Consider the following 133,056-nt stretch of genomic DNA (forward strand, 5'->3'; position numbering starts at 1 on the left):
CTCTTGGCAAACATATAATCTACGTTCTTAGCTCATGGACCTCAGAGACTGAGATCTGGTAAGATTCAGTGCCTTGTTCCAGGTCACATAAACAAGGTCTACAACTCCTGGCTTCCCTGTGAATAGTTTCTCTTCTTCCTTAAATGCCAAGTTTTCTCCCTTATTAATTAGGAGGTCTTTCCAGAAAAAGAGGGTTTTTTTTAACGCTTATTTTTGAGAGAGAGAGAGAGAGAGAGAGAGAGAGAGAGAGAGAACACGCACATGCATATGCAAGCAGGGGAGGGGCAGAGACAGGGGGACAGAGGATCCCAAGTGGACTCCAGGCTAACAGCAGGGAGTCCAATATGGGGCTCGAACTCACAAACTGTGAGATCACGACTTGAGTAGAAGTCAGATGCTTAACCAGCTGAGCCACCCAGATGCCCCTCTTCTTTTTAAATGTTTATTTATTTACTTTGAGAGAGAGAGAGAGAGAGAGAGGGAGAGAACAAATCGGGGGAGGGGCAGAGAGAGAGAGGGAAGGAGAGAGAGAATCCCAATCTCAAGCAGGCTCCACGCTGTCAGCACAGAGCCCAGTGTGGGGCTCGATCCCATCAACTGTGAGATCATGACCCGAGCCGAAATCAAGAGTCGGAAGCTTAATGGACTGAGCCACCCAGGCACCCCAAGAAAGAGGGTTTTTTATTCTTTTAGTTGGTACTCGGCAAATACCTGCGTGTCCATTAGGATGCCTTCCTCTGAAAGCAACAAGCCCTGACTTAAATAGGCTTAAACAACAAGGAAGTGTATCTCAAATTATGACAAGTCTAAATTGGTTGCTTCGGAAGTTCAGCGATGTCACAAGGCCACATTCTATCCCTCCCCTCCCTCCTCTCTGCCCTCCTTGGTATTTTGGCTTTGGCCTCATGCTCACTCTCCTCACAGTCTTAACAACAGCTGTCAGCAAAACTTGAGACATAATGGGTCCTTGTTCACAGCCAGTGGAAGAGAGACATCCTCTCTCCCAAATATGACGTATAAAAGCCATTCCTTTCTGCCTGAATGGATTTTTGGACAGTGTCCCCTCTGCCCCCACTTAACCAATAAAAGCCGGGAGAATGCTACACCCTCAGTGGCTTAGACCAATCGGGAGACACCTCTGCGTATGGGGTGATGCCAGTTCCTGAATAAAATCAGCACTGTGTCGGGAAGGAGGAAGTATAGATATTGGGTACTTCTACCCCCTCACTGTACATTGTATTAGACTTGTGAAGTCAACTGAGTCAGAGCAATTTTTGAGTTGCAAAGAACTCAGGGGTTACCGTGGATTCAAGTTCAAGACGTCCTTGTTCCCTAGATGTCTCAGCATTGTACTGTAGCCCTGAGCTAAGACAGTGCTATGACACACACTATTTCTTTGCTGCTATAATCTTACCCAAACTTTTGAGTCTGGGACGAGAGTCATGGATAATGTCTGCCTGGCTTTCTTCTTTCCAGTTAACATCGACTACCTCCCTTCTTCCTGTGATTATTCTTTCTTTTAAATTTTTTTTATTATTTTGTATCCCCCCAAAAATTTTTTTTTTACATTTATTCATTTTTGAGAGGCAGCGAGAGACAGAGCGTGAGCGGGGAAGGGGCAGAGAGAGAGGGAGACGGAATCCGAAGCAGGCTCCAGGCTCCGAGCTGTCAGCACAGAGCCCGACGCAGGGCTCCATCCCACAAACTGCAAGATCACGACCTGAGCGGAATCATGAAATCGGATGCCGAACCAACGAAGCTACCCAGGCACCCTGGGAGAATCTTAAGCAGGCTCCATGGAGCCGACTCAAGGCTTGACTTGAGCCCTGGGGATCATGACCTGAGCTGAAATCAAGAGTCAACACAGCTGAGCTGAAATCAAGACACTCAACCGACTGAGCCACCCAACCCTCTCTGTTTTAAATATTTCCACTTTAATCACCAGACCCTCAAAGGATCAGGAAATCCCCAAAAAGTTACTAAAGCGGCTGGTTGCGACAGTATTGAAACATCGCTACAAATTCTTTGACACTCTTTCCATCGAGAGGTGGGATCTATATCCCCTACCCTTGATTCAGGATGGGCTTTTAACTGGTTTTGTTGCCAGGTGAACGGGGGAGACTCCAGGCTCCGGGGCTCACCCCAGCCTGTCCCAAAGAGGTCGCTGAAGGTTTTTGGTCTCTTCATGAGAAAAAAAAAAATTCAAGGACAGACACACCAGTGAATGAGTGACAAAATGGGGACAGTTTATTAAAGTGAAAAAATACACTCTCAAGATGTGAGAGCCGGAGAGCTGGAGAAAGAGAGAGCTGCTCCCGCTGGGGTTGAGTTTCTATCTTTTATTGCTAGTTGTTAACTAGGGGTAGACTATTCATTTCTTGGTGCGGTGCAATGTTTGACTATTTTCTTTCTTATTTGGTCAGGGGTTTTCTGCCATGGCACCCGCTATCTGGGGCTTGTCTGGTTTGATCCGGCTTCCTGGGGAGTGCTTCGAGCCTCTGACTTTCCCCCCAACCATTCATCATAATGGCCATTAAGAAACTTAAGTGGCCTGTATACGGGTTTGCCGGAAGCCGAGCTATCCAACCAGCCTGATGGCGGGGCCCCGGGGGGTGTACTGATCGGGACTGTAGGCCACCCACCGACAGCGAAGCTTCTTATATTCCCGCTTTTATGTAATTTGGCCTTAATAAAAGTACCTGGGGAACTGTCTGTTGGAGAATTGCCCTCCACAGGCCCCCTGGGAAAAGAACCATTGGGGAAAGAAAATAAAGTTCCTCAAGGAAATTGCGCGGCCCTACATTTAGCCCTTGCCACCCCCTATAAAGACTCCTCTACCTAAAGGAAGGATAGCCTCCTACATTTCCCAGCCAAGGAAGGAACAAATAAATGGATTTGAAAGCCCCACTCCCGCAACAAAGAAGTGCATCCATGGGCACAAGTTACTCCAACCCCCAGGCCCACTTGGCCCCCAGGAGGCATTCCAGATGATGACTGAACTTAGTCAGTACAGAATGGTACATTAGTTCCTAGGTGCATTGTCTCTCTGAGAATGTGTAAGGCGTGGGTTCCTAAGGCCCTCTTGGCCCCCTTCTAGCACCTTGGACCGGGGCGAACACTTTTGTTCCCCAAACCACCAATGGTTTGGGGAAACAGCTAAGAGGTCATGGCCCCGTAACTGTTCCACTTGAGGTGTTGAGAGATAGATGACCTTTCACGAAAACAGCAAAGCAAATGCTCTATAGATTATGGATAAACGTAGATACATAATGAAAATAATGTAAGAAATTAATCAATAAGCAAAGGGCAGGAGGGAACCTTATGAGAAAATAACCACGTTATTCCTTAAGGGGTGATTACACCTGGGAACGTTTTCAGAATCAGGTAACGCCAGAAAACATAGATGACGCACGCTACAAGGAAATTGCTAACAACTATAATGCCACGTTTGCCACAATAAAGCGGCCACTCTAACCCACTGCTGTGGTCTGTGTCCATTTTGTTTTTGTTTTATTTTATTTTCAGTTTTCCACTGACTCCGTTCATCGTTCCGGAACCCCTGGACCCGCTGGAGCTGGACCCCAGCACAAGTTCAAGTCTTTCACTTCAGGCAACAAAACAAACGAACAAAAACAAAACTCCTTGTGTTTCCTTTCTTTGATCCCCTCTAGTTACCATCTTCCAGTCCTCCTTTCCTACTGTATCACTCAGGGCTCTTGACTGTAAGCAACTGCATCAGAATCTAGACATACTAAGCAAAGGAAAGGAATTTATTGGATGGAAACTGGAGGCAGGTCAGCCTGTCCCACCGCTGTGATGATTAGGACCCAACCGTCTCCTTCCCTTAAGAATGCATCTTCCTGACACGTGAATAATGTCACGTCTTCGGGATGCAGCATCCCAGAAGAGACAGGTTGGCGAAGCCTACGTCACAGGTCTGCTCTTTGACTTCCCGTATTAGTCAGCTCAGGCTGCTCTAATACATATAGGGTCTGTAAAAATACCCCAGACTGGGTGGTTTACACGGTTCTGTTTATGCCCACAGAGGGCATCTGTGGGAGGAGGGAACGCTTTAACGGGATCACAGAAGGTAACTGCGTGTTCAGCAGGCAGGTTTGGAGGGAAATAGGCATTTCAGGCAAACAGAGAAGCGTGACCACAGACGGAGGGAAATAGGCTGGTGTGTTTGCAGAGCTGGGTACGTACAGTTCCACGAGGTTAGTGAGTCCCATAAAGGAGAAGTGCAAGCGGAAGGGCGCCGGGTTTCAGATGAGTCTGGGATAGAATCTCAACTCCATCCCTTACTTAACCCTTCTAGGGCCTCGGTTTTCATATCTGTAAAATGGGGCTAACAATAAACCTAAATGAAAGCCTAAATGAAACAACGTCTTCAAAGGCACTGGTTCCATATCCGGACGCGTATCTACTGATTGCTATTAGAAGTGCCACATGGAGGTTGGGGCCGTCCCTGGTGATCTGAATTAGGATGACACCCTCGTCCCTTCTCCTTTAAAAGCCCGCGCTTCTCCTTTGTGGTACTCATAATACCTGTGAACCGTAAGGACTCTGAGGGCAGGGAAACTGTTCCTCTCTGTTTGTATTGTATCCTCAGCATTTAGTGCAGTGACTGAAACATACCAGGCACTCAGTATTCATGGGGTGATCATGGAGGACTTCGTCACGGTGAACAGTCGACACCTTCTTAGATTGCTGCCAGAATAATGTTCATAAAATGAAAAGCCAGTCATCAACACTCAAAGCTGGGGAATGACATGATCAGTTTCACATATTGTAACAATTACTCTGGGGGCATCTGGGGGGCTCAGTCGGTTAAGCTTCCGATTCCTGGTTTCCGCACAGGTCATGATCTCACAGTTCCTGAGTTCGAGCCCCGAGTCGGGCTCTGTGCTGATAGCTCAGCACCTGGAGCCCGTTTCAGATTCTGTGTCTCCCTCTCTCTCTGCCCCTCCCCTGCTAGCTCTCTCTCTCTCTCTCTCTCTCAAACAAATAAACAGTAAAAAAAATTTTAAAAAACATTTAAAAAATATCCTGATAATAGTCCAATAAATAGATTGGAGAGGAGAGAGATTGAAGGTGGAAGGAAAAGTTGGGAAGTTATTTTAACAGTTTAGCTGCGAGGAGATTCGCCATTAACGTAGTGGAAATGCAAGGGAAGCATGTAAGACAGGTGTAAAGAAGGTAGAATGGACAGGATTTGGACAAGGGATTGGCTGTGAGGGTGATAGACAAGGAGGGGTCTGGGGGTGATGCTCAGTCAGCTTTTTGATCTGCCTGATGAGGAGGAGGGTGGTACATTTCATGGACCTAAGAAATAGAGGAAGAGGAGCAGGCTTTGGGTGGGGAGATAATGACCTCAGCTTTTGACATCGTTGAGCTGGAAATAGCTGTGAGTTTAGGTGGAGACTCCCAGCAGGCCGTTGGACACACGACCCTGCAACTCAGGAGGCAGGTCTGGACAAAACACAAGGTTTATGAGGCACCAGCATGGTGTTTTACACTTTTAATAAGAGCTTCAATCTTTTTCCTAAGAAAAAATGCAAATAAGTATGCACATAAATTTCCTTGCGATTTAAGAAGTCCCATGTGAAGCCCATGCAGAGATCCAAGGGTAAGATAAAGTAGGGGTAAGATTTCTCTGATTATCAGAGAGAGAAAAAAGGGGAGCTTCAGGGAGGCAAGGAAGGAGATGGGAGAGGAGGGGCAGGGGATAAGGGGAAACAATGAGAGAAACTTGGCACAGCAACTTTCACAGGGTGAAAAGGAAGAAAAGCTGACAAAGGAGATCGGGTAGGAGGGGCTAAAGAAGAGAGGAGAACAGGGAAGCGGGGGCTTCCGTATTAAGGGAGAAGTCAACCATATTAAGTGCCGTAGAAAGCTCAAGAAGCTCTTTCAATGAGGCAACCCAGGAACTCTTCATGACCTCTCCCCGAATAATTTCAGGGGCTGGGGTGGGGGGACAGACACTTGATAACTTTTGGTTGAAGATTGAGTAGAAGTGAAAAAGTGTGTGTGTGTGTGTGTGTGTGTGTGTGTGTATTTATTTTGAGAGAAGTGGGGGGAGGGGCAGAGAGAGAGAGAGAGAGAGAAAATCCCAAGCAGGCTCTGCATTATTAGTTCTGCATTGTTAGTGCAGAGCCTGACTCGGGGCTTGATCTCATGAACTGTGAGAGCATGGTCTGAGCTGACACAGAGTCGGATGCTTAACCTGCTTAACCTACGGAGTCACCCAGTTGCCCCTGAAAAAGGGTTTTAATGAATTGCTACTCCCTTTAAGAATCTCTGCTATGAGGGCACTTGGGTGGCTCAGTCGGTTGGGCCTCTGACTTAGGCTCGGGTCGTGATCTCACACTCCGTGAGTTCGAGCCCTGTGTTGGGCTCTGTGCTGACAGCTCAGAGCCTGGATCTTCCTTCTGATTCTGTCTCCCTCTCTCTCTGACCATCTCCTGCTTCTACTCTGCCTCTCTCTCATATAAATAAACGTTAAATTTTTTTTTTAAAAAAAAGAATCTCTGTTATAAAGGCATCATGGACCTTTGTCCTGACTGTCCAGGGTCCATATCAGCATCTCATCCCCCCCTTGAGGAAGCTCCCACTTCAAGTAGTCTTAATAGAAAGTGGAGACTGGTTTCTACGCAGAAACCAAACAGGCCACATCCCCCTTTTCCCTACTTGGACCAGTGTTATGTGCTAAACTGTGTCTCCCAGAGATTTATATTTTGAAGTCCTAATCCCCCAGTACCCAAGAAAGTGACGGTATTTGAAGATAGAAACTTTGAAAGGTGATTAAGTTAAAAGGAAGTCATTAAGATGCATCCTAATCCAACCTGACTGGTGCCCCTATGAGAAAAGGAGATTACTGGGGTGCCTGGGAGATGCCGTCGGTTGAGTGTCTGACGTTTAATTTTGGCTCAGGTCATGATGCCAGGGTGGTGGGATCGAGCCCCGAGTCAGGGTCCACGTTGAATGTGGAGCCTGCTTAAGATTCTCAGTCTCTCTCTTCCTCTGCCCCTCTCCCCTCTCCCCTGCTCATGCTCTCTCTCTCTCTAAAATAAAATAAAATAAAATAAAATAAAATAAAATAAAATAGGGGCCCCTGGGTGGCTCAGTCAGTTGAGCATCTGACTTTGGCTCAGGTCATGATCTCTCGGTATATGAGTTCAAGCCCCATGTCGGGCTCTGTGCTGACAGCCAGGAGCCTGCTTCGGATTCTGTGTCTCCCTCTCTCTGCCCCTCCCCCACTCATGCTCTGTCTCTCTCTGTCTCAAAAACAAATAAACATTAAAAAAAATTTTTTTTAATAAAATGAAGAGGAAATTAGGACACAGACATGCACAGAGGGAAGACCAGGTGAAGACATAAGGAGACGATGGTCACCTACAAGCCAAGGAAAGAGGACTTGGAAAAAAAACCAATCCTGTCTACACCTTGATCTCAGACCGCTGAACTCCAGAGCTATGAGAAAATAGATTTCTGTTGTTTATAGTCCCCGTGGCGCATCTGGTGGTCTCCCCCTGAGAAAGTGTGAGTCCCGGGGTGGGGGTGGGGGGATGATAACTGATTGACCTCGGTAATCTCAGAACCTTGTGCCGTGGCTGGCGTTTCAACGTTGGAGGCAAAGTAAGGGAAGAGAAGAAGCCGGAGAGGAAAGAACGAAAGGAGAAAAGAAAAGGCAAAAAGTTGAGGACAAACACTCGAGTATAAGAGATCCCAAGACTATCTGTGCTTCAAAAAAAAAAAAAGAAAAAGAAAAAGAAATGTGCATTTCTAGCCCTTACAACCTCAGGCTGGAGCTGAGGCTTGTTCAATGAGTGCTTCACGCAAACCTGCAGACCGCTTCCCACTCTTGCGGTCCTCCTGTGCGCTCTCCTTCCTGTCCAGCCCATTTTCTGCAGCTAGCAATTCATTCCTCCCTCCATTGGAAGACCACGGACAGAAGCTGAGTCAGAGGCGAAAATGCAACCGCAAAGAAGGAGAGCTACAGTGAATGCCGTGCGCCACGACTCACGTGCCCGAAAGCCACTCCGACAACTGTGAGGAACAGAGCGCGCGCGTGGAGGGGGTCCCCTTCGGCCTGGGAAGCCTTCCACGGCCCTGAAGGCACTCTCTGCGCGTGGGTTTCCCAGATAAGGACCTGAAGTGCCAGGAGAGGTAGCTTAGCTGGATACTAATCTGGATTTTGCGAGGTGTAAATGCGGCACCTGAAAGGGAGCACCAGACCTGCTGCCTGGTGCGTTTTCACTGTTGATGCTAAGCACACATCGAATCCCAGGGCCTGTGGCGGAGAGGTTGCTGCAGAATGCGTGAAGGGGGCGGGTGGATGGGAGGGCGGCACCAGTAAACTCTACCTGGGAGCAACAGGAAACGAAAATCAAGTCCTGAGAAGTGGTTTTTAATGAGACTTTGGAGCGGAGAGGGGCACTGGTCCAAAGCAGAGGTCACAGGCTCCTGTGCCGGCCCCGCCTCCACGCTACCCCTGTCAAACATCGCATCTAGGGGCGCCTGGGTGGCGCAGTCGGTTGAGCGTCCGACTTCAGCCAGGTCACGATCTCGCGGTCTGTGAGTTCGAGCCCCGCGTCGGGCTCTGGGCTGATGGCTCAGAGCCTGGAGCCTGTTTCCTACTCTGTGTCTCCCTCTCTCTGCCCCTCGCCCATTCATGCTCTGTCTGTCTCTCTGTCCCAAAAATAAATAAACGTTGAAAAAAAAATTAAAAAAAAAAAAAAAAAACATCGCATCTGTCTGCTGTTCACCTCCCAGGCTTTCCCGCGGCTTTTAGAAGCGAGCCCTGTCCCAGATGTCCAGGAACCCCCTGGGGCCTTGGCACTGCTAAGCAGAGCCATTTGATGCTGTGTCTGGGACCAGGATTTAAGCGAAGCGGGGGTGGGAGGGGGAGGGCACAGAGGTAGGCGCCGGTGTTGGGGGTGGGGCGCGCTCGGGAAAGCAGAACAGGTTAGCAATCTCAAGACTTCCTGGCCACAGCGCCTCCACCTTTTCCAGTCAGGAGCCCTGGGACGGAGGCTACAGGCTCACAGAGCAGCCCAGAGGGTCCCTGACGGGCTAAGCTCACCTGAGCTGCTGTGACTCAGCCCACCCCTGGTATGGTAAGGTGGATTGAAGGTAAACAGCTCCCGGCCTCCTCTCCTCGCTGCTTTCCCGACCGGTCCCCCTTTCCTGCCTTCCCTTCAACCAATCAGTGGCATCCCAGGGCCCCGTTTCTGTCTCACTGCCCGGGTTTCCTTTAACAGAAGGTGTGAATCTCATGGTCAAATTCACCCTAAGAAGCGCATTACAGACCCCAAGGCACATGCTTTTTGAATTTTGAGAAATACGTCAGTGGAGAGATCGCTGGGGGGACGGACACACTTCTAGGGGTCTGACGGTTTAAATGACTGCTTCCCGTATGCAGGCAGGTCCAGGCTGGCTGGAGGCAGGTCTGGGCCAGGCGGGAGAGTGACAAGGTCTGAAGTAGAGCACCAGATCCCTCAATGAATGCCCTCCCTCTTGAGTCTCATCCCCAGGGTCGCGATATCTTGTTCTTGGCACGGAGTAGATCCAAACCTACCAGGTGGGGGAAAAACCTTGAGATTTACCGGGGCGCGTTCGGACAGACCCTGTGTCACTAGACGCTTAGCTGTAGACCTATGTGGACCAAAGGGGGAGCCTCCCTCAGCTCCTCTTCCAGGCTCTTCTCTTCCTGCCCTATCTTGGGGCTCACGGGTCAGAATTCAGATTCAGAAATCAGATGACTTTCCGGGAAAAGGAACCTAGAGAGTAGTGAACTGGGGGTATGGGGGAGGGGGGGAGGGAAAGACTGTTTACTTCCTCTCTTTGAGTCAGCTCCTGTCCCTTCAGAGCTCAGTGCATCTGCGGTGACTTGTTCATTCTACCGTGGCAGCATGTGGCGGCTGCTGTCCCCGACAGCCCTGCTCCTTCTGGGTAAGTCAGAGTCACCTTCTGGGTAAGTCAGGGCCACTCTGGCTGATGGAGAAGCTCAGAACGCCCTGGGTTCAGCAGATCCCACTTCTCAGGTCAGGGAAGGGAGCCCTCCCCAGGAATAGGACCCCTTACCCCATCTCTAGCACTAGATTTAGTTCCCAGGACAAACATTTGGGGGCTAGACATGGGAGCCCTCTGAGGTGGGCATAACCAGGAAGTAGAGGGGGACTGCGAGGTCCCTGTGCCCTCACCGTGCGGGGTCTCAGCTTCCCTATCCGTAAGATGAAGACTGTGGACCAGATAGATGCTCTTTAATTTCTGTCTCTTCCATTCTGACATTCTGGGCTGGCCCGCTAAGACTTTTAATTTCCACCCTTTTGGGAGGGACACGGGTTGAGGTTGTTTCTGTGGCTTGAGTTGGGGAAATTCAGGCTGTGCCCTTATTTTGGGAGTTTGACTAGGGACTAAGGAGTAAGGATATGGTGTTGAAGACAGGGACTTGGCTGGAGAGCAGGGGGCACAGACACGGGAGAACAGAGGGCGGGCAGCGGGACAGCTAGCCACGTATCCGCCTTGATTCCTGGCAACGCCGGACTCTCAGGAAAGGGATGGGCTAGGGAATCTACACCCGCTCCGGCCGCCCTGCTCTCTGCCTCTGCTCAGTATTTGTTTCCCTCTTTTGTCTTGCAGTTTCTGCTGGCACGCGAGCTGGTGAGTTGGCTTTGTGCCCTTGGATTGATCAAGCGAGGCACATATATGGCGTGTAATGGCCACAGGGTGTTGGGAAATGCCTTCCGCCTGGGAAGCTGTTGAGGGTTGCCAGGGGCACTTCCCCCGCACAGTGGGGCTTGGCGCGAGGCTTCTCTGGCTACTTTTCCTCAAGATAAGGAGAGGCCAGAAATGGGACTAAGCGCCCTGAAGCCAAGATGCTCCAAGTCTGAGTCACAGGCCAAGGCTGAGTCGCCAACGGTGGGTTTGCAATGGGCTCCCTCTGGCTCCGAGCGTCCCCGGGGAGTGCCAGCGTAGGGCCTGCTCACCTCCTTGCCCTGACCCACCTTCTCCTCTCCTGGCTCCTCAGCAGACCTCTCGAAGGCCATGGTGGTCCTAGAACCTGAATGGAACAGGGTACTCGTTTCGGACGGTGTGATTCTGAAGTGCGAGGGGGCCTACCCCCCTGGGGACAATTCCGCACAGTGGTGGCACAACGGGAGCGTCATCCCCCATCGGGCCCCCAGCTACTCCATCGAAGCTGCCAGAAGTGAAGACAGTGGCGAGTATAAGTGCCAGACGGGCCTCTCCGAAGCCAGCGACCCGGTGCAGCTTGAAGTGCACACTGGTGAGTAGGGGAAGGGAAAGGAGGGAATCTCTAACAAAGGGTGAAAGGCGAGACGCTGAACGACTCGGGGAGAGCCAGAAGATGTCATTCTTGAGGGTTACAACTGAGATGAGAGCATCTGTGGTCCCCCTGAATGATGTCAGAGTTGTGGTTCTAACCATAAGCGGGCCTCCGGCAAAATGTCAAAACCTGGGGGGTCATGGGTACGGGACCGCTGCGGGGCGCAGTCCCAGCCGCTCCGGCTCACGTAGGACGCGCCCGGTACCCACGGTGTCCTCCGAAGGTCGGCACCTGACACCGGCGCTCGATAATATTTACTGAATAAAGTGACGAATCTGTTTTTCTGTGAGCTCCATTTCCTTCTGGCTCTCAGACACACCGCGCCCTAAGCTCTCCTCCTAACCTTCCTAACCTCCTAGGGTCATATCTAGCCCCCCCCCCACCCCCCACCAGGGCCCCCTCTCTCACTCACTCTTCAGTGCAAATCACCTAGTGGAGATACATATACACTGAGCATGGCATGAAAGTCTTTGTGTGTTGTTTACAGAATCCAGGCATCGGAAGCAGGTGAGGGGAGGTATTTCCCAGGGATCTGTCCTGGTGGCCCTGGAATCACACTACCTAGCCTGGTGCCTGCAGTGTCGCCTCGCAAGGCTGACTACTTCCGAGGCTCAGTTGCCCACCGGGTGTGGATGGAACAAGGCTGGAGGGGGGAAGGAGGGCCTGACGGAGGTGGGCTCGCAAAGCGTTTCACGGAACTGGGCCTCTGGAACTGACTTTGTTTTTAATTTTTTAATGGTTATTTACTTTTGAGACAGAGACAGAGCACCAGCCGGGGAGGGGCAGAGAGAGGGAGACACAGAATCTGAGGCAGGTTCCAGGCTCTGAGCTGTCGGCACAGAGCCCGATGTGGGGCTCAAACCCACGAACCGTGAGATCATGACCTGAGTCAAAGTCAGACGCTCAACCGACTGAACCACCCAGGTGCCCCTGGAGCTGATCTTTGTGGTTCCTTATCCTCTGCCTGTCACGCAGCTGACACGGTCGTCACACTACAGAATTACAAGGAGGCATGTCTCTTACTAATGAGGTGAGAGATGGCCTCCGTAGACCAAATAAAAGGGGGAATTATCAACAGGACGTAAGAGAAAAACCAAGTCTGAGAATTATAAATTTGCCTTGAACCTTGATCTAGAAACTGGCTTTAGAAGGCCCGTCAACGAGGGGCACCTGGGTGGCTCAGTTGGTCGGGCGTCTGACTTCAGCTCAGGTCATGATCCCACACAGAGTTCGTGAGTTCGAGCCCTGTGTCGGCCTCTGTGCTGACAGCTCAGAGCCTGGAGCTGCTTCAGCTCTCTCTCTGCCCCTCTCTCTCTCTCCCTCTCTCTCTGCCCCTCCCCCACTCACACTCTGTGTCTCTCTCAAAGATAAATAAACATAAAAAAAAAAAGAAGGCCTGTCAATGGGGACCATATGAAAATGAGACTATGAGCATTAACTTCACCAGGGCAACTCTTGATTAGCATTGATTGTTATTACTCCACTTACCTCCTCCTCTCATAAGTCCTCTTTACTTTTTTGGAGATCACCTCTCTCTCTCTCTCTCTCTCTCTCTCTCTGCACACAATTAGATATACACACATATATACGTACATATTCTTATAACCATAATCTTATGATAATAATGATGTATCTCTTCACTGAAAAAGGAAATGGATATATGGGTACATCGTCTTTTGATAAATATCTCTTGATAAGTAACTAAGGTTACTTTCTGTTTGGCAAATCTCCCAAGCAGAGAATTTTTGTGTTCTACCAATTTTGTGTAGCGTAAGGCAGCAGACTCTTTTTTTTTTTTTTAATTATAGGAACTTTTATTGTCCTGTTCTTATTACAAAAGTCGTTTGGGTTCAATCTCAAAACTATGTAAAAGAAATGAAAATAACTGTAGTCCCATCCCTCAGAGGAAACCCCTGTTAATATTTCAGCACATTTTCTTTCTTTTCCTTTTTTCTGTGCTCCTGTGCTTTTGTATTCTGTCTTTTTCACTTAGCATTATCTCGGGACTGTTTTCTTGTGACATTTTAAAATTTATCTGTCGGGGCGCCTGGGTGGCGTAGTCGGTTAAGCATCCGACTTCAGCCAGGTCACGATCTCACGGTCCGTGAGTTCGAGCCCCGCGTCAGGCTCTGGGCTGATGGCTTGGAGCCTGGAGCCTGTTTCCGATTCTGTGTCTCCCTCTCTCTCTGCCCCTCCCCCGTTCATGCTCTGTCTCTCTCTGTCCCAAAAATAAATAAAAAACGTTGAAAAAAAATTTTTAAATTTATCTGCAATGTCACTTTTCAGTATTCAGGTCAACCTCCTGGCTGTGACTGTCGTGTTCTCTCTGTGTGAAATCTGGTTACTTGGTGACAGAGTTGTGAAAACAAGTATCCTGGTGATATAAAAATTTTCTCTCTAGCAGGCTGTGCTCAGTGATGAGGGCCCTGGGGCCCTTCAGAAAGTAGCAGTTACCATGAGCACTACCATTCATGCCCCTCTTTCCCCTCCTTGACTTTTCTAAGCTATTTGAGCTTTTATTTTAATTTTTTTAAGTTTATTTATTTATTTTGAGAGAGAGACAGAAGTCACGTGTATGCAGGTGCGCGTGTGAGCGGGGGAGGGGCAGAGAGAGAGAGGGAGAGAACGAATCCCAAGCGGGGTCCATGCTGTCAGTGCAGAGCCTGATATAGGGCTCGATCCCACAAATCCTGAGCCATGATCTGAGCCAAAGTCAAGAGCTGGGCGCTTCATGGGGCACCTGGGTGGCTCAGTCGGTTAAGCGTCCAGCTTCAGCCCAGGTCATGATCTCACAGTCCATGAGTTTGAGCCCCTCATCGGGCTCTGTGTTGAGGCCTGGAGCCTGCTTCAGATTCTTTGTCTCCCTCTCTTTCTGCCCCTCCCCTGTTCATGCTCTCTCTCTCTCTCTCTCTCAAAAATAAATAAACATTAAAAAAAAAAGAGAGAGAGAGTTGGACACTTAACCAACTGAGCCACCCAGGCGCCCCTCCCTTCCTTGACTTTTATTTTGAGTTCTCCTTCATGATTTCTGTAGCAACTCCCGTGGCCATCCAGTGACCTCACTCTTGACTGGCAGAAGTCTTCGAATATTCCTATAATTATCTATCCTTCCTGAAATCTACCTTTCCTTGGATGGGGCAAATCATCACGTTCAAGTGCAACGTTTACTCTTTGATCTAGAACCTACGGTGGCTGCTTATCAGCTGCCGTAGCAAACCCCAGCACAGGCCTTAAGGACCCTGTGGATAGCTCCTCACCTACCTCATCACTTAAGTCCCTCAGCTCTAACCTTACGGTTTGACGTGTGCGTCTCTCTTTCCCATTGGACAAAAAGTCTTGGTGCGACTTGAGTTCTCCTGCGGGGCCCAGTGGCCTTTTTCCCAAAGGGAGCTCTGCAGGGATGGCTCCCAGTCTGGCTCTCCATGACGTCCCAGGATCTGGGTGGTGTCTCCTTGGGAAGGTGTTTGCTCTCATCGCTGAGGCCTCCGGGGCCTGTGGTCTCCGTGTCTTTCAGGCTGGCTGCTGCTTCAGGCCCCACGCTGGGTGTTCCAGGAGGGAGACACCATCCAGCTGAGGTGCCACAGCTGGAAGAACAAGACGGTACAGAAGGTTCAATATTTCCAGGATGGAAGGGGCAAGATGTTTTTTCATAAGAATTCCGACTTCTACATTCCAAAAGCAACCAGCAAACACAGTGGCTCCTACTTCTGCAGGGGGCTTATCGGGAATAAAAATGAGTCATCAGAGGCTGTGAACATCACGGTTCAAGGTGAGGCTGTGCAGCCCTAAGAGGGCCCAGAGCCCCCTGTGCGTGGGGTCTGCGTTCACCCTGGGAAGACGAGTTCAGGGGATCCTACGCCTTTTGCTTTGCGTCCTGATTATTGCCGAGGCTTCTTTATGAGGGGTGCTGAGGGGCGTCATTCACTCTGCAGTGTGACGGCAGGAACGGAAACCGCGTTTCCTTCCCCATAAGTGCACCTGTCCACACTGACGCCAGTCAAACCAAGCCCGCAAGGGTATGTGTGCACATGATGCTGGCCATCTTGACCTGCCTTCCTGTCCTCTCCAAGCCCAAGGCTTAACCACGAGCCCACCTGGTGGGAGCCTCTCACCCCCTCACGGAGAGGGCCTAGAGACGGGGTTCCGGTTTTGTGGCTCATTCATCGTGTGACAGTGGGCAAGCCACTTAGTCTCGCTGAATGTCAAGTTCCCCTTCTGTAACAAGGACGAGTTGACATTGATTGGGCAACTTCCGGTGTGTTGGACACTGTGCCAGGTGCTTCCTCCCAAGCACCCAGTGACTCTTGACGACAACGTTAGGAGATCACTAGCTAGTTTGGAGTCTACTTTACAGATGCAGAGACTGAGGGGAAAAGGAGCCGGGGGGGTGGGGGGGTGGTGGTGGTGCAGGGAGTGGGAATAATGAACTTTTCTCCAGGATCATTCCCAAGATTCAAAGCCTATGTAGTTAACCACTGGACGAAATGAAATAATTGGACAGACACCAAACTTCTGCCTTAACAACTGTCATCTTTCTCATCCCTGTGCTTCTCCCGTTAGGTCCGCCAGTTCCCTCCACCTCAACGTTCCTTCCACATTGGTACCAAATCGCTTTCTTCCTGGTGACAGCACTCCTATTTGTAGTGGACACAGGGCTGCATGTGGCTGTGCAGAGAGACCTTCAGAGCTCCGTGAAGGAGTGGAAGGACGGCAAAGTCACGTGGAGCCACGGCCCGTAGGACAAACAGGGGCAATAAAATCGGCACCCCCGAACCTCTCTCTGGATTCACAACCTCGTCGTCCCCAACAGGCAGCTCTGGGGGCAGCGTCCAGGCTGAGGGTCCCTCACCCCACTCCATTTTCTCTCGGTCTCCGCTGGGAAGGCAGGGCTGGTGACCTTCAGGTGCCCACAGTGACGCCCCAGTGAGGAGCCGCATCCCTCAGAACTGAAGTCTCAGAGCCACACAGATGCTCTCTCTGCACGAGGGCCCTGGCACAGCAACACGACAATGCAGAATCTGGATGGTGACCCAACATGCGAGCGTTGTTCTTAAATAACCGAATACGTAGGTAAGAGAATTATGGCCGAGGGCCAGCTGGCTGATGGTCTACATTTGTTGTGAGGCACACTAAAACTCCTTCCAGACAGATCGTGGGGGCTGTGGAGGGTCTAGGGGAGACGGCAGAACCAGTGAAGCGGGTGACTGAGAAAGAGCACAGCAGTCCAGGACAGATCAGAGAAGATCCCTGTCTTCCTAGGATATGAGCCATGGTGTGGGTGGCAGAAGGATCACAGGGGTGGTATAGAATTGGGTTTTTCAGGGGGGCCCATGCCAGAATTGGGATGGTCTGTGAGTATATAATGATGGACCCTCTTGATGTCATGAGTCGAAGATGGTCCCGGAAGGACGTTGGGGATTGGAGGGTGTTGGAAAAGAAAGCACAGAACAATCCCTACGTCCGCAGGAAGGAGGGCAGCATGGCTGTCCCAGATTGAGCTCAGTGAGCAGAGCTATCTCGGGTCTGAACGGAGAAAACATGGCAGGAAAGAGTCCACGACAGCTGCTCAGGAGGCAGGACACTTGGCCAGGATAAGCCACAGTCAGAGAGAGGAGAGGCAGGGAACAGCGAACCAGCTTTCTGCTTCAGTATCTAATTCAGGTGCAGTTTTGTTTACATCACTCACCAAACAAACCTTGGCTAAGCGATACTCTATGCGCTCAGGTCTGCTGAGTTAAGCTAGGACAGTTGGAAATCCCTCCGCCTGTCAGTGACAATGAGTAAGGGTGGGGTCACCAGCATTGCTTGTGGAAGAAAGCTTAGCGATCTTATTTCTTTGTACAAGCTTTAAGCACATTTCTTGATTCCAATAAAGCATTTTACAAGATATTGCGTGCTACTCTCAGCCAGAAGATGGAAAAACCGTGGTAAGAAGACCTGATAATAAAAACCCATTTTCCCTCCTGTTGTCCGACATTCTACCAGGGGTTAGTGTGGGGTAACTAAATCATGTCACCGCAGCTCATGTGAATCAGCCAGTGGCGAATTCACCAGTCCTGCTGAGGCAACGGGCACAGGAGACTTTTACAGGTGGTGTGGGATGGGAGTAGGCGAGGGGGGAAAGTTAGAAGTAGTTCCAGAGCAGGTGCTGGGCAGGAGAAGGCACCCCTGGGAAGGAGCCAGGGGCCTGGACAGAGGTATAGGGGCAGCCTAATTGTTATGAGCCATATGCCATAGCTCATAACTGAGTTATGAGGTATAGGTCAAGTTATGAGCTATAGGTCAAGACGATTCAAGCTTGATGTATGAATATCGGATGAGATTCAGACATAAGGCAGGTGCACTGGGAAACCCTGGACATCCACCTCACATCTATTTAGGGCCTACAATATGCCCAGCTTGAGTCCCAGTGCTGAAGACAGAGATGTAGAGCACAGGGTCAGTCCCGGGAGGAGTCTCCTCCATTCTAGGGAGAAAAGCCTTGAGGAGAGAGTGGAGAAAAGGCTTCAGTGTTCTTGTGGTGGTGAAGGAGGAGTTCGCCAGGCAGAGAGGAGGAACGCTGAAGATCCGTGGGCAAAGATTCCAAAGCCAGATTAGGGTTCAAGAAGGTGGTTCGGCCCTTTTCCAGTGTAAAGAGCCAGTGAGGGAGAAGAGGGAGTTCAGGGGCCAGATCACCAAAGGCACGGCCTTCCAAGCAGAGGAGAGCGCCTCCGGGCCCCCAGCCAGCCGTGGAGGGATTTCAGGCAGAACGAGTTTTAGGAAGCCTCTCAGGCAGCTCCGTGCAAGGAAGGGAGAGGGGAGTTGAAGACAGGAAACCGCCTAGAAACCTAGGTAGTTGTTGCAGTAACCCAAGGGGCGGTGGGGGTGTGGGGTGGGGGACTAGATAGTGAGGAAGTGGCAGCGAGGCTGGAGACGCAGGTGCCTATTTGAAAGATATTTAGAAAGCAGACTCTCCAAAAACTGGCAACCAGTCGGACGCGGCATGACTAGGGGCCCAGGCTACGGACAAGCCCGTTTGATGAGTTAGGCAACACAAGGTCAAAGGCAAGGCAGGCACAGGTTTGGTAACGAACTCACCTTCGGATTACCAGTGCTGGCTTCCTTTGGTCGCCAAACATTTTTAGAACAATTTCACGAGGCAGTTTTCGTAGAACTGAAGTCAAGCGGCTAAAATTCTCACTCCTGACCGCAAGCGGCTAAAATTCTCACTCCTGACCGCAAGCGGCTAAAATTCTCACTCCTGACCGCAACCCTACCCAGGCGGACCTCCTGCTAGGAAACCCAGGCCACGGGGGCGAGGGACGAGGGGCGAGCGAGAACCTGGCCACGCGGAGGATGCCCCGCGGCTTCCGGGAAGAACACCCACGCCCGCGGTTCAAAACGGTCAGGCCCCGTCCCTGGGTGGGCTCGAACCACCAACCTTTCGGTTAACAGCCGAACGCGCTAACCGATTGCGCCACAGAGACAGGCGGAAGCCAAGGCCTCTGCCAACCCAGTTCACCGAAGGAAAAAACTCGGCCGCGCTTTCTGCTTCGCCCCGAAGCGGTGCTCGGGGCTGGTGTGGGAACCCGCGGGGCGGTCCCCTTCCGGCGCGCCGGGTGTGGCCCCAGCCAAGTAGGCCTTTCCCCCGCGCTGCGGAGGCACCTGCCTAGACCTGCGACAGGCCTCGGTGTGCACCCAGATGATGCTGAGAAGCCGCAGCAGCCCAGCTCCTTGGGGAGTCCAGAACGAAGTCTCTCTGTGCGCTCGCGAGTTCACTCGGCTTTGCTCCGGGAGGTACAGTCGACTTTCCTGCTGATCTAGACGATTTATGCGCTCGTGCCTGGGCGAGTGGTAACTCACAATCAGCTTGCTATTGTGAATGTTTAAAATACCGTATCACGTGTCCAATCACGCCCGGCGAAATGTAACGTCTAAGCAAGGAAGCCCCGTAGAACAAGACTAATCTCCAAGCCCAGCTGTTTTTGAAAGGTTTCTACTTCGTGCATTAGGCACCGGGACAGAACACAGAGTTTGTAACTGCCTGTAATTTAAAGACTCTCACACTGGCAAATCCAGATCTAAATATCCGAGGGCAGAGACCCCTCATCCAACATCACCAGCACAGGGATCCTGGTCAGTGCCTGGCCTCTTCTCTGCAGCCTGGAGGGAAGCTTCTCTCTTGTTCTTGGGTCATTTCGCAGCCGCAGGCTTCCTGAGTCACATCACCTCCGCCCCTGGCCCCCCGAACCCCTCTACCAAGCCACACCTCTGACCCACCCAGGCACCCACAGGGAGCCCTTCTCTGTGGTGCCAAGTCCCCACCCTCCGCCCAGAACCTTCTCTTCCTTCTACACCTCTGTGCCCTACTCAGTGGATTCCAGTGTGGGTGCAGATCGGTGTCCAATGCTCTTCAGAGAATGAGAATACACAATACCCATATAGGCCCAAATTGTGTGTGTGTGTGTGTGTGTGTGTGTGTGTGTGTGTATGTGTGTGTATCTCAGAGAAGTTTGCCAAAAGAACTCTATATTGAGATTACCTTTTTTTACACTTTTAAATTTGTTTTAAAATGTTCTTTGTTTTATACAAAGCAGTGTCTGCGGTTGTTTTTATTAATTTCCTAATTCGGCAAAATAAAAAGTTGGCAACTCTATACTGGTCACCAACATTTTAGGGGAAATTCTACTTATCTGCAAAGTCCAAGTTTGGGAACCGCTACTCTCACCTTCACCTGTTTATTGGATTGGCAGAAGAAATTAAAAATTACTTTCCAGTTTATTCTAAACACGCATACATTTCCCATGTTTCGCTTTGCAAGTACAAGACAACAATCTAAAAGAAGGCAAAAAAAAAAAAAAAAAAACAAGAAAAACTGAGTTATTAAAAAAGAAAGTACAGGGGTGTCTGGGTGGCTCAGTCGGTTGAGTGACTGACTTCAGATCAGGTCCTGATCTCACACCTCGTGAGTTCGAGCCCTGCATCAGGCTCTGTGCTGACAGCTCGGAGCCTGGAGCCTGCCTCAGACTATGTGCCTCCCTCTCTCTCTGCCCCACCCCACTCGCATTCTGTCTCTGTCTCTCTCAAAAGTAAATAAACATTAAAAAAAAAATAAAGAAAGAAAGAAAGTACAAAATGGGATAATGAAATAAATCCAAATATATCAGTAATCACAATAAATATAAATGGAGAAAATTTGCCAGTGAGAGTGGATTTTTTTAAAATATATTTTATTCTGTTTTAGACGAATGACATCAAAACAGGAAAAAAAAAAAAACACAGAAAGACTGAATGGAAAAGAATGCAAAAAGATATGACAGGAACAGTCTAAAAGAAAGTTGGCACATAGCTAAGTAATACCAGACAAAATAAAGTTTAAGAAATAATGCATCATAAGGGATAAAGATGTCGCCACATGATGATTCAAGATTAAACTATGATAAACATATAACAATTCTAAATACATGTGTATCTAATAAAATGATGTTAAAACATAGAAGCAAGAATTATTAGACCTCTGAGAGAAAACTGACAAATTCATCTATAGTTGATTCTTCAAATTCTACAGTGAGAGAATTCAACTTACTATTCTCGGCATTCAATAGGTCAAGCAGAGAGACAAAAATTAAGCATATGAACACAATTAATATGCTTGGTTTAAAATATATATATTTAGGGGCGCCTGAGTGGCTCAGTTAGTTGGGCCTCCGGCTTCTGCTCAGGTCATGATCTCGCTGCCCGTGGGCCCGAGCCCTGCATTGGGCTCTGTGCTGACAGTTCAGAGCCTGGAGCTTGCTTTGGATTCTGTGTCTCCCTCTCTCTCTGCCCTTCTCCCACTCGTGCTGTCTCTCTCTCTCAAAAATCAGTAAACATTAAAAAAAATTTAAATATATATAATTAGAACTCTGCAACCAATAATTTTTGGCTACATAGTCTTCTCAAACATTTGCAAAAATTCACTTTATTATATGAAGCCATAAAACATGGCTTCATGGAATTGGCACTATTTAGAACACATTCTTTGAACATAACGGGATTTAACTTAGAAAGCAACTACAAAATAAAAAAAAAACCTTTTCAAACCCTCATATATGTGGAAAATTTTCAAACATATGCTTTTAATTTTTTTTTTCAACGTTTACTTATTTTTCGGACAGAGAGAGACAGAGCATGAACGGGGGAGGGGCAGAGAGAGAGGGAGACACAGAATCGGAAACAGGCTCCAGGCTCTGAGCCATCAGCCCAGAGCTCGACGCGGGGCTCGAACTCACTGACCGTGAGATCGTGACCTGGCTGAAGTCGGACGCTTAACCGACTGTGCCACCCAGGCGCCCCCAAACGTATGCTTTTAAAATAATTCATGGATCAAAGAGAAATTGAGTGGAAATTGAAAAATGCTTAGATCCGGTCGCCTGGGTGGCTCAGTCGGTTGAGCCACTGACTTCGGCTCAGGTCATCAGATCATGACCTCATGGTTTGTGAGTTCAAGCCCTGCGTCCAGCTCTGTGCTGACAGCTCAGAGCCTGGAGCCTGCTTCTGATTCTGTGTCTTTCTCTCTCTCTCCCCTCCCCCATTCATGTTCTGTGTCTGTCTCAGAAATAAATAAACATTAAAAAAAATTAAAGAAAAGAAAAATGTTTAGATGGAGTAGTAACAAATATATAACATACCCAAACTGTTGATTGTTCAGGGTTTTACATGTGCACCAGGGAAAAGGAACGCTATACCGACCTTCAATGCTTAGCATACGTATTGCACGGGATCTGAGGGTCAATAAATCTAGAAAAACAACAACGACGACGACAATAGAAAACTTTTGGAAGACAATCCTGTGACAAGGAGGGAAATGTATAGACGGTAACATTCTGATCGGTCAGTGCCATACCCGTTAACTCCCCCTCAGAAAGAATCGTCGTCTGGGTTCTGCTTTGGCTGTCCCTAGACACCAGAAAGCCGGTCCCCATGCCACTGCTGGCCAACTCTAAAGAATTCTACATGAGCACTGTCAAGAGGCAGCTCAATGCCTCCCAACCTACGGGTCCAATTTAAGCCAGCCTACTGCAAGCCCTGGTGATAGGACTGTCCTGTCCCAGGACAGGGCCACCCGAACCCTGGTCCAGTTAACAAAGGCCCAGTGTCAGTTTGGCTCCCCGACACTGTGGCTGTCTGCTACCACTCATTACTACTCAGTAGTCACCCTTGCCTGTGGCCACTTGTGGGAACCACAGCCTCCACCCAAACTTGGTACCGAGAGTCAGGAAATAACAGAGAGAACGGGCAGGCGGTAACGCGTCACACAAAGTATCAGCCACATGTTGTGGCCTCTGCTGGCCGTCCTGTAATAGGATGGAGACTGGGACGCAGACTGGAACCTAGGGGAAATTGGGGGCTAACAGGTGACGGAGGGGCAGGTGCCCCTTTCCCCCATCTGTATTGTGGTTCACCTTCATTTCATGGAACAGCTTTGTTTGTTTTTCAAACCCCAAACATCCTCCCACCGCGGGTAATTGTTTTAGTAATAAAGAAGATAATTAATGCTTGCTCATTGCCAGACACCATTCTAAACACTTATTAACTCATCTGAGAATTATAATCGTCATCGTTACCCCCTCTTACATATGAGGAAACTGAGAGAAGGGTAGCCAAGTTCAAACACGGGAAGCACAATAGAGCCCGTGTACCTCACAATCCCGTTAGTTGCCCCATCCAGCCTGATGACACATATCATTCCAATAAATGACTATTGTGTGATAGAGAAAACAGATCTAAACAACCCTCAAACAGTATTTCAAAGGCTGGAAAAAAAAACTTATCACGATTGCTGTTAGTTTAACAGAAGATGTCAAAGGATTCAGTATCCTAACTTTAGGAAAAAATTTTCAGCTTACACAAGTCACTGCAGGACTATCAATGTATTGGACAGAAAGTGGGGGAATTTGCCGCAAGTAAAGCAGGGTTCAGATAGAGGCATCATTTAGCCAGTGACAGCTGTATCAAACAAAACCAACAATTATGAAAAATCAAACAATTTGGAGATGATTTGAAAGGTTAAATAGGATTTGCACGACAACTTACGTTGCCTGGAAATCGGTTTTATGAGACGCGTAAACACACAGATCTATACGTGCAGTTAAGGACTAGTAGGGAATAGTTGAAATACAGAATCCTCCTGAAATACAGAGTCCTGAGGAAACAGACTCTAGACTAACTTCCAGGAATAGCTCCCCCAACTATTCTGTATATCAGGCTACCACACTACCCAGCAAAACCTGCTATAAGACAGATTAAAAAGCTTCCCCAGTCTCCGGTCTCTGGCTCCAGAACACGGGCTGCATTGGCCACTATTTACACCACCCAAATTGTATCCCTGTGTCTCTCCCATGTAACTCAGTTACAAATCAGATCTCACTAAAGTACATCTGGTTGGTGGAACGTAAATCATAACCAGAACCCCCGCTGCAAAGGAATCTAGGAAATGTAGTTTTTAGCTTCCCAGCCTCAATAGCACAGGAAAGCAAACCAGAATGGTACAGGACTGGGTGCTGAGCAAACCAGGGGACATATCCACTACAGTGAATAAACTGAAAAGCAAAAATAAAATAAAACCAACTCCAAATTAAAACAAAAGCAGATAACGCTTCCACCTCCACCTCTGATGCGGGACTATTAGATACTGAGGGGATGAAACAATCTAAAGAACTATGTAGTCTTGGGCTACAGTTGTGGGTATATTGTGATAATATATACCTTGCCACCAAGGATCTGTGCAGCTTTTTGTTTTTAAAGGAAGTTTTTTTCTTTGTTGTTGTTGTTTAACGTTTATTTATTTTTGAGACAGAGAGAGACAGAGCATGAACGGGGGAGGGGCAGAGAGAGAGGGGGCACAGAATCGGAAGCAGGCTCCAGGCTCTGAGCCATCAGCCCAGAGCTCGACGCGGGGCTCGAACTCACGGACCGCGAGATCGTGACCTGGCTGAAGTCGGACGCTTAACCGACTGCGCCACCCAGGCGCCCCGGATATAAATAAAATTTAAAAATAAAAAAAAAGAAAAGAGGATTCAAGCTATGGAAGGAGGAATCATAAGGGCAGGATCCTCGTTCTGAGGGCACTCTCCAGGAAATGAGACTCGGGCGCATAAATTCAGGCAGAAAACCAGTCTTACACCTCATGCGTTGAGGCAAAGTTGAAGGCTGCTAGACTGGCTGGATATTGAAGGAGCAAATCTCAGAGAAGAGATAGCCTGATTCCGGAAAACCAAATCTGCAAATAAATCTCTCCTATCTCTGGCTTACCCTCCAACCAAGTATCTACCCAGCACAGATTTCAGGGAGGCCATGGTGAAAATAATAGCTGGAGGGTGAAAAGAGTACCAGGCAGAGATTCCAAGAGCTCCTCCACCAGAAGAGAGAAAAACTGCCGCAAAAGAAATGTTCAAAATTAGGAGATTCTTTGAAGAAGCTATAATGTGGCCATTTAATATAGCACAACGAAGCCATTAAAGTAACGTTTTAGACTAACATTCAATGAATATAGAAATATTCAGGTTTTTAAGTAAACACTCAAGTAGCTTAAAAAACAGTACGCACACCGTGATTCCAACTTTGCATTTAAAAAATGCCAAAGAGCTAAGCACACAGCAAAAACATTAACAATGGGGGTTTCCTGGGTGATGGAAATATGGGTGCCTCTTAGTCTTTTGTGGTTTGCTTATTTCCCATGTTTTCTAGAAGGACTATATATTACTCTTATATGCAGGAAAAATGTTGTCTTTTCTAAAAATGAGCACATACTGTGCCCCAGGTGCTCCGCAGGGCACTACATCAAAGGACTTTAGAGCCGCAAAGGGTCTCAGAAACTGTAGCTTGGCTCCTTCACGTTACAGATGAAGAAACCGAAGCCCCGAGAAAAATGGCTTGCGCAGAAGCACACAGCTTCTTAGTGACAAAAGAGCAGAGGTTCTGATTCTGAGGCCAGTGCTCCCTTCTGTGGGCACAAGTTGGTCGTAGTAAGGCGGCGCAAAGAGTGTGAACTTGAGAACGCTGGCCGGCCACAGCAGACTAGCAACAAGCCCGGGAGGAAGACAGCAGGAGCGCCTCCTGAGTCCTGGGTGCGGGAGACCTCAAGGTGGAGAGTGGACGTTTGGAATACAGAGCTCAAGGCACAGCCTGGATCCCGGGATTCTCCTCCAGCGGGCAGCCGGAAATTACGCGGATGGGAGAAAGTTGCACCCAGTGGCAACTTTCAGTGGTAGATCAGGTGGAAACTCGCTTCCAGAGTGAAGAACCAGGGTCAAAATAAACGCAGGACCCGTACTCTTGCCCATCATCCACGAAATTCGCATGTGACGAGCATACTTTTGGAGAGAATCTGAAATCATTTAGGAATAACTTCTATTTCTCCAGTAAGAGAGAGTGTAGAAACAAGAAGTGGGGTGGGAGGGAGAAAAAAAAAAAAAGCTCCATAGTCTCCCCGTCGGGGAATCGAACCCCGGTCTCCCGCGTGACAGGCGGGGATACTCACCACTATACTAACGAGGAAAACCGCGAAGTGGGTTCCCAAGTCATTGTTTACAAACTTACTTCTAACTTGCCAGGACAATTTCTTCCGTGAAACGTTACTGGCTGCTGGCAACGCTGTGCCTTTTTTACTGCCTCGACTGGCGCGTCGCAACCGACGCATGCCGAATGCCCTACATGTAATCTACATTTTCTTGCAGCCACATTAAAAATTAAGAAACGGGTGGCTTTTAATACCACATCTCCTTTAGCCCAAGATCTCCAAAATATTGTTTGGACGTGTAACCAATATGAAGATATTAGAATTTTTTCATACTTTGTCTTCAAACCAGTATGTATTGGACACTCAACAGACAGCAGGTTGCACACTCGGGCGTTATATTTTCATCGGAAAAACTGGATGCGTACTTAGATTTCATAACGTTTACAGTTGAAAAAGGGGATTCATATGCCCAAGTTGCTCCCAGCGTACTTAGACTTTCTTCAGTGGCTGAACTGGGTGTCCATTTATTGACTTCTGCTAATTATTTAGTTTACTGTCGTACACCTGCAAGCGCAGTTCTCCCGACGCACTCGCAGGGCAGCCGCACGGACCTCGCGCACCTGCACGCAGGGCCCTCCGGAGACCCGGCTCCCGGCACTGGGCACTCGGTACCTGGCACCCGGCGTCGCGCAGGTTCCTCCAGAGGTGGCAGCGGGGGAAGAAAGGCGGGGAGGAGCGGCAGACAGGAAAGAAAGCCTTCCGAGTCGCACACTGGACCCAAACGCGGCTGGGAGGAGGAGGGGTTCCGCAGCGACAGATGAGTCCGGGAGAGAAGGCAGTGCCCGCGGTTCCTAGTTTGGGTTTAGGCTTAAAAAAAAAAAAAAAAAAAAAAAAAAGCATCCCGTGTGGCTTTCCTCGGGAAGAGAAAAAAGAGTTGCGTTGGCCGGGAATCGAACCCGGGTCAACTGCTTGGAAGGCAGCTATGCTCACCACTATACCACCAACGCCTGCGTACACGAGTTCTGGGAATTTTCTATATAAGGCAAATGGAGGCCGTGGTTTCTCGAACCATGGTGTTCCACGATTCTGAAGTGCGTGGAGCTTTCCCTTAACGAGAATGGACCTCGGCCTTAATCCTAGCCGATCCTCCAGCTACGGACAGGGACTGGAGGCCGGGGCAGCGCGGAGCCCAGCAGGAAAGTAGACGCCTCGCGCGGCCCAGGGATTTTTCCCGCCCCCTGCTCTCTTCCGCGCTCCCAGCTCTGCCACTGGGCTCGTCCCAGCGCTGGATCCGCGGGGCGTGGGATTCGGTACCGACGATTTGGGACGGAGGGTCTGAAGGAGACCGGCCGGCAAGGGGCCCACCCTGGCGAGATTCCGCCGCTCTAGAGGAGTGATTGGAGGGCTCAAAAGGGCGAAAGTTAAAATGGATCCTTACCGTTTAGGATGGTGAAGTAGGAAAGAGGAGTCGGAGAGTTTTATTTTCCGTGCTTTGACAAGGACCCCGTGGAGAGTTCTAATTTTATATAAAACAATAAATACAGCCTTGATGTATGTTAACGTGATGACACAGTACTGTAGAATAATACTAAAGGAAAATAAGACAGCTCTGGACACGAAGTCAGGATGGCCGAGCGGTCTAAGGCGCTGCGTTCAGGTCGCAGTCTCCCCTGGAGGCGTGGGTTCGAATCCCACTTCTGACAAAGTGTTGCTTTTACTTTTTTTTCCCCACCAACAAATAGAATTGAATTCATGGAGAAGGGAGTATTGATTAATGGACACCTCTTTGTCCTGAGTATCTACATATGAATATTATGCTTCATTGGAAATATGAAACAATCTATTTTTTTCTGTTATAGGCAGGAGACTGGTCTAGGAAATCAGGAAACAATTGACACTAAGATCTATCCCTAACTGAAAAAAAAAGTGTTTCTGCCTTAGACTCCGTCCTCTTGGTACCTATTTATCCACTCCTTTATCTAACAACAATATATTGAGCCCTTCCTATGTGCCAAGTATATTAGGGCAGGCCGTTCATCTGTCACGGGGTGGACTGGGGAGACCCCTTGGCCCTGAGGCCTCCGCGCAGCCCCTCCCTGGGATGTCACCGCAGGCTCTTAGGCTCCTCCCAAGAGAAAAATTCAAGAACAGACCAGACACTAGTTGAGTAGTGCTGGAAAAGAGATCATTAAAGGGAGAGAGAGTGCACTCTCCAGACGTGAGAGCAGCCCGCTCAAGGGAGAGCAGGGCCCAGGGTTTGGGTTTCTATCTTTCATCGACAGTTGTTTACCATGCGGTGGAATATTATTTGGGGAGGGGATTTCTTTGGGAGCAGGGTTGCAGGCCTTCTTTGTCTTGGGCCTGTCTGATTTGATCTGGCTTTCTTCCGGCTTTAGTTTTGGAATGTTGCCAGGACAGGTATCTGACTTTCCCCATAGCTGACCCTGACTCCTCCCTTGCTGGCGTCCAGACATGGGGTTTAGTTTGCACTAAAGCCACCACCAACTCTAATTCAGTAGGTTTGCTGTGTCACCAAAACCCAGGAAAATAAATCAACAGAAAAAATCTGGGAAAGTAATACAGAGGAAAGGTAAACTCGTGGAGTTGTGTGTTTCGAGAGCTCCTTTTTCCTGAAGGTCACAGATAAGATGCTTTCTGATGGAGGAGGAAGTGGCTATGAAAAAAAACCTTGTTGCCCTTTTGGGAAGAGGGACGAGCTGTCAAGCTGAATGTGTGAGGTTCACAGGTGTGAGATTGGAAGGATCTTTAGGTCAATTGGTGAAATTGGTGAAACTTTGCCAGACAAACTGCATTTTTTGTTATTTACTAGACCAGACCGTGACCTCAGGAAGCTGCCAGCAGTATAGTAAGTACACTGAGCTGGTGGGAGGCTTAGGTGAATACCTAGGGGCTTATTAGAAATGCAGGTCTCAGGCCACAACCTCAGACCCACCAAATCCAAAGTTCGTAAGGTCTCCAGGTGATGCACACGTATCCAAAAGCTTGAGCAGCACCGATCCAATTTAGGTTCCTTTGCACAGGCTGATCTTGAACTTGGACTACCCTTTCCCTTGCTTCTCACCAAGGCAGTTTCAGATGAGCACTCACACTATGTCAGACACCGCGCTTAGAACGGAAGGTGTCTACACTAAAGCCAATGGCAATGCATTCACAAGAGAGACATGTAAAAAAACAAAGTGTAACCTTAACCATGTGATCAAGGTCACAGTCCCACTGATCGAATTCATGGAGATGGGCACTTCTTAAAAACCTCAGTCTAATCATGAAAGAATATCACATAAACCCAAATCGAGGGACAATCTGCCGAATACTGACCAGTGCTCTTGGAAATGTCAAGGTCATGAAACACAAGGTTGGGAAACTGTCATAGATTGCCGAGAATGATGTACAAAACAAAGGCAAAAGAAAAAAATTAAATGTCCTTACTACCTACAGCCCATTGATAAGGCCTTGAGACAGGCAGAGTGACCTTCTTCTGGGAGTTCAGCTGCCTTGAAGTTGACACTTTGCTAGGGGCAAAAGGCGACCTTAGCCCAACCCCACAGGATCCTGTCTAACATATAAAAATTCTTTTGGAAACTTCATTTTCGCTGCCCCCCAAGATACATGTTGGCAATCATCCTCCAGGCATATGGCCCCCAGATATACATCCGAAGGGTCTCACGACTGAGTTGTTTTTTTTTTTTTACTAAACAGTAATAAATGACCTTTCCCTAAAAATAGGTAGCCCCCTCAAGGTCCTAGAAACCTTGTTTCCAACATTCCTTAGAGACTTCTGCTATCCCTAATCCCCTCCCAACTTGAACTTACATAATCAGTCACCTGTCACTACCCCAGGACAGCTTTCTGCCCATGGGTCCTGTCCCCATACTGTAATAAAACCACCTTTTTGCGCCAAAGATGGTTCAAGGATTTTTTTCTTGACCATTGGCTCTGAACCCCAACATTTTCCACATCAGGGAAGATATGATAACCAAATGCAACATGGTATCCTGGATTGGCTTCTGGAAAAAAAAATTAGTGGAAAAACATGAAATCTGAATAAAGTCTATAGTTCACTTAACTGTATTGTACCAATGTCAGCTTCTTGGGTTTGATAAGTGCACCATGGTTATGTAAAAATCTTAACATTAGGGGAAGCTGGGTGAAGGATATATAGTAACTTTCTTAACCGGCTGAGCCACCCAGGCACCCCTGGATATATAGTAACTTTCTGTAGTATCTTCCCAACTCTCTGTCAATCAAAAGTTATTGCACAATAAAAAGGCCCTAAAAAACAAAAAAACAAAACAACAACAACAAAAAAACCCCGAAACAAAAGACACTTGAAAGTGGCTGCCTGTGAGGAATTGAGAGTAGGGCAAGAAAACGCTGTTTTTACATTAGGGGGATTGTAGCAAGATTTCATTTCTAAGTAATGGGCATGTATTTTGATTTAATTTGTTGTAATATTTTTGGGGAGGAACTGGGTGACATGGTTGTTATTGCACTAATCAAACTATGTTAAAAAGAAAACGACAGACCCAAAAACAAATAATCCAGTGAAGAAATGGGCAAAAGACATGAATAGACACTTTTCTAAAGAAGACATCCAGATGGCTAACAGACACATGGAAAGTTGCTCAACATCACTCATCACCAGGGAAATACAAATCAAAACCACAATGAGCTATCACATCATGCCTTTCAGAATGGCTAAAATTAACAACTCGGGCAAGGACAGATGCTGGGGAGGATGAGGAGAAAGAGGAACATTTTTGCACTGCTGGTGGGAATGCAAACTAGTGCAGCCACTCTGGAAAACAGTATGGAGGTTCCTCAAAAAATTAAAAATAGAACTACCCTAAGACCCAGCAATTACACTACTAGGTATTTATCCAAGGGATACAGGTGTGCTATTTCGAAGGGGCACATGCGCCCCAATGTTTATAGCAGTGCTATCAACAATAGCCAAAGTATGGAAAGAGCCCAAATGCATCCACGGATGAATGAATAAAGAAGATGTTGGGGGGCGCCTGGGTGGCGCAGTCGGTTAAGCGTCCGACTTCAGCCAGGTCACGATCTCGCGGTCCGTGAGTTCGAGCCCCGCGTCGGGCTCTGGGCTGATGGCTCGGAGCCTGGAGCCTGTTTCCGATTCTGTGTCTCCCTCTCTCTCTGCCCCTCCCCCGTTCATGCTCTGTCTCTCTCTGTCCCAAAAATAAATAAAAAACGTCGAAAAAAAAAAAAAAGAAGATGTGGCACGTATATACAATGGAGTATTACTCGGCAATCAAAAAGAACAAAGTCTTGCCATTTGCAACTACGTGGATAGAACTGGAGGGTATTATGCTAAGCGAAATTGGTCAAAGACAAATATCATGTGACCTCACTCATATGAGGACTTTAAGATACAAAACAGATGAACAGTAGGGAAGGTAAGCAAAAATAATATAAAAACAGGGAGGGGGACAAAACATAAGAGACTCTTAAATATAGAGAACCAACTGAAGATTGCTGGAGGGGTTGTGGGTGGGGGATGGGCTATATGGGCAAGGGACATTAAGGAGGACACTTGTTGTTATATGTGGGGGATGAATCACTGAATTCTACTCCTGAAATCATTACTGCACTATATGCTAATTTGGATGTAAATTTTCAAAAAAAAAAAAAGAAAAAAGAAAAAAAAGAAAAAATCAACATACATCAAAAGAAGAAAGAAAGAAAGAAAGAAAGAAAGAAAGGAAGAAAGGAAGAAAGGAAGGAAGGAAGGACAGGTCCAAGGTGGAGTCACTTATGCTGGGCCAAGTCACCAAACTGGGGCTTAAATTCTAACCTAATTGCAGTTTAAATTTTTTTTTTTTTCAACGTTTATTTATTTTTGGGACAGAGAGACAGAGCATGAACGGGGGAGGGGCAGAGAGAGAGGGAGACACAGAATCGGAAACAGGCTCCAGGCTCCGAGCCATCAGCCCAGAGCCCGACGCGGGGCTCGAACTCACGGACCGCGAGATCGTGACCTGGCTGAAGTCGGACGCTTAACCGACTGCGCCACCCAGGCGCCCCCTAATTGCAGTTTAAACCTCTCCCTGAAATTTAGTCTTAACCAGTCAGTCAGGAATTTTCCAGTCTGCACCAATTAGGGTAGGAAACCCCGCCCTTGCCCCTAAGGGAGGGTGACCTTATCTGGAGCAATCCTTTCTTTTCTTTTGCTAATAACTTGTCACCCCACCCTCCTGCCTATAAAAACCTTCGATTTTTTTTGTACAAGGCCTCAGAGTTCTCCTTGACTTGCTAGAGTGGACATTGCCCAATTCTTGAATCACTTACAAAAGCCAATTAGATCTTCAGATTTACTCAGTTAAAATTCTGTCCTTTGACAACTATATACAATATAAAGATGTCTTATCAAGGACACCTGAGCGGCTCAGTCGTTTGGGCGCCCGACTTTGGCTCACGTCGAACTTGTGAGTTCGAGCCCCTCGTCAGGATCCGGTGACAGCTGAGATCCTGGAGCCTGCTTCGGATTCTGTGTCCCTCTCTTGCTCTGCCCCTCCCCCGCTCGTGCTCTGTCCCTCTCTCTCTCTCTCTCAAGAATAAATTTAAAAAAAAAAAAAAAAAAAAAAAGATGCCTATTCAGGCTTACAAGAAATAGTCCCCAAAGAAACTAAACCATTAACAACAGTCTCATTCAAAAGTAGATGAAGTAGTGTGTTTAAATCCCTCTATGGAAAAATAGATCCCATACAAATGAGAGGATCTGAAATGTTTTCACAACACAAGACGATTTTCCTTCTTACACCCTGTATATGTTTTTAAGGAGAGAGAGAATATGTTGTTGGAATGCTAAGAAACTATCTTAACCCTGTGAGTGTTAGAATAGGAAGTTACTTAAGCTCTGACAGGATACCTGGAGGCCAGCAACCAAGAAGCTGTGGCAGGCTGTGTGAAGGTCAGAGGCCTGTCCAGGGAGCACTCCACAGGAAGCCCCATCAAAGCAACAGGCCCAAGAGGGCAGATACCATAACAGGAAATCCCTGACCAAATTAGGAAGAAAAAGCAGGAAACCCTGCTTCCTGCCCCAAGTGATAAATATTCTGCCCCCTAGTTCACAACTGTCAATAAAAGATAGAAACCCAAACCCCACCTCTAGAAGGCACTCTCTCCCTCTCTCTGTCTCTCTCTCCACCCCCCCTTGCTAGCCTGCTCTCAAATCTCAAGAGTGTACTTTTCGCTTTAATAAACTTTCCCACTTGTGTCACTCGACCTCTGTGTTGCATGTCTGTCCTTGGATTCATTCTTGTGACAAGACCAAGAACTTTTGGTGACTCCTTCAGGTCTGACTGGGTCAAGGCCCCAGGGCCCAGGGTCTCCCCGATTCACCCAGCAACATATCATTCCTCTTGGGAAGTCCAAGTTGGAAGTTGGGAGGAAATTCTGGGAAGGGAAAGTGTAATATAGAATGTGTATGTGATGTCATCTTTTCTGGGCAAGTTCTCTCACTATGAAACCAGCATGGCCAGCACTAAGCCCAGGTGCAGGAAAAGAGACCAGTTAAAAATGGGAAGTGACAAGTATGGGGCCAAGTGGGTTGTTCTGCAATCTCCTCGTCACCCGCAAGAGGCGCCCCTGAACCAACTGTAATGCAGACTTGCTCTGGCCAAACCTTCCTGCAGTTCTGAGATAAAAGTCTATCTTCCCGTTGCTCACAGGAGAGACCCAGTGTGGACTGGGTTAATTGGGAACTAGCTGATGCAAGTTTATCCTTGCTCTTCTATCGGCATTTGCTCAACTGGCGGTAAAATTGAGCCCGAAGATACTTCCCAGCTTCAGCCACGTGCTATAAAAAACATGTATCAGTGAAAAATATAACTAATAAACAAAATATATACCTTTTCTCTCCAACTGTGTTCTAAAGGAATAACATAGCCAATTTCACGACAGACTGGGAAGTTTTGATAACAAGTAGAGTCATGGCCTGTTTGTGAGGTGACAAGGCACAGGCTCTAGAATCAGGCAGGAGGGGATTCTCAATTCCAACGTGCCCCTCCCCCACAGTTAACAGCTATGCGACCTTGAGTAAATTGCTTAACCTCTGTGAACCTCAGAATCCTCATCTCCCCAAAGAAATAAAACCCTGTGATGTTGCCGTGAGGATTAAATTAGATTGTGTATGTCAAGTACCTGCTACATAGTTGACGCTCAACTAAAATAATTAGTAATAGCTAATATTTGTTGCTCATATGCTGTATGCATAACTTTATCATTTCTTACATGTACTAATTAACTGAACCCTCTTACCAATCCTGAAATAGGTCCTATTTCATCATCATCCCCTCTATATAGAAGGAGAGACTGAACCTCGGAGAAGTGTTTGGTTTTTTTTTTATGTTTTTTTTATTTGGGGATGGGGGGGAGGAGAAGAGAGGGAGACACAGAATCCGAAGCAGGCTTCAGGCTCTGAGCTGTCAGCACAGAGCCTAATGCAGAACTCGAGCCTATGAGCCATGAGGTCATGACCTGAGCCGAAGTCAGACACTTAACTGACTGAGCCACCCAGGTGCCCCCAAACCTTGGGAAGTTTAACTTCCACCAGATATAAAGGAACAGAGCTGAAAACCTAAGCAATCTGGTTTCAGTATTGCTATTATGATACAGGGCTGGCATCATTATTATTATTAATCATCACCCTTAGGGCCCATCAGCAGAAACCAGAAACCTCTCACACACAAGATCAATAGTAACTTTAATTACACCCATAGGTGTACTCTCCAGAGACAGGATACTCTACATTCCAGAGTCCAGGACGTGGGGTTTATTCTCTAGGGGCGTGTAAGGGTCTCAGTCAGTTAAGCCTCAGACTCTTGATTTCAGCTGGGGTCATGATCTCACAGTTCTCATGGTTCTCATGGTTCTCATGGATCGTGCGTTCAAGCCCCAGCATCCGGCTCAGCAATGGCAGTGTGGAGCCTACTTGGGATTCTCTCTCCCTCGCTCTCTATCCTTCCCCCACATGAGCACGCTCTCTCTTTCTCTCTCAAAATAAATGAACAAGCTTAAAAAAGGAACAATGGATAAAGTAACTCGATTAGAGCCAGCTAATTATCATATAAACTATCTTGTCAGTGTATTAGGACATATAGACAGACAAACTAAACTAGAATCCCAATACAGGATTTTTTTTTTTAATCTTAGGGTCACACATGGGAACCTTGCTGGGACTTAAAGTTTCTCTCCATTCTCTACTTTTCCAACTCTCATCTCCTTTCCTCTTGCAGCAGGTAACTCACAGCTCGCTCCTATCAACCCTCAGACTTCAGTACCCACCGGACATGTCTGCCTCAAACTCTCCCTTAGCCTGTTTTCCCCTGTGGAAATTACACGCACAGGCTTGTGAGTTTTCTTCACTTCCTTCAGCACCCACCGTGACAGTTTCTGCTTCTGAAAGCCTTGCCTCTTTATGCATTTAACTGGACTGAAAACTAAGGAGGAGTTTTAAATGTTTATTTCCATGTATGTTTCACAAAAACCCATATATTAACAAAATCCATACATGCAGGTAACAACAGCACCAAAGTAGGCAAAAGCGATGTTGAAGTGCCACACAAATGTTAATAATGATGACTTCTGCCCGTCTGAAATGGGAGAGAAAAGGATTTTAACAAGCGACACGGGCACAGACCTCAGTGGTACACCACGGCGAGAAGAAAGCTCCCTGATTGGAAGATTCCTCTGCACTCCCATTCTTCAAGTTCAGGGCAGGATCACAGAAGACAGAGGGCCCACAAGCCCAGGCCTTACCATCACAGATGACCTGCCAGGAGGGACCATTATTCAATTAACCTGCTCAGTGAGGAGGCCACTACCGGGGAGGGGTGGGGGGCTCCCTGGCCAGTGTCAGTTCCACAGCGGCTACCCCCAGGGACACGTAGGGCCTGGGGAAGATGGGGTGACAGACTTTGCTCCAGCTCCCTCTTCTGATTCTCATAGTCCTCCTTCTCTGCCAGCTGGTTGTGCTCCGGCCAGACAAGGACTTCCCGACACTTGTACTCTGTGCCTGTCCTCTTGGGAAATCTTCCCGTGCTTCCGTCGGAACTCCTTCCCGAGGCGGCTCACCAACCTGTCGTCGAGCCCTCCCCACCCAGCCTCAGGAGCCTCGAAGACACCCGCGTCGGCAGCGAGAATGCATACGGTCGAAGGTGCTCCCACCCAGGTCGAAAATGAGCGCATTTTGCTCCCCCACGCCGCACTGATCAGCCCGTCTGAAATGGTGGCCGCCGTGGCCTTGTTGATGATCCGCAGCCCGTGGCGCCCCACGATGGCACCGGTGTCCTTGGTGGCCTGGCGCTGCGGGTCGTTGAGGTAGGCGGGCACCGTGACCAATCTCCTGCACCTGGCCCAGCACCATGGAAGAGACCTCCTGGGGTACGTCTCCTGCCCCCGGGGGGACACGCGCACCCAGGCCTTGCCGCCCTCCCTCGGCCCCCTGCAAGGGTCAGTGCTTCAGGTCCGCCAGCACCGCGGGGACCGCGAACATGCGCGCGTGGCGTCCAAGCAGGTGGTGCGCCGGCCTCTTAGCTACGCGCACACCAGCCGCGCGCGGTCCTGAAGGCCACCTAGCCGGGCGCTGGGCGCGTGCCCTGGTCGTGGGTGACTGGCAGCCGCCACCCCGCCTCCCTGCAGCACGGCGACCCACGAGCACGTGGGGCTAGGGTCGGTGCCCACGGCCACTTCGCTGGTGGTTTCTCGCGGGCCGCGTCGGACGCCTGAGCCCTTGGGACTCCGGGCTGCTTGGCTCGGCCTCCAGGAGCCCTTCATCCCGCGCCGTCGCGCCGCCTGACGGTTACCCGCTCCTGGCTCGGCGTGGAGGGGAAAGTTCCAGCTCCTCCCCGCCGGCCCGAAACCACTTCAGGTCGCAACTCCCCACGAGGACAAATGCGCCCCCTGGATGGTTGATGAGCCGGGAGAGCCGAAAGCGTGTCATCGTCATGCCAATAGAGCCTCAGAGTCAGGACTTTAAATAGCTTATGTTGTTCTTTTTTGAGTCCTAACGTTCTCTGTCTTGGAACATAAAGACAATATTTTCAACCTGGTGACTCAGCGGTGACTCAAGCGGGAGCCTGATTCACATCGTGGAACGGAACTCGGGACAGAAATGAAGCTAAGGGATGCCACCACCAAGCGTTAAGCAAGAGCATTGGTGGTTCAGTGGTAGAATTCTCGCCTGCCACGCGGGAGGCCCGGGTTCGATTCCCGGCCAGTGCAACGCAGCTTTTTGCTTTCTGATCCAGTCGTTTTAATTCTTTCCCTATTCTACTATTTGCAGCACCGAAATAACCGAAACCAGCTAGCTGAAGCCTGCATTGATTGGATTTGATTCCCCTCCTTTATCAAGTCCCTTTCCTCTGACGGGCGAGGGCGGGGGAAGGGGCAGGGGCAGGGGCGGGGCCGGGGAGGGGGAGGGGCGCGCCGGAAGGAGGATGTGCCTGAACCGTGGGAACGCCCTCCTCTTGAGCCACGTCCTGGTCGCTGGCGTCCCGAGGGGCATCGTCCCAGAGGCCTGCTGGAAAGGCTCTGCATGACAAAAGGAGGAGACTTTTCGAGACGTGAGGGTAGAAATGGAGGAAAGAAAACAAAACGTCCTTGTCATTTGCCCGACGGCGAATGGAACCTGACTGTCCCAGGTGGCAGGCAGAGACACTAAGGGCTACACTAAACAGGCGCAGCGTCTCAGGGCTTTAAGCTTCAGTAAAGTTGGCTGTTTGGTAATATATTGTTATTTGCCTAACTCAAAGGAAACCAGTTTTTTAAAAAAGAGAAACTGAAAACCTGTGTCCCGTAAGTGGCTATTTTCTCCTCAGGCCCGAGAACCCTGTGGAAAGCTCAGGGGGCCCTTGGAAGGAGGTGGGAGTCAGGATGCAGAGGTCAGTCCAGCTTCTGGACGGGGTTTCTTAGTCAACCTTCTCCCGGTGCAGTGGTGCGAAGGAGCAAGGTTTGCTGCTGGAGAGATCAGCTATACTGGGATCAGTCCAGGTGATCGGTCCAGGAAAAGGGAATGTGAGAAGAAGTGTGCAGTGAATGCCTCCCATAGTGGAAAAACCAAACCATCCTCAAAAAGGAGAAAGCTAGTCTATAGCCCCGGAAGAAAGAAGCCGTCAGCTTTAAGTTCATTCCCTCTTAGAGTCGAGGCCGGTCCGGCCTGGCTGTCACACTCTGGACACTTGTAGCCAAGGGTCTGCAAGAGAAGGGTCCTCACCTCAGAAGGGAAGGTGGCCTGGCTTGGGATCTGTGTCCTGGCCTGTTCAGGGACTGTCTTGTCCAAGTTCCTCCAGCACTCTCTCCCCACCCTCAGCAACTCAAAACCCCACCCACCCACCCCCCAGAGTTCCAGGTGTAGGCCTAAAGTAAGCACCTCTGTACCTGGACATGACCCACACAGTACATCACAGGTACTCTTCCAAAGTCATTTCACGTCTTTACTTTTTAATTCAGAAAGTTTCCAATATAGAGGAGCGTATGTTGCTGTGCTGTCTTCCCCCATGCACTGAAATATATCGACTTAACGTTTCGTAACTTAGCTTGAGTGTCTTTAGACGTAGAACAGATTTTTTAAGCGATAACTTACCTGGACAGCATGAAGTGGAGGGATGCTTGTGATACTGAGCGCACTATCAATACCTAGGTGGCTCGGCCTGTTGAGCGTCCGACTTCAGCTCAGGTCAGGATCTCATGGTTTGAGCCTCGCGTCGGCGAGGAGTGTGGACTATATCGTTTATACAGGACTTTCTAGGTTCACATTTCTGATGTCAAACGCTGAAGAATTTTTATTGAGTGCTTTATCATGTGCCAGACACTCTAAGGCAATGAGCAAATTCAAAGGCCCTGCTCTCCTGGAGCTGTCGTTCTGATGGGAGGCAGGGTAGTCAGGCAATACGCAGCTAAACAAGGGAACATAGGGTACGTCGATTGGCAGGAAGTACAATGAGGGAAAATAAAGCAGGAGACAGGGATTAGGAGATGGTGAAGGGGTGGGTTGGAGTTCTAGTGAATGATCAGGGAGGCCTCCCTGATAAGGTGACATTTGAATCAAGGCCATGACGAAGCATGATGTGGATATCTGTAAGGAAGAACATTCCAGAAACAGAAGTTAACATAAGCCCTGAGCAGAGGTCTAATTGGTGTGTTCAAGGAAGAGCAGTAGATGAGGTCAGTGAGGTCAAGATCATGGATCACGCCGTGGAGCCCTGCAAAGCTTTAGCATTTGTTCTCAAGTGCAGGGACAAGCTCTTGCTTAGTTTAAGCAAGGAAGCAACAAATACAACGCACATCTTAGAAGGACCGCTTTGGCTGTGAGATGGCTGTCGTGGTGACAGCAGACTGTAGGGTGTCAAGGGCGAGTGTAGGGAGACCGGTCGGAAGCCTGTGCAGTAATCCGAGCGAGGGACGACAGTGGCTTGGACCCACTTGCTGGTGGTCAGTTTGCTGGACTTATTTTGAAAGTAGAAGCAGAATGTACTGAATTTTCATCTATTTGAGGAGCCTCTGTCTAAAATCTGTGAAAATACATCTGCCGTGAGTCCTTACAGAACTGGGTGGGCTGAGACCATGCCTTGATCTTCAGAAACCCAGTGAAGGTGGGGCCTGTTACCGGTTAGGTCTGGAGATCACAGGCTCTTTTTTTTTTGTCCTCTGGAGGCTAATGGGTGGTGGAAGGCTCCTTAGCCAGGTTGCTGTCAGAAGAGGGGCTAGAGGAGGAGGAAATCTATGTCCTGAACAGATGCTTCTACTGATGAGGGACGATGGGGCAGGCTGGGGGCAAAGTACAGGCTGGCACGCACCCCCCTCCAGGTGGGATGTTTGTGACGTTCTGCGGGCACTCCTGGCTGCCCCAGGACAGGGGAGGGGATGGAGAACAGATGGTTGGATGATAGAGTCTCCATCAGTTTACGGGGATCTTGGTGGATTGCGAAAGAGGGGCAATCTTATCAATGACCTAATCTCCAGAAACCTATAGACTCAGTTTCCTGGAACCCTAACATCACCCTCCCCTCCACGGTGGTGTGGGAAACCAAAGCAGGAGGAAATGGCAGGTAAAATTAAATTTCCTTATAACTTGCAGTTCATTGACAAATACTCAAGGCTGGCAGAGTAGAACATTTCTCCAGGAACCCCTACTGTCTTGATGTTGATGCTTTGTGGGAGGGAAGGGCAGCCATGACTTGGCAGTGGCTGGCCCTCCATTGATCTGTGGGTCTTTGACGTGTGGGGACCCCTTTGGAAACTTACGTTCTGGCTTTGCCTCCCCCAAGTCCAGAGTGTAGGGCCAGTCACTCCTCATAACTCCAGAGCAGCTCTTTCTGCCTATGGGTCCTGTCCCCGTGCTTTAATAAAATCACCTTTTTGCACCAAAGATGTCTTCAAGAAATCTTTCTTGGCCCTCAGCTCCGAATTCCACCCTCACCCTAAAAACCCATCACAACCAGTGCTGTTACACCTTGAGATGAGAGGCCGTTTGCCCTGAGGGCCCTGGCTCCATTTGACTTTATAATTTCTCCAGTTTCCCTTTGAGCTTTGAAAGTCTCTCTGCACAGAAAAAGATGGTTCCACGTCCACTGCTGTGGCAGAAGTCCAATCAGTAAGCAGAAAGTGATTTGACACCAAGGTGGAAAAATGAATACAATTGCTAGACCTCACAGGAGAGGGATGGGGAAAATGAGTTGTTAAGTCAGAGATTTGGAATAAACAGGTCCCCTGTGGGGGAACCTTTGTGAAGTCACTCAAGCCAGGGGCTAAGGCCAAGGCCAACGGCAGTCAGGGAGCCCAGGATGTCTTCAGAGGTTTTCTTCTTCTCTCTGACTTCCCAAATAAAGCACTGGGTCAGCATTTCCCAAAGGGTGACAGTTGGCCACATCTGGTCTGAACAACATTGATAAAAGTTACAGAAGAAAAAAGATTTTGTGGTTATCGAGGTTTGGCAAACACCTTATAAAATTTAGTTTGAAAGTTCTCTTTGCAATAAGGCTTCTTGGAGCGTTGAATGGGCATTATGAATATACAAGGAGAGGAACAGTGTATGCAGAATGTCTGCATTATTTTGACCACAGAGCCCTTCATTCTGAAAAACCTCTCTCAAGGAGTTATGTGGCTGGGGAACAGCTTTTGGAAAACACTGAACTAGGGAATCCAGGCCAAATCTACAGATATTCACTTGCCACATCCTCTGAGCTCAGGACTGGGTGGTACTCACTGGCTAACACTGGTGAGAAAAAAAGACCCCAATGATTAGACAGCAACAGCTAACAAACAAGATGGACTCCCTCCTGTCAAGGGAAAGCACCTAAAATTTTAATCAGGCCAAACGACCGTGGGAAACAAAGCCAGTCACCGTGTTAGAGTAGGCAGTTAGGTTCTAACAGGATGCCTGGACGTCTGCAACAAGGAAGTCATGGCCAGCTAGGGGGAAAGTCAGAGGCCTGTCCTGGCAGCACTCCACATGAAGCGGGATGAAAACAGACAGGCCCAAGATGGCGGATACCACGGTAGGCAACACCTGACCAAATAAGGGAAGAGAGGCAGAAACCCTGCATCCAAGAAATTCCTGCCCCAAGTAATGAATATTCCACTCTCTAGTTAACAAGTGTCAATAAAAGAACGCCCATCCCCACCCCACCAATGACTCCTCCCATATACCAAGAGAGCCCAGGGTTTTTTGTTGGTTGGTTGGTCTTTTTTGGGTTTTTTTTTGGGGGGGGGGTTGGGTTTGGGTTTTGGGGTGTTTTGTTTTGCTATTAGGAAATGAAGTCAATGGAATTGATAAAGAACCTATGAAGATTGGTTGTTTTTGCAGCCTTCTGGGACAGACTTTGCAGAAGCAGAGCTCTTGACATGACAGTGTAGAAAGTAAAGGAACTTGCTCTTCGGCCTCAGGTAGAACTTTAAAGGTGTATGTGCTAAATTCAATGTGTAAGTGTGTGATGAGTAGAGGAAGAGAGATCTATCCCTTCCAGAAGATCCAGAGCCTTTATGTGCACATATCTCCTAGAGCCTTGCTCTGTTGCCTCAGCTTAGACAGAACTGTGTGTATCCTGGGCTTGAATTTTTAATAATGCCTCCTATAAGATTTCCTGGCCACCTACCCCAACACATTTATCAGAACTTATAGAAAATTCTATTCAGCATTCCAAGGTCGGGAGTGGCATTTCTGAGGCATCAGAGAGCACTGTCTATGCAAGATCTACAGTGGTTTGAGGATTAAGACAACCTGTGAACAAGGGCAGGAATACAGGTGGTGTGGTTCATGTTCATAATAAGAGATACAATATCTTCCCCCATTTCAGAAAGTTGTTCACGAATATTCGGAATTCTCTCTGAGGTAGGAAAGTTGAAATGTCTGAGCATGATTGTTTGCCCATGGAAAGGAGTATCTTTTTTTCCTACTATATATGTTAAAAAAAAAAAAAAAGGAATCATAAGACTAAAGAGTTAAAGTTCAACCCTTCATTTGTGTAAGCGAGGAAACCATAGTCCAGACAAGGGCTGTGAGTTGACCCAGGGCATCGCTCTCTCTTTTTTTTTAATGTTTATTTATTTTTGAGAGATACAGAGACAGAATGCAAGTGGGTTGGGGCAGAGAGAGAGGGAGACACAGAATCTGAAGCAGCCTCCAGGCTCTGAGCTGTCAGCACAGAGCCCGACACAGAGCCCAATGAGGGGCTTAAACCCACGAGCTGCAAGGTCATGACCTCAACTGACTGAGCCACCCAGGAGCCCCCAGGGCATCTCTCTCTTCAGTGCTAAAACTTAGGTCCCCTTATACCTCCCTGTCTCATTCTCTCATCTGCACTTACCACTTATAGGTTATCCTGTCCATTTCTCTAATTGTCTCTTTCCACAACTCAAGAGTAACATCAACAGACTGAATTCTCCAAGGCAGAGATCCTAATAGATATGTAACACTTATTTTTGCTAAACTACATAATGGTAGTAAGATGCTCTCTATAATTCCTAGAACAATGTCATTGTTCATGATTGAATAATATGGCATCTGTTTAGTTCTCCTAAAGCAAAATCAAACACACCTGCCCAATAGGATAGCTCCCATGGGATCAGGATGGGCACATAACCATCCATGTTGCCAGCAAAAATGTCTATGGCTAGAAGTTTGTGGATTTGAAGGGCAGATTTAAAAACGTGCTCAGAAGAGAGTATCAAGTGTCAAAGTCAGAGAGTTCTTCCAAATAGATCATCAAGAGGATCTGAGATTTTGAGAGCTAGATTACATATAAATGGGAGAGTGTTCTAGGTAAATATCAAAGGCAGGACCAGTTGCTGTTTGCTAAACAGAGATTGACTTTCCGTATTTACTAGGGATGTGGAGTAGGTAGGCATCACCAGATAAAGGACTAGGAGCAGAAGAAACAGCTCTCCGGTAAACCTGATGGGATCCATTTGTTGCTAAGTATACCCCTAGAGCAGTGTTGTCCAGTAGAAATGTAATGTGAGCCGCATATTTAAATTAACATATATAATAGAGCATTTTGAAAAGTAAGAAGTGAAAAAAGGGAAGGTAAAAAAAAAATCATCTCTTCCCTAATGGGGATGATCTCTCTAGCATTTATGAAATTGTAAGTATATACTTTTTACAGTATTTTTCACAATGCATCCAGACCCACAGGGGACAATAGGTAATGTCAATATCTATTTTCAATAGGTAACGTCAGCAGAAACCTGACACGCGTGCTCCACTCCCTGCGCCCCACTCCTAGATAGAAGAGACAGCCCTCTGTCTTGCAGGTTGGAAAAGCCCTCTCCTAACTCCTTCACTCCCCTCCCACCTCAGGGCGGCCAGAGCCTATCATTACCCAGGAAGGAGGGAGCTCACGTGATGACCAACGACCAATCAGATGCTCTTTGAAATTGAACCGCGTTGCAAACGCTTCAGGTAGGTTATGGCAGGTCCTTAATTGAAAGAGCTTTTCAAATCATCCACGTTAGGTCATGTGAAAGTAAAACAAGCCATCTGAGAGGAGACGGGAAGGATTGGAAGGACGGAAAGGGGAGAGAGTGAGAGAGCAAGAGAGAATGAGGGAGTTGGTTGAAACTGGAGAGAAGTAGAGAAAAAAGCAGACGCGAGTGGTCACGTCTTCGAATCGTGGCTTCCCAAACACACTTCCAGTCTCGCTTTCAGCCGGCTCACGTCATGCTTTTTCTCCCGTCTTTAAATAGCTTTGAGGTTTCCTCTCATTGGCTTACGGTCACTATTTAATCTAGTTCGAGTGGGTTTTGTTTTCTTATAACCAACCTTCATCCCTAGCTGAGGACAGTCATTTGACACCACAGGGAGAATCACCTTCTCAGGCTGGTGGTTTCATCAGAGGAGACAAAGGTCCAGAATGCTGGGAATGCCAGCAATTAGGGAGAGGGCCAGTGAGAAGCCAGGGCAGCTCAGGGAAGGGTGGGAAGGAGAGAAATAAAAAGCAATTAACTGACAATTTTGCTGAGGGCTCACCTCGTACGTTTGATGATTGGATAGCTATTTCCTTCTTCGTATAAAAAAAAAAAAACAGAGAAAAAGTCAAATACATGATTTATTCTTACAGACTTTTGTGCTACAGTTCACCGCCACCATAATTCTTTACTGTGATCTCATCACAACTCCTTATGTGGTCACAATACACACTCCAGAGGGGCAAGGGTAGGAATAGGTATCCGTTCCATCATAGGTGTGGGGAGCTTGATTCCATTCTTGTTGCCTTAACTTTGGAAAAGTTTCCTCTGGGGGTCTATATCACCTTAGCCGCCATGCCGCAAAATAAAATGTTGTTTTGTTTAAAATGGGATTGCTTGATTTTTCAGAAATTCGTACATCTGTTCTGTAGGGTGTTTGAAGAGGGGAGATTCAGGGCCTTCTTCAAAAGGGAGTATTTTAAAAAAGGCACATATAAAATTAATTTATAAAATTTTAATGTTTATTTTTGAGAGAGAGACAGAGACAGAGAGCAAGCAGCAGAGGGGGCAGAGAGAGAGGGAGACACAGAATCCAAAGCAGGCTCCAGGCCTCTGAGATGTCAGCACAGAGCCTGACACAGGGCTTGAATTCACAAGCTGCGAGATCATGACCTGAGCCGAAGTTGGACACTTAACCGACTGAGCCATCCAGGTGCCCCTAAAATTAAATAACATATTTTTTGAATCCAATGTATTAATTTTTTTAAAAGTTTTTATTTATTTTGAGAGACAGAAAACAAGCTAGGGAGGGGCAGAGAGAGAAGGAGAGAGAATCCTAAGAAGGCTCCTCAAGGTCAGTGGAGAGCCCTACGTGGGCCTCAAACCCCCAAACCATGATATCATGACTTGAGCCCAAATCAAGAGTCGGACGTTTAACCCACTGAGCCACCCAGTCGACCCCAACATATTAATTTTAAATAGCTGCCATAATAAAGTACCATGAACTGACTGGCTTGACCAACATAAATTTATTGTTTCACAGTTTCAGAGGCTGGAAGCCAGATCAAAGTGTCATCAGGGTCATGCACCTTCTGAAGATACTAGAGAAGGATATATTCCAGGCCTCCTTCCTAGCTGCTGATATTTCCTTGCTTGTAGCAGAACTCCAGACTTTACCTGGTGTTCTTCCCCTGTGAGTATGTCTGTGTATTTGAATTTCCCCTTTTAATATGGGTGAGTAGCAATCACATTGTATTAGCAGCCCACTCTACTGCAATCTCACTTCATCCTCATTGCATAGGAGAGAGACATCCTATTTCCAAATAAGCTCCCATTCTGAGGTCTTGGGACTTAAGATTTCAATATACGGATTTTGAGGGGACACAACGTAATCCATAATATCCAATATCCAATATCCAATACCCAATCCCATACAATGCTAATTCAATGTATAATTGGTATAAAAATATATGGATGTTTTACACTCTTGTCTTCATATTGAGTCTTTGAAATTGAGTGTGTATTTCACACTTAGAGGATTTCTCAATTTGGACGAGCCTCTTTTCAAGTGCTCAATAGCTACATGTGACTAGTGGCTACCATCGTGGAAAACACAAATATAAAACATTTTTATAATCACAGAAATTCTAGCAGACAGCATGCTCTAGAAAACAAAAGTACTCAGTGGTGGCAGAAAGCAAACCAGTTGTTGCCTGGAGGGGACAAGAAGGGGGAGATTACAGAGGGATGTGAGGAAACATCAAACCTTACCAAATAGTGCACTTTTTAACAATTTTTTTTAACGTTTATTTATTTTTGAGACAGAGAGAGACAGAGCATGAATGGGGGAGGGTCAGAGAGAGGGAGACACAGAATCTGAAACAGGCTCCAGGCTCTGAGCTGTCAGCACAGAGCCCGACGCGGGGCTCGAACTCATGGACCGTGAGATCATGACCTGAGCTGAAGTCGAAAGCTTAACCGACTGAGCCACCCAGGCGCTGCCAAAATAGTGCACTTTAAATGTGTCCATTTTATTGCATGCCACTTATACATCAATTTAAAAAATTAATTGTAAAAACATTTAAAAACATTTTAAAAATAAATTTCATTTATTTTGAGAAAGAGAGAGAGCATGAGCTTGGTTGGGACAGAGAGAGAATCCCAAGCAGGCTCTGTGCTGTCAGCGCACAGCCTGACGTGGGACTTGATCCCACAAACCACAAAACCATGACCCCGTTAAAATCAAGATGCGGACCCTTAATCGACTGAGACATGTAGGCCCCCTAAGCACATTTAAATAAGACTGGGGGACAAATGATACGAGCCCCTACTTGCCATATTATTGTATTTTGAATTTCGAGAGTTTCTATGAAAATAATTATATGATTTATGATTTTTCATGATTTATCATTTTTCATATTATAAATTCACTATGGTACAATTTACTTTTTTAACATGTAATTTGTATTAGTTATCTGCAGACAACTGATATATCGTTAGCTTGTTCTCTACAGAGCACATGTTATATTACTCCAAACCTTAGCAGCTTCAAAGAAGAAACATGTATTATGTCACAGCTTCTGGAGTGAGGAATCCAGGAGCAACTTAGCTTCACGGTTTCTGCTTCCGCGTCCTCGTGAAGTCGCTGTCAAACTGTTGCCTGGGCCTGCAGTCACCTGAAGCTTTAACTACAATGGGGGGGGGGCCCAATTCAGAGCTCGTGTGGGTGGTGGTTCACTTAAACCCTGTTCCTCCCCCTTTGGGCCACTCCTAGGCTGCCTGTGAATCAGCGCGAAATGTTCACTGGCCTTCCCCAAAGAAAGTTATGAGAGAGAAAGAGAGAGTGAGAGAGAGCCCAGGGTGGAAACCATAGCGTTTTCTAAACAAATCTTAGAAGTGACATACTTACATTTTGGCTATGTTCTGTCATTCACAAAGACAAATCCCACTGCAATCTAGGAAAGGACTGTGGCGGGTTTGGAAACCAGGAGGTGGTGATCATCAAAAACTATCTTACAAGCTGACTACCACAAAAGCATAACGAATATATGTACTTACCTACTGACTCTTTTAAACAGTTATATTGTGTTGTATATTTCATAAACAAGTTCTTAGCTATGAATATGGGGAATATTGCCTAGTTTTCTAGGACACCAATAATGAAGTAATGAACATACAATTTTGCCCACCGGTGCAAATATTAAGATAAATTCCCACAGTTGAACTGCTTGATAAATGATAAACACATTTAAAATTTACATACATCCAAATTATTCTCTAAAACCTTTGTACTATAATTTGACTTCCAAAAGACTGGATGATATGGACCACTTCCTCCAATCCTCACCAGCACTCTTTCTCAAATATTGCAAATTTTCAGATTCTTCTCTGTGTCCCTTTGCCTTGCAAGATAAAAATGTGCCTTTCCTTCGCATACAAGGAGGGCACATTTCACAGGAGGGTTTTACTTTATTTTAGCTTTATGCCCAACAGGCTAAAATTCATTACCCTGAAATCAAGAGTCATGTGCTCTACTGGCTGGGACTGCCAGATGCCCCAACAAATATCGATAAAAGCTAATAAGGCTAAAAATATGACAAGCCAGAGACGGGCCATATAGAAAGGCATGAGGTCAAAGATATAACGTAGAATATTAATTCCAAGACCTAGATGGCAATTACACAAATGATATTTAATTCCTAGGGCTTCCAAAAATATTAATCACAGTGAGACCTTAAAACAACAGAAATTTCATCCCACACAGTCTTAAAGGGCTACAACTCATAAATCAACGTGTCAGCAGGAGCATCCTACCTCTATGTTCTGGAAAAAAACTATTTCTGGGACCGACCAAGCTTTGGTATCTCCCACGATTCCCTTGGCTGTTAGAATTTTAATCTATGTATGACTCAATAATCAATTTCCCAACCTGATGCATGATTGTCTGTGGTGGAAATGTCTCTTTAAAAAAAAAACTTGAACATCAGGAGAAGATATATACATGACTGAGGAGAGACTTGGAACATATCCAGGCTGGGTGTAAGGCAACATGGGGAGAGGAAACTGTTAAAAGTGAAACCAGGGGATGGGGGGAGGGGGTGTGTGCTGCTGATGGGGGTAGCACAACACAGGGGGAGGAAGCTATTTCTGGGTACCACACTGGCAACGGTGCCATACGATGGGGAGTATGGGGCCTCAAATTGAATAACACCATAGATAGAGGACCTCCCTGTCCCCGAGGTACTTCTGCCCCCCTCCCAGCTGCCTGGCCGCTGGGTTTTCCCCCTCCATTCCCTATATCTGCACCCTCTCTCACCTCCACTGCCTGGGTGCTGGCAAACGACCAGTGCCCACATTCCCTTTCCCTCCACCAACTACCTGAGCCCAGGGTCGAGCTCTGCCATTCAGCCAGGCCTGCGAGGGAACTGATGTGGCAGGAGAAAGACTGAGGTGTGCAATGGACTTGGGAAGCATCCACAGAACAGGACGGGTACAGGGGTGGACACAGGGACGAATGGAGCCTATCATGGCGAAGCAACGCGGGATGGAAAACTATGAAAAGTGCAACTGTGAAAAGTGTGCGTGAGTGGGGGGGTGGTGGAGGTGGAGAAAGGGACCGCTGGGAAACACGCTGGCCCCTTTGCCAAGGATGGAGGGGACCCAGGTGTCCTGCACTTGGAATGACAAGTTGGGGACAAGTGCGCCCAGTTCCCCAGGGTGCCTACACCGCCAACAACCTGCCTGGATGTGGGGTTTTCTTCCCCCGCGGCTCACATCTCCTAGCTGTCTCACCGACAGTGCCCTGGAGGCAGGGGGCAGGGGGGAAAGGGGGGGTCCGGGTTGTGCCCGGATGTCTCTTCCCTCCTCCACCTCCCGGCTCAGAGGTCGGACTCTGCCCTCTCATCGGCGCCCAAGACCACCGTCCGCGTGGGAACCGCTCTCCGGCGCCAAGGAGAGACGCAGTCAGCAAGGTCGTGGCGCTTCCGCCCCGCGTGGGGCAGGGAAGCCGCCCGAGAGGTCGCAGGCCCGAGGGGGGCTGCTCGGCCAGGTGACGGGACTCAGGGCTGCGCGTGGCTCACCTGACCCACGCGCCCAGCACCGCCACCGCGGGCACCTCACGAGGGAGGACAGGATGGCTCGTCAGCCTGGCCAGCTAGGAGCGCCACCGGAGGGGGCGGTGGGGGTCCGAGCACACTCGCGGGGCAGGGGCGCCTGCGCATCCTGGTGGTCCCGGCGGGGGACAGAGGCCGCCCCGGCCACTGGCCTCTCGGGCTGTGGAAGCGAAGGTGCCAGGCGAGGGCGTGCGCGGGGGGGGGGGGGCGAAGAGGAGAGGCGATGCCGAGGGCCTCCGGTGGGCCAGCCAGGCCAAAAGGCTCGGACGGGCCGAGGTGGCAGGGCGAGGCCGGGGCTGCCCGTCGGGGCGTGGCAGGTGGCCTTGTGTGCACCCCTCCATCCTGGCAGCGGGGCGGGGCCCGCGACAAGCTAGCCAGCTCTGGCCTGGCGTGCTGGCGTGCGCTAAAAGGGGGTGGTGCGGGTGCACTGCGGACGGAATGGTGGGTGGCTCGGCTAGGCCGGCCGGGAGGGGAGGCCCCGGAGGGCCAGAGGAAGAAGAAAGGCTTCCCTGACCGGGAATCGAACCCGGGCCGCGGCGGTGAGAGCGCCGAATCCTAACCACTAGACCACCAGGGAGCGACAGGCTGCGCGCCTGGCCTGCACCCCCTGGACCCAGCGCCTCCATTCCACCCACGCGGCTCCGCTTGGGCCCCGAGGCCCCTGCCTCTGCACGTCCAGCCGCCCGCGGGCCCCACGCAGTCCACCCGGCCCGCTGGCAGCACCCGCAAAACGCTGCGCGCCGGCCGCCCTCGCACCCGCACGCCGCCTCGGCCCACGTGCCCAGCGCCCAGCGGGCCGGCACGCCGTCCCCCACTGCCAGCGCCCGACGGGCCTGGCCAGGAGGGCCCCGGAGCGGCGCAAAAGGTCGGGCGGCTGCGTTGGCCGGGAATCGAACCCGGGTCAACTGCTTGGAAGGCAGCTATGCTCACCACTATACCACCAACGCTGCACGGCCCGGGCCGGCCCGACGCGGCCGGCCCAGGGTGCGCTCCGGCGCCTTCTCGCCTTGGCGCTCTCTCGCCGCTGCCGCCGCCGCCCGGCGCAGCCCTGCCCCGACGTCCCGCCCGGCCGCAGCTCTGCCCGGCCACCACGGGCTCCGGCCGCCCGGCGCCCCAGCCTCGCCCCTCCGACTCAGCTGCGCCGGCCGGTCGCCGGGCACGCCCGCCCGCCCACCTACCTGCCCGCCCGGCGCCCCGCGCCCCGCGCCCGGCGCCCACCGCCGCCCGCCTCTGGAGGGCGCTCTGGCCGCCTGGCCGCTCTCGGGCGCTCGGAGGCCGGCTGGGGAGCCCCGCCACGTCCCCGGCCCGGCGTCTTCCGCGTCCTCTGCGGCCCGCAGCTAGCGGCCCGGCCCGGCCCTGCCCGGCCCGGCGCGGGAAGGAGCAGAGGGGGCGGGCGCCAGGCCACACCACCTCCCGCATCCAGACGGGACCGGACCCATCTGCCTCCCACCCGAGCGACACCCACGGCGGCTGCGCGGCTGGGCGGCACGTCGCCGAGGAGCTCGCCGTGGCTGCCGCGGGGACCACACGAGGCCCCGGCTGCGCGGTGGCCACCCAGCGTCCGGCCTCGAGCCACGCAAAGGGCTGGGGCCGGTGGACGGCGGGCAGGCCGGGCACGCGCCGCCGGCCGGTCGACGGACGGCCGAGAAGAAGCGCCCCTGCCCCTCGGGAGCAAGAGGTGGGACCCAGAGGTGCGCAGGCCACCAAAAAGGGCGTCTTGCCTCCCCGTCGGGGAATCGAACCCCGGTCTCCCGCGTGACAGGCGGGGATACTCACCACTATACTAACGAGGACGGCGGCGGCCGGCCACCCGGGCGCCCGACCCCTCTCCGGCTGCCTCCCCACGCCTGCCCCTGCCTGCTGCCCTCGACGCCCTGCCCTGCACAGGCGCCCGGCACGGGCCACGCCCCACCCGACCCCAGCCCCGCTTCGGCGCCCTCTCCCGCACGGCAGCCCCCGGCCCCGACTCGGAGTCCGCCCGGACCCGGGGCCCACACACGGACCCGGACGGCGCTCAGTACTCCCAACGAGCGCTGCCTCTCTCTCGTCTGCCAGGCGGGCATCGCGCCGGGAGAAAAGGCCCCAGACGGCAAGCGGGGCTGCGAGGGCGAGGCCGAGGGCGAGGGCGAGGGCGAGGGCGAGGGCGAGGAAGGCGGGGTGGGGAGCAGGGCAAGGGGCGCCGACGCTGGACGGGGCCTGCAGGGAGCTGGGGGTGGGGGTGCGACAGCGACGGGAGCCGTGCTGGCGGCGGCGGCGGCGGCGGCGGCGGCGGCGGCGGCGGCGGCGGCGAGGCGGCTGGCCGTGCTCCTCCGGGGCCGCCGCGCGTGTCTCGCCCCTTGCGCACCCACACAGCCGCCAGCCGGGCGCCATGACGGCCAAGGACACCAGCGTTAGCGCCGCGTCCCAGCCAGGCCAGCGGCGACGCGCCCACACCCGCCGTCAGGATGGCCGAGCGGTCTAAGGCGCTGCGTTCAGGTCGCAGTCTCCCCTGGAGGCGTGGGTTCGAATCCCACTCCTGACACGCCCACCTTTTGGCCCGCCCCACACAGCAGCCACGCCACCCGGGCCTGGACCACACCCTCTCGCGGCCGCGGCCCGCCTCGCACCCGAGCACACGCTGCCCGGCACCGAGCTCCAGCCCCTCCACCCTCGCCGCCTCCGGCTGTGAGCGCGCGCGCGCGCGCGCGCACTCCCCGGCGACTCGAGCGCCATTCCCACACCCGCAGGCTTCGCTGACTTCGCACCTGCTGCTTTCTGGAGGCTCTTTGGTCCTCCTTCTCGTCTATTCCCGCCCCTGCCCTCCTCACCCCGGCACTCGCGAACCAGCCCAGGCTGCAAAGCTCCCCGCGCTTCCCGCTCCCACTTGTGGCCGCTGGACAGCGCCTGGCTCTTCCAGCCAGCCGTCCGCTTCCGCCGCCACCGGGAACACGCACCCACCCCACCGTCACCCCGTGCTTTCCCCCCGGCCCTAGTCCATTGTCTCGACACCCTCCCGAGGCGGCCCACACGATTCTCCACCTAGGGGCCTTCCCCTGGCCACACCTACCTGCCTGCCTGTCTGCCTCCCGGGAGCCATACAGCGCAGCCGTCTGCTGGCCAGCCGGCGGCGCGGACCCCTCCCTTCTGTGGGCCTGGCTCACGAGTCCAAGCCGGGAAGGTGGCTGCAGGGAGCAGTGAGCGGAAGCCCTAGACCCCCAGGCCATCCAGCCGGGCGCCACAGCGCATCTCCTGGCTCGGGGAGGCCGCCGCCGGCCGGCCACTCCGCCCCAGCCTTCCTCCCGGATCCAAGACCGCCCTCCTGCCTCCCAACGTGTCAAGGCACCGAGCCGGACCCCTAGGGAGAGGCGCCGGCCAGCGCGCTCAGGCCTTTGCTCTCTTGGCCCGAGGCGCACTCAGAGGCGCAGGCGGCGCTACCTGGCCTCTAACTCCGACAGACGCCGGCGCGAGCGCAAACACACACACACACACACACACACACACACACACACACACACACAGCCCACCCGGCCCCGCCCCCCGCCCCCGCCCCCGCCCCCGCCCCCGCCCCGGGCCCCTGGCCCCATGGCTCCACACACGAGAGATCCGTTCCCCACCCCCTTCCGCCGGGACACACACTGCACGCGCGAGAAAACCATCCGCCAAACGGACTCTGGCTCGGGGCTGGGAGTAGCTGAAGGCAAGGTCCCTCGCCTGCCGGCACCTGCCACAAATGGCTCCGGCTGTTTGGGGATCGGGCGCTGGCCAGGCTGGGTCCGGCTCCTGGCTGCCTCTGGGGACACGGGCAGGCTGTGGCGGCGGCCCTGGACGGGGGACAAAGCACGGGATGAGCCCAGTCCGCCTCCGTGCCTTCCTCTGCCCGGACGTCCGCGCCGCGCCGCGCCGCGCCGCGCCCTAGGGGCTGGCTCTCCGCGTGCCTGGAGCCTGTCTTGCAGACCGCCCGCCGCCTGCTCCCACGGAGCAGACGCTCACGCTCACGCTCACGCTCACTACTGGCGGGGACCGGCAACGGAGGCGGCCGGCGCCGCTGGGGAAGCCCTCTGTGGACCACGTCCGTGGGTGCATGGGTGGTTCAGTGGTAGAATTCTCGCCTGCCACGCGGGAGGCCCGGGTTCGATTCCCGGCCCATGCAACGCGCCATCCCCTTTTGGCCCCGCAGCGCCAACTGCGCGCTACGCTTCCTCTCTCCCACCTTCAGAGCACCTGGCCAAAGCCACCTCTGCTCCTCTCTGGGGGCCCGCCCACGCCCCATCCCGTCCCCGCCCCTGCCGCACATTCCCTTCCTTCGCCCTGGGGACAAAACTCCGCCCGCCCGGGAGCCAAGGGCCCAGCCCCGCCCGCCCACACACCTGCCTTGCCCTTCTTCTCTTTAATGACTGCTCGCCTCGCTCCAGTCTCCCGATTCACTGCAAGGAACGCATCCACGCACCAACTCGCGCTGCCACCCACACGCTCCTCCCCTTCCCTCGGCACCACCTCGCACCGCCGCCCCTCCCACCAGCCCCCCCCCCCACACCCACCCACACACCCACACACCCACACACACACCCACACACACACACACACACACACACGCTCTGGCTCACTCTACCCACACTCCAGAAATCCTCCCCTTTTGCACAACCGGCAGAAACCAAGCTGCCACGCCTAGGTGCGCTATACAGCCCTTCGTCCGGGAGGGTCGCTCACAGACTCCAGGTGGCACCGGCACCCGCACCCGCAAGACCCCAGCGTGCCTAACGTCATGGTCGCGCAGGCCCTTGATTCTCTGCGTCCCGCTTCGCCGCCGCGCTACCGTGCCAACGCGGCTTCCTCTTCCACCGCTAGAGCCACCCACGGCACCAAAGTCCACCACCGGCCTCCATCCCTCTCCCACCCCGACCTCCACCCCTCCACACACACCCACACGCGCACACACACACACGCACACACACACACACGCAAAAGCAAGGACTCCGAGGAAACTTCCCGCGGGCACGGGAAGCACCCGGAGACCCACGGCCGCCGCGGCTCCTCCGCACCGCTGCAGGGGGCTTGTGCGGTCGAAGCGAGTGTGCCCCAGCAGGTGTGCGCGGCGCACCGGCTGACCGCTTGGCCTCGAGAGGGGACACCTCTGATCACAGAGCAAATGCCCGGCGGACAGGGGTGTCCAAGTTGGGGCGGGAAGGAGACTGAGGTGTGCGATGGACCTTGGGAGGCATCCACAGAAGAGGACGGATACGGACAGGGGTGGACAGAGGGACGGATGGCGCCTATCATGGCGAGGCACAGGGCGAGGCGGGATGGGAAACTGTGGAAAGTGCAACTGTGAAAAGTGTGCGTGAGTGGGGGGGTTGGTGGAGGACGCCGCTCATCGGGGGTGTGGGGTGGGGCGCGGAGGTGGCGAAAGGGACCACTGGGTAACACGCCGGCCCCTTTGCCAAAGGATGGAAGGGACCGACGTGTCTTGCAATTGGAATGACAAGTTGGCGACAAGTGCGCCCAGTCCCCCGGGGTGCCTCGACCGCCACCCACCTGCCTGGCTGCTGGGTTGTCTTCCCCCGTGGCTTCCACGGCACCTCCCCGCTGGCTCACCTCCAGTGCCCCGGGGGGGTGGGGGTGGGGAGGGGGTCCGGGCCGTGCCCGGATGCCTCTTCCCTCCTCCACCTCCCGGGCACGGCGGTCGGTCGGACTCTGCGCTCGCATCGGCGCCCAAGAGCGGCGTGCCCCTGGGGTCCGCTCTCCGTCGCCGGGGAGAGACGCAGCCAGCCGGGTCGTGGCGCTCCCGCCCCGCGTGGGGCAGGGAAGCCGCCCGAGAGGTCGCAGGCCCGAGGGGGGCTGCTCGGCCAGGTGACGGGACTCAGGGCTGCGCGTGGCTCACCTGACCCACGCGCCCAGCACCGCCACCGCGGGCACCTCACGAGGGAGGACAGGATGGCTCGTCAGCCTGGCCAGCTAGGAGCGCCACCGGAGGGGGCGGTGGGGGTCCGAGCACACTCGCGGGGCAGGGGCGCCTGCGCACCCTGGTGGTCCCGGCGGGGGACAGAGGCCGCCCCGGCCACTGGCCTCTCGGGCTGTGGAAGCGAAGGTGCCAGGCGGGCGCGTGCGCGGGGCGGCGAAGGGGAGAGGCGATGCCGAGGGCCTCCGGTGGGCCAGCCAGGCCAAAAGGCTCGGACGGGCCGAGGTGGCAGGGCGAGGCCGGGGCTGCCCGTCGGGGCGTGGCAGGTGGCCTTGTGTGCACCCCTCCATCGCGGCGGCGGGGCCCGCGACAAGCTAGCCAGCGCTGGCGTGGGCTAAAAGGGGGTGGTGCGGGTGCACTGGGGACGGGACGGTGGGTGGCTCGGCTAGGCCGGCCGGGAGGGGAGACCCCGGAGGGCCAGAGGAAGAAGAAAGGCTTCCCTGACCGGGAATCGAACCCGGGCCGCGGCGGTGAGAGCGCCGAATCCTAACCACTAGACCACCAGGGAGCGACAGGCTGCGCGCCTGGCCTGCACCCCCTGGACCCAGCGCCTCCATTCCACCCACGCGGCTCCGCTTGGGCCCCGAGGCCCCTGCCTCTGCACGTCCAGCCGCCCGCGGGCCCCACGCAGTCCACCCGGCCCGCTGGCAGCACCCGCAAAACGCTGCGCGCCGGCCGCCCTCGCACCCGCACGCCGCCTCGGCCCACGTGCCCAGCGCCCAGCGCCCAGCGGGCCGGCACGCCGTCCCCCACTGCCAGCGCCCGACGGGCCTGGCCAGGAGGGCCCCGGAGCGGCGCAAAAGGTCGGGCGGCTGCGTTGGCCGGGAATCGAACCCGGGTCAACTGCTTGGAAGGCAGCTATGCTCACCACTATACCACCAACGCTGCACGGCCCGGGCCGGCCCGACGCGGCCGGCCCAGGGTGCGCTCCGGCGCCTTCTCGCCTTGGCGCTCTCTCGCCGCTGCCGCCGCCGCCCGGCGCAGCCCTGCCCCGACGTCCCGCCCGGCCGCAGCTCTGCCCGGCCACCACGGGCTCCGGCCGCCCGGCGCCCCAGCCTCGCCCCTCCGACTCAGCTGCGCCGGCCGGTCGCCGGGCACGCCCGCCCGCCCACCTACCTGCCCGCCCGGCGCCCCGCGCCCCGCGCCCGGCGCCCACCGCCGCCCGCCTCTGGAGGGCGCTCTGGCCGCCTGGCCGCTCTCGGGCGCTCGGAGGCCGGCTGGGGAGCCCCGCCACGTCCCCGGCCCGGCGTCTTCCGCGTCCTCTGCGGCCCGCAGCTAGCGGCCCGGCCCGGCCCTGCCCGGCCCGGCGCGGGAAGGAGCAGAGGGGGCGGGCGCCAGGCCACACCACCTCCCGCATCCAGACGGGACCGGACCCATCTGCCTCCCACCCGAGCGACACCCACGGCGGCTGCGCGGCTGGGCGGCACGTCGCCGAGGAGCTCGCCGTGGCTGCCGCGGGGACCACACGAGGCCCCGGCTGCGCGGTGGCCACCCAGCGTCCGGCCTCGAGCCACGCAAAGGGCTGGGGCCGGTGGACGGCGGGCAGGCCGGGCACGCGCCGCCGGCCGGTCGACGGACGGCCGAGAAGAAGCGCCCCTGCCCCTCGGGAGCAAGAGGTGGGACCCAGAGGTGCGCAGGCCACCAAAAAGGGCGTCTTGCCTCCCCGTCGGGGAATCGAACCCCGGTCTCCCGCGTGACAGGCGGGGATACTCACCACTATACTAACGAGGACGGCGGCGGCCGGCCACCCGGGCGCCCGACCCCTCTCCGGCTGCCTCCCCACGCCTGCCCCTGCCTGCTGCCCTCGACGCCCTGCCCTGCACAGGCGCCCGGCACGGGCCACGCCCCACCCGACCCCAGCCCCGCTTCGGCGCCCTCTCCCGCACGGCAGCCCCCGGCCCCGACTCGGAGTCCGCCCGGACCCGGGGCCCACACACGGACCCGGACGGCGCTCAGTACTCCCAACGAGCGCTGCCTCTCTCTCGTCTGCCAGGCGGGCATCGCGCCGGGAGAAAAGGCCCCAGACGGCAAGCGGGGCTGCGAGGGCGAGGCCGAGGGCGAGGGCGAGGGCGAGGGCGAGGGCGAGGAAGGCGGGGTGGGGAGCAGGGCAAGGGGCGCCGACGCTGGACGGGGCCTGCAGGGAGCTGGGGGTGGGGGTGCGACAGCGACGGGAGCCGTGCTGGCGGCGGCGGCGGCGGCGGCGGCGGCGGCGGCGGCGGCGGCGGCGAGGCGGCTGGCCGTGCTCCTCCGGGGCCGCCGCGCGTGTCTCGCCCCTTGCGCACCCACACAGCCGCCAGCCGGGCGCCATGACGGCCAAGGACACCAGCGTTAGCGCCGCGTCCCAGCCAGGCCAGCGGCGACGCGCCCACACCCGCCGTCAGGATGGCCGAGCGGTCTAAGGCGCTGCGTTCAGGTCGCAGTCTCCCCTGGAGGCGTGGGTTCGAATCCCACTCCTGACACGCCCACCTTTTGGCCCGCCCCACACAGCAGCCACGCCACCCGGGCCTGGACCACACCCTCTCGCGGCCGCGGCCCGCCTCGCACCCGAGCACACGCTGCCCGGCACCGAGCTCCAGCCCCTCCACCCTCGCCGCCTCCGGCTGTGAGCGCGCGCGCGCGCGCGCGCGCACTCCCCGGCGACTCGAGCGCCATTCCCACACCCGCAGGCTTCGCTGACTTCGCACCTGCTGCTTTCTGGAGGCTCTTTGGTCCTCCTTCTCGTCTATTCCCGCCCCTGCCCTCCTCACCCCGGCACTCGCGAACCAGCCCAGGCTGCAAAGCTCCCCGCGCTTCCCGCTCCCACTTGTGGCCGCTGGACAGCGCCTGGCTCTTCCAGCCAGCCGTCCGCTTCCGCCGCCACCGGGAACACGCACCCACCCCACCGTCACCCCGTGCTTTCCCCCCGGCCCTAGTCCATTGTCTCGACACCCTCCCGAGGCGGCCCACACGATTCTCCACCTAGGGGCCTTCCCCTGGCCACACCTACCTGCCTGCCTGTCTGCCTCCCGGGAGCCATACAGCGCAGCCGTCTGCTGGCCAGCCGGCGGCGCGGACCCCTCCCTTCTGTGGGCCTGGCTCACGAGTCCAAGCCGGGAAGGTGGCTGCAGGGAGCAGTGAGCGGAAGCCCTAGACCCCCAGGCCATCCAGCCGGGCGCCACAGCGCATCTCCTGGCTCGGGGAGGCCGCCGCCGGCCGGCCACTCCGCCCCAGCCTTCCTCCCGGATCCAAGACCGCCCTCCTGCCTCCCAACGTGTCAAGGCACCGAGCCGGACCCCTAGGGAGAGGCGCCGGCCAGCGCGCTCAGGCCTTTGCTCTCTTGGCCCGAGGCGCACTCAGAGGCGCAGGCGGCGCTACCTGGCCTCTAACTCCGACAGACGCCGGCGCGAGCGCAAACACACACACACACACACACACACACACACACACACACACACACACAGCCCACCCGGCCCCGCCCCCCGCCCCCGCCCCCGCCCCGGGCCCCTGGCCCCATGGCTCCACACACGAGAGATCCGTTCCCCACCCCCTTCCGCCGGGACACACACTGCACGCGCGAGAAAACCATCCGCCAAACGGACTCTGGCTCGGGGCTGGGAGTAGCTGAAGGCAAGGTCCCTCGCCTGCCGGCACCTGCCACAAATGGCTCCGGCTGTTTGGGGATCGGGCGCTGGCCAGGCTGGGTCCGGCTCCTGGCTGCCTCTGGGGACACGGGCAGGCTGTGGCGGCGGCCCTGGACGGGGGACAAAGCACGGGATGAGCCCAGTCCGCCTCCGTGCCTTCCTCTGCCCGGACGTCCGCGCCGCGCCGCGCCGCGCCGCGCCCTAGGGGCTGGCTCTCCGCGTGCCTGGAGCCTGTCTTGCAGACCGCCCGCCGCCTGCTCCCACGGAGCAGACGCTCACGCTCACGCTCACGCTCACTACTGGCGGGGACCGGCAACGGAGGCGGCCGGCGCCGCTGGGGAAGCCCTCTGTGGACCACGTCCGTGGGTGCATGGGTGGTTCAGTGGTAGAATTCTCGCCTGCCACGCGGGAGGCCCGGGTTCGATTCCCGGCCCATGCAACGCGCCATCCCCTTTTGGCCCCGCAGCGCCAACTGCGCGCTACGCTTCCTCTCTCCCACCTTCAGAGCACCTGGCCAAAGCCACCTCTGCTCCTCTCTGGGGGCCCGCCCACGCCCCATCCCGTCCCCGCCCCTGCCGCACATTCCCTTCCTTCGCCCTGGGGACAAAACTCCGCCCGCCCGGGAGCCAAGGGCCCAGCCCCGCCCGCCCACACACCTGCCTTGCCCTTCTTCTCTTTAATGACTGCTCGCCTCGCTCCAGTCTCCCGATTCACTGCAAGGAACGCATCCACGCACCAACTCGCGCTGCCACCCACACGCTCCTCCCCTTCCCTCGGCACCACCTCGCACCGCCGCCCCTCCCACCAGCCCCCCCCCCCACACCCACCCACACACCCACACACCCACACACACACCCACACACACACACACACACACACACGCTCTGGCTCACTCTACCCACACTCCAGAAATCCTCCCCTTTTGCACAACCGGCAGAAACCAAGCTGCCACGCCTAGGTGCGCTATACAGCCCTTCGTCCGGGAGGGTCGCTCACAGACTCCAGGTGGCACCGGCACCCGCACCCGCAAGACCCCAGCGTGCCTAACGTCATGGTCGCGCAGGCCCTTGATTCTCTGCGTCCCGCTTCGCCGCCGCGCTACCGTGCCAACGCGGCTTCCTCTTCCACCGCTAGAGCCACCCACGGCACCAAAGTCCACCACCGGCCTCCATCCCTCTCCCACCCCGACCTCCACCCCTCCACACACACCCACACGCGCGCACACACACACGCACACACACACACACGCAAAAGCAAGGACTCCGAGGAAACTTCCCGCGGGCACGGGAAGCACCCGGAGACCCACGGCCGCCGCGGCTCCTCCGCACCGCTGCAGGGGGCTTGTGCGGTCGAAGCGAGTGTGCCCCAGCAGGTGTGCGCGGCGCACCGGCTGACCGCTTGGCCTCGAGAGGGGACACCTCTGATCACAGAGCAAATGCCCGGCGGACAGGGGTGTCCAAGTTGGGGCGGGAAGGAGACTGAGGTGTGCGATGGACCTTGGGAGGCATCCACAGAAGAGGACGGATACGGACAGGGGTGGACAGAGGGACGGATGGCGCCTATCATGGCGAGGCACAGGGCGAGGCGGGATGGGAAACTGTGGAAAGTGCAACTGTGAAAAGTGTGCGTGAGTGGGGGGGTTGGTGGAGGACGCCGCTCATCGGGGGTGTGGGGTGGGGCGCGGAGGTGGCGAAAGGGACCACTGGGTAACACGCCGGCCCCTTTGCCAAAGGATGGAAGGGACCGACGTGTCTTGCAATTGGAATGACAAGTTGGCGACAAGTGCGCCCAGTCCCCCGGGGTGCCTCGACCGCCACCCACCTGCCTGGCTGCTGGGTTGTCTTCCCCCGTGGCTTCCACGGCACCTCCCCGCTGGCTCACCTCCAGTGCCCCGGGGGGGGGGGGGGGGGAGGGGGTCCGGGCCGTGCCCGGATGCCTCTTCCCTCCTCCACCTCCCGGGCACGGCGGTCGGTCGGACTCTGCGCTCGCATCGGCGCCCAAGAGCGGCGTGCCCCTGGGGTCCGCTCTCCGTCGCCGGGGAGAGACGCAGCCAGCCGGGTCGTGGCGCTCCCGCCCCGCGTGGGGCAGGGAAGCCGCCCGAGAGGTCGCAGGCCCGAGGGGGGCTGCTCGGCCAGGTGACGGGACTCAGGGCTGCGCGTGGCTCACCTGACCCACGCGCCCAGCACCGCCACCGCGGGCACCTCACGAGGGAGGACAGGATGGCTCGTCAGCCTGGCCAGCTAGGAGCGCCACCGGAGGGGGCGGTGGGGGTCCGAGCACACTCGCGGGGCAGGGGCGCCTGCGCACCCTGGTGGTCCCGGCGGGGGACAGAGGCCGCCCCGGCCACTGGCCTCTCGGGCTGTGGAAGCGAAGGTGCCAGGCGGGCGCGTGCGCGGGGCGGCGAAGGGGAGAGGCGATGCCGAGGGCCTCCGGTGGGCCAGCCAGGCCAAAAGGCTCGGACGGGCCGAGGTGGCAGGGCGAGGCCGGGGCTGCCCGTCGGGGCGTGGCAGGTGGCCTTGTGTGCACCCCTCCATCGCGGCGGCGGGGCCCGCGACAAGCTAGCCAGCGCTGGCGTGGGCTAAAAGGGGGTGGTGCGGGTGCACTGGGGACGGGACGGTGGGTGGCTCGGCTAGGCCGGCCGGGAGGGGAGACCCCGGAGGGCCAGAGGAAGAAGAAAGGCTTCCCTGACCGGGAATCGAACCCGGGCCGCGGCGGTGAGAGCGCCGAATCCTAACCACTAGACCACCAGGGAGCGACAGGCTGCGCGCCTGGCCTGCACCCCCTGGACCCAGCGCCTCCATTCCACCCACGCGGCTCCGCTTGGGCCCCGAGGCCCCTGCCTCTGCACGTCCAGCCGCCCGCGGGCCCCACGCAGTCCACCCGGCCCGCTGGCAGCACCCGCAAAACGCTGCGCGCCGGCCGCCCTCGCACCCGCACGCCGCCTCGGCCCACGTGCCCAGCGCCCAGCGCCCAGCGGGCCGGCACGCCGTCCCCCACTGCCAGCGCCCGACGGGCCTGGCCAGGAGGGCCCCGGAGCGGCGCAAAAGGTCGGGCGGCTGCGTTGGCCGGGAATCGAACCCGGGTCAACTGCTTGGAAGGCAGCTATGCTCACCACTATACCACCAACGCTGCACGGCCCGGGCCGGCCCGACGCGGCCGGCCCAGGGTGCGCTCCGGCGCCTTCTCGCCTTGGCGCTCTCTCGCCGCTGCCGCCGCCGCCCGGCGCAGCCCTGCCCCGACGTCCCGCCCGGCCGCAGCTCTGCCCGGCCACCACGGGCTCCGGCCGCCCGGCGCCCCAGCCTCGCCCCTCCGACTCAGCTGCGCCGGCCGGTCGCCGGGCACGCCCGCCCGCCCACCTACCTGCCCGCCCGGCGCCCCGCGCCCCGCGCCCGGCGCCCACCGCCGCCCGCCTCTGGAGGGCGCTCTGGCCGCCTGGCCGCTCTCGGGCGCTCGGAGGCCGGCTGGGGAGCCCCGCCACGTCCCCGGCCCGGCGTCTTCCGCGTCCTCTGCGGCCCGCAGCTAGCGGCCCGGCCCGGCCCTGCCCGGCCCGGCGCGGGAAGGAGCAGAGGGGGCGGGCGCCAGGCCACACCACCTCCCGCATCCAGACGGGACCGGACCCATCTGCCTCCCACCCGAGCGACACCCACGGCGGCTGCGCGGCTGGGCGGCACGTCGCCGAGGAGCTCGCCGTGGCTGCCGCGGGGACCACACGAGGCCCCGGCTGCGCGGTGGCCACCCAGCGTCCGGCCTCGAGCCACGCAAAGGGCTGGGGCCGGTGGACGGCGGGCAGGCCGGGCACGCGCCGCCGGCCGGTCGACGGACGGCCGAGAAGAAGCGCCCCTGCCCCTCGGGAGCAAGAGGTGGGACCCAGAGGTGCGCAGGCCACCAAAAAGGGCGTCTTGCCTCCCCGTCGGGGAATCGAACCCCGGTCTCCCGCGTGACAGGCGGGGATACTCACCACTATACTAACGAGGACGGCGGCGGCCGGCCACCCGGGCGCCCGACCCCTCTCCGGCTGCCTCCCCACGCCTGCCCCTGCCTGCTGCCCTCGACGCCCTGCCCTGCACAGGCGCCCGGCACGGGCCACGCCCCACCCGACCCCAGCCCCGCTTCGGCGCCCTCTCCCGCACGGCAGCCCCCGGCCCCGACTCGGAGTCCGCCCGGACCCGGGGCCCACACACGGACCCGGACGGCGCTCAGTACTCCCAACGAGCGCTGCCTCTCTCTCGTCTGCCAGGCGGGCATCGCGCCGGGAGAAAAGGCCCCAGACGGCAAGCGGGGCTGCGAGGGCGAGGCCGAGGGCGAGGGCGAGGGCGAGGGCGAGGGCGAGGAAGGCGGGGTGGGGAGCAGGGCAAGGGGCGCCGACGCTGGACGGGGCCTGCAGGGAGCTGGGGGTGGGGGTGCGACAGCGACGGGAGCCGTGCTGGCGGCGGCGGCGGCGGCGGCGGCGGCGGCGGCGGCGGCGGCGGCGAGGCGGCTGGCCGTGCTCCTCCGGGGCCGCCGCGCGTGTCTCGCCCCTTGCGCACCCACACAGCCGCCAGCCGGGCGCCATGACGGCCAAGGACACCAGCGTTAGCGCCGCGTCCCAGCCAGGCCAGCGGCGACGCGCCCACACCCGCCGTCAGGATGGCCGAGCGGTCTAAGGCGCTGCGTTCAGGTCGCAGTCTCCCCTGGAGGCGTGGGTTCGAATCCCACTCCTGACACGCCCACCTTTTGGCCCGCCCCACACAGCAGCCACGCCACCCGGGCCTGGACCACACCCTCTCGCGGCCGCGGCCCGCCTCGCACCCGAGCACACGCTGCCCGGCACCGAGCTCCAGCCCCTCCACCCTCGCCGCCTCCGGCTGTGAGCGCGCGCGCGCGCGCGCGCGCACTCCCCGGCGACTCGAGCGCCATTCCCACACCCGCAGGCTTCGCTGACTTCGCACCTGCTGCTTTCTGGAGGCTCTTTGGTCCTCCTTCTCGTCTATTCCCGCCCCTGCCCTCCTCACCCCGGCACTCGCGAACCAGCCCAGGCTGCAAAGCTCCCCGCGCTTCCCGCTCCCACTTGTGGCCGCTGGACAGCGCCTGGCTCTTCCAGCCAGCCGTCCGCTTCCGCCGCCACCGGGAACACGCACCCACCCCACCGTCACCCCGTGCTTTCCCCCCGGCCCTAGTCCATTGTCTCGACACCCTCCCGAGGCGGCCCACACGATTCTCCACCTAGGGGCCTTCCCCTGGCCACACCTACCTGCCTGCCTGTCTGCCTCCCGGGAGCCATACAGCGCAGCCGTCTGCTGGCCAGCCGGCGGCGCGGACCCCTCCCTTCTGTGGGCCTGGCTCACGAGTCCAAGCCGGGAAGGTGGCTGCAGGGAGCAGTGAGCGGAAGCCCTAGACCCCCAGGCCATCCAGCCGGGCGCCACAGCGCATCTCCTGGCTCGGGGAGGCCGCCGCCGGCCGGCCACTCCGCCCCAGCCTTCCTCCCGGATCCAAGACCGCCCTCCTGCCTCCCAACGTGTCAAGGCACCGAGCCGGACCCCTAGGGAGAGGCGCCGGCCAGCGCGCTCAGGCCTTTGCTCTCTTGGCCCGAGGCGCACTCAGAGGCGCAGGCGGCGCTACCTGGCCTCTAACTCCGACAGACGCCGGCGCGAGCGCAAACACACACACACACACACACACACACACACACACACACACACACACACAGCCCACCCGGCCCCGCCCCCCGCCCCCGCCCCCGCCCCGGGCCCCTGGCCCCATGGCTCCACACACGAGAGATCCGTTCCCCACCCCCTTCCGCCGGGACACACACTGCACGCGCGAGAAAACCATCCGCCAAACGGACTCTGGCTCGGGGCTGGGAGTAGCTGAAGGCAAGGTCCCTCGCCTGCCGGCACCTGCCACAAATGGCTCCGGCTGTTTGGGGATCGGGCGCTGGCCAGGCTGGGTCCGGCTCCTGGCTGCCTCTGGGGACACGGGCAGGCTGTGGCGGCGGCCCTGGACGGGGGACAAAGCACGGGATGAGCCCAGTCCGCCTCCGTGCCTTCCTCTGCCCGGACGTCCGCGCCGCGCCGCGCCGCGCCGCGCCCTAGGGGCTGGCTCTCCGCGTGCCTGGAGCCTGTCTTGCAGACCGCCCGCCGCCTGCTCCCACGGAGCAGACGCTCACGCTCACGCTCACGCTCACTACTGGCGGGGACCGGCAACGGAGGCGGCCGGCGCCGCTGGGGAAGCCCTCTGTGGACCACGTCCGTGGGTGCATGGGTGGTTCAGTGGTAGAATTCTCGCCTGCCACGCGGGAGGCCCGGGTTCGATTCCCGGCCCATGCAACGCGCCATCCCCTTTTGGCCCCGCAGCGCCAACTGCGCGCTACGCTTCCTCTCTCCCACCTTCAGAGCACCTGGCCAAAGCCACCTCTGCTCCTCTCTGGGGGCCCGCCCACGCCCCATCCCGTCCCCGCCCCTGCCGCACATTCCCTTCCTTCGCCCTGGGGACAAAACTCCGCCCGCCCGGGAGCCAAGGGCCCAGCCCCGCCCGCCCACACACCTGCCTTGCCCTTCTTCTCTTTAATGACTGCTCGCCTCGCTCCAGTCTCCCGATTCACTGCAAGGAACGCATCCACGCACCAACTCGCGCTGCCACCCACACGCTCCTCCCCTTCCCTCGGCACCACCTCGCACCGCCGCCCCTCCCACCAGCCCCCCCCCCCACACCCACCCACACACCCACACACCCACACACACACCCACACACACACACACACACACACACGCTCTGGCTCACTCTACCCACACTCCAGAAATCCTCCCCTTTTGCACAACCGGCAGAAACCAAGCTGCCACGCCTAGGTGCGCTATACAGCCCATCGTCCGGGAGGGTCGCTCACAGACTCCAGGTGGCACCGGCACCCGCACCCGCAAGACCCCAGCGTGCCTAACGTCATGGTCGCGCAGGCCCTTGATTCTCTGCGTCCCGCTTCGCCGCCGCGCTACCGTGCCAACGCGGCTTCCTCTTCCACCGCTAGAGCCACCCACGGCACCAAAGTCCACCACCGGCCTCCATCCCTCTCCCACCCCGACCTCCACCCCTCCACACACACCCACACGCGCACACACACACACGCACACACACACACACGCAAAAGCAAGGACTCCGAGGAAACTTCCCGCGGGCACGGGAAGCACCCGGAGACCCACGGCCGCCGCGGCTCCTCCGCACCGCTGCAGGGGGCTTGTGCGGTCGAAGCGAGTGTGCCCCAGCAGGTGTGCGCGGCGCACCGGCTGACCGCTTGGCCTCGAGAGGGGACACCTCTGATCACAGAGCAAATGCCCCGGCGGACAGGGGTGTCCAAGTTGGGGCGGGAAGGAGACTGAGGTGTGCGATGGACCTTGGGAGGCATCCACAGAAGAGGACGGATACGGACAGGGGTGGACAGAGGGACGGACGGCGCCTATCATGGCGTGGCACAGGGCGAGGCGGGATGGGAAACTGTGGAAAGTGCAACTGTGAAAAGTGTGCGTGAGTGGGGGGGTTGGTGGAGGACGCCGCTCATCGGGGGTGTGGGGTGGGGCGCGGAGGTGGCGAAAGGGACCACTGGGTAACACGCCGGCCCCTTTGCCAAAGGATGGAAGGGACCGACGTGTCCTGCAATTGGAATGACAAGTTGGCGACAAGTGCGCCCAGTCCCCCGGGGTGCCTCGACCGCCACCCACCTGCCTGGCTGCTGGGTTGTCTTCCCCCGTGGCTTCCACGGCACCTCCCCGCTGGCTCACCTCCAGTGCCCCGGGGGGGGGGGGGGGGAGGGGGTCCGGGCCGTGCCCGGATGCCTCTTCCCTCCTCCACCTCCCGGGCACGGCGGTCGGTCGGACTCTGCGCTCGCATCGGCGCCCAAGAACGGCGTGCCCCTGGGGTCCGCTCTCCGTCGCCGGGGAGAGACGCAGCCAGCCGGGTCGTGGCGCTCCCGCCCCGCGTGGGGCAGGGAAGCCGCCCGAGAGGTCGCAGGCCCGAGGGGGGCTGCTCGGCCAGGTGACGGGACTCAGGGCTGCGCGTGGCTCACCTGACCCACGCGCCCAGCACCGCCACCGCGGGCACCTCACGAGGGAGGACAGGATGGCTCGTCAGCCCGGCCAGCTAGGAGCGCCACCGGAGGGGGCGGTGGGGGTCCGAGCACACTCGCGGGGCAGGGGCGCCTGCGCACCCTGGTGGTCCCGGCGGGGGACAGAGGCCGCCCCGGCCACTCGCCTCTCGGGCTGTGGAAGCGAAGGTGCCAGGCGAGCGCGTGCGCGGGGCGGCGAAGGGGAGAGGCGATGCCGAGGGCCTCCGGTGGGCCAGCCAGGCCAAAAGGCTCGGACGGGCCGAGGTGGCAGGGCGAGGCCGGGGCTGCCCGTCGGGGCGTGGCAGGTGGCCTTGTGTGCACCCCTCCATCGTGGCGGCGGGGCCCGCGACAAGCTAGCCAGCGCTGGCGTGGGCTAAAAGGGGGTGGTGCGGGTGCACTGGGGACGGGACGGTGGGTGGCTCGGCTAGGCCGGCCGGGAGGGGAGACCCCGGAGGGCCAGAGGAAGAAGAAAGGCTTCCCTGACCGGGAATCGAACCCGGGCCGCGGCGGTGAGAGCGCCGAATCCTAACCACTAGACCACCAGGGAGCGACAGGCTGCGCGCCTGGCCTGCACCCCCTGGACCCAGCGCCTCCATTCCACCCACGCGGCTCCGCTTGGGCCCCGAGGCCCCTGCCTCTGCACGTCCAGCCGCCCGCGGGCCCCACGCAGTCCACCCGGCCCGCTGGCAGCACCCGCAAAACGCTGCGCGCCGGCCGCCCTCGCACCCGCACGCCGCCTCGGCCCACGTGCCCAGCGCCCAGCGCCCAGCGGGCCGGCACGCCGTCCCCCACTGCCAGCGCCCGACGGGCCTGGCCAGGAGGGCCCCGGAGCGGCGCAAAAGGTCGGGCGGCTGCGTTGGCCGGGAATCGAACCCGGGTCAACTGCTTGGAAGGCAGCTATGCTCACCACTATACCACCAACGCTGCACGGCCCGGGCCGGCCCGACGCGGCCGGCCCAGGGTGCGCTCCGGCGCCTTCTCGCCTTGGCGCTCTCTCGCCGCTGCCGCCGCCGCCCGGCGCAGCCCTGCCCCGACGTCCCGCCCGGCCGCAGCTCTGCCCGGCCACCACGGGCTCCGGCCGCCCGGCGCCCCAGCCTCGCCCCTCCGACTCAGCTGCGCCGGCCGGTCGCCGGGCACGCCCGCCCGCCCACCTACCTGCCCGCCCGGCGCCCCGCGCCCGGCGCCCCGCGCCCGGCGCCCACCGCCGCCCGCCTCTGGAGGGCGCTCTGGCCGCCTGGCCGCTCTCGGGCGCTCGGAGGCCGGCTGGGGAGCCCCGCCACGTCCCCGGCCCGGCGTCTTCCGCGTCCTCCGCGGCCCGCAGCTAGCGGCCCGGCCCGGCCCGGCCCGGCCCGGCGCGGGAAGGAGCAGAGGGGGCGGGCGCCAGGCCACACCACCTCCCGCATCCAGACGGGACCGGACCCATCTGCCTCCCACCCGAGCGACACCCACGGCGGCTGCGCGGCTGGGCGGCACGTCGCCGAGGAGCTCGCCGTGGCTGCCGCGGGGACCACACGAGGCCCCGGCTGCGCGGTGGCCACCCAGCGTCCGGCCTCGAGCCACGCAAAGGGCTGGGGCCGGTGGACGGCGGGCAGGCCGGGCACGCGCCGCCGGCCGGACGACGGACGGCCGAGAAGAAGCGCCCCTGCCCCTCGGGAGCAAGAGGTGGGACCCAGAGGTGCGCAGGCCACCAAAAAGGGCGTCTTGCCTCCCCGTCGGGGAATCGAACCCCGGTCTCCCGCGTGACAGGCGGGGATACTCACCACTATACTAACGAGGACGGCGGCGGCCGGCCACCCGGGCGCCCGACCCCTCTCCGGCTGCCTCCCCACGCCTGCCCCTGCCTGCTGCCCTCGACGCCCTGCCCTGCACAGGCGCCCGGCACGGGCCACGCCCCACCCGACCCCAGCCCCGCTTCGGCGCCCTCTCCCGCACGGCAGCCCCCGGCCCCGACTCGGAGTCCGCCCGGACCCGGGGCCCACACACGGACCCGGACGGCGCTCAGTACTCCCAACGAGCGCTGCCTCTCTCTCGTCTGCCAGGCGGGCATCGCGCCGGGAGAAAAGGCCCCAGACGGCAAGCGGGGCTGCGAGGGCGAGGCCGAGGGCGAGGGCGAGGGCGAGGGCGAGGGCGAGGAAGGCGGGGTGGGGAGCAGGGCAAGGGGCGCCGACGCTGGACGGGGCCTGCAGGGAGCTGGGGGTGGGGGTGCGACAGCGACGGGAGCCGTGCTGGCGGCGGCGGCGGCGGCGGCGGCGGCGGCGGCGGCGGCGGCGGCGAGGCGGCTGGCCGTGCTCCTCCGGGGCCGCCGCGCGTGTCTCGCCCCTTGCGCACCCACACAGCCGCCAGCCGGGCGCCATGACGGCCAAGGACACCAGCGTTAGCGCCGCGTCCCAGCCAGGCCAGCGGCGACGCGCCCACACCCGCCGTCAGGATGGCCGAGCGGTCTAAGGCGCTGCGTTCAGGTCGCAGTCTCCCCTGGAGGCGTGGGTTCGAATCCCACTCCTGACACGCCCACCTTTTGGCCCGCCCCACACAGCAGCCACGCCACCCGGGCCTGGACCACACCCTCTCGCGGCCGCGGCCCGCCTCGCACCCGAGCACACGCTGCCCGGCACCGAGCTCCAGCCCCTCCACCCTCGCCGCCTCCGGCTGTGAGCGCGCGCGCGCGCGCGCGCGCACTCCCCGGCGACTCGAGCGCCATTCCCACACCCGCAGGCTTCGCTGACTTCGCACCTGCTGCTTTCTGGAGGCTCTTTGGTCCTCCTTCTCGTCTATTCCCGCCCCTGCCCTCCTCACCCCGGCACTCGCGAACCAGCCCAGGCTGCAAAGCTCCCCGCGCTTCCCGCTCCCACTTGTGGCCGCTGGACAGCGCCTGGCTCTTCCAGCCAGCCGTCCGCTTCCGCCGCCACCGGGAACACGCACCCACCCCACCGTCACCCCGTGCTTTCCCCCCGGCCCTAGTCCATTGTCTCGACACCCTCCCGAGGCGGCCCACACGATTCTCCACCTAGGGGCCTTCCCCTGGCCACACCTACCTGCCTGCCTGTCTGCCTCCCGGGAGCCATACAGCGCAGCCGTCTGCTGGCCAGCCGGCGGCGCGGACCCCTCCCTTCTGTGGGCCTGGCTCACGAGTCCAAGCCGGGAAGGTGGCTGCAGGGAGCAGTGAGCGGAAGCCCTAGACCCCCAGGCCATCCAGCCGGGCGCCACAGCGCATCTCCTGGCTCGGGGAGGCCGCCGCCGGCCGGCCACTCCGCCCCAGCCTTCCTCCCGGATCCAAGACCGCCCTCCTGCCTCCCAACGTGTCAAGGCACCGAGCCGGACCCCTAGGGAGAGGCGCCGGCCAGCGCGCTCAGGCCTTTGCTCTCTTGGCCCGAGACGCACTCAGAGGCGCAGGCGGCGCTACCTGGCCTCTAACTCCGACAGACGCCGGCGCGAGCGCAAACACACACACACACACACACACACACACACACACACACACACACAGCCCACCCGGCCCCGCCCCCCGCCCCCGCCCCCGCCCCGGGCCCCTGGCCCCATGGCTCCACACACGAGAGATCCGTTCCCCACCCCCTTCCGCCGGGACACACACTGCACGCGCGAGAAAACCATCCGCCAAACGGACTCTGGCTCGGGGCTGGGAGTAGCTGAAGGCAAGGTCCCTCGCCTGCCGGCACCTGCCACAAATGGCTCCGGCTGTTTGGGGATCGGGCGCTGGCCAGGCTGGGTCCGGCTCCTGGCTGCCTCTGGGGACACGGGCAGGCTGTGGCGGCGGCCCTGGACGGGGGACAAAGCACGGGATGAGCCCAGTCCGCCTCCGTGCCTTCCTCTGCCCGGACGTCCGCGCCGCGCCGCGCCGCGCCGCGCCCTAGGGGCTGGCTCTCCGCGTGCCTGGAGCCTGTCTTGCAGACCGCCCGCCGCCTGCTCCCACGGAGCAGACGCTCACGCTCACGCTCACGCTCACTACTGGCGGGGACCGGCAACGGAGGCGGCCGGCGCCGCTGGGGAAGCCCTCTGTGGACCACGTCCGTGGGTGCATGGGTGGTTCAGTGGTAGAATTCTCGCCTGCCACGCGGGAGGCCCGGGTTCGATTCCCGGCCCATGCAACGCGCCATCCCCTTTTGGCCCCGCAGCGCCAACTGCGCGCTACGCTTCCTCTCTCCCACCTTCAGAGCACCTGGCCAAAGCCACCTCTGCTCCTCTCTGGGGGCCCGCCCACGCCCCATCCCGTCCCCGCCCCTGCCGCACGTTCCCTTCCTCCTCCCTGGCTCGCTCGCCCTGGGGACAAAACTCCGCCCGCCCGGGAGCCAAGGGCCCAGCCCCGCCCGCCCACACACCTGCCTTGCCCTTCTTCTCTTTAATGACTGCTCGCCTCGCTCCAGTCTCCCGATTCACTGCAAGGAACGCATCCACGCACCAACTCGCGCTGCCACCCACACGCTCCTCCCCTTCCCTCGGCACCACCTCGCACCGCCGCCCCTCCCACCAGCCCCCCCCCCACACCCACCCACACACCCACACACCCACACACACACCCACACACACACGCTCTGGCTCACTCTACCCACACTCCAGAAATCCTCCCCTTTTGCACAACCGGCAGAAACCAAGCTGCCACGCCTAGGTGCGCTATACAGCCCATCGTCCGGGAGGGTCGCTCACAGACTCCAGGTGGCACCGGCACCCGCACCCGCAAGACCCCAGCGTGCCTAACGTCATGGTCGCGCAGGCCCTTGATTCTCTGCGTCCCGCTTCGCCGCCGCGCTCCCGTGCCAACGCGGCTTCCTCTTCCACCGCTAGAGCCACCCACGGCACCAAAGTCCACCACCGGCCTCCATCCCTCTCCCACCCCGACCTCCACCCCTCCACCCCTCCACACACACCCACACGCGCACACACACACACACACACACACGCAAAAGCAAGGACTCCGAGGAAACTTCCCGCGGGCACGGGAAGCACCCGGAGACCCACGGCCGCCGCGGCTCCTCCGCACCGCTGCAGGGTGCTTGTGCGGTCGAAGCGAGTGTGCCCCAGCAGGTGTGCGCGGCGCACCGGCTGACCGCTTGGCCTCGAGAGGGGACACCTCTGATCACAGAGCAAATCCCCGGCGGACAGGGGTGTCCAAGTTGGGGCGGGAAGGAGACTGAGGTGTGCGATGGACCTTGGGAGGCATCCACAGAAGAGGACGGATACGGACAGGGGTGGACAGAGGGACGGACGGCGCCTATCATGGCGTGGCACAGGGCGAGGCGGGATGGGAAACTGTGGAAAGTGCAACTGTGAAAAGTGTGCGTGAGTGGGGGGGTTGGTGGAGGACGCCGCTCATCGGGGGTGTGGGGTGGGGCGCGGAGGTGGCGAAAGGGACCACCGGGTAACACGCCGGCCCCTTTGCCAAAGGATGGAAGGGACCGACGTGTCCTGCAATTGGAATGACAAGTTGGCGACAAGTGCGCCCAGTCCCCCGGGGTGCCTCGACCGCCACCCACCTGCCTGGCTGCCGGGTTGTCTTCCCCCGTGGCTCCCACGGCACCTCCCCGCTGGCTCACCTCCAGTGCCCCGGGGGGGGGGGGGAGGGGGTCTGGGCCGTGCCCAGATGCCTCTTCCCTCCTCCACCTCCCGGGCACGGCGGTCGGTCGGACTCTGCGCTCGCATCGGCGCCCAAGAACGGCGTGCCCCTGGGGTCCGCTCTCCGTCGCCGGGGAGAGACGCAGCCAGCCGGGTCGTGGCGCTCCCGCCCCGCGTGGGGCAGGGAAGCCGCCCGAGAGGTCGCAGGCCCGAGGGGGGCTGCTCGGCCAGGTGACGGGACTCAGGGCTGCGCGTGGCTCACCTGACCCACGCGCCCAGCACCGCCACCGCGGGCACCTCACGAGGGAGGACAGGATGGCTCGTCAGCCCGGCCAGCTAGGAGCGCCACCGGAGGGGGCGGTGGGGGTCCGAGCACACTCGCGGGGCAGGGGCGCCTGCGCACCCTGGTGGTCCCGGCGGGGGACAGAGGCCGCCCCGGCCACTCGCCTCTCGGGCTGTGGAAGCGAAGGTGCCAGGCGAGCGCGTGCGCGGGGCGGCGAAGGGGAGAGGCGATGCCGAGGGCCTCCGGTGGGCCAGCCAGGCCAAAAGGCTCGGACGGGCCGAGGTGGCAGGGCGAGGCCGGGGCTGCCCGTCGGGGCGTGGCAGGTGGCCTTGTGTGCACCCCTCCATCGTGGCGGCGGGGCCCGCGACAAGCTAGCCAGCGCTGGCCTGGCGTGCTGGCGTGGGCTAAAAGGGGGTGGTGCGGGTGCACTGCGGACGGGACGGTGGGTGGCTCGGCTAGGCCGGCCGGGAGGGGAGGCCCCGGAGGGCCAGAGGAAGAAGAAAGGCTTCCCTGACCGGGAATCGAACCCGGGCCGCGGCGGTGAGAGCGCCGAATCCTAACCACTAGACCACCAGGGAGCGACAGGCTGCGCGCCTGGCCTGCACCCCCTGGACCCAGCGCCTCCATTCCACCCACGCGGCTCCGCTTGGGCCCCGAGGCCCCTGCCTCTGCACGTCCAGCCGCCCGCAGGCCCCACGCAGTCCACCCGGCCCGCCGGCAGCACCCACAAAACGCTGGGCGCCGGCCGCCCTCGCACCCGCACGCCGCCTCGGCCCACGTGCCCAGCGCCCAGCGGGCCGGCACGCCGTCCCCCACTGCCAGCGCCCGACGGGCCTGGCCAGGAGGGCCCCGGAGCGGCGCAAAAGGTCGGGCGGCTGCGTTGGCCGGGAATCGAACCCGGGTCAACTGCTTGGAAGGCAGCTATGCTCACCACTATACCACCAACGCTGCACGGCCCGGGCCGGCCCGACGCGGCCGGCCCAGGGTGCGCTCCGGCGCCTTCTCGCCTTGGCGCTCTCTCGCCGCCGCTGCCGCCGCCGCCCGGCGCAGCCCTGCCCCGACGTCCCGCCCGGCCGCAGCTCTGCCCGGCCACCACGGGCTCCGGCCGCCCGGCGCCCCAGCCTCGCCCCTCCGACTCAGCTGCGCCGGCCGGTCGCCGGGCACGCCCGCCCGCCCACCTACCTGCCCGCCCTGCGCCCCGCGCCCGGCGCCCCGCGCCCGGCGCCCACCGCCGCCCGCCTCTGGAGGGCGCTCTGGCCGCCTGGCCGCTCTCGGGCGCTCGGAGGCCGGCTGGGGAGCCCCGCCACGTCCCCGGCCCGGCGTCTTCCGCGTCCTCCGCGGCCCGCAGCTAGCGGCCCGACCCGGCCCGGCCCGGCCCGGCGCGTCCCGGCCCGGCGCGGGAAGGAGCAGAGGGGGCGGGCGCCAGGCCACACCACCTCCCGCATCCAGACGGGACCGGACCCATCTGCCTCCCACCCGAGCGACACCCACGGCGGCTGCGCGGCTGGGCGGCACGTCGCCGAGGAGCTCGCCGTGGCTGCCGCGGGGACCACACGAGGCCCCGGCTGCGCGGTGGCCACCCAGCGTCCGGCCTCGAGCCACGCAAAGGGCTGGGGCCGGTGGACGGCGGGCAGGCCGGGCACGCGCCGCCGGCCGGACGACGGACGGCCGAGAAGCAGCGCCCCTGCCCCTCGGGAGCAAGAGGTGGGACCCAGAGGTGCGCAGGCCACCAAAAAGGGCGTCTTGCCTCCCCGTCGGGGAATCGAACCCCGGTCTCCCGCGTGACAGGCGGGGATACTCACCACTATACTAACGAGGACGGCGGCGGCCGGCCACCCGGGCGCCCGACCCCTCTCCGGCTGCCTCCCCACGCCTGCCCCTGCCTGCTGCCCTCGACGCCCTGCCCTGCACAGGCGCCCGGCACGGGCCACGCCCCACCCGACCCCAGCCCCGCTTCGGCCCCCTCTCCCGCACGGCAGCCCCCGGCCCCGACTCGGAGTCCGCCCGGACCCGGGGCCCACACACGGACCCGGACGGCGCTCAGTACTCCCAACGAGCGCTGCCTCTCTCTCGTCTGCCAGGCGGGCATCGCGCCGGGAGAAAAGGCCCCAGACGGCAAGCGGGGCTGAGAGGGCGAGGCCGAGGCCGAGGGCGAGGGCGAGGGCGAGGGCGAGGAAGGCGGGGTGGGGAGCAGGGCAAGGGGCGCCGACGCTGGACGGGGCCTGCAGGGAGCTGGGGGTGGGGGTGCGACAGCGACGGGAGCCGCGCTGGCGGCGGCGGCGGCGGCGGCGGCGAGGCGGCTGGCCGTGCTCCTCCGGGGCCGCCGCGCGTGTCTCGCCCCTTGCGCACCCACACAGCCGCCAGCCGGGCGCCATGACGGCCAAGGACACCAGCGTTAGCGCCGCGTCCCAGCCAGGCCAGCGGCGACGCGCCCACACCCGCCGTCAGGATGGCCGAGCGGTCTAAGGCGCTGCGTTCAGGTCGCAGTCTCCCCTGGAGGCGTGGGTTCGAATCCCACTCCTGACACGCCCACCTTTTGGCCCGCCCCACACAGCAGCCACGCCACCCGGGCCTGGACCACACCCTCTCGCGGCCGCGGCCCGCCTCGCACCCGAGCACACGCTGCCCGGGACCGAGCTCCAGCCCCTCCACCCTCGCCGCCTCCGGCTGTGAGCGCGCGCGCGCGCGCGCGCGCACACACACACGCACTCCCCGGCGACTCGAGCGCCATTCCCACACCCGCAGGCTTCGCTGACTTCGCACCTGCTGCTTTCTGGAGGCTCTTTGGTCCTCCTTCTCGTCTATTCCCGCCCCTGCCCTCCTCACCCCGGCACTCGCGAACCAGCCCAGGCTGCAAAGCTCCCCGCGCTTCCCGCTCCCACTTGTGGCCGCTGGACAGCGCCTGGCTCTTCCAGCCAGCCGTCCGCTTCCGCCGCCACCGGGAACACGCACCCACCCCACCGTCACCCCGTGCTTTCCCCCCGGCCCTAGTCCATTGTCTCGACACCCTCCCGAGGCGGCCCACACGATTCTCCACCTAGGGGCCTTCCCCTGGCCACACCTACCTGCCTGCCTGTCTGCCTCCCGGGAGCCATACAGCGCAGCCGTCTGCTGGCCAGCCGGCGGCGCGGACCCCTCCCTTCTGTGGGCCTGGCTCACGAGTCCAAGCCGGGAAGGTGGCTGCAGGGAGCAGTGAGCGGAAGCCCTAGACCCCCAGGCCATCCAGCCGGGCGCCACAGCGCATCTCCTGGCTCGGGGAGGCCGCCGCCGGCCGGCCACTCCGCCCCAGCCTTCCTCCCGGATCCAAGACCGCCCTCCTGCCTCCCAACGTGTCAAGGCACCGAGCCGGACCCCTAGGGAGAGGCGCCGGCCAGCGCGCTCAGGCCTTTGCTCTCTTGGCCCGAGACGCACTCAGAGGCGCAGGCGGCGCTACCTGGCCTCTAACTCCGACAGACGCCGGCGCGAGCGCAAACACACACACACACACACACACACACACACACACACACACACACACAGCCCACCCGGCCCCGCCCCCCGCCCCCGCCCCCGCCCCGGGCCCCTGGCCCCATGGCTCCACACACGAGAGATCCGTTCCCCACCCCCTTCCGCCGGGACACACACTGCACGCGCGAGAAAACCATCCGCCAAACGGACTCTGGCTCGGGGCTGGGAGTAGCTGAAGGCAAGGTCCCTCGCCTGCCGGCACCTGCCACAAATGGCTCCGGCTGTTTGGGGATCGGGCGCTGGCCAGGCTGGGTCCGGCTCCTGGCTGCCTCTGGGGACACGGGCAGGCTGTGGCGGCGGCCCTGGACGGGGGACAAAGCACGGGATGAGCCCAGTCCGCCTCCGTGCCTTCCTCTGCCCGGACGTCCGCGCCGCGCCGCGCCGCGCCGCGCCCTAGGGGCTGGCTCTCCGCGTGCCTGGAGCCTGTCTTGCAGACCGCCCGCCGCCTGCTCCCACGGAGCAGACGCTCACGCTCACGCTCACGCTCACTACTGGCGGGGACCGGCAACGGAGGCGGCCGGCGCCGCTGGGGAAGCCCTCTGTGGACCACGTCCGTGGGTGCATGGGTGGTTCAGTGGTAGAATTCTCGCCTGCCACGCGGGAGGCCCGGGTTCGATTCCCGGCCCATGCAACGCGCCATCCCCTTTTGGCCCCGCAGCGCCAACTGCGCGCTACGCTTCCTCTCTCCCACCTTCAGAGCACCTGGCCAAAGCCACCTCTGCTCCTCTCTGGGGGCCCGCCCACGCCCCATCCCGTCCCCGCCCCTGCCGCACGTTCCCTTCCTCCTCCCTGGCTCGCTCGCCCTGGGGACAAAACTCCGCCCGCCCGGGAGCCAAGGGCCCAGCCCCGCCCGCCCACACACCTGCCTTGCCCTTCTTCTCTTTAATGACTGCTCGCCTCGCTCCAGTCTCCCGATTCACTGCAAGGAACGCATCCACGCACCAACTCGCGCTGCCACCCACACGCTCCTCCCCTTCCCTCGGCACCACCTCGCACCGCCGCCCCTCCCACCAGCCCCCCCCCCACACCCACCCACCCACCCACACACCCACACACACACCCACACACACACGCTCTGGCTCACTCTACCCACACTCCAGAAATCCTCCCCTTTTGCACAACCGGCAGAAACCAAGCTGCCACGCCTAGGTGCGCTATACAGCCCATCGTCCGGGAGGGTCGCTCACAGACTCCAGGTGGCACCGGCACCCGCACCCGCAAGACCCCAGCGTGCCTAACGTCATGGTCGCGCAGGCCCTTGATTCTCTGCGTCCCGCTTCGCCGCCGCGCTCCCGTGCCAACGCGGCTTCCTCTTCCACCGCTAGAGCCACCCACGGCACCAAAGTCCACCACCGGCCTCCATCCCTCTCCCACCCCGACCTCCACCCCTCCACCCCTCCACACACACCCACACGCGCACACACACACACACACACACACGCAAAAGCAAGGACTCCGAGGAAACTTCCCGCGGGCACGGGAAGCACCCGGAGACCCACGGCCGCCGCGGCTCCTCCGCACCGCTGCAGGGTGCTTGTGCGGTCGAAGCGAGTGTGCCCCAGCAGGTGTGCGCGGCGCACCGGCTGACCGCTTGGCCTCGAGAGGGGACACCTCTGATCACAGAGCAAATCCCCGGCGGACAGGGGTGTCCAAGTTGGGGCGGGAAGGAGACTGAGGTGTGCGATGGACCTTGGGAGGCATCCACAGAAGAGGACGGATACGGACAGGGGTGGACAGAGGGACGGACGGCGCCTATCATGGCGTGGCACAGGGCGAGGCGGGATGGGAAACTGTGGAAAGTGCAACTGTGAAAAGTGTGCGTGAGTGGGGGGGTTGGTGGAGGACGCCGCTCATCGGGGGTGTGGGGTGGGGCGCGGAGGTGGCGAAAGGGACCACCGGGTAACACGCCGGCCCCTTTGCCAAAGGATGGAAGGGACCGACGTGTCCTGCAATTGGAATGACAAGTTGGCGACAAGTGCGCCCAGTCCCCCGGGGTGCCTCGACCGCCACCCACCTGCCTGGCTGCCGGGTTGTCTTCCCCCGTGGCTCCCACGGCACCTCCCCGCTGGCTCACCTCCAGTGCCCCGGGGGGGGGGGGAGGGGGTCTGGGCCGTGCCCAGATGCCTCTTCCCTCCTCCACCTCCCGGGCACGGCGGTCGGTCGGACTCTGCGCTCGCATCGGCGCCCAAGAACGGCGTGCCCCTGGGGTCCGCTCTCCGTCGCCGGGGAGAGACGCAGCCAGCCGGGTCGTGGCGCTCCCGCCCCGCGTGGGGCAGGGAAGCCGCCCGAGAGGTCGCAGGCCCGAGGGGGGCTGCTCGGCCAGGTGACGGGACTCAGGGCTGCGCGTGGCTCACCTGACCCACGCGCCCAGCACCGCCACCGCGGGCACCTCACGAGGGAGGACAGGATGGCTCGTCAGCCCGGCCAGCTAGGAGCGCCACCGGAGGGGGCGGTGGGGGTCCGAGCACACTCGCGGGGCAGGGGCGCCTGCGCACCCTGGTGGTCCCGGCGGGGGACAGAGGCCGCCCCGGCCACTCGCCTCTCGGGCTGTGGAAGCGAAGGTGCCAGGCGAGCGCGTGCGCGGGGCGGCGAAGGGGAGAGGCGATGCCGAGGGCCTCCGGTGGGCCAGCCAGGCCAAAAGGCTCGGACGGGCCGAGGTGGCAGGGCGAGGCCGGGGCTGCCCGTCGGGGCGTGGCAGGTGGCCTTGTGTGCACCCCTCCATCGTGGCGGCGGGGCCCGCGACAAGCTAGCCAGCGCTGGCCTGGCGTGCTGGCGTGGGCTAAAAGGGGGTGGTGCGGGTGCACTGCGGACGGGACGGTGGGTGGCTCGGCTAGGCCGGCCGGGAGGGGAGGCCCCGGAGGGCCAGAGGAAGAAGAAAGGCTTCCCTGACCGGGAATCGAACCCGGGCCGCGGCGGTGAGAGCGCCGAATCCTAACCACTAGACCACCAGGGAGCGACAGGCTGCGCGCCTGGCCTGCACCCCCTGGACCCAGCGCCTCCATTCCACCCACGCGGCTCCGCTTGGGCCCCGAGGCCCCTGCCTCTGCACGTCCAGCCGCCCGCAGGCCCCACGCAGTCCACCCGGCCCGCCGGCAGCACCCACAAAACGCTGGGCGCCGGCCGCCCTCGCACCCGCACGCCGCCTCGGCCCACGTGCCCAGCGCCCAGCGGGCCGGCACGCCGTCCCCCACTGCCAGCGCCCGACGGGCCTGGCCAGGAGGGCCCCGGAGCGGCGCAAAAGGTCGGGCGGCTGCGTTGGCCGGGAATCGAACCCGGGTCAACTGCTTGGAAGGCAGCTATGCTCACCACTATACCACCAACGCTGCACGGCCCGGGCCGGCCCGACGCGGCCGGCCCAGGGTGCGCTCCGGCGCCTTCTCGCCTTGGCGCTCTCTCGCCGCCGCTGCCGCCGCCGCCCGGCGCAGCCCTGCCCCGACGTCCCGCCCGGCCGCAGCTCTGCCCGGCCACCACGGGCTCCGGCCGCCCGGCGCCCCAGCCTCGCCCCTCCGACTCAGCTGCGCCGGCCGGTCGCCGGGCACGCCCGCCCGCCCACCTACCTGCCCGCCCTGCGCCCCGCGCCCGGCGCCCCGCGCCCGGCGCCCACCGCCGCCCGCCTCTGGAGGGCGCTCTGGCCGCCTGGCCGCTCTCGGGCGCTCGGAGGCCGGCTGGGGAGCCCCGCCACGTCCCCGGCCCGGCGTCTTCCGCGTCCTCCGCGGCCCGCAGCTAGCGGCCCGACCCGGCCCGGCCCGGCCCGGCGCGTCCCGGCCCGGCGCGGGAAGGAGCAGAGGGGGCGGGCGCCAGGCCACACCACCTCCCGCATCCAGACGGGACCGGACCCATCTGCCTCCCACCCGAGCGACACCCACGGCGGCTGCGCGGCTGGGCGGCACGTCGCCGAGGAGCTCGCCGTGGCTGCCGCGGGGACCACACGAGGCCCCGGCTGCGCGGTGGCCACCCAGCGTCCGGCCTCGAGCCACGCAAAGGGCTGGGGCCGGTGGACGGCGGGCAGGCCGGGCACGCGCCGCCGGCCGGACGACGGACGGCCGAGAAGCAGCGCCCCTGCCCCTCGGGAGCAAGAGGTGGGACCCAGAGGTGCGCAGGCCACCAAAAAGGGCGTCTTGCCTCCCCGTCGGGGAATCGAACCCCGGTCTCCCGCGTGACAGGCGGGGATACTCACCACTATACTAACGAGGACGGCGGCGGCCGGCCACCCGGGCGCCCGACCCCTCTCCGGCTGCCTCCCCACGCCTGCCCCTGCCTGCTGCCCTCGACGCCCTGCCCTGCACAGGCGCCCGGCACGGGCCACGCCCCACCCGACCCCAGCCCCGCTTCGGCCCCCTCTCCCGCACGGCAGCCCCCGGCCCCGACTCGGAGTCCGCCCGGACCCGGGGCCCACACACGGACCCGGACGGCGCTCAGTACTCCCAACGAGCGCTGCCTCTCTCTCGTCTGCCAGGCGGGCATCGCGCCGGGAGAAAAGGCCCCAGACGGCAAGCGGGGCTGAGAGGGCGAGGCCGAGGCCGAGGGCGAGGGCGAGGGCGAGGGCGAGGAAGGCGGGGTGGGGAGCAGGGCAAGGGGCGCCGACGCTGGACGGGGCCTGCAGGGAGCTGGGGGTGGGGGTGCGACAGCGACGGGAGCCGCGCTGGCGGCGGCGGCGGCGGCGGCGGCGAGGCGGCTGGCCGTGCTCCTCCGGGGCCGCCGCGCGTGTCTCGCCCCTTGCGCACCCACACAGCCGCCAGCCGGGCGCCATGACGGCCAAGGACACCAGCGTTAGCGCCGCGTCCCAGCCAGGCCAGCGGCGACGCGCCCACACCCGCCGTCAGGATGGCCGAGCGGTCTAAGGCGCTGCGTTCAGGTCGCAGTCTCCCCTGGAGGCGTGGGTTCGAATCCCACTCCTGACACGCCCACCTTTTGGCCCGCCCCACACAGCAGCCACGCCACCCGGGCCTGGACCACACCCTCTCGCGGCCGCGGCCCGCCTCGCACCCGAGCACACGCTGCCCGGGACCGAGCTCCAGCCCCTCCACCCTCGCCGCCTCCGGCTGTGAGCGCGCGCCCGCGCGCGCGCGCGCACACACACACGCACTCCCCGGCGACTCGAGCGCCATTCCCACACCCGCAGGCTTCGCTGACTTCGCACCTGCTGCTTTCTGGAGGCTCTTTGGTCCTCCTTCTCGTCTATTCCCGCCCCTGCCCTCCTCACCCCGGCACTCGCGAACCAGCCCAGGCTGCAAAGCTCCCCGCGCTTCCCGCTCCCACTTGTGGCCGCTGGACAGCGCCTGGCTCTTCCAGCCAGCCGTCCGCTTCCGCCGCCACCGGGAACACGCACCCACCCCACCGTCACCCCGTGCTTTCCCCCCGGCCCTAGTCCATTGTCTCGACACCCTCCCGAGGCGGCCCACACGATTCTCCACCTAGGGGCCTTCCCCTGGCCACACCTACCTGCCTGCCTGTCTGCCTCCCGGGAGCCATACAGCGCAGCCGTCTGCTGGCCAGCCGGCGGCGCGGACCCCTCCCTTCTGTGGGCCTGGCTCACGAGTCCAAGCCGGGAAGGTGGCTGCAGGGAGCAGTGAGCGGAAGCCCTAGACCCCCAGGCCATCCAGCCGGGCGCCACAGCGCATCTCCTGGCTCGGGGAGGCCGCCGCCGGCCGGCCACTCCGCCCCAGCCTTCCTCCCGGATCCAAGACCGCCCTCCTGCCTCCCAACGTGTCAAGGCACCGAGCCGGACCCCTAGGGAGAGGCGCCGGCCAGCGCGCTCAGGCCTTTGCTCTCTTGGCCCGAGACGCACTCAGAGGCGCAGGCGGCGCTACCTGGCCTCTAACTCCGACAGACGCCGGCGCGAGCGCAAACACACACACACACACACACACACACACACACACACACACACAGCCCACCCGGCCCCGCCCCCCGCCCCCGCCCCCGCCCCGGGCCCCTGGCCCCATGGCTCCACACACGAGAGATCCGTTCCCCACCCCCTTCCGCCGGGACACACACTGCACGCGCGAGAAAACCATCCGCCAAACGGACTCTGGCTCGGGGCTGGGAGTAGCTGAAGGCAAGGTCCCTCGCCTGCCGGCACCTGCCACAAATGGCTCCGGCTGTTTGGGGATCGGGCGCTGGCCAGGCTGGGTCCGGCTCCTGGCTGCCTCTGGGGACACGGGCAGGCTGTGGCGGCGGCCCTGGACGGGGGACAAAGCACGGGATGAGCCCAGTCCGCCTCCGTGCCTTCCTCTGCCCGGACGTCCGCGCCGCGCCGCGCCGCGCCGCGCCCTAGGGGCTGGCTCTCCGCGTGCCTGGAGCCTGTCTTGCAGACCGCCCGCCGCCTGCTCCCACGGAGCAGACGCTCACGCTCACGCTCACGCTCACTACTGGCGGGGACCGGCAACGGAGGCGGCCGGCGCCGCTGGGGAAGCCCTCTGTGGACCACGTCCGTGGGTGCATGGGTGGTTCAGTGGTAGAATTCTCGCCTGCCACGCGGGAGGCCCGGGTTCGATTCCCGGCCCATGCAACGCGCCATCCCCTTTTGGCCCCGCAGCGCCAACTGCGCGCTACGCTTCCTCTCTCCCACCTTCAGAGCACCTGGCCAAAGCCACCTCTGCTCCTCTCTGGGGGCCCGCCCACGCCCCATCCCGTCCCCGCCCCTGCCGCACGTTCCCTTCCTCCTCCCTGGCTCGCTCGCCCTGGGGACAAAACTCCGCCCGCCCGGGAGCCAAGGGCCCAGCCCCGCCCGCCCACACACCTGCCTTGCCCTTCTTCTCTTTAATGACTGCTCGCCTCGCTCCAGTCTCCCGATTCACTGCAAGGAACGCATCCACGCACCAACTCGCGCTGCCACCCACACGCTCCTCCCCTTCCCTCGGCACCACCTCGCACCGCCGCCCCTCCCACCAGCCCCCCCCCACACCCACCCACACACCCACACACACACCCACACACACACGCTCTGGCTCACTCTACCCACACTCCAGAAATCCTCCCCTTTTGCACAACCGGCAGAAACCAAGCTGCCACGCCTAGGTGCGCTATACAGCCCATCGTCCGGGAGGGTCGCTCACAGACTCCAGGTGGCACCGGCACCCGCACCCGCAAGACCCCAGCGTGCCTAACGTCATGGTCGCGCAGGCCCTTGATTCTCTGCGTCCCGCTTCGCCGCCGCGCTCCCGTGCCAACGCGGCTTCCTCTTCCACCGCTAGAGCCACCCACGGCACCAAAGTCCACCACCGGCCTCCATCCCTCTCCCACCCCGACCTCCACCCCTCCACCCCTCCACACACACCCACACGCGCACACACACACACACACACACACGCAAAAGCAAGGACTCCGAGGAAACTTCCCGCGGGCACGGGAAGCACCCGGAGACCCACGGCCGCCGCGGCTCCTCCGCACCGCTGCAGGGTGCTTGTGCGGTCGAAGCGAGTGTGCCCCAGCAGGTGTGCGCGGCGCACCGGCTGACCGCTTGGCCTCGAGAGGGGACACCTCTGATCACAGAGCAAATCCCCGGCGGACAGGGGTGTCCAAGTTGGGGCGGGAAGGAGACTGAGGTGTGCGATGGACCTTGGGAGGCATCCACAGAAGAGGACGGATACGGACAGGGGTGGACAGAGGGACGGACGGCGCCTATCATGGCGTGGCACAGGGCGAGGCGGGATGGGAAACTGTGGAAAGTGCAACTGTGAAAAGTGTGCGTGAGTGGGGGGGTTGGTGGAGGACGCCGCTCATCGGGGGTGTGGGGTGGGGCGCGGAGGTGGCGAAAGGGACCACCGGGTAACACGCCGGCCCCTTTGCCAAAGGATGGAAGGGACCGACGTGTCCTGCAATTGGAATGACAAGTTGGCGACAAGTGCGCCCAGTCCCCCGGGGTGCCTCGACCGCCACCCACCTGCCTGGCTGCCGGGTTGTCTTCCCCCGTGGCTCCCACGGCACCTCCCCGCTGGCTCACCTCCAGTGCCCCGGGGGGGGGGGAGGGGGTCTGGGCCGTGCCCAGATGCCTCTTCCCTCCTCCACCTCCCGGGCACGGCGGTCGGTCGGACTCTGCGCTCGCATCGGCGCCCAAGAACGGCGTGCCCCTGGGGTCCGCTCTCCGTCGCCGGGGAGAGACGCAGCCAGCCGGGTCGTGGCGCTCCCGCCCCGCGTGGGGCAGGGAAGCCGCCCGAGAGGTCGCAGGCCCGAGGGGGGCTGCTCGGCCAGGTGACGGGACTCAGGGCTGCGCGTGGCTCACCTGACCCACGCGCCCAGCACCGCCACCGCGGGCACCTCACGAGGGAGGACAGGATGGCTCGTCAGCCCGGCCAGCTAGGAGCGCCACCGGAGGGGGCGGTGGGGGTCCGAGCACACTCGCGGGGCAGGGGCGCCTGCGCACCCTGGTGGTCCCGGCGGGGGACAGAGGCCGCCCCGGCCACTCGCCTCTCGGGCTGTGGAAGCGAAGGTGCCAGGCGAGCGCGTGCGCGGGGCGGCGAAGGGGAGAGGCGATGCCGAGGGCCTCCGGTGGGCCAGCCAGGCCAAAAGGCTCGGACGGGCCGAGGTGGCAGGGCGAGGCCGGGGCTGCCCGTCGGGGCGTGGCAGGTGGCCTTGTGTGCACCCCTCCATCGTGGCGGCGGGGCCCGCGACAAGCTAGCCAGCGCTGGCCTGGCGTGCTGGCGTGGGCTAAAAGGGGGTGGTGCGGGTGCACTGCGGACGGGACGGTGGGTGGCTCGGCTAGGCCGGCCGGGAGGGGAGGCCCCGGAGGGCCAGAGGAAGAAGAAAGGCTTCCCTGACCGGGAATCGAACCCGGGCCGCGGCGGTGAGAGCGCCGAATCCTAACCACTAGACCACCAGGGAGCGACAGGCTGCGCGCCTGGCCTGCACCCCCTGGACCCAGCGCCTCCATTCCACCCACGCGGCTCCGCTTGGGCCCCGAGGCCCCTGCCTCTGCACGTCCAGCCGCCCGCAGGCCCCACGCAGTCCACCCGGCCCGCCGGCAGCACCCACAAAACGCTGGGCGCCGGCCGCCCTCGCACCCGCACGCCGCCTCGGCCCACGTGCCCAGCGCCCAGCGGGCCGGCACGCCGTCCCCCACTGCCAGCGCCCGACGGGCCTGGCCAGGAGGGCCCCGGAGCGGCGCAAAAGGTCGGGCGGCTGCGTTGGCCGGGAATCGAACCCGGGTCAACTGCTTGGAAGGCAGCTATGCTCACCACTATACCACCAACGCTGCACGGCCCGGGCCGGCCCGACGCGGCCGGCCCAGGGTGCGCTCCGGCGCCTTCTCGCCTTGGCGCTCTCTCGCCGCCGCTGCCGCCGCCGCCCGGCGCAGCCCTGCCCCGACGTCCCGCCCGGCCGCAGCTCTGCCCGGCCACCACGGGCTCCGGCCGCCCGGCGCCCCAGCCTCGCCCCTCCGACTCAGCTGCGCCGGCCGGTCGCCGGGCACGCCCGCCCGCCCACCTACCTGCCCGCCCTGCGCCCCGCGCCCGGCGCCCCGCGCCCGGCGCCCACCGCCGCCCGCCTCTGGAGGGCGCTCTGGCCGCCTGGCCGCTCTCGGGCGCTCGGAGGCCGGCTGGGGAGCCCCGCCACGTCCCCGGCCCGGCGTCTTCCGCGTCCTCCGCGGCCCGCAGCTAGCGGCCCGACCCGGCCCGGCCCGGCCCGGCGCGTCCCGGCCCGGCGCGGGAAGGAGCAGAGGGGGCGGGCGCCAGGCCACACCACCTCCCGCATCCAGACGGGACCGGACCCATCTGCCTCCCACCCGAGCGACACCCACGGCGGCTGCGCGGCTGGGCGGCACGTCGCCGAGGAGCTCGCCGTGGCTGCCGCGGGGACCACACGAGGCCCCGGCTGCGCGGTGGCCACCCAGCGTCCGGCCTCGAGCCACGCAAAGGGCTGGGGCCGGTGGACGGCGGGCAGGCCGGGCACGCGCCGCCGGCCGGACGACGGACGGCCGAGAAGCAGCGCCCCTGCCCCTCGGGAGCAAGAGGTGGGACCCAGAGGTGCGCAGGCCACCAAAAAGGGCGTCTTGCCTCCCCGTCGGGGAATCGAACCCCGGTCTCCCGCGTGACAGGCGGGGATACTCACCACTATACTAACGAGGACGGCGGCGGCCGGCCACCCGGGCGCCCGACCCCTCTCCGGCTGCCTCCCCACGCCTGCCCCTGCCTGCTGCCCTCGACGCCCTGCCCTGCACAGGCGCCCGGCACGGGCCACGCCCCACCCGACCCCAGCCCCGCTTCGGCCCCCTCTCCCGCACGGCAGCCCCCGGCCCCGACTCGGAGTCCGCCCGGACCCGGGGCCCACACACGGACCCGGACGGCGCTCAGTACTCCCAACGAGCGCTGCCTCTCTCTCGTCTGCCAGGCGGGCATCGCGCCGGGAGAAAAGGCCCCAGACGGCAAGCGGGGCTGAGAGGGCGAGGCCGAGGCCGAGGGCGAGGGCGAGGGCGAGGGCGAGGAAGGCGGGGTGGGGAGCAGGGCAAGGGGCGCCGACGCTGGACGGGGCCTGCAGGGAGCTGGGGGTGGGGGTGCGACAGCGACGGGAGCCGCGCTGGCGGCGGCGGCGGCGGCGGCGGCGAGGCGGCTGGCCGTGCTCCTCCGGGCCGCCGCGCGTGTCTCGCCCCTTGCGCACCCACACAGCCGCCAGCCGGGCGCCATGACGGCCAAGGACACCAGCGTTAGCGCCGCGTCCCAGCCAGGCCAGCGGCGACGCGCCCACACCCGCCGTCAGGATGGCCGAGCGGTCTAAGGCGCTGCGTTCAGGTCGCAGTCTCCCCTGGAGGCGTGGGTTCGAATCCCACTCCTGACACGCCCACCTTTTGGCCCGCCCCACACAGCAGCCACGCCACCCGGGCCTGGACCACACCCTCTCGCGGCCGCGGCCCGCCTCGCACCCGAGCACACGCTGCCCGGGACCGAGCTCCAGCCCCTCCACCCTCGCCGCCTCCGGCTGTGAGCGCGCGCCCGCGCGCGCGCGCGCACACACACACGCACTCCCCGGCGACTCGAGCGCCATTCCCACACCCGCAGGCTTCGCTGACTTCGCACCTGCTGCTTTCTGGAGGCTCTTTGGTCCTCCTTCTCGTCTATTCCCGCCCCTGCCCTCCTCACCCCGGCACTCGCGAACCAGCCCAGGCTGCAAAGCTCCCCGCGCTTCCCGCTCCCACTTGTGGCCGCTGGACAGCGCCTGGCTCTTCCAGCCAGCCGTCCGCTTCCGCCGCCACCGGGAACACGCACCCACCCCACCGTCACCCCGTGCTTTCCCCCCGGCCCTAGTCCATTGTCTCGACACCCTCCCGAGGCGGCCCACACGATTCTCCACCTAGGGGCCTTCCCCTGGCCACACCTACCTGCCTGCCTGTCTGCCTCCCGGGAGCCATACAGCGCAGCCGTCTGCTGGCCAGCCGGCGGCGCGGACCCCTCCCTTCTGTGGGCCTGGCTCACGAGTCCAAGCCGGGAAGGTGGCTGCAGGGAGCAGTGAGCGGAAGCCCTAGACCCCCAGGCCATCCAGCCGGGCGCCACAGCGCATCTCCTGGCTCGGGGAGGCCGCCGCCGGCCGGCCACTCCGCCCCAGCCTTCCTCCCGGATCCAAGACCGCCCTCCTGCCTCCCAACGTGTCAAGGCACCGAGCCGGACCCCTAGGGAGAGGCGCCGGCCAGCGCGCTCAGGCCTTTGCTCTCTTGGCCCGAGACGCACTCAGAGGCGCAGGCGGCGCTACCTGGCCTCTAACTCCGACAGACGCCGGCGCGAGCGCAAACACACACACACACACACACACACACACACACACACACACACACACAGCCCACCCGGCCCCGCCCCCCGCCCCCGCCCCCGCCCCGGGCCCCTGGCCCCATGGCTCCACACACGAGAGATCCGTTCCCCACCCCCTTCCGCCGGGACACACACTGCACGCGCGAGAAAACCATCCGCCAAACGGACTCTGGCTCGGGGCTGGGAGTAGCTGAAGGCAAGGTCCCTCGCCTGCCGGCACCTGCCACAAATGGCTCCGGCTGTTTGGGGATCGGGCGCTGGCCAGGCTGGGTCCGGCTCCTGGCTGCCTCTGGGGACACGGGCAGGCTGTGGCGGCGGCCCTGGACGGGGGACAAAGCACGGGATGAGCCCAGTCCGCCTCCGTGCCTTCCTCTGCCCGGACGTCCGCGCCGCGCCGCGCCGCGCCGCGCCCTAGGGGCTGGCTCTCCGCGTGCCTGGAGCCTGTCTTGCAGACCGCCCGCCGCCTGCTCCCACGGAGCAGACGCTCACGCTCACGCTCACGCTCACTACTGGCGGGGACCGGCAACGGAGGCGGCCGGCGCCGCTGGGGAAGCCCTCTGTGGACCACGTCCGTGGGTGCATGGGTGGTTCAGTGGTAGAATTCTCGCCTGCCACGCGGGAGGCCCGGGTTCCATTCCCGGCCCATGCAACGCGCCATCCCCTTTTGGCCCCGCAGCGCCAACTGCGCGCTACGCTTCCTCTCTCCCACCTTCAGAGCACCTGGCCAAAGCCACCTCTGCTCCTCTCTGGGGGCCCGCCCACGCCCCATCCCGTCCCCGCCCCTGCCGCACGTTCCCTTCCTCCTCCCTGGCTCGCTCGCCCTGGGGACAAAACTCCGCCCGCCCGGGAGCCAAGGGCCCAGCCCCGCCCGCCCACACACCTGCCTTGCCCTTCTTCTCTTTAATGACTGCTCGCCTCGCTCCAGTCTCCCGATTCACTGCAAGGAACGCATCCACGCACCAACTCGCGCTGCCACCCACACGCTCCTCCCCTTCCCTCGGCACCACCTCGCACCGCCGCCCCTCCCACCAGCCCCCCCCCACACCCACCCACCCACCCACACACCCACACACACACCCACACACACACCCACACACACACGCTCTGGCTCACTCTACCCACACTCCAGAAATCCTCCCCTTTTGCACAACCGGCAGAAACCAAGCTGCCACGCCTAGGTGCGCTATACAGCCCATCGTCCGGGAGGGTCGCTCACAGACTCCAGGTGGCACCGGCACCCGCACCCGCAAGACCCCAGCGTGCCTAACGTCATGGTCGCGCAGGCCCTTGATTCTCTGCGTCCCGCTTCGCCGCCGCGCTCCCGTGCCAACGCGGCTTCCTCTTCCACCGCTAGAGCCACCCACGGCACCAAAGTCCACCACCGGCCTCCATCCCTCTCCCACCCCGACCTCCACCCCTCCACCCCTCCACACACACCCACACGCGCACACACACACACACACACACACGCAAAAGCAAGGACTCCGAGGAAACTTCCCGCGGGCACGGGAAGCACCCGGAGACCCACGGCCGCCGCGGCTCCTCCGCACCGCTGCAGGGTGCTTGTGCGGTCGAAGCGAGTGTGCCCCAGCAGGTGTGCGCGGCGCACCGGCTGACCGCTTGGCCTCGAGAGGGGACACCTCTGATCACAGAGCAAATCCCCGGCGGACAGGGGTGTCCAAGTTGGGGCGGGAAGGAGACTGAGGTGTGCGATGGACCTTGGGAGGCATCCACAGAAGAGGACGGATACGGACAGGGGTGGACAGAGGGACGGACGGCGCCTATCATGGCGTGGCACAGGGCGAGGCGGGATGGGAAACTGTGGAAAGTGCAACTGTGAAAAGTGTGCGTGAGTGGGGGGGTTGGTGGAGGACGCCGCTCATCGGGGGTGTGGGGTGGGGCGCGGAGGTGGCGAAAGGGACCACCGGGTAACACGCCGGCCCCTTTGCCAAAGGATGGAAGGGACCGACGTGTCCTGCAATTGGAATGACAAGTTGGCGACAAGTGCGCCCAGTCCCCCGGGGTGCCTCGACCGCCACCCACCTGCCTGGCTGCCGGGTTGTCTTCCCCCGTGGCTCCCACGGCACCTCCCCGCTGGCTCACCTCCAGTGCCCCGGGGGGGGGGGAGGGGGTCTGGGCCGTGCCCAGATGCCTCTTCCCTCCTCCACCTCCCGGGCACGGCGGTCGGTCGGACTCTGCGCTCGCATCGGCGCCCAAGAACGGCGTGCCCCTGGGGTCCGCTCTCCGTCGCCGGGGAGAGACGCAGCCAGCCGGGTCGTGGCGCTCCCGCCCCGCGTGGGGCAGGGAAGCCGCCCGAGAGGTCGCAGGCCCGAGGGGGGCTGCTCGGCCAGGTGACGGGACTCAGGGCTGCGCGTGGCTCACCTGACCCACGCGCCCAGCACCGCCACCGCGGGCACCTCACGAGGGAGGACAGGATGGCTCGTCAGCCCGGCCAGCTAGGAGCGCCACCGGAGGGGGCGGTGGGGGTCCGAGCACACTCGCGGGGCAGGGGCGCCTGCGCACCCTGGTGGTCCCGGCGGGGGACAGAGGCCGCCCCGGCCACTCGCCTCTCGGGCTGTGGAAGCGAAGGTGCCAGGCGAGCGCGTGCGCGGGGCGGCGAAGGGGAGAGGCGATGCCGAGGGCCTCCGGTGGGCCAGCCAGGCCAAAAGGCTCGGACGGGCCGAGGTGGCAGGGCGAGGCCGGGGCTGCCCGTCGGGGCGTGGCAGGTGGCCTTGTGTGCACCCCTCCATCGTGGCGGCGGGGCCCGCGACAAGCTAGCCAGCGCTGGCGTGGGCTAAAAGGGGGTGGTGCGGGTGCACTGCGGACGGGACGGTGGGTGGCTCGGCTAGGCCGGCCGGGAGGGGAGGCCCCGGAGGGCCAGAGGAAGAAGAAAGGCTTCCCTGACCGGGAATCGAACCCGGGCCGCGGCGGTGAGAGCGCCGAATCCTAACCACTAGACCACCAGGGAGCGACAGGCTGCGCGCCTGGCCTGCACCCCCTGGACCCAGCGCCTCCATTCCACCCACGCGGCTCCGCTTGGGCCCCGAGGCCCCTGCCTCTGCACGTCCAGCCGCCCGCAGGCCCCACGCAGTCCACCCGGCCCGCCGGCAGCACCCACAAAACGCTGGGCGCCGGCCGCCCTCGCACCCGCACGCCGCCTCGGCCCACGTGCCCAGCGCCCAGCGGGCCGGCACGCCGTCCCCCACTGCCAGCGCCCGACGGGCCTGGCCAGGAGGGCCCCGGAGCGGCGCAAAAGGTCGGGCGGCTGCGTTGGCCGGGAATCGAACCCGGGTCAACTGCTTGGAAGGCAGCTATGCTCACCACTATACCACCAACGCTGCACGGCCCGGGCCGGCCCGACGCGGCCGGCCCAGGGTGCGCTCCGGCGCCTTCTCGCCTTGGCGCTCTCTCGCCGCCGCTGCCGCCGCCGCCCGGCGCAGCCCTGCCCCGACGTCCCGCCCGGCCGCAGCTCTGCCCGGCCACCACGGGCTCCGGCCGCCCGGCGCCCCAGCCTCGCCCCTCCGACTCAGCTGCGCCGGCCGGTCGCCGGGCACGCCCGCCCGCCCACCTACCTGCCCGCCCTGCGCCCCGCGCCCGGCGCCCCGCGCCCGGCGCCCACCGCCGCCCGCCTCTGGAGGGCGCTCTGGCCGCCTGGCCGCTCTCGGGCGCTCGGAGGCCGGCTGGGGAGCCCCGCCACGTCCCCGGCCCGGCGTCTTCCGCGTCCTCCGCGGCCCGCAGCTAGCGGCCCGACCCGGCCCGGCCCGGCCCGGCGCGTCCCGGCCCGGCGCGGGAAGGAGCAGAGGGGGCGGGCGCCAGGCCACACCACCTCCCGCATCCAGACGGGACCGGACCCATCTGCCTCCCACCCGAGCGACACCCACGGCGGCTGCGCGGCTGGGCGGCACGTCGCCGAGGAGCTCGCCGTGGCTGCCGCGGGGACCACACGAGGCCCCGGCTGCGCGGTGGCCACCCAGCGTCCGGCCTCGAGCCACGCAAAGGGCTGGGGCCGGTGGACGGCGGGCAGGCCGGGCACGCGCCGCCGGCCGGACGACGGACGGCCGAGAAGCAGCGCCCCTGCCCCTCGGGAGCAAGAGGTGGGACCCAGAGGTGCGCAGGCCACCAAAAAGGGCGTCTTGCCTCCCCGTCGGGGAATCGAACCCCGGTCTCCCGCGTGACAGGCGGGGATACTCACCACTATACTAACGAGGACGGCGGCGGCCGGCCACCCGGGCGCCCGACCCCTCTCCGGCTGCCTCCCCACGCCTGCCCCTGCCTGCTGCCCTCGACGCCCTGCCCTGCACAGGCGCCCGGCACGGGCCACGCCCCACCCGACCCCAGCCCCGCTTCGGCCCCCTCTCCCGCACGGCAGCCCCCGGCCCCGACTCGGAGTCCGCCCGGACCCGGGGCCCACACACGGACCCGGACGGCGCTCAGTACTCCCAACGAGCGCTGCCTCTCTCTCGTCTGCCAGGCGGGCATCGCGCCGGGAGAAAAGGCCCCAGACGGCAAGCGGGGCTGAGAGGGCGAGGCCGAGGCCGAGGCCGAGGGCGAGGGCGAGGGCGAGGAAGGCGGGGTGGGGAGCAGGGCAAGGGGCGCCGACGCTGGACGGGGCCTGCAGGGAGCTGGGGGTGGGGGTGCGACAGCGACGGGAGCCGCGCTGGCGGCGGCGGCGGCGGCGGCGGCGAGGCGGCTGGCCGTGCTCCTCCGGGGCCGCCGCGCGTGTCTCGCCCCTTGCGCACCCACACAGCCGCCAGCCGGGCGCCATGACGGCCAAGGACACCAGCGTTAGCGCCGCGTCCCAGCCAGGCCAGCGGCGACGCGCCCACACCCGCCGTCAGGATGGCCGAGCGGTCTAAGGCGCTGCGTTCAGGTCGCAGTCTCCCCTGGAGGCGTGGGTTCGAATCCCACTCCTGACACGCCCACCTTTTGGCCCGCCCCACACAGCAGCCACGCCACCCGGGCCTGGACCACACCCTCTCGCGGCCGCGGCCCGCCTCGCACCCGAGCACACGCTGCCCGGGACCGAGCTCCAGCCCCTCCACCCTCGCCGCCTCCGGCTGTGAGCGCGCGCCCGCGCGCGCGCGCGCACACACACACGCACTCCCCGGCGACTCGAGCGCCATTCCCACACCCGCAGGCTTCGCTGACTTCGCACCTGCTGCTTTCTGGAGGCTCTTTGGTCCTCCTTCTCGTCTATTCCCGCCCCTGCCCTCCTCACCCCGGCACTCGCGAACCAGCCCAGGCTGCAAAGCTCCCCGCGCTTCCCGCTCCCACTTGTGGCCGCTGGACAGCGCCTGGCTCTTCCAGCCAGCCGTCCGCTTCCGCCGCCACCGGGAACACGCACCCACCCCACCGTCACCCCGTGCTTTCCCCCCGGCCCTAGTCCATTGTCTCGACACCCTCCCGAGGCGGCCCACACGATTCTCCACCTAGGGGCCTTCCCCTGGCCACACCTACCTGCCTGCCTGTCTGCCTCCCGGGAGCCATACAGCGCAGCCGTCTGCTGGCCAGCCGGCGGCGCGGACCCCTCCCTTCTGTGGGCCTGGCTCACGAGTCCAAGCCGGGAAGGTGGCTGCAGGGAGCAGTGAGCGGAAGCCCTAGACCCCCAGGCCATCCAGCCGGGCGCCACAGCGCATCTCCTGGCTCGGGGAGGCCGCCGCCGGCCGGCCACTCCGCCCCAGCCTTCCTCCCGGATCCAAGACCGCCCTCCTGCCTCCCAACGTGTCAAGGCACCGAGCCGGACCCCTAGGGAGAGGCGCCGGCCAGCGCGCTCAGGCCTTTGCTCTCTTGGCCCGAGACGCACTCAGAGGCGCAGGCGGCGCTACCTGGCCTCTAACTCCGACAGACGCCGGCGCGAGCGCAAACACACACACACACACACACACACACACACACACACACACACACAGCCCACCCGGCCCCGCCCCCCGCCCCCGCCCCCGCCCCCGCCCCGGGCCCCTGGCCCCATGGCTCCACACACGAGAGATCCGTTCCCCACCCCCTTCCGCCGGGACACACACTGCACGCGCGAGAAAACCATCCGCCAAACGGACTCTGGCTCGGGGCTGGGAGTAGCTGAAGGCAAGGTCCCTCGCCTGCCGGCACCTGCCACAAATGGCTCCGGCTGTTTGGGGATCGGGCGCTGGCCAGGCTGGGTCCGGCTCCTGGCTGCCTCTGGGGACACGGGCAGGCTGTGGCGGCGGCCCTGGACGGGGGACAAAGCACGGGATGAGCCCAGTCCGCCTCCGTGCCTTCCTCTGCCCGGACGTCCGCGCCGCGCCGCGCCGCGCCGCGCCCTAGGGGCTGGCTCTCCGCGTGCCTGGAGCCTGTCTTGCAGACCGCCCGCCGCCTGCTCCCACGGAGCAGACGCTCACGCTCACGCTCACGCTCACTACTGGCGGGGACCGGCAACGGAGGCGGCCGGCGCCGCTGGGGAAGCCCTCTGTGGACCACGTCCGTGGGTGCATGGGTGGTTCAGTGGTAGAATTCTCGCCTGCCACGCGGGAGGCCCGGGTTCCATTCCCGGCCCATGCAACGCGCCATCCCCTTTTGGCCCCGCAGCGCCAACTGCGCGCTACGCTTCCTCTCTCCCACCTTCAGAGCACCTGGCCAAAGCCACCTCTGCTCCTCTCTGGGGGCCCGCCCACGCCCCATCCCGTCCCCGCCCCTGCCGCACGTTCCCTTCCTCCTCCCTGGCTCGCTCGCCCTGGGGACAAAACTCCGCCCGCCCGGGAGCCAAGGGCCCAGCCCCGCCCGCCCACACACCTGCCTTGCCCTTCTTCTCTTTAATGACTGCTCGCCTCGCTCCAGTCTCCCGATTCACTGCAAGGAACGCATCCACGCACCAACTCGCGCTGCCACCCACACGCTCCTCCCCTTCCCTCGGCACCACCTCGCACCGCCGCCCCTCCCACCAGCCCCCCCCCACACCCACCCACACACCCACACACACACCCACACACACACGCTCTGGCTCACTCTACCCACACTCCAGAAATCCTCCCCTTTTGCACAACCGGCAGAAACCAAGCTGCCACGCGTAGGTGCGCTATACAGCCCATCGTCCGGGAGGGTCGCTCACAGACTCCAGGTGGCACCGGCACCCGCACCCGCAAGACCCCAGCGTGCCTAACGTCATGGTCGCGCAGGCCCTTGATTCTCTGCGTCCCGCTTCGCCGCCGCGCTCCCGTGCCAACGCGGCTTCCTCTTCCACCGCTAGAGCCACCCACGGCACCAAAGTCCACCACCGGCCTCCATCCCTCTCCCACCCCGACCTCCACCCCTCCACCCCTCCACACACACCCACACGCGCACACACACACACACACACACACGCAAAAGCAAGGACTCCGAGGAAACTTCCCGCGGGCACGGGAAGCACCCGGAGACCCACGGCCGCCGCGGCTCCTCCGCACCGCTGCAGGGTGCTTGTGCGGTCGAAGCGAGTGTGCCCCAGCAGGTGTGCGCGGCGCACCGGCTGACCGCTTGGCCTCGAGAGGGGACACCTCTGATCACAGAGCAAATCCCCGGCGGACAGGGGTGTCCAAGTTGGGGCGGGAAGGAGACTGAGGTGTGCGATGGACCTTGGGAGGCATCCACAGAAGAGGACGGATACAGACAGGGGTGGACAGAGGGACGGACGGCGCCTATCATGGCGTGGCACAGGGCGAGGCGGGATGGGAAACTGTGGAAAGTGCAACTGTGAAAAGTGTGCGTGAGTGGGGGGGTTGGTGGAGGACGCCGCTCATCGGGGGTGTGGGGTGGGGCGCGGAGGTGGCGAAAGGGACCACCGGGTAACACGCCGGCCCCTTTGCCAAAGGATGGAAGGGACCGACGTGTCCTGCAATTGGAATGACAAGTTGGCGACAAGTGCGCCCAGTCCCCCGGGGTGCCTCGACCGCCACCCACCTGCCTGGCTGCCGGGTTGTCTTCCCCCGTGGCTCCCACGGCACCTCCCCGCTGGCTCACCTCCAGTGCCCCGGGGGGGGGGGAGGGGGTCTGGGCCGTGCCCAGATGCCTCTTCCCTCCTCCACCTCCCGGGCACGGCGGTCGGTCGGACTCTGCGCTCGCATCGGCGCCCAAGAACGGCGTGCCCCTGGGGTCCGCTCTCCGTCGCCGGGGAGAGACGCAGCCAGCCGGGTCGTGGCGCTCCCGCCCCGCGTGGGGCAGGGAAGCCGCCCGAGAGGTCGCAGGCCCGAGGGGGGCTGCTCGGCCAGGTGACGGGACTCAGGGCTGCGCGTGGCTCACCTGACCCACGCGCCCAGCACCGCCACCGCGGGCACCTCACGAGGGAGGACAGGATGGCTCGTCAGCCCGGCCAGCTAGGAGCGCCACCGGAGGGGGCGGTGGGGGTCCGAGCACACTCGCGGGGCAGGGGCGCCTGCGCACCCTGGTGGTCCCGGCGGGGGACAGAGGCCGCCCCGGCCACTCGCCTCTCGGGCTGTGGAAGCGAAGGTGCCAGGCGAGCGCGTGCGCGGGGCGGCGAAGGGGAGAGGCGATGCCGAGGGCCTCCGGTGGGCCAGCCAGGCCAAAAGGCTCGGACGGGCCGAGGTGGCAGGGCGAGGCCGGGGCTGCCCGTCGGGGCGTGGCAGGTGGCCTTGTGTGCACCCCTCCATCGTGGCGGCGGGGCCCGCGACAAGCTAGCCAGCGCTGGCGTGGGCTAAAAGGGGGTGGTGCGGGTGCACTGGGGACCGGACGGTGGGTGGCTCGGCTAGGCCGGCCGGGAGGGGAGACCCCGGAGGGCCAGAGGAAGAAGAAAGGCTTCCCTGACCGAGAATCGAACCCGGGCCGCGGCGGTGAGAGCGCCGAATCCTAACCACTAGACCACCAGGGAGCGACAGGCTGCGCGCCTGGCCTGCACCCCCTGGACCCAGCGCCTCCATTCCACCCACGCGGCTCCGCTTGGGCCCCGAGGCCCCTGCCTCTGCACGTCCAGCCGCCCGCGGGCCCCACGCAGTCCACCCGGCCCGCCGGCAGCACCCGCAAAACGATGCGCGCCGGCCGCCCTCGCACCCGCACGCCGCCTCGGCCCACGTGCCCAGCGCCCAGCGGGCCGGCACGCCGTCCCCCACTGCCAGCGCCCGACGGGCCTGGCCAGGAGGGCCCCGGAGCGGCGCAAAAGGTCGGGCGGCTGCGTTGGCCGGGAATCGAACCCGGGTCAACTGCTTGGAAGGCAGCTATGCTCACCACTATACCACCAACGCTGCACGGCCCGGGCCGGCCCGACGCGGCCGGCCCAGGGTGCGCTCCGGCGCCTTCTCGCCTTGGCGCTCTCTCGCCGCCGCTGCCGCCGCCGCCCGGCGCAGCCCTGCCCCGACGTCCCGCCCGGCCGCAGCTCTGCCCGGCCACCACGGGCTCCGGCCGCCCGGCGCCCCAGCCTCGCCCCTCCGACTCAGCTGCGCCGGCCGGTCGCCGGGCACGCCCGCCCGCCCACCTACCTGCCCGCCCTGCGCCCCGCGCCCGGCGCCCCGCGCCCCGCGCCCGGCGCCCACCGCCGCCCGCCTCTGGAGGGCGCTCTGGCCGCCTGGCCGCTCTCGGGCGCTCGGAGGCCGGCTGGGGAGCCCCGCCACGTCCCCGGCCCGGCGTCTTCCGCGTCCTCCGCGGCCCGCAGCTAGCGGCCCGACCCGGCCCGGCCCGGCCCGGCCCGGCGCGGGAAGGAGCAGAGGGGGCGGGCGCCAGGCCACACCACCTCCCGCATCCAGACGGGACCGGACCCATCTGCCTCCCACCCGAGCGACACCCACGGCGGCTGCGCGGCTGGGCGGCACGTCGCCGAGGAGCTCGCCGTGGCTGCCGCGGGGACCACACGAGGCCCCGGCTGCGCGGTGGCCACCCAGCGTCCGGCCTCGAGCCACGCAAAGGGCTGGGGCCGGTGGACGGCGCGCAGGTCGGGTACGCGCCGCCGGCCGGACGACGGACGGCCGAGAAGCAGCGCCCCTGCCCCTCGGGAGCAAGAGGTGGGACCCAGAGGTGCGCAGGCCACCAAAAAGGGCGTCTTGCCTCCCCGTCGGGGAATCGAACCCCGGTCTCCCGCGTGACAGGCGGGGATACTCACCACTATACTAACGAGGACGGCGGCGGCCGGCCACCCGGGCGCCCGACCCCTCTCCGGCTGCCTCCCCACGCCTGCTCCTGCCTGCTGCCCTCGACGCCCTGCCCTGCACAGGCGCCCGTTACGGGCCACCCCCTTCCCGACTCCACACACCCCTCTTCGGTACCTTCCCCCGCACGGCATTCCTGGCCCCGACTGGGAGGGAACCCAGATCCACTCACGGACCGGTTTGGCGCTCGGTACTTCCAGCACGCTGCCTCTTTTGCGCCAAAGCGGGCATCGCGCCGGAAAGGAGGACGCAGTGTGTGGATGAAGGTGGCAGTGGTGTTCGTTCTGGGGCGGCGGAACCAGCGTTGGCAGAGGTGGAGTCCTCCCTGCGGTGGTTACTGTGTCCCACGGGAGTGGTGGGTCGGGGGAATGGGAGAACTGAGACCGACCGTGGAATCTGAACCTGGATGTGAAAAGCAAATTCTCGCCAAGTTCCTTCATTGGGACCATCAGGCAATGAAGGTGATAGAGCACGCAGATTCAGGTGGAGCCGGTGAGGAAGATCCAACCTCAAGCAGGTGGGAGCCTGTGCATCACACGGGAGGACGTTGTGGACTTCTCATGCGCGTGTTTTTCCAGTTGCGTGACTGATACCCTCCGTCATATGGCCCAGCGGCCAGCGTGTTACCCAGAAGTTCCGTCCTCCCCCTCCTCTCCCCACCCCGGTCCCTCATTCCTCTTGCCCGCCACCAAGATTTCATGTTTACTAGTTTCCCATTCCCGCCTTACGTTACACCTAGCCAGGATCTTCCCGTTCCTTCTCACCAGCTCAGTACCCTTCTTCTATGGGTGCTCTCCAAGGTGAATCGCACACTCCTGCGTCCTGTGCAACTTGTATCCCAGGGCGACGTGCATTACATTAAAACTATTTAATATATCCTCCTTATACTAGCTTGTCTTGACATCTTTAGTTTTTCCTTTCTCTGAAGACCTTTTATTTTGATTTTTTTCCCCTTTTTCAGAACTCCTCCTTTTGCCAATCTTTTTCACACCACTTGATTTTTTTTTTCCCCCAGCGTCCTGCCTATATTGCAAGTAGTGCCTCATATTGTTTCTGATCCTGGGAAATCCGTTCTGTGCTCTGTATTTTCTGTATTTTCTTCCTAGGCGTTCAGCTTCTGGTCATATGGGAAAGCTGGCTTTCATTTCCGTACCCATGTATTCTCTGAAGCTACTGGGCTTTCTTCCTTAGTACAGGACGTGGATCCTCAGAGCCTGGTAAGAAAATATATGGGTGGGAAAAAGCCCTTGGGGTCTGTTGACTCAGCCATCTGCCATGACCCCTGTACCTCTAGGTAACTTGGCCTGTGAATTTTTATAAAATCTTTTGAGTCAACTGAAGATGTATCCCTGAGGGACCAGTGTGTTTCAGTCATATCTGCTTTGTTGTCTAGCAGAGAAACGGCATGCTAATATTTTCTACTTCGTGAAGATGACTTTGATCTGGTTTTACAAGCAGCTGAAGTTTCCACCTGTTTACATCTAGAAGACTAACTATATGAGGTGTACCTGTACTCGTGTTTTTCTGAGCCTAAGTCTGTGCAATGAACGATCTGTGTTTCTCTAGCCAGGAATTTCTGAGTCACGGTATCTACTCCTGGAAATGGCAGAGGGTTTTGCCAAATGCCCACAGGCTCTACAAAATTCTGAAAATTTACCTGTTCTTAGAATTTCACCCAACCAAATTACGTTCATTACTAAAACTTATTTTCTTGATTCAAAGTAACTTGCAGATTGGTTTCAATGTAAAACATTTTAGTTGTATCAAAACCGCAATGAGATACCACCTCACACCTGTCAGAATGGCTCACATTAAAAACTCAGGCAACAACAAACGTTGCCAAGGATGCAGAGAAAGAGGATCTCTTTTGCATTGTTGGTGGGAATGCAAACTGGTGCAGCCACTCTGGAAAACAGTACGGAGGTTCCTCAAAAAATTAAAAATAGAACTACCCTACGACCCAGCCATTGCACTACTAGGTATTTATCCAAGGATATAGGTGTGCTGTTTCAAAGGGGCACATGCACCCCAATGTTTATAGCAGCGCTATCGACAATAGTCAAAGTATGGAAAGAGCCCAAATGTCCATCGATGGATGAATGGATAAAGAAGATGTGGCATGTATATACAATGGAGTATTACTCGGCAATCAGAAAGAATGAAATCTTGCCATTTACAACTACGTGGGTGGAACTGGAGGGTATTATGCTAAGCGAAATTAGTCAGTCAGAGGAAGACAAAAATCATATGACTTCATTCATATGAGGACTTTAAGAGACAAAACAGATGAGCATAAGGGAAGGAAAGTAAAAATAATACCAAAACAGGGAGGGGGACAAATCCTAAGAGGCTCTTAAATATAGAAAACAAACAGGGTTGCTGGAGGGATTATGGGAGGGGGGATGGGCTGAGTGGGGAAGGGGTACTAAGGAATCTACTCCTGAAATCATTGTTGCACTATATGCTAACAATATGCCACTATATGCTATATGCCACTATATGCTAATTTGGATGTAAAATTTAAAAATTAATTAATTAAAAAATTTATTAAATTTAAAAATGTTTAAGAAAAAATTTAGTTTTACTTATTATAAATTACTAAATTCTCTACCGAGAGCCAGGGCCCATTGGCGATATTTTTGAACCACAATTGTGAGTGGAGGGAGGAGTACTGGGGGAAGTGTTCAACCTAGTCTGTATGTCCGGTCTCCAGAGGTTGTCTTCCCTCCCCCGTGGAATATTCGCTATTACTTGAGAATCACATTCAGGAAGAGCTTTGAAGATCACTGCCCTTTTGAAGTTACGTTTTTAAATAAACGCTCGGCATCTGGGTTTTATAATTCAGAGAGAGGTAATGTAAGTGGGTTTCATAGAAGTTTAGCGAAGTAAGAACATCAGGCTGATGTCCCAAGCAGGGATGTCAGTTCAAATCAGCAGCAAGCTGTTTCCCCAGCACTCATTAATCCCTACTTGGTTCTCCACTCCGTCCCGCCATTCTCCATTTCCTCCGGTGGTGAATCTGGTCTTAACTCGTGTCCAGATCTCCACTTGGGGAGAAAGAGGACGTCGCTTCCCGCTGGTGCTAAGAGATTGGGAAGAAAGGAAGCAAGGATTCTACTGTGGTATGACAGGGATGGTTTAATGTTCTGGCTTTTAGAATCACATAACTTGGAACCTACTTGCAATCTCAAGATGAAGAAACGAACCCAGATGGCGGAACGCTAGTGTTTGGTTAATGGTCTACACATACATAGGATGTGCGAAATTTTGCTAGGCATTGTGGGTAGTCTCTGTGGCGCAATCGGTTAGCGCGTTCGGCTGTTAACCGAAAGGTTGGTGGTTCGATCCCACCCAGGGACGCCTGAAGTGATAGCCTCACTTTTTTTTTTTTTCCTTCATTTTAAAAATCAGAGTTCCATTTCCAATCCAAAATTCCGCGAATTACTTGTCCACTAAGAGAAATTCTCCGAGTGCCACATCTTAGGATCAGGAGCTTTCTGTGGAGAAACTAGGTACCTGTACTTGCCTTTCCTCTAAAATCAAAACCTTTCTTGAGCTGCTTTTTTTTGCAGAATTCCACAGCAAGTGGGCCTTTGCAAGTGAGCACTGCTAGTACAGAAAACAGTTAAGGCTCTTTTGAGTTCAGTTAATTCTTGTAGCAGATGGCAAGCACCTGGAGAAACCCAATGATCTCTGGCCGCGTTTAAAAGGAATTAAAGTTTCATTTCCTGCATTAATGTGCTCTCACGTTTATCCTGCTACTTACTTAGAACTGACACTGCTCTTAGATGTAAGGCTGCGGTGAAGGTCCTAGAAATAAACCTTCAAGGCTCTGACTGGGGCTCCAACACTTCTCGTTTCATATTGTGCTCTCTTTTGGTGATCTTGTTGACTTTCAAATTTGTGTCTCCAGAACCTCTCTGAGTTCTAAACCTACCCACGCCTCCACCTGCCTGCTTCACATGACCCGCTGCCCTCAGGGTTATCCTCTCCCAAGCTGAGTTCACCTTCTCCTCATCCCCGAGGCATGAGAGTCTTTTCCAGTGTTTCCTCTCTTAGTGAATGGCATTACCACCACCTTTAGGGAAACAAGCCAGATGGGAAGGGGACTTCCTTCAGGTCTTTCTCCCTCACCCAGCAAATCCATCCATCGTCGAGTTCTTCCAATTTAACTTCTCTGCCTTCCATTCCTGTTAGCCCACTGCCAGGTTCCCTCGAGGACTGGACCCGGGTCACCTTGAGAAGTCCTGTTATAGTACAAGGAATGTGTTGCCAGGACTCCTGTCTGTGAGTGTTCTCATGCCAGGAATTCCTGTGAGCTGGACCTTCCCCTCAGCCGAAGCTGACTTTTTTTTTCATCTCTGAGATGCCCTTCTTAGCTCAGAAGTCCGCAGACAGGAAGACCACGGAAACGAAACTGTCGGCTAAATCAAACTTTCTCCCTGAAGGCTTTTCGAAAAACACAAAATCCTGGCTTGTCCCTAGTCTCTAAATATGTACCTGTTATTCATCTATTTATTCATGCACACATACGTTCATTCAACAAACATATATTGACAACTCTTATATGCCAGGCACTCTGTAAAGAGCTGTAAATAAAATGATGAGTGAGAAAACGGGTACAGTTACCATACTTTTTCAGTTCATAACCTACTTTCTGCAATTCCTACCAAGATCAGTTTGATCCAGCTGTGCCCCCTGGGGGAATTTCCAGAACAAATGGGGCACCATGGTCCCTAAATCTTTCTCCTGCCATTTACAAAGCTATGGAGGCTCCAAGGCTATTCTATGTACTCGCCCCATATTGGCCGAAAGAACTTGGCTTCTGGAATCATCCAAATCCGTTGTACTGCCAGGTTTTCAGACTCAGGAGAGCAGGGCAGGGTCTCTGACTGCCTAGAGTTGAACTCCCCAAAGTGCTGCACCCAGGAGCCGGCAGTTAACCCAGGAGTACAGTCTGGTGTTTGGCCACAAGTTATTCAATAGGAAATGCCAACCCATGGACTCTGCCTGATCTTTGTAATGAGTTAGACTTTCTGCTGTTAGGTTAAAGCTTGGTGGTTCACAGTCCACCCAGAGACTGCTGTCCTTTGAGCCACAAACATGCTTCCTTTGCCTGCAGAACTCCATGTTCCCCCTCTCTTCATAAGCTCCTTATCTCATTTCTGAGTTGTTCCTGCTATACCTGAGGCCCCGTGAGTAGTTTCTTCTTGGTCAAAAGACTTTTGAGTGAAAGAATAAGTTATCCGGCCCCCACATCTCCAACATACAGTGTTGGGACAGGCATGGGTCAACCTCTGTTGACACTCCCATTCGAAAGAGAGAAACTGAATACTCAGTCCTTACTTCATGTCTCCTTTCTAGTGTTTCATTATAGGCAGTGTAGAGGAGGAAAAATTCTTCTTGGTTCTTTTAGCTATAAGGTACTCCCCCAGATTCTGATTCAATGATGTGTAGACTCATAAACAGTTTAGAATTCCTTTATCCAGGAAGTCAAAGCTAGCATGTAGTTTTGACAGATTCTGTAGTTTCCTTCCCAGACTCTTTCTTTGGCATGAGTTTGGCTATATTTCTGGCCTCCTAGCTCCCCTTTGGTTATTCCCTTTATCTGAGTCTGGTTGTTAATTCTCATAAATCTATGACCGCCCAGTGATCTCTCAATTAATTCCTTTTCTGCTTCATTTGCTAAAGTTTATTTATGCAGTTTCTATCCAAGACCACTAATATTTAGACATTAGTAACAGAAAAATATGGGTATCTGAAATAGGTGAAAGGGCTTTGTTGGTTGGAAAGCAGGCAAGATATTTTGAATACTCTGGAAAAGGAGTCTAACAACCCGAGAACTGCTGTGTAGCGGTGAAGGGTCATCTGTTGCCATCTGGGAACCTGCATTGCTAATGACTTAGGACTTTGTCACAGGTGTGAGAAATTTAAAGGCTCAGAAAGTCTCCTTTTAAAACAGTCTTAAAAAAAGAGAATGGTGTAATCAGTCCCCTACATTTTCAATTCATGGCACCGTTTAAAATGAAGAGACTTTAGTGACCTCCAAAAGGTATATGTAAAACTGTTTGGCTTTGTATCCTTTTTTTTTTTTTTTGGTGTTTTTTTTTTCTTCTTGAGAGAGAGAAAGAGAGAGCCCACACAAGTGGGGGAGGGGCAGAGAGGGGAGAGAAAGAGTCCCAAGCAGGCTCCGTGCTGTCGGTGAAAAGCCTCACGTGGGGTTCCATCTCAGGAACCCGTGAGATCATGACCTGAGCCTAAATCAAGAGTCAGATGCTTAACTGACTGAGCCACCCAGGCACCCCTCACCTTGTTTCTTTCTTTTTTTTTTTTTTTTTTTGAACACTTTAGTATTTAACATACAACCAACTGCCCATATTTAAAATATATAATAAAGGAGCACCTGGGTGGCTCAGTTGGTTGAGTGTCCAACTTCGGCTCAGGTCATGATCTCATGGTTCTTGGGTTTGAGCCACATTGGGCTCTGTGCTGACAGCTCAGAGCCTGGAGCCTGCTTCCAATTCTGTGTGTCCCTCTCTCTCTGCTTCTTCCCTGCTTGTTCTCTGTCTCTCTCAAAAATAAATAAACATTGAATAAATAAATAAAAATAAATAAAATATACAGTATGATGTTTTGACATATGTACGTACTACTGAAGCCATGATTACAATCAAAATAATGAGCGTACCCATCATCCCCAGAAGTGTCCTTATAGCCCTTGATAATTCCCCCTTCTGCCCTTTGCTAAGTCACGTCCCCACTGACCTGCGCATCTCGAGCGATTACGGATCTGCTTACTGCCACTGTAGATTAGTTGGCATTTTCTAGATTTTACATAAATGGAGTCAGACCGAAGGTCCTCTTTTTCCTTTGGTATCATGAATCTTGTTAATTTTAGTCATTCTAGAACACATGTGGTGTTAACTCCATACCCACTAAGATTGCTGTCACTTTAAATACAACAACAACAATAGAAAATAGAAAGTGTTGGCAGGAAGGAGAAATGAGGACCACCAAACATTGCTGGTGAGAATGTAAATGACCCCACGATTTTACTTACTAGGTATATACCCAGAGTAATTAAAACCAGGGGCACCGAGGGGCGCCTGGGTGTCTCAGGTGGTTTGAGCCCCATGTCAGGCTCTGTGCTGACAGCTCAGAGCCTGGAGCCTGCTTCAGATGCTGTGTCTCCCTCTCTCTCTATCCCTCCTTGGTTCTTTCCCCTGCTCTGTCTCTGCCTCTCAAAAAATAAATACACGTTAAAAAAAAAAACAAAAAAAAACCTAGATACTCAAACTAGTCCTTGCATGTGAATGTTCACAGCGCCACTACTCACAGCGGCCAAGAAAGAGGGAGAAACAACCAAAAGTTCCATCAGTGGGTGAATGTATAAACATGTCGCAGATACACACAATGAAATGTTAATCAGCCATAAAAAGGAATGGAATTAACATTTAAATGATACATGTCGCAGCTTGAAGGAACTCCAACCACAAGCTAAGTAAAAGAAGCCACAGACAGAATGTTACCTGTTGTATGATTTCGTGTAAATGAAATATCCCGAATAGATAAGTCCATAGGAACAGAAAGCAAGATGATGGCTTCCAGGAGGAGCGTGTATCGAGGAGTAATTGCTTCATGGATGTGGGGCTTTATTTTGGGATGATGAATATGTTTTAGAACTAGATAGTTAAGGTAGTTACACAAAGTTACTTAGTACATTAACAATATACTTAGTAATGTACTAAGTTAATGTAACGTACTTGTTAATGTACTAACTGAGTAGTAGTAACTGAATAGTTTCACTCTAAAATAGTTAAACTTATATGCACTTAGTTAAACTTAATGTACTAAGTTAATGTAATGTACTTGTTAATGTACTAAGTAACTGAGTAGTACTCAGTAACTGAATAGTTTCACTCTAAAATAGTTAAACTTATATGCATTCCACTTAAAAAAACAAAAAAACTCAGCCGCAGAGTCCCTGAAGTCCAATGGTCAGCTGGTTTGACCATGAATCAATATATTGGTGGTTCGAGTCCCCTGGGGGAGGTGTGTTGGTAACCTGCTATTCTCCAGCCCTGCTGTTGCTCTGTCAGAACGGACTTTTTCTTTTTAATTCATCCCTCTCATGTGACCGGATGAAAGCAACTTTGCACTATACCCAGAGAGAGCAGAGGCAAAGGCAAAAGTGCTCTGAAGAAGCAACTATCCTACACTGAAGCCTAACCAAGGCAGATCTCTCTTCTGTGTGTTTAGTATAAGGCATCACCTTCTAGGAGGTTTAATTATATGTGTCTACCTGACTGGGTCATGGGGTGCCCAGATATTTGGTCAAACATTATTTGGAGTGTTTCTTTTTTTTTTTTGTTTTTCATTTTTTTTTTTTAATTTATTTTTGAGAGAGAGAGAGATGGGGACGGACACAGACAGAGGGACACAGAATCGGAAGCAGGCTCCAGGTGGTCAGCACAGAGCCCAACGCGGGGCTCGAACTCACGAACGTGAGATCATGACCTGAGCCGAAGTCGGAGGCCTAACCCACTGAGCCACCCAGGTGCCCCTGGAGTGTTTCTGTGCGGATGTTTTTGGATGGAATTAACATTTAAGTCAGTAGACTGAGTAAAGCTTATTGCCCTGGCTAATGTGGGTGGGCCTCATCCAATCAGATGAGACAACTCCTCCTGCCAGACTGCCTTTGAACTAGGATGTTGAGTTTTTCCTGCTGTTGGACTTGGACTGGAACACCAGCTCTTCCTGGGTCTCGAGCGTACTGGCCTTGGTCTTTGGACTTGAACTACCCCAGCAGCTTCCCTGGTTCTCGGGCCTTCAGACTCCAACTGGACCCACCAACTCTCCTGGGCCTCCAGCTTGCCAGCTCACTTTGCAGACCTCGACACTCCACGATCATGTGATCTTCAGATACAGAAACATATATAGACATAGATAAAGATACAGATATACATATAGGAACAGGTATAGATATAGATATACACACAGACGTAGATACAAATATACGTGTGGGTGTCGATCTCCGATTGGTTCTGTGTCTCTGAAGAACTCTGATACACCACGCAAAGCAGGTGCCTTCTTCTCCCTCCTCTCATTAACTCCTAGCAGAAGATCTGAGGGTTCCTCAAATTACAAGAAACAGAAACAACTTTCTAATTTCTTTTTTTTTTAATTGGAAACATGCTACTGAATACAATTTTAAGGAGAAACTGCATACCTGTTACCTGCTAGCCCACTACCTTAATCCACACGCGGGCTGCTTGAGCTGCTGAGGTGAAAATACCCCCCAAAGAACTTGGCAGTGTCCTCACCAGAGGGAGAGCCACAGAGGTTAAAACAGAAAGGACCGTGCGTTCCATGGATATGGTGGGTGGAAAAGGTTCTGGGCTTATTTCCAAGGGTGCTGTGGGGGTGGGGCCGTGGGAAAGGTTCCTGGTTGGGGGAATGGAGGAAGATGACTTAGTTTGGGGGAGCATGACTTTAGATCCTCCCAGTGGTGGGGTAAGGAGCAGAGAGCTCTGTTGGGGGTGGGCCTGGAAGGTCAGAGAAGTACTGCAAACGGAATACAAAAGGGAATAGCCCAAAAGACCCTCCATTAGTGCCTCATATTTGTGATTGCGGGGAACAGTACAAATGGAGGGCCACATACCATATGTCTAGATGTTTTAAATTGATCAATTAAGCTCATAAGCAGTAACATACAATAAGAGCTTTCCATCTACATTGACAAAAATATTTTTCTTAAGGACCTGTGGGTCCAGATTTGCATTTAGAATTGTGAGATTCCTCATAGTTCTGCCTGACCACCGTGGCCCAGGAAAGACCCTCTCCTCTCAATTCTAGCTCCTTCCTGCACTGACAGAGGTCCTGTGCAGGTGTGTGGGCACCAAGATCTGTTCAAACCCCTGCAAACAGCCTTCCTTTGGCCACCTGTCGAGCCTTACTTGCACGCACCGGAGGCTAATCCACTTCCACCACGCGGGTGGGGGAGAGGGGCGCCCTAACCAAACGTCAGCCTTTTGTGCAGGTCATTCTAGGTCCCAAATAACAGGGCTAGGCCGGGGAGAGGGGTGCGGCTCCCGGTGGGCATGTCCCCTTGGCCCTGAATGTTCCTCCCTCTGCACAGGGGAGGGCCATAATCGGAGAAGATCAGGAACAGGATCCTTTTTGGGGGGTGAGGGAGCAAAAGAGAGACATGGGTTTCCTCAATCAACCACGGGGAATCTAGAAGTGAGAGGCACAAACATTTTAGGAATGAAGAGGGGGAAAAAAGAAAAACACGAGCGAGCCCTGTGGTCAGAGGGAGTCGGTGACAAAAATGTAGGAAAAAGTGTCCTCTTCCCTGGCTTGACTTGTGACAGTCTTTTTTGCAACTTTTCTGCCACTAAAGTTTCCTGCCACCCTCTGACCCACGTGGTAGTCGCTGCATCCAGCACCACACACCCCCCTACAGAACATTCTCCAGACGTTTCTAAAGGCCCCTGACAGGTGGCTGCATCATTCTTAAGATCTTATTCTAGGAGTTGCTGCTCAGGTGCTTCAGACACCTCTCCCTGGTGGTCTAGTGGCTAGGATTCGGCGCTTTCACCGCCCTGGCCCGGGTTCGATTCCCGGTCAGGGAAGCTGGTCTTGCCTTCCTTGGTTTTTTTTTTTTTTTTTTTTTCCTTTCTGTCCACCGCTGACATTTTGCTACTGTTATGGCTCCTGAGCCTGGTTACCCCCAAGGCCGGTTGCACGCAGCCTTGCAGGCCAGCCAGTGCTCCCGTGGCTCCCCACTCCTGCCCGCCAAGGCCAAGCTCAGGGATCCCCGGATTAAGACGATGCCTCGCAAAATCTGCCTGCCTCTCAAGCTTTTCCCAGGTGACCCTGAAATCAGTGCTGAGAACCGCAGGACAAAGTCACCAGGGAGCCAAAGACTGGTGTCATATGAGTTGCTATTCATCTTTGTATTATAGTTCCTGTCTTACAGGTAAAATGAACTAATCAACATATAGAAATGTATTCTTGCGCTTACAAAAGACCAAACGGCCCCAGATCTGGTTAAATCACCTGAGCTGTCTACACCTCTCGCATGTACCTTAGGGTTTCAATGAACAGGGAAAAAATTACATCCATTACTAAAACCGTACCTATGCCAATCAAACCGTAAGAGATGTGAGTCTATTTGATAGAACTCGTTTCATGTAGAAATTTTCTTAGATGGAAAAAACAAATCCATAATTCCCAATAGAGTGAGGCAGAGGCGAGTTTGGCTAGGCTTAGAGAAATTTTTCATTCTTCACATACACCCCGTGTACCCCATTCCCGTGATACTGACACACCTCGGGACAGGATGGCATGCGAGGTGCGCGCACGTGAGCCTTGGTCAAAACCGAGTTGTTGGCCGCAACAGCAGAATGTCGGTGGTGATCAAAAAGAAAACAGGCTTCCCTGACCGGGAATCGAACCCGGGCCGCGGCGGTGAAAGCGCCGAATCCTAGCCACTAGACCACCAGGGAGCGGTGCTCAGCAAACGTAAGTAGCGCCTTCTGGAAAAGGAGCTTAGGACCGATTCTGTCTCTTGGAATTCGGGGGGGATGTCCGGGAAATGTCCTTGAAATTTTAGGTAACCTTTAAATGTGGGTTTCGTAACAGAGTCCATTGGAACTAGGGCGCCTGCGTATGAGCAGAGAAGACACCAGCAACATTCGTGTCCACCTTCCTCGTGGCGCATTTGTACCTAGCATTTGCTACCTTTGGTGAACACAGAATTCGGGATGGACCCACTGCCGCAGTGGGAGTTCAGAGACTTAAGGCGAGTGCACAGTAAGCACGTCGTCTTGGTGACAGAATAAACTGACCTGCCAGCCCCGAGGCCACCCTTTCCATTCCAAGCAGAATTTGCTTCACACGCAAAAAGAAGGTGATGGCGTTCTAAGCAAAAAGACCAAAGACCAAATAATCCTACCATATCCTTTCTTCCCTTACTTCCTGTATTAGCCAACTGCTTAGGGGGGAAAGGATGACACAGAAGGAAAGGTGAAGACAGCACAAGCCAGAGTTCCTTTTCCTTCCAGTCCTTCCTTCCATATCACCAAGCTGAAGGCAGACAATGGCGGTAGGATGGGCATATTCAGGAGTAAAATAAAAACAGTTGAGTTAAGTCTGTGCAACATGTTCTGGGAATGCGGGGACAGGGGGCCCCTCTTATACTGCCGGTGGGAATGCCACCTGGGGCAGCCACTCTGGGAAACAGTATGGAGGTTCCTCAAAAAGTTAAAAATAGAACTACCCTAAGACCCAGCAATTACACTACTAGGTATTTACCCAAGGGATACAAAAATACAGATTTGAATGGGCACATGCACCCCCATGTTAATAGCACTGTCAACAACTGTGGAAATTATGGAAATTTCCAAATTATGGAAAGAGCCCAAATGTCCATCGACAGATGAACGGATAAAAAAAGATGTGAGATATGTGATATAATGTGTATATATATATAAACAATGGGTTATTAGTCATCAAAAAAATGAAATCTTGCCATTTGCAAGGATGTGGATGGAGCTAGAATGTATTATGCTAAGTGAAATAAGTTAGAGAAAGACAAATACCGTAGGTTTTCACTCATATGTGGAATTTAAGAAACAAAACGGATGAACATAAGGGATGAGAGGGGAAAAAAAGAGAGGAAGGCAAACCATAAGAGAATCTTAAATACGGAGAACAAACTGAGGGTTGCTGAAGGGAAGGTGGGGGGGGGATGAGCTAACTGGGTGATGGGTACTGGTACTAAGGAGGGCCTTGTGATGAGCACTGTGTATTGTATGTAAGTGATGCATCACTAAATTCCACTTCTGAAACCAATATTGCACCATATATTAACTAACTAGAATTGAAATAATTTTTTTTTTTTAATTCATGTGCGTGATTCTGGTGATTCTGCCTATGAGTTAAATGCTTTTGTATTTGCACTGCCAACCAAAACCAAATCCAGACTTAGTTAAGGAGAGACTTCTCAAAAAAGACTACCGCAATAGAGAGAATGCTCCAATCTCAGAAATCTGCAAATATCTCAAAATCAAACAGTAAAGGGCGTTTCTGTCATAGGGTGAGGTAAGCAGAGCTTAGCAGAAACTTTTAAGGGGAAGTTGAGGCAGCAAGGGAGAGTGAACAGAACATGATGATGCTGCAGTTTCCCAGGAAATGTGTTTCCCTTTGGTCACCCGATTGTCAGGATCAGCTAGTAAATGGGACATGTTCTGCATAGGGGTGCCTGCTCAATCTTGGGGACACGTCAAAGTCCAAGGACCTACGGAGAGGAGAGAAGCTTGACTCTAGGAGCTCAAGATAAAGCAGAAGAGGGGCGCCTGGGTGGCTCAGTCGGTTAAGTGTCCAACTTCAGTTTAGGCCATGATCTCCTGGTGTGTGAGTTCGGGTCCCGCGTTGGGCTCTGTGCTGACAGCTCAGAGCCTGGAGCCCGCTTTGGATTCTGTCTCCTCCAACTCTCTCTGCCCCTCCCATGCTCATGCCCTGTCTCTCAATAATAAATAAATGTTAAAAAAATTTTTAAGAAAAAACCAGATAAAGTAGAGGATAAGAAATGGGCCTTGTACAATATAAAGATGACATGTCACATTTGTGCGAATCATTTTAATTTTCTTCACACAGAACGACATTAAATAGCAAGTAAAAACGACACCACGACAAGTTGGGAGGGAGGCCATGGAAGAAAGGGAAAAGCTTTATATTTCCCTACCTTTCACAGCCCTTTTCCTGATGCTTTCTGCACAAGGCCTAAGAGTTCAGGAAGCCCAGGCTACAACTCCCAGCCAGGCGTCGGGCTGGACCCTGGACCCGGTTAATCGCTCTTTTTGCTTCGCCTATAGGATAGACGCCAACAGAGGGCTCCTTGCGATCGCCTACTGCCCTCTCCGCCAGCAGGAGCCAGGCAGGCAGGCCTCTGGCCTGAGCCCGCGGTTGGATTTTGCTGACCCACCGCTTCTGCAAGGCCAAGCCTCTGCTCTGCTCTGCCCACTCCCACACGTGGGCCCCACACCCCCCAGGCCACCTCTTCGTCCCCAGTGGGAAGAGAGGCTGTCTATGACCACCTTCCACCACCTTGTGGACTTGGGAGGGGGAGGGGTGGAAAGCCCGCAGTGTTTCTGGCATTTCCACCTTGTGTGACTCCTATGCTGGTCTCTCACTCTCTCCGGCCGACGGCAGGGGACTGGATGCTGGTGGTCACCAGGGAGCTATGGCACAAGAGCAAACAAAGCCCTGTAGGTAGCTGGACCCAGAGCAGAAGGAAGATATAGAGAACCGATTTGATGAAAAGTGCCATTTCCTTCCTCATTAGTATAGTGGTGATTTATTCCCATCCGTCATAGAAGAATAGGACCTAATTCACCGTTCATTTAACCAATCTGTTACCACATCAACTTTGGCTTATTCATCTTATTTCCTGGCTCACAAATAAAATCAAGCAGTGAGTTACCATAGAGAAACACATTCCTATTTTGCAAGAAATCCAAAGGGATGAAGTGTGACTCTCCCGACTTCGCAAGTCCAGGAAATGCATTACATGACTCTGGGCTTCCCTATACGGCACCCTGAGCGCCTGGTGACGGCCACCAGTGGAAAGACCAAAAATGTAAAATTATTGGGCTGCCTAGAACTGTAATTGTAACTATTTTTAGGACTTCAAAGTGAGAGAAGGTTTTATCATTAATAATGCTGTGCGTCTATTGACATAACCTTTCTAGATTTAGCAGATATCTGAAATACTGTGCACGTGTCAGCGTGAAAGTTTAATCACAAATCAGTGATCCTCCACGGGGCGGGGGCGCATTTTGGAACTACTTGAAGGACATCTTCAATCTTCACAGCCTCCCTGCCCCTCAGGTGTCGATGGACCTAGCGGCCGGATGTTGGATGCTGCGCTTTGTTTCTTTTGAGAATTACAGTTAGGGAGACTAGGAGCTCACTGCCATTCTTCACTTACATTTTTGAGTAAATGATCAGCATTTTTACTTTAAATTTTTTTAATGTTTTATTTTATTTTTTGAGAGAGAGAGAGAGAGAGAGAGAGAGAGATCGAGCAGAGGAGGGGGGCAGAGTGAGAGGGAGAGAGAATCCCAAGCTTGAGTCAGACACTTAGCCAACTAAGCCACCCAGGGCGACCCTAAAAGTTTTTGTACTGTTTATTTACTTATTTTGAGAGAGCGTGCGCGTGAGCACAAGCAAGGGTGGGACAGAGCTAGAGGGAGAGAGAAAGAATCCCAAGCCGGCTCTGTGCTGCCAGCACGGAACCCAATGCGGGGCTTGAACCCACAAACCACAAGATCATGACCTGAGCTGAGACCAAGGGTTGGGTGTTTAAGCAACTGAGCCACCCAGGCACCCCTACTTTAAAATATATTTCAGGGGCACCTGGGTGGCTCAGTCGGTTAAGCGTCCGACTTCAGCCAGGTCACGATCTCGCGGTCCGTGAGTTCGAGCCCCGCGTTGGGCTCTGGGCTGATGGCTCGGAGCCTGGAGCCTGTTTCCGATTCTGTGTCTCCCTCTCTCTCTCTGCCCCTCCCCTGCTTGTTCTCTCTCTGTCTCTGTCTCTCTCTCAAAAATAAACAAACATTAAAAAAAAATTCTTTTTAAAGGTGCTAGGAGCATCTTTTGTTCTAACATTTGCTCTTTGACCTGGTTCCTGTCACAGAGCTCCTAAATCCCTTGGAATTTCCTGGAGAGGCATGTGTCATGTTTTAAGGGGGTGATTCTTGGTGGGCTCCTGGATAGTCTCAGGAAGGGGGTCCAGTCACTAGAAAAACCATTATGATTAAAAGTTTGGACATTTCATTAACCCCCCCCCCCCCCCCCCCCGCCACCACCACCACTCTGGAGAGAGGCTGGAGACTGAGTTAATAATGGGTCATGCCTCCTTGATGAAGTCTGCAAAAGATCCCTTAGGTAGGGGGTTCAGGGAGCTTGGGGAACACAGGGAGGGCCCGGAAAGGGCAACAAAGCCCGTATCTATGCCCCTTCTCCCTCACCCCGCCCTATGCGTCTCTTCTGTCAGCCTATTCCTGAGTTGCATCCTTTTATAATAAAGGGACACTCTGGTAAGCAACCTGCTTTCCTTAGTTCAGTGAGTCATTCTAGCACATTGTCAAATCCCAGAAGGAGGTGGTGGGAACCTCCGGTTTATAGCTGGTTGGTCAGAAGCACAGCTGACAGCGTGCCCTTGTGACATGTACCTGAAGGGGGGCAAGGGGTGTCAGGTGGGACCCAGCCCTTAACCTGGGGGATCTGACGCTGTGTCTGCCATCATCGTGTCAGAATTGAGCTGCTGTCCCAGGCTGGGCGTGGGGAGGCCTCCCACCCAGGTGGGGAGCGGACAGGAAGTGTTTGAGCAGAAATGAGACTCACAGGAGGAAAGACGTAGGAAAGAGAAAACGGAGTTTTCCTGCCTAAGTGCCTTCTAAGTTGCGTGCTGGGCGAACATCGAGTGTATTTGTATTGTTTCGAATAGAAGCTGGCTTTCCTTACCCTGGCCAAGTCCGTCACCTGTCCCTTCCCACCTGTAGTTACCGCACGTCGCCAGCGCGGCCAGCATCTGCGGGGCCCTGGCCCGCAGACTGCGACTCTCCACCCCGGCGACACCTGCCGGGGCCCGCTGGGCCGGGGGCTCCCCGGGGAGGCGCGCTCGGGTTCACCGCCGCCGGCCGGCCAGCGGCTCCCGGCCGCAGAGCTCCAAGGCGGATTTCCAGGCGCCCGCTGCCGGCTGGTTTCCGTAGTGTAGTGGTTATCACGTTCGCCTCACACGCGAAAGGTCCCCGGTTCGAAACCGGGCGGAAACAACCGAACTTTTTTTTTTTTTTTTTTTATACAAACCCCCACCCCCGTCGGGAGTCCTGCGGAGGAGTCCGCCGAGCCCGCGGGGACACTACCGGCGCCCGGGAGCCGGAGGCGGGTGGGCAGGTGGCTCGGCCCCGCGCGGGTCAGCAGGCACCGCCGCAGCCCTTCGGCGCGCTCCGCTGCCGGGTCCTTTTCCGGCCGGGAAAGGGAGAGCGTTCTTGGCTGCTCAGTGAGCGAAGCCCCTCGGTTCCTTTGCGGACCCCCGATGAGCAGGTTGTGCTTCGGCCTCTGCTCGGTTCCGCCCCCTCCGGCCGGGGCCGCGGCGGTCGCACCTCCTGCGGACAATCTGCCAAAGCTGTGCGGGGACCCAGCCAGTGCTTGGCGACGGTCCGGCTCTCGGGTGCCGGGATCCAGGAGCCGGGCCCCCAGCCCAACCCGCCTTCACTGGGCTCCCTCCCCCATGTCCGCTGCCCCCACCCCGCCGGTTCTCAGTCGACGACAGCGATCTCCTCCCTCCCTCTTCTCTGCCCCTCCCCACGGGGATCCTAAGGCCCTCGGTTCTCAACCAGGTGAAAACGAGACATTTTCTTCTCATTAAAGAGTTATGCTCGCAATCCAACCCCTCCCTCAGACACCTCACCAGAGAAGACAGAGGAGTAGCAAATGCTCACACGAAAAGGTGTTCGACGTGGTTAACCAGAGAAACGCAAATCAAAAACACGCTGGGATTTCACTAGGCGCTGTTATTAACGCCTGCGGTATCAGGCTGTGCAGGACGCAGAGGAATCGATACACTCATACATGTTGGTATGAATGTAAAAGTCCACTTTGCAGTTTCTTTGAAAGTTAAACTGCTAAAATACGACTGAGCCATTCCAATGCTCGGTATTTACCAAGCAAAAAGAAAATAAATGCCCATACGAAGGCTTGTCTACAAATGTTCATAGCAGCTTTATCTGTAATAGCCAGAAACTGGAAACAACCCAAATGCCAATGAGCAGATGAAGGTAAATTGTGGTATCCCCATGCAAAAGAATACTCCTCAAAAAGGAGTGAACTAGTGATACAACATGGACCTCAAAATAATTATGCCGAGTGAAAGCCCAACCAAAAAAGAGGGTTATAGGAGTCCATTTGTGTAAAATTCTAGAAAATGAAAACTATAATGACAGAAGCAGATAAGAGGTTGCTTGGGAAATGGGAGGATAGCAGGTGATAAGGATTAAAAGGGGGCCCAGAGGTGCCTAGGTGGCTCAGTCGATTAAGTTTCGGACTCTTGATTTCAGCTCAGGTCATGATCTCGAGGTTTGTGGGTTCAGCCCTGCATCAGGCTCTGCACTGTTTGGAATTCTCTCCCTCCCTGTCTCTGCCCCTATCTCTCTCTCTCTCTCTCTCTCTCTCTCTCTCTCTCTCTCTCTCTCTCAAATGTATTTTGTGTATTTTTATTACTTTTTTAATGTGTATTTCTGTCAATTTTATTTTTAGGTTTATTTATTTATTTTGAGAGAGGGAGAGGGAGCACATGAGCAGAGGAGGGGCAGAGAGAGGGGGAGAGAGAGAATCCCAAGCAGGCTCTGTACTGTCAGCCCAGAGCCCGATGTGAGATCATGACCTGAGCTGAAATCAAGAGTCCAAAGCTTAACTGATTGAGCCACCCATGAGCTCCAAAATAAATAAACTTTAAATACATAAATAAAAAGGGGCCCACAGAAGTTTGAAGGGGGTGATGAATATGCTCATTGTCTTAACCGTAGCAGATCTATATTGTGACTTTCATTGGCCATAGGCACCTGGACGTTTGTAGGCCACTTCCTTCATAAAAACTATTTTTTAAATATTAAAAACCTTTTAGGGTGCCTGGGTGGCTCAGTGGGTTGAGCATCTGACCTGATTTCGGCTCAGGTCCTGAGCTCCGTGCTGAGTATGGAGCCTGCTTAAGATACTCTCTCTGGCTCTCTGTTTCTCTCTCTCTCTCTCTCTCTCTGCCTCTTTCACCTGCTCATGCGGTCTCATTCTCTCTCTCTAAAATAAACAAAACAAAAACAAGGGGCACCTGGGTGGCTCAGTTGGTTGAGCATCCAACTTCAGCTCAGGTCATGATCTCACGGTTCCTGAGTTCCAGCCCCGCATCGGGCTTTGTGCTGACAGCTCGGAGCCTGGAGCCTGCTTCAGAGTCTGTGTCTCCCCCTCTCTCTGTCCCTCCAATGCTCATACTCTCTCTCTCTCTCTCTCTCTCTCTCTCTGTCTCTCTCTCTCTCTGTCTCTCAATAATAAATAAACTTTAAAAAAGTTTGTATGAAACAAAAATATATATTCACAACATTAATTAGTTCTTGGGCGGACCTCAGGTACAGTGTTAATCTCAATTCATTGTCCTCTGTCCACATGGATGGGTACAAAACTCTTTATTTTTGTCTTAATCTTCTTTCCTTTATCCCTATTCCTTACTCCCACCCCCTCTAATGTGTTTGATATCTTGGATTTGTATGTATCCTTGTAAAGTGTGCAGTTGATAGGTGTGTAACACTCAGCGCTGTAACTTTAGGGTCTACCCACGTGGTTGTACGCACATTTAGTCCTTTGTTTCTAACTACTGTAAATAATTTTATAGGGAGCACTCGCCCATTTTACTTCCCCTTCCCCCATGATGGATACCAGGCTGTCACGTACTCCTTGCCAGGACAAACAATGCCATCATGCATTCTTTATTAAATAAATATGTAGAGAGTGCCTAAGTGCCAGGTACTGTTCTAACCCCTGGGGATTCGGTAATGACAACGAGAGACAAAAACAAATCCCTGCCTGCATGGAGTTTACGGTCCAGTGGGTGAGACAGACAATGACAAGATCAAATATATAGTATGCTCAGTGATAACAAATACTAAGAGGAAATAAAGAGGGCAGCAGAATAGGAAGTGTCAGCAATATGCGTGTGTGTGTGGGAGGGGGGGAGCATGGGAAGTTTTAGACAGCACGGCCAAGGAAGGGGTCCTGAGAATGTGACTTTTGAGTTAAAACCTACAAGAAGTGAGGAAACTAGCCCTGTAGCTATCTGGGTGCCCAGCTTCCAGCAAGCGCAGCAGCAAGTGCAAAGGTCCTGTGGCAGGCGCTACTGTGTTCCGGAAATAGCAAAAAGATCCCTGTGACTGGATCAGAGTGAGCTAGGGGGCAGTCGAATTCCCTGTGAGACATATTAAGAAATTTGGCTTTTGCTTTGCAAGCTTGGGAAATGCGTGTCCCTGCAATGCACAATAGGGCAGAGAATGGATATACGGCCATTGCGGCTGTACATGGCGAAACAGCAGCCAAACAGCAGCACGGAAGGAATAACTACAGCTCCCTCAGTGGCCCTGCTTTCTTCTCTATCCTGAGCCCAAAGTGGTCGACTGCTCTTCTTCACCCTTGTTCCAGACCAACTAACCTAGCATTCCTAGGTTACCCATTCCGCTAGCTGCTTTCTGAGTAGACGCCAGAAACCTGGGCCAGTCGGGGAGAAGGGCAAATTCCTCAGCGCTTTGTGCACCTTGAAATGAGTCCCTCCCTGTTGGTCAGAATATTTCAGGGCTTTATGGAGAGCACAAAGAATTAGGAGGGTGATAGGCCTGTGCTACCCAGACTGGTCAGCATCTTCCGAAGAAGTCTGATCCTTGGTGGAATGCAGAAGGGAAATTCGGGGGGCAGGGACACAGACCTTCTTTGCGGGAGCAAACAAGTCCCCTCTCTGCCGTCAGGCAGAACCCAGGCTGCTGTCGCCCCAGGTCCGAGGAAAAGTGTGATGAGCCTTCTGCGGAGTTTCAGGATAGAATCTGCGAGGCTTGCTTAGAAATAAGGAAATGGCTGGGTCGCGTGTGTTTTGGGCCTGAAATGGGTAGTCTGCAGGTCAGCATACACAGTTAGTTAGGCTCTGACAGGACACCCGGGGGGCCAGCAATAAAGAAGTCGTGGCCAGCTGTGGGAAGGTCGGAGGCCTGTCCGGGAAACACTCCCCAGGAAGCCGGATCAAACCAAACAGGCCCAAGATGGCGGATGCCAAGGCAGGAAACCCCTGACCAAATTACGAAGCAAAAGTGCAAAACCCTGTTTCCCACCTCAGGCAACACATATTCCATTCCCTAGTTAGCAACAGTCAAAAAAAGATAATGAAACAACTGATGTGGGGAACAAAGGCAGAAAGAAATGCAGATAAATTAAATTTCCTTATAAAGGCTGGCAAAGTAGGTCATTCCTCCAGGAACTCCAAACTGTCTTAACGTTAATGTTTTGCTAGAGAGAAAAACCACCTTAGCTGAACCCTCGCTGGGCCTCTTTAGCATATGAAAGTCCTTTTGGAAACTTCCCTTGCCTTTCCCTCCTCCAACCCCCAAGGATAGAATCAATTGCTCCTTACAATCCCAGGGCAACTCTTTCTGCCCACAGGTCCTGGTCTTGTGCTTTAACAAACCACTTTTTTTGCACTGAAGACATCTCAAGAATTCTTTCTTGGCCATTGACTCCAAACCCCAACGTCTTCCACATCACAGCCACCAAAGACACGCAGCTCTCTCTCTCTTGAGCTTGGCCTCTCTTCTATCTCAAGAGTGTACTTTTCGCTTTAATAAACTTTCCAGCTTGTGTCACCCATCCGCTGTGCTGCGTGCATGTCCTTGACTTCATTTTCATGATGAACCAAGAACCTTCTGTCGTTGCCTAAATGGGGTGTCTGTCCGGTTGGATGGGGGCCCCCAAATGTGGGGTAATGATGGGCCGAAGCTGGTGGCATGAGAGGTGAAAGATTTCACCTGAGGCAGAACAAAGGAGATTTTTATTGAATCCACCACTGGGGAGTGGTGGGCAGGACAGCGGAGGAGACTCTGTCTGCAAAGAGAGTGGGGGGGGGGGGCTTCTTTTAAGCAGGGAAAGCGAGGGGCACCTGGGTGGCTCAGTTGGATTGAGCATCTGACTCTTTTTTTTTTAATTTTTAAAAAACATTTATTTTTTGAGAGGCAGAGTATGAGTGGTAGAGGGGCAGAAAGAGAGGGAGACACAGAATCCGAGGCAGGCTCCAGGCTCTGAGCTGTCAGCACAGAGCCCAACGTGGGGTTCAAACTCACGAACGCAAGATCATGACCTGAGCCGACTTTGGATGCTTAACCGACTGAGCCACTCAGACGCCCCAAGCATCTGACCCTTGATTTCAGCTCAGGTCATGATCCCAGGGTTGTCGGATCAAGCCCGTGTCGGAGCTTGCTTGCTTGGGATCTCTCCCTCTGCCCCTGCCCTGCTCATGTGCACATGCTCGCTCTCTCTCTCTCTCTCTCTCTCTCTCTCTCTCTTTCTCTCTCTAAAAACAGTTACTTTTTAACATTTTTTTTACATTTATTTATTTTTTGAGAGACATAGAGAGAAAGAGCACAAGTTGGGGAGGGGCAGAGAGAGAAGGAGACACCAAATCCGAAGCAAGCTCCAGGCTCCGAGCTGTCAGCACAGAGCCTGACGTGGGGCTCGAACTCACAAACCATGAGTCATGACCTGAGCCGAAGTCGGACGCCCAACCGACTGAGCCACCCAGGCGCCCTCAAAAAGTGTTTTTAATGTTGAAAAAAAAAAGGGGGGGAAAGTAAGGAGGTATGGCGACTTTTGGAATTTTCACTTTTTTGGTAACAGTGCCTAGTTGTAAATAGTCCGTCCATTGGTTAGTTACAGCCTATGAATACTTTGAGGGGGTTATTTTGAAGTGGGTTGCCTGATGGGCCTGTTTGTACTCAGCTAAGTGCTAACTGTGGGCCCTTTCCATATTCCATTGCTCTAGCCTGTCTGCCTGAAAGTGGCCTCCCGGGCAACAAGCATCACCACTACCTATTTGGTGAGGCCCCAGGGAACCCCCACTGATGCAAAAGCAGCCTTGGCTTTCAAAGAGGCCACTCTACACAGGCCAGTAGTTCTACTCAAGTTTTGGTGCTTCAGGTAAGAGCCGCACACACTGCGGGTGGATGGGCTCCACGTGGCTGAGTCAGGAGTCTCAGGCATCACCATCCTGCCCAACTGCAGTGAGAAGACTAAACAAACCTTTTTCCTTTGTTTAGGAACAGCCGGTGCATGGCAGAGGCCAGAAATGCATCTATAATTCCCATAGCTGGGACTCCTGCCTAACTTGTCAAAAAGCTGAAAGCACGTTAAAGCCCAACCATAGAATCTTGCATAGCGCCTCACTTTTGGACTCATTCAGGGGCTCCAAGTTATGTTAATTGAAAGACTCGGGTACAGAGCCATGTGTGTAGTATGTGGTGTTTGGGGAAGGAAAAATGGAGGACATATATGTAAGTGATGTGGAGAACAAGGCAAAAGAAACTAGAGGTAAAATTAAATTTCCTTATACTTAAAGCCCATTGACAAATACTTGAGACAGGGAGAGTATAACATTCTTCGAGGAACTCCCCGTCTTTATGTTAATGCCTTGCTAAAGGGAAAAATCTTAGCTTGACCCTAGGCAGGCCTCCAGATTCCTCCAAATCTTCTCTAAGGTCAGAAAATCCTTTTGAAAACCTCATCTGGTCTTTACCCACCCCACCCCCAACTCCAAAGTATAAAAATCAATTGCCTTCACAATCCCGGGGCAGCTCTCTCTGCTCAGGGGTCCTGTCCCCCTGTTATAATAGAACCACCTTTTATTATGCAAATGTCTCAAGAATTCCTTCTGGGCTGTTGGCTCCTGAGCCCTCCTTCAAACCACATCATATGCATAGAGAAATATACACATGCATAGATTATCTGTGCAGTACCTACAAGACCCTGGTGACTGGTTGCTTCTGGGAAAGGGAATGGGGAACTGAGGGCAGAGGTGGAAAGATTTACTTTTCCTTGCATGTACTTTAATGTTTGAACTTATTATTTTTTTTAAAGCCATTTGTTTAAAAAAAAAAAAAAACTGGTTTGTCAAACCACATACACGAGCAGACACACAACTACCAAAGTGGCCCTGTAAGAGACACGAGGGGGGCGTTCACCACGCAGTACCTGAAAAATACAGCTGAAAAAGAGGAGTCCGTTGAGTATTGAGTTTCAGAACCTACTGGACTCCTTGTTGAATGGCTTTAAGGTAGCATATAGTGAGTGAGAGGTAGAGTCCCAAGTATAATAGCTGATGCCTCAGGGCTCCATTTAAAAACAAAACGAAAACAAAAACCATTTTCCCCTTCGCACCACGGAAGCCTATCCTATTTTTTTTCCCTTTGTGAAAACGGAGGCCAAGTTTTCTCTTAAGTGGTTCCGCACTCCCATGAACTTATTTTTATCACGTTAACATAGTAGCTACCAAATGACAAACGTTCGTAAAAGAAAGGTCGGTGCAACCCGAATTGCGAGTACGGTAAAAAGACGGGCGGCATCATGTCAAATGAGCCAGGAAGAGTCAGAGGCGAGATTATGAGTACCTTTTCATTACAAAGACAAACGGGGCCACATTAACGCTTATTTCCCCAAAACTTATTCGTCACGTGGTGATTTCGCCTTCCTACTTCTGGGGGCGTCCGAGTTGCGCCTAATCCCTGACCCCTCTCCCCCAGGCTCAGGGCGGGTGCCCGCAGTGCGCCAGCCACACCCACGTGCCCAGGGACACGGAAGTGTCTCCTCCGGGACATCGACCCTGCACATCGGCCAACCTCGCCAGCCTCATCAAACATCCCGGGAATCCAAATCCCAGATGAGACGCTTGAGGCCCCAGAAAAGGTGAGCCAGCGTTCCCCGGGAGCCCGAGGACGCCCAACGACCGCGCCCACCGAGGTCTCCGCCCGCACGCCCCGCCCCCTGTCACGCCCGGCCCCGCCTCCTGCCCGCGGATGTCCCACCTCCCTAGCCTCCGGTCACGTCCGGCCCCGCCTTCCGCCGGCGGACGTCCCCGTTCCCCCGCCCCCGGTCGTGTCCGGCCCCGCCTCCCGCTGGCGGACGTCATCGCTCCCCCAGTCCTCGTGTCACGTCCGGCTTCGCTCGCCTGTCTTCCGCGAAAGTCCCGGCTTCCGGGTCCGTGGTCACTTCCAGCCCCGCCTCCCGCCCGCGGTCACGCCCGCGGACGCCCCCCGCCCCCGCTCGTGTGTCCGCCCCGTCGGTCGGGAGGCTTCCCGCCTGCGAGGCTGAGTCACTACCAGAGGGTGGGGAAGGGCTGGTGTCGTTTCCCGGCAGTGCCGGTAACACGCCGCGGAAGGGAATCGGAGGAGAGCCGGGGTGTCGCGGGTGGGGTCATCCAAATCCGCCGCCCTTGTACCCAAGGCCAACACAGCTGAGGGCAGTAAGGTCCCAGAGGCCAGTCACAGGGACCTGAGGTTGCCTCCTTTTCTCTGCTACCATGGTAGTTCCACACTCACCTAGGTGCCACCTTGAGTGGCATTAGGGAGTGTTCTAATGATCTCCTGCTGTGTAACAAACCACTACAGGGTCAAGAGTTTGGAAGGAGTAGAAAGAGCATTTGTCTGGTCCAAAATCTCTGGGGCTCCATCTGGGAAGACGGAGGCATAGAGGTAACTTGCCAGGTCGGAGCTGGAATCATCCGGAGTCACTCGTTCACTCCTCCATTGTGCTGGCTGTGGGCTAGGATCTCAGCAGGAACACCTACAGGCTGCCTCCCCATAGGGTCTCCCAGCTTCCACACATCAGGGTGGCTGGATGCCAAGAGAGAGGCTCCCGAGAGAACCAAGCAGAGGAGATCATCTTTTTTTAAAACTTAGTATCACTTCCACCTTAGCGATAGGCACCCCCAAATTCAAGAGGAGACTTGAATATAGACTCCAGCCCTCAATGGGAGAAGTGTCCGCATCACATTTAAGAACAGCACGTGTTGTGGAATATCTTGTTACAGTCTTCATGAAAGATTTAAAGGAATGACGAGAGATCATTTTACCAAGAATGACTGAGTTAACCTCCACACACTATGTTTTGATTCTTTCTACATAACCACTTTAGAGTTTAGTGGCTTGAAATAATTAACCATTTCTCGTGGTTCTTTTGTTTGGCTGGGGCTTAGGCTGGGCTGTTCTGATGGGAGTTTGGCTTGAGCTGGAACGATCAAAATAGCCATTGGCCTCTCTCCACGATGGCCTTGATCTCTGGCAAGGTGACTGGACATGGAACTGACTTCCAAGAAGAAACGTTCCAACCAAAAGAGACAGAAGCTGCAGGTCTGTTAAGGCTTGCACCCCAGAAGCTACATGTTAGTGCTTCCATCCGGTTCTATTGGTCAGAACAGGTCAGAGGGCTAACCCCCGTGCAAAGGGAGAGGAAGTAGACTCCATCCGTTGAAGGGTAATTGTCTAGGTCACATTGCAAAAGAGCTTTTGGGAGGGGAGATATTGATGTGGTCATCTTTGGGAACACAGTCACCACTACTGTGCAAAACAAAAAACAGAGATATTTAATTGGGCATTAAATTTTCCCCTATTTCTCCCCATCTTGAGGGACAGAGGCTTAGGAAAAAGATCAGTTGTGAATATGCCACTTTTTCTCCCCTCCATATTTGAGTATAAAGAGTAAATGGGGGGGGGGAGCGCCTGGGTGGCTCGTTGGTTAAGCGTTCGACTTCAGCTCATGTCATGATCTCACGGTCTGTGAATTCAAGCCCTGCATCGGGTTCTGTGCTGACAGCTCAGAACCCGGAGCCTGCTTCAGATTCTGTGTCTCCCTCTCTCCCTCTGCCCCTCCCCCACTTGCACTCTTTGTCTCTGTCTCTCTCAAAACTAAACATTTAAAAAAAATTTTTTTTAAGTAAATTGTGAGGCACTACATATGTCAAAATGCTCGTATGCATTAGAAAGAGTCTTGGTCTTAAGAAATCAAACTGGATAACAAATTTGGATCAGGATGGGAAATAGATTAATTTTGGTTTTGATGCTAAAGCTTTTATACCTGCATCTATCCATCATTTCAGTTCTTGCCATGACTTAACAAACACCTTAAGGTGGATCAAAAGATCAGGTGAGACTTTGAAGCCTCATTCACTTGTTCTTTTTTTTTTTTTTTAATTTTTTTTTAATGTTTATTTATTTTTGAGACAGAGACGGAGCATGAACGGAGGAGGGGCAGAGAGAGAGGGAGACACAGAATCGGAAGCAGGCTCCAGGCTCTGAGCCATCAGCCCAGAGCCTGATGCGGGGCTCGAACTCACGGACCGCGAGATCGTGACCTGAGCTGAAGTCGGAGGCTTAACCGACTGAGCCACCCAGGCGCCCCTCATTCACTTGTTCTTCATTTCCTTTGCTCTCATCCTGGTTCAGTCTTCCACCATCCCTCACTTAAACTACCGCAGACCCTCCTAATGAGTGTCTGCACCCACAGCTGTCCTCTTCCAACCCATTCTCCATTGATGCATCTTTAAGATACATATTTAAACACTGAATCCTAAGAATATGCCTTTACTACAAAAAGAAATTTAAATAACTTTCTTGTTAGGGATTTTGCTGTAGTATTTTCAGATCCTTAACACTGGAAGGGAACGTACAGACCAACTCTTTCATTTTAGGGATGAGGCAAGTTAATCTCACAGAAGTTAAATAAGTTGCTTAGAAGTGTACCGCTCAGTAATTGGCCTAAGATGGAACACGAGTTCCTAATGTAGTGATCTTTTTACTCACCCCATTACCTTTCAAGTAATGAGGGAATACATGTTAATACCATCATATTTTTATAACCCTTATTGACACTTTTCAAGCCTTTATTTTTTTTTAATTTTTTTTTTTTAGAGAGAGACAGAGCATGAGAGGGGGAGGGGCAGAGAGAGTGGGGAGACACATAACGGGGAGCAGGCTCTAGGCTCTGAGCCATCAGCACAGAGCCCAATGCGCTGCTCAAACCCACATACGGCGAAATCATGATCTGAGCCAAAGTCGGTCGCTTAACCGACTGAGCTACCCAGGCGTCCCTCAAACCTTTGCTTTTTTTTAATCTCATCTTATCTTTATAGTGACCCTGTGAAGTCAGCAGGGTGGTGCTATTATTCTCAGTTGGTAAAATTAACACAAGGAAATACTGAGAGGCGTGGTGAGTTGTCTGAGGCTGTAACTAGCTGGTAATAGATTTGGGTCTAAGAATACAAGTCTTCAGGATATTCTTTCATGGCTTTTACATTTTTTCCTTTAAAAAAATACATATATAATTTTTACAAGAGTAACATGTGCTTATTGTAACCAGTCAACACAGAAATGAATGATAAAACTTTCTTTTTTTTTTTTAAATTTTTTTTTCAACGTTTATTTTTTTATTTTTGGGACAGAGAGAGACAGAGCATGAACGGGGGAGGGGCAGAGAGAGAGGGAGACACAGAATCGGAAACAGGCTCCAGGCTCTGAGCCATCAGCCCAGAGCCCGACGCGGGGCTCGAACTCACGGACCGCGAGATCGTGACCTGGCTGAAGTCGGACGCTTAACCGACTGAGCCACCCAGGCACCCCGTTTGTGTTTCTTTCAACTAAGGACTCCGTTATCTCAATGATATGTTAAATGAAGAAGGCAAGTTGCCGAGTAATGTATACAGTACAAGAAGACATAACAATTTGAAAGAATACATAACAAGCACTTCAGATTATTTAGTGCCAACCTGAAACCATAAAACTCCCAAAAGAAAACTTCAGGTGGTAGGGGCGCCTGGGTGGCGCAGTCGGTTAAGCGTCCGACTTCAGCCAGGTCAAGATCTCGCACTCAGTGAGTTCGAGCCCCGCGTCAGGCTCTGGGCTGATGGCTCAGAGCCTGGAGCCTGTTTCCGATTCTGTGTCTCCCTCTCTCTCTGCCCCTCCCCCGTTCATGCTCTGTCTCTCTCTGTCCCAAAAGTAAATAAACGTTGAAAAAAAAAATATTAAAAAAAAAAAAAAAAAGAAAACTTCAGGTGGTAAACTCCTTACCATCAACCTTGGTGATAACTTCTTGGACCTGATTCCAAAACCAAACACAACAAAAGTAAAAAATAAGCAAGGTGGAAATACAGCGGACTAAAAAGCTTCATCCTTGCAAAGGAAATCATCAACAAAACGAAAAGGCAACCTAGTAAAGGGGAGAAAATATTTGCAAATCATACATCTGATAAGGGGTTAATATCCAAAATATGTAAAGAACTCATTCAACCCAATAGCAAAAAACCCAAACATTCCAATTAAAAAATGGGCAGAGGATCTAAGAATAGACATTTTTTTCCAAAGAAGACATCCAGATGGCCCACAGGTACCTGAAAAGATGCTCAGCATCACTCATCATCAGAGAAATGCAAATCAAAATCACAATAAGATACCACACCACACCTGTTAGAATGGCTGTCCTCAAGAAGACCAGAGATAACAAGTACTACTGAGGATGTGGGGACAAGGAAACCCCCCTGCACATTACATTAGTGGGAATGTAAGTTGATGCAGCCACTGTGGAAAACGGTATGGAGGTTCCTCAAAAAATTGAAAATAGAACTGCCATATCATCCAGCAATTTGCTTCTGGGTATCCAAAGAAAACAAAAACACTTAATTTGAAAAGATATATGGACCTTCATGTTGATTGCAGTATTACTCAATAGCCAAGACATGAAAACAACCTAAGTCCCCATCGATGGATGAATGGATAAAGGTGAGTGTGTGTGTGTGTGTGTGTGTGTGTGTGTGTGTGTGTGTGTGATGGAATATTACTCAGCCATTAAAACAAATTAAATCTTGGGGTGCCTGGGTGGCTCAGTTGGTTGAGCGTCCGACCTAGGCTCAGGTCATGATCTCATGGTTAGTGAGTTCTAGCCCCACGCCAGGCTCTGTGCTGACAGCTCTGAGCCTGGAGCCTGCTTCAGATTCTGTGTCTCCCTCTCTCTCTGCCCGCCCCCCACTCACGCTCTGTCTATCTCTGTCTCAAAAATAAACATTAAAAAATTAAAAATAAATAAAAAGAATTAAATCTTGCCATTGTGACAACATGGATGGACATTGAGGGCATTATGCTAAGTGAAATGAGTCAGATAGAGAAAGGCAGACATCATATGATATCACTTATATGTGGAATCTAAAAAAACAAAAATAGTAAACTAAGCTCATAGATACAGAGAAGTGATTGGTGGTTGCCAGAGGTGAGGGTTAGGGATGGGCAAAAAAGGTTAGGGAGATCAAAAAGTACAAACTTATCATCATAAAATAAATAAGTTCTCAGGACGTGATGTACAGTATAGTGAGTAAATAATACTGTATTGTATACTTAAAAGTTGCTGAGAGAATAGACCTTAAAATCCTTATCATAAGAAAAAAAAATTTCTTGGGCGCCTGGGTGGCTCAGTCGGTTAAGCATCTGACTTTGGCTCAGGTCACGATCTCACGGTTTGTGGGTTCAAGCCCCGTGTCGGTCTCTGAGGTGACAGCTCGGAGCCTGAAACCTGCTTTGGATTCTGTGTCTCCCTCTCTCTCAAAAGCAGTGTTGCTTATTAATTACACTGTTTAACGATGCAAAGTTTTGCAAAATTGCAGCCGGGAGAGTTCGTTGAGATGCTTCGTGAAAAAGAAGCCCAGTGGTCAAATAGGTTGAAGTGACGCTGCATAGTATAGCCCTGTCCCACCCTTGAAGTGTCCGTGTGCCTTAGGAAATTAAGCATCTAAGAAGCCTGTTTCCCGTCAGTAGCCCAATCAGATTCAAGGAGGGCTAGAGCGTCCAGATTTCAGAGTCTGGACTTTCAGGGCCGGGCCAGTCCAGGAACGTGAAAGCTGGTTCTGCGTCTTCCTAGCTGTGCTGCTGTGGACAAAGTATTTAACCTTCCTATGCTTCCGTTTTCTCCTATGTAAAATGCACTAACGCTATTCTCTTTCTCTTGCGGGATCATTGAGCGCGGCAGTCGGGAAAGAATTCTTGAGACATTTTACTGCGCAACTTAGTTTATTTCAGCACGTAGCACGGGGACAGGAGCCGCGGGCTGAAAGAGCCACGCTTTGGCTGTCTGAAGCTGGTGGTCATACGCTCAAGCGGGAGGCGACAGACATGCAGGAAGCATTGGATCATAAACATTTCTCCGAATTTCTACTCCTAAAACCACTTTCGCAAGATGTCTGTGGTGCTTATCATTCAGCTCGAGGTTAACTATCGGTGAGAGGCACGGGCAGTCATGAGACCCTTGAAGAACGCAGCACCCGGCACTCACTTGATCCTTATCGGGACGACGCAGGCTGTGGCTCAGTCTTCTGGGCTAAAGGTGAACATTTTTCTGCTTCTCTCCCTCACCAATTTTGCACGGGGTTGTTGGAAAAGTAAGTTAAAACACCGGCATTTTGTAATTGCTCAAAAACTGAGGATTGATAATGAGGAAAGTAGTCTGATCTAGAGTTTTTAGGAAATGACTGACTCTGTGCCCGGTTCGTTGACAAATAAAAAGGAAAGGGTAACATTTGGGAGTGGTTTGAGGCCAGATGTTTCAGACAAGCGGCCTGAATGATGACTGTGTGATCTATGCACGTGGAAGGAAGGATACGGAGGCTCCGGAGAGAAGGGCTCCTGCTGGTGCTGGGTAAACTGAGGCGAGAGAGCCTCTGCCAGCATCGGGCCCTGGTACCCTCCTTCGGTACCCCTGGCAGCCTGCAGTGAAGCTCACAGTACTCACCGCTTGTTTTTCTTCGATTTTTTTATTGTGCTAAAATACACATAACATCAAACTTACCATCTTAACCGTTTAAGAAAAATGTTTAGTGTTTCTTTATTTTGAGAGGGGCAGAGAGAGAGGGAGACAGAGGATCTAAAGCAGGTTCTGCGAGGACAGTAGAGAGTCCTAAGAGGGGCTCAAACTCACAAACCGTGAGATCATGACCTGAGCCTAAGTCAGATGCTTAACTGACTGAGCCACCCAGGCTCCCCCCATCTTAATGTTTAAAAAAAAATTTTTTTTTAAAAACATTTATTCATTTTTGAGAGACAGAGAGCAAGCGGGGGTGGGACAGAGACAGAGGGAGACACAGAATCCAGAGCAGGCTCCAGGCTATGAGTTGTCAGTGCAGAGCCCGACGCGGGGCTTGGACCCACGAACCACGAGACCATGACCTGAGCTGAAGTCGGGACACTTAACCGACTGAGCCACCCCTTAACCCTTTTAAGTGTATAGTTCAAGAGCATTAAGTACGTTCATATTGCTGCATATCGGTCACGTCTTCCCATCTCCAGAAGTCCTGTCGTCTGGCAACACTGACCCTCCGGACCCATTAAACACCACCGTCCATCCCCCTCCTCCCAGTAGAATGGCCACCACCATTCAACCTCCCGTGTCCACGATTTTGACTAAGTTCCTCATATAAGTGCAATCATCCACTATTTGTCTTTTTGTGTCTGGCTTATTTCACTTAGCAGAATGTCCTCAAGGTTCATCCATGTTGTGACATGTGCCAGTTTCCTGCCTTTTCGAGGCAGAACAACACTCCTTCGTATAGGGTTCTTGATACTTTTTGTTATATTAAAAACTACCATCTCAAAGAGAATTATGATCTGGGGGCTGTCCTTTAGCGACATGCTCAGGGCAAGAAATACCCTTTCTCCATCAGCTATCTTCCTTGTCCATGGACTCCTAGAGAAATATGTTGCGTTTTGCACCCCAGAAGCATTGCCACAGCTAGTTAGTCCAATTTTTTTTCCCTCCAGAATTTCAGTGTCTGGAAGCTCACCTTTTTTTCCTTAAAATGTTTAAGTTTATTTATTTATTCTGAGAGAGAAACGGAGAGAATGGGCGGGAGAGGGGCGAGGAGAGACGGAGAAAGAGAATTCCAAGCAGGCTCCCCACTGTCAGTGAAGAGCCCGCCGATGAGGGGCTTGAACTCACCAACAGCGACATCATGAACTGAACCAAAGCCAAGAGTTGGACACTCAACCAAGGAGCCACCCAGGAGCCCCTGGAAATTCACCTTTTAAAGAGAAGAAGTGGGAGGCGCCTGGGTGGCTCGGGCCGCTGAGCATCAGGCTCTTGACTTTGGCTCAGGTCCAGCTCCCAGGGTCTTGGGAGCGAGCCCCACCCACGTCAGGCTCCGTGCTGAGCCTGGAGCCTGCTTAAGAGTCTCGCTCTCCCTCCGGCCTTCTCCGCTGCTCACGTGCTGCGTGCTCTCTGTCTCTCATAAAAATAAAAATGAAGAGAAGAAGTGCAGGCAGGGCAAAGAGAGGTGCAGGAATGGGCAGAAATAATTATTCCAGGGTGGCTCCCTGGACGGCATTCTCCAGCTAGCTGTGCGAAAGAGCCAAAGAGCCGAATTGAAGAGCTAGGTTTTGTAGGACCAGCAGTCGAACTTAGGAAACCAGACTGCCTTCCTTGCTTCTAGTATTGCGGTTGGGAAGTGCAAAGGGGACTGGAGATACACGCACTGACGTGGCAGCCCCCAACGTTCCTCACCAAGGGGAGGGCCACAGTGTGACGGAATGTGGAAGCCTGCGTGCCTAAGTCTCAGAGACCGGAGTAGACGCGGGGCGCCTGGGTGGCTCAGTTCGCTAAGCGCCCCACTTCTGCCCCGGCCCCACGCGGAGCTCGCGATGACCGCATGGAACCTGCGTGGGATTCTCTCTCCCTCGCTCTCTGCCCCTCCCCCCACCCGTGAACCTTCTCTCCAACGAAATAAATTAAAAAAAAAAAAAAAGGGAAGAAGAAGAAGTTCCACGTAAAGGCTTCCCTGCTGAGGGAGTTTCCAGCCGGGTAGTTTCCTGTAGGTGAGGTCAGATGAGAGCTAGGGTAGCCAGGACACAAGGGCCCTCCCATCCCCCTCCCCAACCCCCCACCCCCACCCCCAGGGGCCACTTTCAGGGTGGGCCAGGCTCTGCCCTCCCTGCCAGGAACCGGAGAGACCGTGCCAGGCCTTTCCCCCCATCAGTCTCTGGGAAGGCAAAGCGTTCACGCCTCTGATCATCGCGTCACTGGGGCTCTGGGGGAGTCTGGAGGGACGGCGGGGACGTCGGGAATTCATCCCCATGACGCCTAACCTGGCTCCTGAGAATCCCTACCCGGGCCGTCCACTTCTCCCCAGAAAAGCTATTGCCCCAGAGCACAGTGACGTCAGCATGTTAATCACCTCCTTCTGGCCCGAGGCGGTGGGAAACCTCCACCCACCGGAAGCTCAAGTTCCCCCCCCCCCAAGTCATCAAGGCTCTTACAGCCTCTCCAGTTAGTTCCTCGTCCCCCCGCCCCGACCCCTACTTCCTTCTAAAACTTGACTCAGCCCCTGACTCTTTGCTCAGTACCCTGCAGCACGTCCTCCTGCTGGACAGTCTGCTACCGACGTAATTTACAGACGGGGAGGCAGCGGAAAGTGGGCAGATTTCTTCCTTTGTGGCGCGGGGTGGCCGGGACTAGTTGTAAAACCAGCCTCCACTAGGGGGAGACTTCGCCTCACGAAAGACAAGGTGGAACTTTGTACCCAGGGGAAGCAGAGGTGTTAACTCGTCTATACAGCTTTTGTACTGTAGACACCTCTCTTAAAAAAAAAAAAAAAAAAAAAAAACCTCTTTTGTTAATGCAACTCATTTTTTTTTTTATTTTAGGAGTTGCTTTCGCTTTTAAACTAATTTTATAATTATGTAATTACATGGTTCCAAACTCTGCAAAAGAAGGCATAGTCAAAGTTTATCTTCTATCCCTGTCTTTTCCACCTTATTTCTTCTCTCTCCCCGGTCATCACTCTTTAATTATACCGTTTATTTTCCATCATTTTTATGTTAGAAATACTATTCACATGTCCGACACCTTGCTTTATTCACTTAGAAGTATTTCTTGATGATCATTCCATAGTAGCTTCTGCCTCCCTACTTTAAAAAAATTTTTTTTAATGTTTATTTTTGAGAGAGAGTGACAGAGAGAGAGAGAGAGGGAGAGACAGCGCGAGTGGGGGAGGGGAAGAGAGGGAGGGAGACACAGAATCCAAAGCAGGCTCCAGGCTCTGAGCCGTCAGCACAGAGACCCCACACAGGCCCAAACTGCCAGATCATGACCTGGGCCAAAGTTGGAGGCTCAACTGAGTGAGCCAATGAGGCGCACCTCATTGCTTTTTTTTTTGCTTTTTTTTTTAATTTTTTTTTTTTAACGTTTATTTA

The 133,056-nt window shown here is 57.1% G+C and overlaps 3 protein-coding genes, 2 long non-coding RNA genes and 52 other non-coding genes across 60 annotated transcripts; 25 read left to right on the forward strand and 32 right to left on the reverse strand.

Annotated features, from left to right (window-relative positions):
• The first annotated feature begins 9,845 nt into the window (after positions 1-9,845).
• FCGR3A (Fc fragment of IgG receptor IIIa) lies at positions 9,846-17,237 on the forward strand. Of its 4 annotated transcripts, none has more exons than XM_006942999.5 (5): positions 9,846-9,954; positions 10,645-10,665; positions 11,036-11,290; positions 14,865-15,119; positions 15,911-17,237. In XM_006942999.5, the coding sequence occupies exons 1-5, from the start codon at positions 9,915-9,917 to the stop codon at positions 16,087-16,089; spliced, it is 750 nt and encodes a 249-aa protein (XP_006943061.1). In that variant the 5' UTR covers positions 9,846-9,914; the 3' UTR covers positions 16,090-17,237.
• Positions 17,238-18,742: 1,505 nt separating this feature from the next.
• On the reverse strand, positions 18,743-18,816 carry TRNAN-GUU. The gene has a single exon. It is a non-coding gene; the product is annotated as a tRNA-Asn (tRNA).
• Positions 18,817-25,795: 6,979 nt separating this feature from the next.
• Positions 25,796-25,867, reverse strand: TRNAD-GUC. Its single transcript has one exon. It is a non-coding gene; the product is annotated as a tRNA-Asp (tRNA).
• Positions 25,868-26,174: 307 nt separating this feature from the next.
• LOC123382902 lies at positions 26,175-33,802 on the reverse strand. The gene is made up of 3 exons (XR_006592041.1): positions 33,719-33,802; positions 27,268-27,345; positions 26,175-26,696 (listed from the first exon to the last, which is right to left on the reverse strand). It is a non-coding gene; the product is annotated as an uncharacterized LOC123382902 (long non-coding RNA).
• Positions 26,765-26,836, reverse strand: TRNAG-UCC. Its single transcript has one exon. It is a non-coding gene; the product is annotated as a tRNA-Gly (tRNA).
• On the forward strand, positions 27,450-27,532 carry TRNAL-CAG. Its single transcript has one exon. It is a non-coding gene; the product is annotated as a tRNA-Leu (tRNA).
• Positions 33,803-37,020: 3,218 nt separating the features above from the next.
• Positions 37,021-37,091, forward strand: TRNAG-GCC. Its single transcript has one exon. It is a non-coding gene; the product is annotated as a tRNA-Gly (tRNA).
• A 12,798-nt stretch (positions 37,092-49,889) lies between these two features.
• TRNAE-CUC lies at positions 49,890-49,961 on the reverse strand. The gene has a single exon. It is a non-coding gene; the product is annotated as a tRNA-Glu (tRNA).
• A 298-nt stretch (positions 49,962-50,259) lies between these two features.
• Positions 50,260-50,331, reverse strand: TRNAG-UCC. Its single transcript has one exon. It is a non-coding gene; the product is annotated as a tRNA-Gly (tRNA).
• Positions 50,332-51,105: 774 nt separating this feature from the next.
• On the reverse strand, positions 51,106-51,177 carry TRNAD-GUC. Its single transcript has one exon. It is a non-coding gene; the product is annotated as a tRNA-Asp (tRNA).
• Positions 51,178-51,822: 645 nt separating this feature from the next.
• Positions 51,823-51,905, forward strand: TRNAL-CAG. Its single transcript has one exon. It is a non-coding gene; the product is annotated as a tRNA-Leu (tRNA).
• Positions 51,906-53,442: 1,537 nt separating this feature from the next.
• On the forward strand, positions 53,443-53,513 carry TRNAG-GCC. Its single transcript has one exon. It is a non-coding gene; the product is annotated as a tRNA-Gly (tRNA).
• Positions 53,514-55,755: 2,242 nt separating this feature from the next.
• TRNAE-CUC lies at positions 55,756-55,827 on the reverse strand. Its single transcript has one exon. It is a non-coding gene; the product is annotated as a tRNA-Glu (tRNA).
• A 305-nt stretch (positions 55,828-56,132) lies between these two features.
• TRNAG-UCC lies at positions 56,133-56,204 on the reverse strand. Its single transcript has one exon. It is a non-coding gene; the product is annotated as a tRNA-Gly (tRNA).
• Positions 56,205-56,978: 774 nt separating this feature from the next.
• On the reverse strand, positions 56,979-57,050 carry TRNAD-GUC. The gene has a single exon. It is a non-coding gene; the product is annotated as a tRNA-Asp (tRNA).
• Positions 57,051-57,695: 645 nt separating this feature from the next.
• TRNAL-CAG lies at positions 57,696-57,778 on the forward strand. The gene has a single exon. It is a non-coding gene; the product is annotated as a tRNA-Leu (tRNA).
• Positions 57,779-59,307: 1,529 nt separating this feature from the next.
• On the forward strand, positions 59,308-59,378 carry TRNAG-GCC. The gene has a single exon. It is a non-coding gene; the product is annotated as a tRNA-Gly (tRNA).
• Positions 59,379-61,619: 2,241 nt separating this feature from the next.
• Positions 61,620-61,691, reverse strand: TRNAE-CUC. The gene has a single exon. It is a non-coding gene; the product is annotated as a tRNA-Glu (tRNA).
• A 305-nt stretch (positions 61,692-61,996) lies between these two features.
• TRNAG-UCC lies at positions 61,997-62,068 on the reverse strand. The gene has a single exon. It is a non-coding gene; the product is annotated as a tRNA-Gly (tRNA).
• A 774-nt stretch (positions 62,069-62,842) lies between these two features.
• TRNAD-GUC lies at positions 62,843-62,914 on the reverse strand. Its single transcript has one exon. It is a non-coding gene; the product is annotated as a tRNA-Asp (tRNA).
• A 645-nt stretch (positions 62,915-63,559) lies between these two features.
• Positions 63,560-63,642, forward strand: TRNAL-CAG. The gene has a single exon. It is a non-coding gene; the product is annotated as a tRNA-Leu (tRNA).
• Positions 63,643-64,676: 1,034 nt separating this feature from the next.
• Positions 64,677-74,987, forward strand: LOC123382743 (basic proline-rich protein-like). The gene is made up of 9 exons (XM_045048633.1): positions 64,677-64,947; positions 65,048-65,163; positions 67,660-68,323; positions 68,418-69,131; positions 69,544-69,658; positions 69,969-70,153; positions 70,917-71,040; positions 73,426-74,575; positions 74,772-74,987. Exons 1-9 carry the CDS (start codon positions 64,677-64,679, stop codon positions 74,985-74,987), a joined length of 3,555 nt encoding a protein of 1,184 aa, XP_044904568.1.
• On the forward strand, positions 65,174-65,244 carry TRNAG-GCC. The gene has a single exon. It is a non-coding gene; the product is annotated as a tRNA-Gly (tRNA).
• Positions 67,486-67,557, reverse strand: TRNAE-CUC. The gene has a single exon. It is a non-coding gene; the product is annotated as a tRNA-Glu (tRNA).
• TRNAG-UCC lies at positions 67,863-67,934 on the reverse strand. Its single transcript has one exon. It is a non-coding gene; the product is annotated as a tRNA-Gly (tRNA).
• On the reverse strand, positions 68,716-68,787 carry TRNAD-GUC. The gene has a single exon. It is a non-coding gene; the product is annotated as a tRNA-Asp (tRNA).
• TRNAL-CAG lies at positions 69,433-69,515 on the forward strand. Its single transcript has one exon. It is a non-coding gene; the product is annotated as a tRNA-Leu (tRNA).
• Positions 71,043-71,113, forward strand: TRNAG-GCC. The gene has a single exon. It is a non-coding gene; the product is annotated as a tRNA-Gly (tRNA).
• Positions 73,365-73,436, reverse strand: TRNAE-CUC. Its single transcript has one exon. It is a non-coding gene; the product is annotated as a tRNA-Glu (tRNA).
• Positions 73,735-73,806, reverse strand: TRNAG-UCC. Its single transcript has one exon. It is a non-coding gene; the product is annotated as a tRNA-Gly (tRNA).
• On the reverse strand, positions 74,606-74,677 carry TRNAD-GUC. Its single transcript has one exon. It is a non-coding gene; the product is annotated as a tRNA-Asp (tRNA).
• Positions 74,988-75,301: 314 nt separating the features above from the next.
• TRNAL-CAG lies at positions 75,302-75,384 on the forward strand. The gene has a single exon. It is a non-coding gene; the product is annotated as a tRNA-Leu (tRNA).
• A 1,541-nt stretch (positions 75,385-76,925) lies between these two features.
• On the forward strand, positions 76,926-76,996 carry TRNAG-GCC. The gene has a single exon. It is a non-coding gene; the product is annotated as a tRNA-Gly (tRNA).
• A 2,250-nt stretch (positions 76,997-79,246) lies between these two features.
• On the reverse strand, positions 79,247-79,318 carry TRNAE-CUC. Its single transcript has one exon. It is a non-coding gene; the product is annotated as a tRNA-Glu (tRNA).
• Positions 79,319-79,616: 298 nt separating this feature from the next.
• TRNAG-UCC lies at positions 79,617-79,688 on the reverse strand. Its single transcript has one exon. It is a non-coding gene; the product is annotated as a tRNA-Gly (tRNA).
• A 799-nt stretch (positions 79,689-80,487) lies between these two features.
• TRNAD-GUC lies at positions 80,488-80,559 on the reverse strand. Its single transcript has one exon. It is a non-coding gene; the product is annotated as a tRNA-Asp (tRNA).
• A 554-nt stretch (positions 80,560-81,113) lies between these two features.
• Positions 81,114-92,619, forward strand: LOC123382744 (basic proline-rich protein-like). Its single transcript, XM_045048634.1, has 11 exons — positions 81,114-81,200; positions 81,295-81,409; positions 82,680-82,803; positions 85,178-86,327; positions 86,524-86,725; positions 86,864-87,052; positions 87,164-87,278; positions 87,603-87,787; positions 88,553-88,676; positions 91,058-92,207; positions 92,404-92,619. The coding sequence occupies exons 1-11, from the start codon at positions 81,114-81,116 to the stop codon at positions 92,617-92,619; spliced, it is 3,657 nt and encodes a 1,218-aa protein (XP_044904569.1).
• Positions 81,184-81,266, forward strand: TRNAL-CAG. Its single transcript has one exon. It is a non-coding gene; the product is annotated as a tRNA-Leu (tRNA).
• On the forward strand, positions 82,806-82,876 carry TRNAG-GCC. Its single transcript has one exon. It is a non-coding gene; the product is annotated as a tRNA-Gly (tRNA).
• Positions 85,117-85,188, reverse strand: TRNAE-CUC. Its single transcript has one exon. It is a non-coding gene; the product is annotated as a tRNA-Glu (tRNA).
• Positions 85,487-85,558, reverse strand: TRNAG-UCC. Its single transcript has one exon. It is a non-coding gene; the product is annotated as a tRNA-Gly (tRNA).
• Positions 86,358-86,429, reverse strand: TRNAD-GUC. The gene has a single exon. It is a non-coding gene; the product is annotated as a tRNA-Asp (tRNA).
• On the forward strand, positions 87,053-87,135 carry TRNAL-CAG. Its single transcript has one exon. It is a non-coding gene; the product is annotated as a tRNA-Leu (tRNA).
• Positions 88,679-88,749, forward strand: TRNAG-GCC. The gene has a single exon. It is a non-coding gene; the product is annotated as a tRNA-Gly (tRNA).
• TRNAE-CUC lies at positions 90,997-91,068 on the reverse strand. The gene has a single exon. It is a non-coding gene; the product is annotated as a tRNA-Glu (tRNA).
• Positions 91,367-91,438, reverse strand: TRNAG-UCC. Its single transcript has one exon. It is a non-coding gene; the product is annotated as a tRNA-Gly (tRNA).
• TRNAD-GUC lies at positions 92,238-92,309 on the reverse strand. Its single transcript has one exon. It is a non-coding gene; the product is annotated as a tRNA-Asp (tRNA).
• A 314-nt stretch (positions 92,620-92,933) lies between the features above and the next one.
• Positions 92,934-93,016, forward strand: TRNAL-CAG. Its single transcript has one exon. It is a non-coding gene; the product is annotated as a tRNA-Leu (tRNA).
• A 1,547-nt stretch (positions 93,017-94,563) lies between these two features.
• TRNAG-GCC lies at positions 94,564-94,634 on the forward strand. Its single transcript has one exon. It is a non-coding gene; the product is annotated as a tRNA-Gly (tRNA).
• Positions 94,635-96,861: 2,227 nt separating this feature from the next.
• TRNAE-CUC lies at positions 96,862-96,933 on the reverse strand. Its single transcript has one exon. It is a non-coding gene; the product is annotated as a tRNA-Glu (tRNA).
• A 298-nt stretch (positions 96,934-97,231) lies between these two features.
• Positions 97,232-97,303, reverse strand: TRNAG-UCC. The gene has a single exon. It is a non-coding gene; the product is annotated as a tRNA-Gly (tRNA).
• Positions 97,304-98,099: 796 nt separating this feature from the next.
• Positions 98,100-98,171, reverse strand: TRNAD-GUC. Its single transcript has one exon. It is a non-coding gene; the product is annotated as a tRNA-Asp (tRNA).
• Positions 98,172-101,486: 3,315 nt separating this feature from the next.
• TRNAN-GUU lies at positions 101,487-101,560 on the forward strand. The gene has a single exon. It is a non-coding gene; the product is annotated as a tRNA-Asn (tRNA).
• Positions 101,561-108,762: 7,202 nt separating this feature from the next.
• TRNAE-UUC lies at positions 108,763-108,834 on the forward strand. The gene has a single exon. It is a non-coding gene; the product is annotated as a tRNA-Glu (tRNA).
• Positions 108,835-109,638: 804 nt separating this feature from the next.
• Positions 109,639-109,710, reverse strand: TRNAE-UUC. Its single transcript has one exon. It is a non-coding gene; the product is annotated as a tRNA-Glu (tRNA).
• A 5,261-nt stretch (positions 109,711-114,971) lies between these two features.
• TRNAV-CAC lies at positions 114,972-115,044 on the forward strand. The gene has a single exon. It is a non-coding gene; the product is annotated as a tRNA-Val (tRNA).
• An 11,357-nt stretch (positions 115,045-126,401) lies between these two features.
• On the forward strand, positions 126,402-126,956 carry LOC123382937. Its single transcript, XR_006592125.1, has 2 exons — positions 126,402-126,633; positions 126,885-126,956. It is a non-coding gene; the product is annotated as an uncharacterized LOC123382937 (long non-coding RNA).
• The last annotated feature ends 6,100 nt before the right edge of the window (positions 126,957-133,056 follow it).

Source organism: Felis catus, chromosome F1, assembly GCF_018350175.1.
Source record: "Felis catus isolate Fca126 chromosome F1, F.catus_Fca126_mat1.0, whole genome shotgun sequence".
NCBI lineage: Eukaryota > Metazoa > Chordata > Mammalia > Carnivora > Felidae > Felis > Felis catus.

Coding starts and splice junctions, on each gene's coding strand:
- FCGR3A (XM_006942999.5), top strand. CDS start 9,915: ATGTGGCGGCTGCTGTCCCCGACAGCCCTGCTCCTTCTGG. Junction 9,955..10,644: donor GACAGCCCTGCTCCTTCTGG/GTAAGTCAGAGT, acceptor TTTGTCTTGCAG/TTTCTGCTGGCACGCGAGCT. Junction 15,120..15,910: donor TGTGAACATCACGGTTCAAG/GTGAGGCTGTGC, acceptor TTCTCCCGTTAG/GTCCGCCAGTTCCCTCCACC.
- LOC123382743 (XM_045048633.1), top strand. CDS start 64,677: ATGGCTCCACACACGAGAGATCCGTTCCCCACCCCCTTCCGCCGGGAC. Junction 68,324..68,417: donor CGTCTTCCGCGTCCTCCGCG/GCCCGCAGCTAG, acceptor TCCCGCATCCAG/ACGGGACCGGACCCATCTGC. Junction 70,154..70,916: donor CACGAGTCCAAGCCGGGAAG/GTGGCTGCAGGG, acceptor CCTGTCTTGCAG/ACCGCCCGCCGCCTGCTCCC.
- LOC123382744 (XM_045048634.1), top strand. CDS start 81,114: ATGACGGCCAAGGACACCAGCGTTAGCGCCGCGTCCCAGCCAGGCCAG. Junction 81,201..81,294: donor GCCGTCAGGATGGCCGAGCG/GTCTAAGGCGCT, acceptor CGCCCCACACAG/CAGCCACGCCACCCGGGCCT. Junction 81,410..82,679: donor CACCCTCGCCGCCTCCGGCT/GTGAGCGCGCGC, acceptor CCTGTCTTGCAG/ACCGCCCGCCGCCTGCTCCC.